Raw genomic sequence first — 121,896 nt, forward strand, 5'->3', positions numbered from 1 at the left:
AGCTGTGGCCAAGGAGAATATTGTGATCATTGAGCGTTACGGCTGAAATGCCTACTGACCCCTCCCGCGGCAAAGCGGCCCCTCTCACTGCGCGCCCACGGCTCCCTCTGGTGGCGGGCCTCCCGTCCACGCTGCAGGACACCGTCTTCCCGTGGTTTTCCCTCGATGTTCCACATGGATTAAGAGGCGTGCCGGGGGATTCTCAGCTCATTCAGGCAGGGGAAATCCCATTAAGGTTTTTTGTTTGAGTTTTAAGAACTATAATTTTTTTTTCTTAATTCCAGTAAGAGCTACCTCTTCAACCTAATAAAGAAACTAACATTAAATATGCATAATATTGAAAAGACTGCATAATAATGCCAATTTGAATAAATAATTTGTAAATACAAATAATATTTCTGGCTTACTACCACTATATGTACACCTCAGAAACGGTCCTGGTTTTTCTCAGGCCAGGCCCCGCTGCTAAGGGTAAGAGACTCATCCCAAATGCAAAGATAGGAACTTGCCTTTCCTAGTTACTGTCATGCTAGGAAAATTAAACCTGGATTTGCTTCTTAAGTGGGAAAATTGACAGCACTCAGTTATATAAAAGAACCTTAATGCCTATTAACTCACTTCTCCTTTTAAGGTTTTCCCTTCCCTGCCACTGGAGAAGGAAAACTCCGCCGTCCACCTGCTGCAGCCCTTGCAGACCATCCCCCCTACCTGCTGTATAGGCATGTCAGTGGAGCCTGGCAGTCTCTGTGCATAAGAAATCTGAGAAACATGATAGGAATCTGTTGACAGAAGGCCTCCCATAGCCTGGCTGGCCAACCAAACTGATCTGGTAACAAAATTATCTTACATAATTAAGTCACTTTAATGATGGCTAATATAATTTGTTAGCATTGAATTGCAACTTCCTTTTCACTTGTGACTTGTTCTTTCTTGTGCCCATCTGACCTCATCAGGCAATGCCAATGCCTAAAATATTAAGAGAAATCACAGATCTTAAAGAAAGTGATCACCCTCAAAATCACAGCTGAAAAGAAGATGAAAATATTTCTGCTTATCCTGCTGTCAAATCAAATGTGTTTATTGGTTACATTACAGAGATCATTAGCAGGGGGTTTTGCAAGACACTGTGTTGGTAAGTCACATTCTATACCCACACCAAACATGTAATTCCTCCTCCCATTGTGAACAAATCATCTTAGATGAGTACAAAAGGATGATGTGCAAAAGCAGCATGACTGACCCAAAAGGCAGAGTGGTAAGTGGTATGTCTGAGAAATGAAGGGAGAATGAGATATGAAGCACTGTAATGCAGGATGATGATGTACTGGTGCCCAAAATAGAGCAGGCTGCTGTTAAACTATAGTGTGCATTACTGGGAGGCTAAAGAGGTCTCTTTATGTTAGCTCTGCTAAACAGGATCCTACTATTTTTAACATTTTAATTCAGGTTATAATTCAGGTCTCTCTTTCAGACACACATGTGTCCCTGCCGATATATACACTCACAATATATGTGAGATAATTTTCCATTGTCTAAAGTGGAAATTTTTATTCAGTGATTTCTTATTCCAAGGCAGCTGTTATTCTGAAGAAAGGTAGCTCTGGTTACGTGATCTTAGTGAATTCACTATTACTAAGGTTCTGGTCTTTATTCTTTAAGTATCTATGCATGGGCTTTTTATGCTCGAATTTTATTTATTATAAATGAATCATACCTATTGAAGCTCCCATGAAGCAGAACCATGCCTCCTCCAGTGATGTGGAATGAGAATAATGGCACAAATGGAACCTGAACTTATCAGTCCTACCCATGTCTGACAAAACAGTAAACTCTTGCAACATATTTTGTCCTCTTCAGCTTGCCCTGTATTAGAACTTCTTAGAGTAAATTGAGGACAGCCAACAATAAAAACAAAGATCAGCACCAGAGACTATTCCCAGAGCCCAGTCCCATACCAATGTCATAATCATTTGGTTGCATTTTTCCATCCTGAAACTTATTTTCTTTGTCCAAATGGATCTTTTTCTAGCTGCAGAGTGATTTAACTACAGCTGAAGGCAGAGCTAGATAAACCAGCTGAAAAAAGGAGCACTCTCCTGTTAGAGGGACAGTGTGGATCCAATGAGCTATAAACTCAGGAATGGGTAGAAATCAGAATTTCTTGTTCCTGGGTAAGTGCTTCCAAATGTCAGCTATAAGTATGACCATGTCTATAATGAATTAAACAATACTTTCTGCAGTGTCTGTATTTTGTCTCAAGAATTCAGTGCTGGGGAGCCCAAAACTGAACTGCTCTGTTCAGTGTGCAGTTGTTGGCATCACAGTCTGTGAATGAGACGAACCAGAGAAAACACTGCAACAATGAGAATGATGCTAAAATCCAGAATTTAGAAGAATTGGGATTATTGGTGGAGGCCATGATCAGAAATATGGGTGTCTCAAAGACTGACTGCTGCTAAGTGGGTAGGATCTGTTATCAATGTCTGCGGTGATAAGACAAAAAAATGGTAGTTTTTAATCAAACAGATAGTTAGGATAGATAAAAAGGCACATTCTCTTGCAGCAAGGTAATTATGCACTAGGGCAGCTCACTAGGGAAAACAGTAAATTCTCCATCACCAGAATTCTTGAGCTACAGGTTGGATATGAATACAGACTCATCCAGCCTGGTGCTAGCAGAGGATTTGATGACCCTCAGCTCCCACTTCTATTTTTCTAGGTGTTAGGATTTTCAGAACACATCTGAGGGGTGAACAGAGGTGAAAAGTCACCTTAACTCTGGATTGCAATAGATGATCTTCAGGGAATACATTTTGCACATGTCCAAGTGAAGTAGATGCCTGTATTTAAGTGCCAGAGGAACTTTCAGAGTTACCCTGAGAACATCTCCAGGATAAGGCAAGGGCAAAGATGCTCTTTCCAAAGATGTTTTAGACACAACATTTACAGCTGAGCACTGTAATATCCACTCACAGTGTGTTGGCATGTGACAAGCAGAGAATTTTAGACTTCAGTGAAGCACGACTAACTAATAATAACAATTGCACCGTTTACTTATGGATGTTAATTTGTGTGGGTTCTTCAGGGCCAGTAAAGCCAAGAACACAAAAAATTTTCCCAAGACTGCAACAAAATCATGCAATTATATGCAACAAAAACATACAGTTAATTCTAGATGGATAATTTCTTACCCAAGAGGTAAATGTGCAAAACTCTGGCTTAAATATGGTACAATTCAGGCACAAATTCCTTTCCATACCTAAGTGAGACTAAGTATCCAGTCTATCTGTTCCACTTTCTCTTCCTGCTCTGCTTCTTCATTAACCAGTCCAGCACTTACCCCAAATGCTTCAGAGGCAGCTCCTCTGTTAGATTCTTCATGAGTTTAACTGTCTGAATGAACAGAAACCATAATTGCCTACCATCCATATCAGAATCTCTGTGAATACTCCTGGTTTTCGGTACAACATTGATGGTGCATCCTTAGGTAAAACTACAGGATTACCTACACTGAACCATTTATCCAAGGATAGTATAAGTATAGATTCATGGTCCCTCAGCCATTACCTGTCAACACACTCTTGGGTAAAAGAGGGTCTTGTTAGTGGCTGTAATTTTGTACAAAAATACATGTATCAGTGGCACCATATGTAATGAAGACACAGAATATCATTTGAATGATACCCTTACTCTTCTGTGACTTCACTCATCAAAAAACCCTAGTGGAATAGGTATAATTAGCATTGCTCGAGTATTTTATTTCTTTCAGGGATTAGACACCAATTGTCATATTGGTGACAATACCCCAGCCATTACTTCTAGCCCCGATCCTATCTCTCACATTCCTTCTCTTTCCCCAGCCTTGCTTTTTCCCCAGCCACAAGCTGCAGCCCAGCCATAAAGATGGGACAACAGCCGGCTGAGGGGAAGGGCTTCACTGCAGGTTTGCTGGCATTGTGCAAGGGTACTTCATCCTGCACACATGGCCATGGGCTGCAGCTGTGTGTGGGTGGCTGCTGGAGTGCCAGGGCAGAGAGAATCTCCATCTCATTAAGATTTGTGGTCATTCCTACTAATGCAGCAACGTTACTGAGACACTTGGAGAAGGGTGGTTTGTTGACATATTGTGAAAGCGTGTACTTTTGCTAACAGGTAGTTAAACTATTAAAGGCAATGTTCTCATTCCTGTAAATGAGCTTATTGGCTCATTGGCTTAGTCTAGGAGAAACAATGCATATAGACAGGAAATGGATTCAACTACTTTTTCTTTTTCTTTTTTTTTTTTTTTCTTTTTTTTTTTTTTTTTTTAATAAGGTCCTATTAGCTTGCCAAGGTTGAAGGATCATAAGGATCATATTTATATATAGGTTGGTTCTAGGAATAGACTTTGAGTTTATAGTCAGATAGGACCAAAAACTGCTACCCAAAGGTATGTTTTCCCTTCTACCAGGGTAAATTCTTTCCCTAAGTTACTTCTGAATAATCATTTTTTCATCACCTTCTTTTCTCTATTTTTTCCCAGAGATTTTATTTTTCAATACTTACTTCAATATTTTTCATGTACATTTCGAATCTACTTCCTAAACTCCTTGGTGATTTAATGAAATTCATATGACTGATTTCTTTCCAGAATTGCAGCCTAAAACATATTTCCTATCCTCTCTTTGATGTTTTGCTTTAGGGGAATGTTCTCTAGATGGACTTCTTAAATGACACCCTCTATGGAGGCTCTGTTCCTTTCTGTAAGTACATTTTCAGTTCCTTCTTAATAGTGAACTCTAGTATTCACCTTTAATGTCACCCTGCTTACCACATCAAAGTAACATTTGTCCGTAGCGCTCCACTGAGGTGTAATGAACAGAAGGTCTGACAAACATCCGAAGATGTGAGAGTACATTTCAGTGGGGTATCTCCTGAAATCACACCCCGCTTGAAACAGAATTAACTACACTCCTTTCCAAATAAGAAAATTTGTCTCCAAGCTGAAATAACAGGATCTCTTACCAAACTCCAGTCTTGAATATAGAACCCTTCAGAATGCCCTGAGGTGAGATACATGAAGCCTGGAGAGAACTGAGCTCCTCTGAAGCCTTGTATACTGTCTCCTGGGTGGGAATGGCAGGGTGGAGCAGCTCTGTTAGTCAGCACTGCTTCTCCAAGCACAGGTCATACAGCCCCCCGTTCTGCTACACGTGTGGTCACTGTCCTTTGTCCTGGAGTCCCACTATATTTGAATCACAGGAAGGTCAGATATTTCAGATCACAGTCTCACTAGAGATGACTAAGTGTTTTCATAACATATGCATTCCTCAGTAGCCTGCTACCACTGTAATTCGTGCTGTTCAGTCCCTAAAGACTGATTCTGAAATAGTCTCTTCCCCAGGCAAGCACCTCCCCAGCTAAGAGTTCACAGCACCCGGGCAAGGGCAGACCGACGAGCGTTGCTCCAAAGGCACCTTCAGGGCTGATGTGTTTGACATTGTTTTGCTTACACTTGCTGCTGCAAATCAAGATGACACTTTGGAAATTAATATATAAAGCCCCTTTACTGACCCACTACATCCCGTTAGCAGCTCAGAGACCAGCTGTGAACATTTGCTTGCCAAAGCTTCCTACTGACATCATGAAAGCATGCAGCTTTTAATCAGACCACACAGAGACAATTTTGTAACTTTTCTTCCCCCACGTCACCTCAGTTTTCCCTCACCAGTGTTGCTGGCCTTGGCGTTTTGTAACCCAGCAGAGATGCATGCTTAGAAAAAAAATGTCAAATCTATCAAATTCTAATGCCCCATTTGAAGCCGTTCAAAAATAGCTTACATGAAATAAGGGTTTTCATTGTGATTTTCAGTGATTAAATATATATCAGAAGGATGTCACAGGGACACTGCACCAAAAATTTAATGTTTAGAGGAGGAAATATATACATATGTTCCTTAATAGAACATTTTTCCTGCACTTTGACCACACTACACTCACTTACTGGTAAAGATAATTTTTCAAAAATAATTGCTATTGGAGCTGTTCATAATATTAGTTTTCATAAATTCATCCAGTTATAATTAATATGTGCCTTTCAAGGACCTAAAAGGGAAGGCATTCAATATTTCTTGTCTCTAATTTTAGCATGATCTGATTTTCCTCTGGTTGCCTTTCCAAACACCTGGGGCCAGCCATATGAGTAAATTAGATTGTGCTAAAATGCATATTAATGAAGCTCAAGCAATGACTCCCTAAAGGGACAGTAAAACTATATATAACTCCTTTTTTCCCCCTCTCTTGGTTAATGTGCCTTTCAACACATTTAGGTCCAAGTAAAATCACACCATTTTGGAATAGCCAAACAAAACAAAACAAAACAAAACAAACAAATGAAACCATCCAAGAAATTTTTAAAACAAAAACTGAGAAGCATGTTTATTTGAAGTGTCTAAATGATAATTCCTTTTGATACTTGCATTTTAAAATTGCTTCCTAATAAAAATGAATTTTCTATTAATTGATTTAATCCTATGAGAAAAATATAATATCAAGACATTTTGGGTAGTAAGAAGTGGCATACTTTTAAATTGCCTATGGCAATCTCTGCATTCTCTTCTCCATAAAAACCAACCAACCAACCAAACAAACAAACACAGAAAACCCACAAAACAAAAAGCAACAAACAAACACGCAAACAAAAACAAACAAACAAACAAGCCTGCTCATTATAATGGATAGCTGTGGAGGGTGACAAACAATTATCACATGTGACTCAGTACGCAGACTGAAAAGTTTTGGAAAAGGACAGCGTATAAATCCATTATTCAAGAAAGTCCAGTGAGTCTATTAGGGATAGTCTACAACAGCATTTCAGTCTGGACAAGGCAGGTGGTTTTTAAGTGGATCATTGCTGACTATGGCTTGGTTCATACCATAGTGTGGTCAAAGGGCACATGGACCTGATCCATGGAGGAGAAACTAAACTGGAAGATAGATTCCAAAGGCATACTGGAAGTGCTCTGACTGCTAACAGGCATTCAGCTCACAGAAAGAGACTAAGTGAAGTCCAAAATGGAAACCTCCTAAATATGTGGGTACTGGGTCCTCAGCACCACCACTTTTAAGCCAGGTAGATGCAGAGGAAATTGCTTGAATGACCAGGGAAACCCAGGTTATCACACCAGAAAAAAAATGGGTTTGGTTATTAAAACAAAGGATTAGAAAGGATCTGACTCAGTGATCAACTGCAGGAAGGGAACAGAAATACCAAGTCACAAAACAAACTGACTTGAAAACAAGTATTAATTACTTACATCCTAGAAATTAGAAGGAAGGCCTAAACACAGATCTAAGGATTAGAAAGAATATCTAAACTAAACCGAACTTTTGCAACAACCTTTCAACTGGAATATCAGGGCTTATAAGAGTTCCAAATGTTTTTAAAATGCAGTTTGTGGAAGGAATTGGTATTATTATTATAATTATTATTATTATTATTATTATTATTATTATTATTATTATTATTTAAGAGTTGGAGGCAAAATATGAGAGTTTAATCTGTTTGAAAGTGATGATTCATTTCTAAGCATTTTCAAAGCACTTAGATAAGTTCTCCTTCTTGCTATAATCAAACCACTTTTTAAACATGTTCAAGTAGTTTTAGGCGCCTTTCAGTGTGAAAAGAGAGGAGAAATACAACTTACCACTAAAAAAAATTGAGCAGATCTTTAGGATGAAGAATAATATCTCTGCTAAACTGCACATTTGTTAATTGCTTACAGCAATCTCTGCATTTCTCTCTTTTAAAGTACTTTAGTACCTGTATATAATGGGTAACAGTTTCAAACAATGTCTTTACAAACAGTGTAATGGTCATGCAATTGCAGCTTGTGGATCTGCATGCCAGTAACTCCTAGTCATCATCAGTCCTGCCCAGTTATGTATTTATTTTTATTGCACATTGTAAAGCATATCAGAAGAGGCAATCAAGAACAGTGACACTCAGATCCAGTTGCTACTTTTCCAAGAGCTGCCTGTCAGCCAGAGGCTTTGCCATGCATGATTTTCAATTAGAAAGAGGAGATGTGTATTCAAGAAGCTTTCATAGAGTTTTTCAGGTTGTCATTTTCTTCTGAGTACCCTCTCAGAGTCAACAATTGAAAATACAGGGTAAAAGGTCTCTCTGTACTTAATGAAATTTACTTCTTTCATTCCACTCTTCTCTCCCATTGAAATGAAGATATTAACTGTGCCAAAGCCTTACTTCTTACTTGAGGAACAGCATTCAATTTTACAACTATTGACACTTCATTTTGAGAGTTTTATTATTAATGTTGTTTGCTTTCTTCCCCTACTGCTTGTGCCATTTTCTTCTCTCTCCTCAAATACCCACCCTCCTGTTTTTCTCTTTAAAGACAGTCCCAGCCTCCGCTTGCCACCACGGGTAACGTTTGGAGTCTATTGGTTTCCATCACCAAAAACTGCAGGAACAAGTATCTGCTACCTTCCTCCCCTCTCCCTCCTCACTATGACTTATCTCTAGGAGCAAACAAAACATGTCTGTCTCCTCCTGAGGCCGAGCAACAGGTCTTGAGGTAGGTATCCTGGTAGGAAGTGATCATTTGTTTCCACTGATCCCTCTGGAACTCAGGACACTGAAAAAAAATTGACTCACTTATGTGGCATCTATACTTGATGTGGATAAAACTGGAATTAACACTGTCCCCTCCAAGAAGTAATGATTTTGCGAAGGTTTTGGGATCACTCATGATGAAATGGACAATGAAATGGTAGAACAAAGGCCAACCACACATAGGCACACAGGCTAAAAATTCTCTCCCCCAGAAGCAGTCCATGGGCGCTATGCAGGAAAATCTGAAATTTCAGTATGTTCTCCCAGGAATGAAACATTAAATCAGAGCTCTCACAGAGTTTCCTGAGACTCTGCTCTTATTCTCTAACCATAGCATGGTTTAATTAGGTTTTGAAAGATTAAAATGCCGAAAATAAATTTGTGCACATATTAATAAATGTAGAATTTCACACTGAAAATAGTGACAAAGCAAGATTTAGCTAAGATTTTTTACTACATCTGACAGTGTCTTTCTATAAAAGTAATTTCAGGTCAGTTAAATTGCTCTTGGAAAAATTAAAACTTATGCATAAATATGCAAGACCCTTAAATTCTCATCTTTTTTGTTTTAATTGTATGGCAAAACATTTTGCTAAAGTAATTTTGTGCATTTAACTTTGAAGCAGCTTTAAAACGTCAATGACATGGTTTTAAAATATAGCACATGAAACGATATTTCCATCAACATGCAGCAGTTGCCATAAACAGCCTTAATTTCCCGTCTAAATTAGTGCTCTAAATATATTCAGACAAATTAATGCAACGGAAAATTATAGAACCCAAATTGTATATTTATTTATTGCAACATGTTTCACTTGCATCTCATCTCCCATTTATACAAGGTTACTTCAAGTTTAGTAACTTTTCCCCCTTTTCATGCTCAAATTGAGAGGAAAACATTTCTCCAAATACTCATAACTGAGTTGAAACATATTTTGGACTAATTTGTTCACTAATCAGCAATATTATTTCCTATATATCATACATTATAATTTCATTTAAATTGTTACTGCTGTGTTCAGCTGTTTAAGACTTTAGGAAAGTGAACAGTAAGTAAAATTGGGTTTTCAGTTTATGTGTGGACTGGTTTTGAATCAGCCAGCTCTACAAAGTGAACTGAGGTGCAGAGAATCACCAGTACATGTGCAGGGCTTTTTTCACGGTCTGTCTCCTGGTAACAACTTTGTAATTAGTTTTGGAGTGGCACACAGTGCAGGCAGTCTGAACTGGGGCACTACTGAGATTGGCTTCATTGAGAGAGGGTTCTATCCTTTGAGGACAGGATTTCTAATAGCAAAGAAAACCCTCACGGATAATGAGATACCATTGATCATCTCAGGATGGGACAATAAAATGTAGATTACATGCCCCCCCCCCCCCCCCACCCTCACACCCCACTGAAATTGTAAATGCTGAAAATCAAAAGTGGTGAGTGGTAAAATTTATTTCATAGTCCTAAAAAAGAGAAGGCTTCTACTTTATTACAAAGTAAGGCCTGGTTTCTATGAGACAGCAGACTGTCCTCTGATTTTCCAGATTATTTTAAAATGAAGCCTTTTCTCTTCTTTTAGACATTGTAGCTTATTATAAACAGAAACCTTAATTGTTCAGTATGCCACCTGTTTGACAGAAGGAAATGAGGAACAATTGCTGTCTGTGGATTTCACATGGAGCTGGAAAAGACAATGAAAAATAAAGCATGCTATGTTTTACACGGGAAAATAAAAAGAAACTATTTATGAGCACCAGAATTAATAGCTCTCTTTGAGATAGATAGATAGATATAGATATATAGATATTTTTAATTATGTCTCACAATTGAATTACAGTAGCCCTACCTTCTCTCTGGTACTACTCAAATCTCTCACTTGTCACACTTTGATATGGTGTGGGGAGCTGGGGTTGGGAATGGGTACCAACAGACTGAGGATCTTCTGCCTCTGAATGACCACATGAGCCAAAGAGAACTGCTCTGCTCATCCCAGGGAGGAGAAGGCTTTGTGACCAAAACATGTTGTGTGCTGGTCCCTCACAGGAACTCCTTAAGCATGGATTGCATTCCCAGTTGTGGCTAATGCCAGTTGAACAGGTCAAAGGCTGGTTGTGAGGACCTGAAGTAATCACAAATATGAAACCGAAATAAAAATGCAGAAATCAAGAGAATAAAATTACATATAGTAATGACAATTTATATATGCCCTACAAAGTGAACTGAGTGAATAAAAATATAAAATTTTCATATTTCATATATGGGCACTAACATGATTGAGTCATTGCAAAATCTGGCTGGCTCTTCCACATCACCTCGGTTCCTTCTTCCATTCACTTCCATGGTCCCTCTTCCTGATTAAAATACTCACTTTGTGTCATGTCTGACATCAAGAGAAATTTGGAAAATCCCACCCAGGACTTGTCAAGACCAGGTGCCTACAAAATGTCCAGACTTGCCCCAGACACCAATTGGATTTTGAGATTCTCAAAACCACAAAAAGCTTACGGTGAATGACTTCAAGCTGGGAAACCAATGTCTGCCTTTCCCCAATCTCTTGGGGCAGTGAATTTATAGCAAATAAATAGCTGCTGTCTTGCAACATTGATATTAATATTACATCTGGGGAAGTCCCTAATTGTTGTGTGATTTACCATAAAAAGCTGGAAGAGCTTTTGCCAGCACACTGGTCAATCATGGGCACAAAAATATGTGTATGAGCAGCATAGGGCCACTCAGCTCCAGATGTATAAAAACTCCTTCTTATCAGGGGGGGAGAGGCAGATAATATGCCTTATATGCAAAAGCACAAGGAAAGCTATGTCCCATAGGTTTTTCATGCAGTGCATGACCAGTAGTAGAGGAAATCTTACCTTTTCTCTGATACAGGGCAACCCTAGCAGCAGCTGTGCTGCCTTGCAGGTCCTTCCAAACCAGTGCCCAGAGCCTAGACTTTGCAGCCATGGATCTTGTCAAGAAGGTCTGAGTGAGACACACTGAATCACACCACACACTTCTCTTCAGGTTTACCCTTAGTTTGGCCAGCTGCAGGACAGGGGTTTGAGCCCAGGGAGAGGTCCAATGTTCACCAAACCCAGGGTAGCAAGGTCCCTGACAAGAGCTAGAGCAGTACGCTTTCCTGTGCTTCACATGTGCATTTGGAGGTGGCATGCTCTGGGAAATGAGCACCAGTAGACATTTTAACCATCAACCATGGCAGTGAAGATGACAATGAATATGTTTCAATTGAATTTCCTTAGAAAGAAAAGTTGGCCATGGAGGAAAATTGAGCTAGGTTTAAGCCTGAAGAAATGACTTAAAGAACATTTCATTTCAGGGTTTGCGAAAAGTCATTAAAGCAGGTATATAAGCAATGTAAATCAGCTGCCATAACATTTCAGTCTTTCACACATGCCATCCTAAAGTGCTCCAGAATGATTTTTCCTCTTAGAAAGGTAAAACAAATGTACCAACATCTCTCAAATACAAAACATATCTCCCCAAAACTCCATAAAGAAAACAAACTTAAAAATGTTTTTCAGATGGAATTCTACTCAAGTACAGCACTGTGGTGGTGGGTTGACCCTGGCTGGACACCAGGTGTCCAGCAAAGCTCCTCCAACTCTCTCCCCCTCAGCTGGACAGTAGAGAGAAAATGGAATGAAAAACTCATAGACTGAGATAAGGAGAAGGAGTCATCCACTACTTTCATGGGCAAAATCACTTGAGTGCTGTGTCCAGCTCTGGGCCCCTCAGTTTAGGAAGGACGTTGAGACACCTGAGCGCATCAGAGGAGGGCAACAAGGTTGGTGAGGGGCTTGGAGCCCAAGCCCTATGAGGAATGACTGAGGGAGCTGGGGGTTTTTAGCCTGGAGAAAAGAAGACAGAGATGACTTTATCACTCTCTACAACTTCCTGAAGGGTGGTTGTAGACAGCTGGGGGTTGGTTTCTTTCATCAGCCAGCAACTGACAGAACGAGAGGACAGTCTCAAGCTGCACCAAGGGAAATATTGGTCGGATATTAAGGAAAAAAATTTTACAGAAAGTGTGATAAAGTACTGGAATGGTTTGCCCAGGGAGGTGGTAGAGTCACCATCCCTGGATGTGTTTAAAAAAGATTGGATGTGGCACTCGATACCATGGTTTAGTTGAGGCATGGGTTGGACTCGATGATCTTGAATGTCTCTTCCAGCCTAGTGATTCTCTGTGTGTGATTTGGGGAAATTAGCTTAATTCATTGACAATCAAATCAGAAGAGGATAATGAGAAAAAACCCCAAATCTTTAACACTCCCCCACATCCCTTCTTTCTTCCTAGGTTTAATTTCACTCACATTTTTTTCTCCTTCCTCCTCCATGACAGCGCAGGGTTACAGGGCATGGGTGTTGTGGTCAGTACATCATCCATTGTCTAAGCTGCTCCTTCCTCCTCAGAGGATGACTTCTCACACTCTTCACCTGCTCCAGGGTGGAATCTCTCCCATGGAGGACAGTTCTTCACGTACTTCTCCACTGTGAGTCCTTCCCATGGGCTGAAGTTCCTCACAAACTTCTCCAGCATGGGTCCTTCAGTGGGGTGCAGTCCTTCAGGAACAGACTGTTTCAGCTTGCATCCCCCACAAATCACAAATCCTGCCAGGAGCCTACTCCAGCATGAGCTTTCCATGGACTCACAGCCTCCTTCAGGCATCCCTCTGCTCCAATGTGGGGTGCTCTAAAGGCTGCAGGTGGCTCTCTGTGCCATCATAGACCTCCATGGGCTGCAGGGGGACAGCCTGACTCACCAGGGTCTTCCCCACAGGCTGCTTTCCCACTGCTCTGGTGTAAGTGCTGTTTGGGCAGGTTTTTGCCCCTTTAAATACATTATCCCAGAGGCACTACCATCATTGCTGATGGGCCCAGCCTTGGCTAATGACAGGTCTTTTTTGGAGCCAGCTGGCTGGTTCTGTCTAACATATGGGAAGCTTCTGGCAGCTTCTCATAGAAGTCACCCCTGTAGACCCCTGCTACTGAAACCTGGCCCTGAAATTCCTACATCTTTCCTGCCTCTCACCTCCCTGCCCCCCTAGTTTACCCAAAAACAATGTCTGGGAAAATGAGTCATTCCTGTAGTTGTTCTTGACAATTGTTGTGTTCAGGTTTTGGTGAAGTACAGCAGTAGACATAAGAACCACGGAGTATTTGAATTAGTCTTGACAGGTCAATTACTACAAAGATTTTCTGCTCTAGTTGCTTACAGAAAGATGTGCGCTTCTCAAAATCCCAGCTATTTCCTGTTTAATTTATTTGCAAAGCAAGATAAAACAGGACAAAAAGATCAGTTGAACACAACAATTTTATTGGAGTTCACCTGCTACAACAATGTGTCTGAAGGCTTCTAGCAAGACAAGCAAGCAATCCTGGAGCTGTTTCCAAAGGTATCTGCTGTTTGCAGCTATGTAGGATGAGCACAGAGTTTAATAGGTTACTTCCTTGATCAATTATTTAGCCTTTCTTTTTATTATCCTGAAATTTTGGGTTTGTTTGTTTGTTTTATTCAGTACAATCACTGCCTTTAATAAAGGGTTTATCCCTGTACTGCTACATGTATGAGTTTGGAACACTATAAATCCCTGCTTTCATATCTATTTCGGTGGTTCCTCTCTATCCCCAGTAGTTTGTCAGGAAGGAGAAGGATGAGAAGTCAATAGAAGTCAATAGAATAGATCAAGGAAGAGGCCGTTTCAGGTCTCCACTGCCTCCACATCCAATATTGTGTTGCAGTCCCCAGGGGTCAAAGCAGAACCTTTTATATGAGAACTTGCTCCAACGAAGTTCCAGAATGCCAAAAAATGGATGAAAGCCAAATAAAGTCTGTAGGCTTGGAATCCACAGGAACAAGGGGAGAATTAACACCATTGTACAAAACCAGAGTTGCTGTATTAAAAAAAAAAAAAAAAAAAAAAAAAAAAAAAAAAAAAAAAAAAAAAAGTAAAACTGGCTAAAACTGCATTGTAATCTCCAATAGAAAAATAGATCCTTTTTAAAAATTTCCTTACAGAAATCTTGTATCTTGTATTTATTTCCATACACTTTTTTTTTTTTTTTTTGCTTTTATTCAAGTACTTTATATACACTTAAGATGCAATTGATATTTATATTTTTTTTCAATCCCTATGAGGTTCAGTAGAAAGAAGCAATTCCATCAGAAACAAAGAATGATGTGAAAAGCAGTGAGGGAGTGCCTGTTCATTCAGTGCACAGAAAAATTAACATCCACTGGACAGCTGTTAAGCAGGGAAGAATTTTTTTTCATTGTTTCAATACTAAATACTGTGGCTTGTCTCTCTTACGGAGCTCCAGCTCCGTTTTCGCTCCGGCTAGCTCGAGAGACAAACCACAGTTGGAAGGATTTTCCCTCGGGGTCCCAAAACCTAGGAGTGGCCAGGAACGTTTCCCTTAGCAGAGAGAGAGAGACCTCGTCGATGGCAAAGGAGGGTCTGCACTTGAGCTGGGGGGAAACCAGGGCTTTATTCAGTCTTTCTTCTGTGGTCCTGCCCCAGCCTGGGTCAGGAGCCACGTCCCAGTCCCCGGAGCCAAGAGGGTTTGCTCACGCCTTGCTTTGACTTATATCCAGGGAAGAGGCTGAAAGCGGGGACAAGCCACTACCCAATCAGGGATAAGGTGGGAGTGGAACAGGGTTGGATTACATTCCAGGAAAGGGACAATGTGGGAGAATGGGCAGGGAAAAGGGGCAGGGACAAACTTCAGGACGTTACATTTTCCAGGGAAACAGGGGAGTGCAGAAGAAACCATTACAAAACCCAATATAAAAATGAAATGCAATATGAAACCAAGTAGTACACAGCAACAAAAAACCACACTGATTTTTTACGAAGCAAGCAAATTATGCTTAAGAAGGATGGGTGACTGAGCTGAAATTTGCTAAAAGGCAGCAGGGGAGAAAGTGTTCTACCTATTTGTAATGAAAAATACCACAGTAAACCACAAATAGCTGTTACTTTACTCACATTAATGACTTTTTTTTTAATTAAAAAAAAAGCCTGATTTTATCAATATAACAATACACAAGTCTCCTAGCTGTACACTTGAAAAGTAGGAAATGTTAAGTAAGATGTAATAATTAGTCAAACTTGCCAGTTTATATCCCTGGTTAGAAGGACATCTTACCATTAACGATCAGCAATTAAGCAAATAGCCCAGAAACAGCCTTTCTTAAAGACCACAGGGCCAACAGTAGTGGAGGGAAAGTGGACAAGCAAAGTAGCAAAAGAGACACAAGTACTCTGCAAAAGCTGCAAACCCACAGGAGCCCTCAAAACCCAAGCCAGGTGTGGGCAGGTGCTGGCTGCTGGGACAGCGGGGGCAGAGCACACCCAAGGGCTGGCCTTGATAACTTCCCAGATCTGGATCACTCCTCTAAGCACGGTCAAGGCTGGGACTAAAATACCAGATAGGTACATGCCACCCTGATCCTTGTCAGAGGAATGAAACAAGGTGCTGTATCAGCTAAAGATGGAAAGTAGAAACAGCAGAAGCCCCAGGGTGGACTGGGGTGGACTTTTCCAACATATTGAGCAGGAGTACAGGTCTGGTCAAAGAACTGGCTTCTTTGCAAACTCTGAATGGTGAGAAATAGCTGAAACCTAAACTATTCAAATAGCTCCATCTTCTAATGCATTGCCATTATATGCCTAATTCTCAACAAGAAGATTCTGCGTAATGACAACATCTTTAGCTCCTCAGTACAACAGTGTGAAAAGATAATTTAGAAGTACAGGCTAGGAAAAATCCTTTCCATAGCTTCAACACAGACTGGGGTAAAACCACCTTTTCCCATGGGTCCCAAAACTTCTTGCAACATCGAGGTGATGTATCAGCCAATGCAACACCAGATCTAAACACTCCCCCCTCAAAGGGAAGACCACATTTTCAGTACGGTTTAACAAGAAGTTTTATAACTTGTTTGAACTGGGAGGAGAAATATGGCCTATTGTTCCTCATCATCTAATAAATGCTTCTGCCAGCTGAGGGCATTAAAATTATAGTGTATCTGCTCCACACTAGCATCGAAATACAAAGAAGACATCAGCAGAAAAAAACTTATATATTTCTCCATACTACATTAGAACAAATTTCCTATATTATATATTTCCTATATATAAATATTATATAATATATAAATTTAACTATATATAAATTTAACTATATAAAAATTTCCTATATATATATTCCTATGGAAAAAGAACCCATATTTGCACAAAATCGACAATAATGAAAAAAATAAATTAAAAAATTAGATTTTCCTTGCAAGTCTAAAATGAAATATGGAAAAACAGCTGGGGGGAAACTCGAAGGGAATATTTACTTGAAGTACTTTCTCTCAGAAAAGTGACAGAAATTTAAAATAACATATGAAATTCCACTCTTAGGGATGCATTTCAGTTTCTCACCCATTTTGACATACTAATTATAGAAAGACAAGTTATTTTAATTTAAGCTTGCATGTGAAAATTCCTATAAAACATACAGGTATAACACCCTGATGTCTTACAATGGTTTATAGAATGGTTTGCTTTGTGTACGGTGATGACATCATATATGACATTTATATTCCATTAAAGTGGTTGGTAATAATAACAAAGCCTATATAGCCTGAGTTTTAGGGTTGTTTGATAACACAGTGTTGTTTTAAAAGCTTTATAACAAATCTACATAGAGATAGTGTGCTGCCAAAGAAAAACTGATATGCATTTGTTCTGTAGCAACACTATAAAATTTGGGTTTTTTTAAAAATCCTCTTTCTGGGCCATACAAGCTTTTTACTTCCTGCTTTTCATTTTGTTATTGTAGGAATATACAAACAGGAAAGAACCTTTTCTTAAGTACATTGTTTTCATCAATTTAAAGATGCATATATCCTTAGTTATTAATATACAGAGCTGATAATACTGAATAGAAAGTTATATGTATATTTCTTACTCTTCTACTACAGATGAGTTTTCATGAACAAGTAACTCCTGGAAAATCTTTTTTTTTTTTTCATGTGTCCTAACTAAGTTGTGGAAGAATGCAACCATACTGCCACCTATTAATTTTTATACTGCAATGGAAAAAGTCAAAAAGTTACAATTTTTAAGAAGTAAGGGGAAAAAAAAAAAAAAAAAAACAACAAACAACACAGTAAAACCCAAATCTATAAAGCCTAAAACCCTGAATGCAGCTTCAACACTATGAAACCACTAGCCCTTTCTGACAATTTAACAGCTGAAACATAAGTGAGAAAAGAGAGCACATCACCTAGGAGTAAGCAAGGAAAGATAATGTAAGGAAAGATAGCTGATGATTACCATGTCATCATGGCTGGCAAAAAAAGAGACAGATTTCACATCCAGATTTCTATTGACTGGAAGACTCAATGAAGGCTCATTTCAGACTCAGCTAATGGGATCAGTATGGAGGAAGAAACCACACACAACACTGATTGTGTTGCCTGTTAGAGCTAAGCAGGAAAGGACAGAAAGTTTCAGTATGGCCCCCCAAACCCCTTTTGCACTCCGAGCGTGCTGAGCACAGAGCCAGCTGCTGTCCGCGCAGCACAACTGGATGTGGAGGACAGAAGGATGAGAAGGAAGAGCTGCAGGGTGCTCTTCACACACAGAACAGGAGTGGCCCTGGGAAGCAGGTGTTCCTCCTTGCCAGGGAGGTGCCAGCATGGCTTGATCTGCTCCGTGCTTCAGCTGGCGGGTACCAGAGGGCTCTGAAGCCTAATGCCCATCTAAACCAGCCCCTGGCACACAGAGCCCATGTGGAGATGGCCCAGCCGAGCTGGAGGTAGCCAAACAGAACAGCTAAGCCACCTCTCCAGAGCCAACAACTCATCTCACAATCCATCTGTTCCCATACATACATAATTTTTGACATTCGTTTGTGAGGTAAACTGATAGATTTACTTCATTTGCAAAAAAACACACCAAAAACAAACAAACAAACAAACAAACAAAACCCCACCCCAACAAACTCCAAACTCTTTCCCAAGATTTTTGGGATGATTATCTGAAAACAAATAAACTATAATTTTACTGTTCAATTACCTTCTTTCTTATGCGCCACACACAGATTATCTCTGGATAATTATTATTTAAGTTAAATAGAACCAGCTATATTTATATACCAAATTGTATCCCTTTGATGTATCCCTTTCGAGTTTCACTGTACTTTTTCTTATGAGCTGGGAGAAGTTAGAAATGAGGATATGTCCTTTTTAGAACAAAGATCAGCAGATTCATTATGACTGCACTGGAGTATTCAAAGCACCTATTACCCATGATATAATATTTAATTTCAATAAAATATACGAGTTACTTAAGTGCATTAAAAACCAACAACACAGATCCAAGAGTGGGAGAGGCCAGAGCTGAAGAGGTATGGCAACCATTGTTTATTAATTAGTGAGAAAACAGAGCCACTAAACTCCAACAACCTCAGATTTCTATGCCAACAAAACCAAAGCAGACTGTAAACCAGGAAAGTTCAGTTCATGCTTGAGAAAAGCATTAAAAGTTCCAAAAACTGATTTCAGAAAAGTTTACTGTTAGATGGGCGATGGCAAAAAAATTTTTTTGAAGGGAGAGCCTGGCTGAACAGTCTTCTCCCAGCTGCTTTTAGCTAGCGAGATATTCTGGAAAATTGGTGTCTGCTAGAGTCAGATGTAAAATATGTTAATTCTTGAATTCATTTTCTACACAAGCTGAGGAGAATCTGAGGTGTAAAATAAATGTTAACTACACTTTATGAACCAGTCATTCTTATTAGGGCACAAAGCAATTTAGGTAGGCTGAAAATTGGCCAGAGCAGCATGCAGATAAGACCCAATTAAAACAAAAAGCAATTTGAGTTTACTGAATAATCTATAAGAGAAAATGACAAATTTAAAAAGCTAGAAAAAATCATATGTAGGTTTTGCTATCAGTGCACAATTGAAGTGCTGAAAGAAAACAAACAAACAAACAAACAAAACATTACCAAGTAATTAGAATGGGGTAACTTCGCATTCAGTCTTCAATAGTGAAGGATAGAAAAGGTATCAGCAATTTAAATAGGTTTTTGCATTAAACCAGCTTTTTTTTTTTTTTTTTTTTTTTTTTTTTTTTTTTTTTTTTTTTTTTTTAATGTTAAATAGAGGAAAGCTAGGGCAAATCAAAATGCATGAAATGGCCCAAACCCAAGATATCAGCCAAAAGATCTTACAGAGTTTATGCCAGCAGCCCTCCTGATCAAATAGGTGTACGCATGTCTGGCGATGCTTTCCCATGTTCTAACCCCACTCCAGGGTTGAGGATGTTGGTTTTCCTCATCTTCTCTTAATCCCTAGCTCTGGCCATCTCCTTTCACCTTGTCTCTGCCAGTGGCCACACTGGAGCCTTCCAACAAGGAGCGTTTGCATGGGACCTGCTCCTGCAGCCCTGGGAGCCTGGGCACCTCTGCGGGCTGCAGGAGGGAGGAGCGGCTGTGCTGCAGCCCTGGCACGGCCCTGGCAGGTGGCACAGGGGCACCCACACCTTGAGCAAGGGCAAATGAGCACAAAAAATAACTCAAAGCTGTGACTGAGGCAGGCTCATGCCTCAAGCTTCCTTTTCCCTGCCACCTAGCTCAGAGATACAGGAACTCTTGCCATGAAAGAAATAACTGATATGAGTTCCCCCAAGTCTAAGATTAACAAAAAAAATTACTTTTTTTTTTTTTTTTTTTTTTTTTTTTTTTTTTTTTTTTTAACTGGAAGATTTAGGCACACCCATACTTGCATGCCTTGGCTCTTGTGCATCTTTTCTGAGGCAACTCCTGCATGTTCAAGAGACACAGACACTAAAATGAAGGTGACTTCTACAAAGACACTGATTTCAAGTCTTACCTGCCACCATCAGAGCACATAAGTGTTTAATTAACGTCTTTGCTCCATCACTACTAACATTAGCAGCGCCAGTCTGAAATACAGTATCCCAATTCACCAGCTACGTACAAAGCTATGAAAGCATATTACTGTTATTTACTTTTTGCCATATACATATCATAACATTCAAACTCTGAGTGCTCAGTGGGCACTTCCCAAAGGAACTTTCATGCCTTGCCTGTCAACTAAAAAGATAACTTCACAAGCTCGGTTGCAAGTCAAGCCAGGACCTTTACAAGGATTGCACCACCATAACACAAGCAAACGTTTTCTCATCCAGCATAAAGTCTGCAGGCTTAAAAATAACCCAGATGGTTCTTTTGAACTTGAGAGGCTGAAGCATGACTGGAGAGAAACGGCATTTTTCCTTCACAGTTCTGAAAACAAGTTCTAATAATTTAAGTGCTAGGTAAGAAATTGCTATAAGTGAGTAAGGATCACACTGAAAAGACACAGAAAATTATAATTTGTAATAGCATTATCAGTGGCTGATTTATCTTTGAATATATGTTAAAGTTACACCAAAGAACAGAAGTCCTTAATGTTAACATTTTGGTCCCTATTTCTCGTGGGGAAGAAGCCATATTATTATTGCAGTACTTAGTAAAATATTCACTGCATTTGCTTATTTAATTTCTATTTTAGGTAGGTCTTCCTTTACCAGGAAGAAAAAATAAAAGACCAGTAGGAAATGCTTATAAGAGCCAGGAGTTTTTTAGAAATAAATATAACATGTGAAATTAATTTAATCCCTTTCTGCTTTGAAATATGTTGCAAACAGATTGTGATTTTCTTCAACACATTATACAACACTATTCAAGGATTAATTTCAACAATAATTGACATCCTGAACCTCATTAGTAAGTAGTTTGCTGCCAGTAGTCACTATTAAAAGTGAACTATTTCAACAGTCATGTTGCTTTGTTGGGCTTTTTTTAAACCTTGATTGCACTGATGTAAATCAGACAATAAATTTACCCATGTGAAGACAAGAATTCAGTACTAATGTTTCACCAATATTTTTCAATATTCAGTTATTCTCCATTTTGGCAGGTACTCCTACTAGCTAACTACTGCTATCCCTGCAGAACAAAACCACCAAAATGGTATGAAAATAGGTTACTCGAGTTTCTTAACTAATGGGGTAACTAAAGCATCAGCCAATCTTTAGTCGCTGTATAGTTAAATGAAATATTTTTTTGTTTTTTCACATTGTGTATTCATTTACATGAACATCATGGAGGTATCACTTTCTGTTTGTACAAGCAACTGTGGTGATAGAGAAGGCAAGACCAGTTTTCTCCACTTGCAGACCAGAGAAGTTTAATCAAAAGCAGAGCAGGGCTTTACAGTCAAAGTTTCAGTGACAAATAAGATAACTCAACAGAAACAGGAGCTCTCCAAGAGCAGCGTATTCCATAAAATCATATTTAGTTTCTTTACTTTTATACATGTAACTTCTAGAGAGCCATGCTGTGCTGGCTTTTCTTCAGAAGGAGGGAGGGAGCTGCAGTACTTCACCTTCTCTGCTACTGTGGCCACAAAGAGCCCATTAAGGACACAGAGATGGCTTTGATACCAGTGCTTCATTCTTGAAGACAGGTAGACAACAGTCTGCCCTTCAGGTCATACAAGCAGAGTCCCTCTGGATCGCAAAGACATCCTGACACAAAGACAGACCTGCCCTGTGTCAGACTCTGGGAAATTGAACTCTGCAGCTTCTATTATAAATTGCAATTTTGCTCCGTATAAAGTCACTGCTACCTTACTAAAACAAGCCTCAGCATCCCAGAAGTCACTTCAGTAGCATAAGACTTATTAGGCTTGGTAAATGCACTGCGTACACAGGAGCTACTTATAGGGCTGACAAGTCCAAAATGTACAACAGGATTATGATTTGGCCACAGTTTATACAGCTTCACAGGTAACAGCTTCCATCCTCTCTCTTATTTAAAAAATTCAGGAGAAAAAAAAAAGTAATAGGAATTTGCTTAATATTTAATTGTGCTGTTGTTTTGTTGGTAATTTTTCGGCATTGTCATAAACATCTGGAGCAACCATTCAGTCATGAAGACTTAGTAATTTTCAACTGCGAAGGAAGGGTTGCTATATTTTAGTAGTCCTCCTTGTAACTACGTAGTACTCTCTACTTCAGGTCAGCTGGGAGCTGAAGTAGAGAGTTTTCGCAGTTCACAAAATTTAACTGGATGGGGTCACATAGCAGAAATTTTACATGACATTTCCCTTATAATTTCTAGAAGGGGGTTCATCTCTTCTCAACAAAATACTGTGAAGCTAAAAGCAATCTATCAGTCCTTACTGTACTTTTCTGCTAAGATATTTTCTTCTTCAGTTACTCTGTACTGGAAGACAGCAGTTAGATTTTGAGACATCTAAACACTGATGTCACACCAAGCTGCTAAATGAGTTACAGCTGTTCTGCAGAAGAGGGTGTCTCCCCATTCATCACCCAGCCCTTCATTGTGGAAAGTCAGAGCTGCAGATTGGATTTCAGCTTCTCATGACATGACTATGCCAGCCCTCCCTCAGGCTGCAAAGACCTGACCTTTCAAAAGTAAAAATAGAAAACTGAATTCCCTGGGGAGAGAATACAGCTAGAATTTGAGGCAGGAGGATATTTATTTTGTTTTTCTATCAATTAAATAGATTCCTTAGACTACATATGCCCTTCAAACTCTCTTAAATTAATAACATTAAAATCTTAATTGCTAACCAGCCCCTTCTACTTCCCCCAGGCAATTACAGCAACAGAATTAGACTCAGGTAACTCAATTAGACATCAGCCTAACCCAGCACTCTCCAAGAGGTCTCTAAGCAAAACTCTCCATGAGCTTGATGAAAACAGCATTAGGATTGCTTTGTTAAGGTCAAATAGCATATGCTTTCAATGATCACTGAAGACAAAATGATGCCTTGTTGTTTAGTCTATAAACCTCTCCACTTGGCACTTGAATCTCTCATCCATTCTCACACAGAAATTGTGCTGATCTGCTAGGTTCAGTATGAGGTTGACCTTGTGCTTTTTTCCCTTCAGTCCTGTTTCGTCCCCAGACAACACTGCTTCAGACACACACATGAAGCACAAGGGGCCAGATAGCAGCAATCCTGAGCCTTATTTCAGCAATCTGCCTCACCTTTTCTCTTTTGCTCATGCCCCCTTTGCCACCTGAATGCAGAAGCAGGGCTTCACCTTACATAAGAAAGCACAACATGAACATGAAGGAGGTGTAAAAAAAGGGCAGCTCCAAACATCTGCATAGGCAAGGCCTTAGACCTCAGACTAAGTAAACTTGTGGCCATTTTAAAATTAATCCTTAGTCCCTTGCCTCTAAAGGGAGCTCAGGATAAGGCACAGGATCATCAGTGCAGTACATTTGGGAGAGGCAGGTGTTCCACCCAGCCATCTTGTTCTCTGATAACTTGATGTGTTGCATGTTGGCTTATATTCACTAGCTAAAACCCTGTGACTTTCTATGGAACAAGAATGTTCTTGTTCTGAGGAAGCTCCCCACCTCTGTGTTATCACCCCAGACTCGCTGCTCTCTGCTCTCCAAACCCCTCATGGCTGTGCTCCTTGCTCCCTGGTATCCCACAGCTGCAGAAGGGTTGGAGGTGCCTCCCCTGGTGAAACAAGCAGTAACCAGTGCAGTTTTTCAGGCTAAGAAAGCTGGTGCCTTGGGTTTGCTCCCCTTCTCTGGGCAACTGCTCCATCTGCTCAGCTGTCATGCAGAAAGTGGGAAGCACAACCAGACAGAAGGCAAGGCTTCTAAAATTATGTGTGTTTGCAGACACCAAAAATGGGTTGGAGTTCTTTATACAGGCTCACAACCTCTTTTTTGAGGCTAGATATTAAAACTCCAAAAAGGAGCAAAAGTTCAGAAATAACTGTACTCAACGCACCCCACCACTAACTCAGAGGAGATTCCTGTTGCACAAGGGCTGGTTCAAACCCCATCTCAGGCACTTAATTCTTCCTGTTGCCTGGAGGAGGAGCTTGGATGCTTTAATATATGACTGCAATTTACTCCAAGCACTTTGAATTGTGGCACTGGAGCACCTAATTTGTGGGTATTAAGCCCTTTATTATATCTGCACACCATCAGTAACTTACTGACACAAGCAAAATTGATATACACAAGGGTTAAAAGGATTGATAGAAACCTACATTACAGATTTGCACCAGATGAACCAGATTGATTTTTAAATTCACTTGATTAAATGGTGTACTTTTTCAAGACTGATTCATTTAGCAATTTCTCCCTTAAAGGCTTCACTGGTATTTCACATACAGTGACTAATTACTTTTCAGAACACTGTGTACTTGTTCTCTGATTCTGTGGACTTTAGTGACTTCTGCACAGTCACTATGTCTGGGTAAAGTGGATATAAAGTACTATTCTGCTTGACAGTATTCCATAGCACTCTGAAAGGGTGTGTGAGAGATCACAAAAGGGGCAAGAGAGTGTCTGACAACTGCTGTTGGAGGTGGAGCTGCAAACAGCAGGAAAACACAGTTCCAAAGCCATTCCAGATGGTGGGGTTATCATACTGGCTCTGTAGGGTGATAAAAGCAAAGTCATGGTAGGAGCAGAGCCTAGAAGTGGTTTAGCCCTTGCTATGGAGAGCACAGAGGAGGAGGAGGAGGAGGAGGAGGAGGAGGAGGAGGAGGAGGAGGAGGAGGAGGAGGAGGAGGAGGAGGAGGAGGAGGAGGAGGAGGAGGAGGAGGAAAGAGAAGAACTGCAGCCTTTCACCACCTGCCCACTCCACTGCCGCTGTGCCATAGGGCATAAAACCGTCTCCAGGATACCTGTAGGATTTGTGATGGGCGCAGGCAACAAGTGATGATTAAACACCTGCTCTTCTCCTTTTCAGCACTCTTTTAATGCTAACTCGAACTCTCTGCTCTATAACTGTTTACTTGCCCCCTTTCTTAATTTTGTAAGCAGTTTTTGTGCAGCCAGGTCTAAGGATTTCATAGTCTGCTCTTTTTTTCCCCCATGCTTCTTTCACATACAAGTAGATTTCAGTATGAAAGTCTACCAAGTCTTCAAAAATCTGCTGAACATTTTACTCCTGAGTCAAGTGCACATCAGTATAAAAGTCAGCAAAGTCTTCTAAAACCTCCTAAAACTTCTCTACAGCAATGCCCACAGAACCTGGACAGACAGCAGGTTTGGCTGGCAGTTACACCATTGTCCATTATGCTCACTGCTAGCTTGTGCTCACTGCTACTATTTTATTTTATTTCTGTGCTGTGCTTTACCTTACACATGAACTGTTTACTTCATGGGACAGGGGCTGAATTTTTAATTTATGTTCACAGAGCCATATCATTTTAAGGTATCTCCAGCGATGAAATACTTGGTTTTTACCATCCACTGTTTCCTCATGCAAAAGGAGTGTACTCAGATGTTCAGGTGCTCCCCTTCAGAGGAAAACAGGGCTTGTGGAATAATGTCAGAGTGTATTTTTAATGGACAATTAGTCCAACTGAGAACTCACTTAAGCTGTGCCTGCTTTGACAGGCAGGGAGATTTGCATTCACTCCCCCCATGTTTACCCCAGTGGCAGAAGCACATAGGGTACAGTTCTGGAAGAGCTGACAGCTGGACAGGAGCCAACACAGCTCTGGCTTTAGCCTGTATATGCTTGTCTACCATGGGCACAGTACCTGCCCCAGACAGGACTCCATCAAAGATGTTCAGATCTCCAAATTCATCCAATTATGGCAGTTGTATGCTGCCCTAAACTGACCATTCATTAAAATTAATGCACCATACGAATATATTTATCTAATACCAGTAGTCTCATGCTGCCAGTGCTGTCATGAGCAGAGTAGGAAAGCCCATCATCAAAAGAAACCCCGTAGAAGGGCATACAGAGGGGATCTTATTTCTTAAGCATTGTGACTTTGCTTATTGTAGTGGTTAAACTCACATGCCCCATAATGACAGGAGAAGCAAAACTGGGACAAAACCCCTCCAAAGACGTGACTCCAAAGCACTGAGATACATGCTTTTGCACTCTGTTGCAATGAAGGAAACCTGGCTGATGTACCTGATGTTAGCACCAGCTCACCCAAGCTCACACAAGAGGAGTCTGGTGTCCCTAAGACTTCCCAAGCCAGACTGCTCATTTCAGCACTGACATTTGAAGTCCAGTTACTCTTCTGCTTTGGAGTTGGTAGAAATGTTAAAATTCACTTCAGGTGTGTTTACAGATCTTCTCATAATATTCTGTACTTAACAGACAAAGAATTCTCTGAAAAACTCAGTTTTCTTCCATGTAGCCAGGCAGAGCTGGAAGGGCAGTTTATAGCTACAAATCCTCTGTTACTTGAAGGCAGCTTGAAACCAGTTTTGAAATTTCCAGGGCTGTTAGTGCCACCACATGCTCCCTGCTAAAGCTGCAGAAGCCAATTGCAAGTATACATAACCTCTGTTCTGACCAGTGCATGACTCAGTCTCACACCAGTGGTTCAGTGAAGGAGAGATGCGTGCCAAGACCAGCTCCAACTGGACTCTGCTGATGACTGAAGGAATAAAGGTCCTGTTCCAGAGACCTCAGCTACAGAACAAGATATCTGCCCACATTGGGATGATGTAATACTTACAGAACAATGTAACAGTGTAAACCCTAGTCATACTCTTAATAACCGGCTTTAACATTGATGGATAAGATGTGAATCATAGTGGAAATAAGCATTTCTAAATTGTTACAAACACTGAGCAATAGAAAGAAAGGTAAGAAAGGTCATGCCTGACCTCAAAGAGATGAATCTACATAGACAAGCACTTTTCAAGGTAATGTAGCTAGAGAGGATAGGAAGGAGAGGAAGTGGAGAGGGAAAAAAAAGTGTGAAAATTTAGCTAAGGGGGAAAAAAGCCAAGAATATGAAAACCTTTTCAGAGGGGAAAATTACAAATTTAAAAAAAAAAAAAAAAAAAAAAAAAGAATGTTGAGGAAAGTCAACACATGCCAATTAGAAAGAAAGGAAAAAAAAAAAAAGAAAGAAAACCAAACATCATCATCATCATCATCATCATCATAATACCCAGCACAAATAAAAACAACAGAAATAAAAAGAAAGTGGTTTTCCCAAAATACTCTTGGTTCTTCCTGTTAACGCTTTGTGTTCATTCCTAATGTACTTTTAAAATCACATGATCTGGTTAATCAAATATGGATAATACAGATATCCTCCTTGCTAAAAGGCTCAGGAAAAATACTGTATAAGTTCTAGAATAAGACTGGTATTTGCTTTTCCCATTAGTGTCACAAATTTGAAGACTAAATGAATATGATTTCAATACATAATGATTTTATTCTCTTATTCCCAACCAATCATCCATTAGAATTCCTGATCTATTTTGTCAGACACCACTTGTATGAGTTGAAAACACTTGATAAAAGAAGACACTCACAACATTTAAATAATCACTGTGTGATTAATCTCAATTTTGCGGTTGTTCTCCTTTATGATTGACAAGGTTTGCGCTTCCAAAGTCCCTCCTCTTTGTTCGCATTCTGATTGGACTAATGACTTCGACACGACACAGATTTTGTTGTCCTACTTTCTACTTTAGACAGCAATTCACGTCTTCCTCCGACAATTAAGATTTATCTTGGAAAATTACTAAACTATACACTACATTGAACATAAGTCAAAACAATTTTCCATTCAGTTTGCAGGCCCCAGAGGAAACTGCTAGCACCCTCCATAAATGAGTGCATGAATTATACATCACTGTTATACATCTCAATTCTTTTCAGATTATGAGTTGTTTATAGAGTACATTAAGATTATGCAGAGTTTAGCATGCAAAGTCACACAAAGCCAGTCTTGCTTACTGCATAATAAAGGTACCCGTATCTTCAGAGAATATCACTACACCATTTACAAAAATAGAAAAAATGGAAAGCTTCAAAAAGCAAAACACAAGGAGTTGACCTGCACATCAGAAAAGTTCCAAGGCCTCACTGACAGACCATCAACAAAAACCAGCAAACATTACCGTATCATCATAGGCCTTAGGTGTATGAGTGACTATCTAGTCTAGTCTACTAAAACATTTAAACCTCACATCTTTCTCTGGAAATCTGTGGAAGTCGGCAGTAGATGTGGATTCTCCAACTGCATATTTTTTTCTGATCATGAGTCAAAGCTAGCATGAACCTTCAAGGTTACACAAGCTTGAATTTCGTGATCCTGGAATCAAAGATTTCAGGCAAGGGAGAATCTACCTTCCTGAAGAACTAATCCAAACAATCACCATTTTCTTGGCATAACATAAAAAGGTCTATTTTCAGAATTTAAAAAGCTATATTTGAAGAAGCAAATTTCAAAGACTTTAGAAAGAGCAAGAACATCAAAAAAAGGAATCCATGTTAGTAATCCTGGCAAATGGGTAAGAGGATTATGAAAAGCTTTGCCACATATGTATGTAAAAGAGTAACAGGTTGAGGATTGGGACAGAAATTAACAATGATTGAGGAATTACTACAGCCATTTGATATTGAACAGAGTCTGGAATCCAAGCATGTGCTAGGAGAAGATGAGCCATTAATATAAGTAGACATATTCAAGTGAAGGAAAACATGAGGACCTTCACATTTAGATGACGTGCTGGGAAAAGAGAATTTGATTGCTTTTTCTGTATTTAGGGAGAGCAACCACTGAAAGAAGGTATCAGAAAATAAATCCCCCTCAAAAAAATGGATTTGAAAATTAATGTCAGATAGAAAAAGACACTTTCAAACTATGATCTCCAAAAGTCTAACTTCAGCATTCATAAGAAGGACTGCCACTAATTTACCAGTTCCTTTCAAGTAAATGGATATACTGAAGACTACAGATAGAAGATATTTTTAGAGACTGGAAATTACAAGCAGAAAGGCAAATCTTGAAAGAATTACAAGTGGTTTGAATTAAGTGAATAGTTTTAATGTTGTTTATTTTGTTTTGTTTTGTTTTTAATTAAAACAATTGTCATTCCAAAATTACAGTTTCATCCCCAGTCAGAATGATAAATTTAATGTGGAGTAAGTCCAAACAATTTTAAATCCGTTTTTTATGCTTGCCCCACAACAATATCCATTACTCACACAAGTCTGGTAAGTACCTTTCTTTCAGATGAAGGAAGGAGTAATTAAATATTCCCATGTATGATGACACCTGAAACAGAAACTCCTGCCTAAGGTAAAAGTCAGTATTGTAAGCAGTTAAGCCAGTTCAGTCAAAAGGTTTCTCTGATTTCTCAGCTGATTGGCAGGCAGTGGGTAGAGGCATAGATGTTTTCTACATTATTAGAGGCTGAGGAAAAACAAAACACTAAAAGCAGCCCAGCAGGCAGCACAAATTTTGTTCATCGGGAGAAAATGCAGGGCTTAGTGTTGTACAGAACCAGTTGGAAAGTCTTACTTGGCTACCATAAGTTAAAAAGTTCCTTGTGGAAGTCTATTTGTATATGGTGTTAGGGGAATTAAGCTAACAGAGTTGTAAAAAATAATTACCAAGGATAATAAAAATCTGCTAATTATTGAAGGAGACAGAAGAGCTTCCAAGTATTGACAAACCGTCTGTGCCAAAGGACAAGGAATTGCTACAAAGCCTTTGTTCAGAAAAAATATCCATGTGAAAAGGCGTAAAACCAAAGAAACAGAACCTTGCAGCCCTCATCTGAACTGGCCTCCTAGATCACAAGGCCCCCATGAAAATGCACAGCAAAGGAGGAGAAAGATGCATCCACACACCTAGAAGATATTGACACATTTATGTCTGCATAGAACCCTTACTTCTGCCTTGGACCACGCCTTTGAAAAAAGATAACTGGCACTGGCTATTCAGGAACCATTCAGGTTTTTGTGTCATTTTTTGTGCCATGCTTTCAAATCATAACACACAAGGGAAAAAAAAAAAAAAAAACCACAAACCACAGCATATGTCATATATGGAGTCCATCCTGCTTTTCGCAATAAAAGTTGCATATGTGTTCATTCATCATCAGATCCATGAGCTTTTATACATGAAGGCAGGCCTTGAGTTATTCATCTGTCTAGCACAGAGAGTAATGAGATCAGAAGTGATCCTGGACCAGTGTCCAGGAAAAAGCTGCCTCATCCCCTGACTTTTCTGTTGTGATAGTCAGATTCTTTGTACCTGAGTTGACAGCTGCTGTCTTAACCCAGATGCATACCATAAAATGTCTTTAAGGGTCTTATAGAAGAGGAAGGTGACCTTGAACCGAATGTATTTATTTAGTGGAGAGAAGTAAAACTGTGCTGGTATGATCGGTCACATGCTCATGGAAATTTCTGTACTTGATGAGATGTATTTTTGACAGCACTGAAGAAGTCAGAAGAACAACTCCCCTGTCAGGGATTCAGCCATCAGCAAGGCACAGGGGAAATGCATAGGCATTTCAAGGACACAAAACACCAAACAGCAACAAGATTCTTACCTTCTGCAAGCTCCCACTTGTATCACCAGTAACTTTCATGATATTTCAAGACCTTTCATGATATTATCCCTGCCTTTGTTGTAGCTTGTGTGTAATAGAGGAAATGCTGGGAAAAGGATGGCAGTAGAATTTGAATGCATCTGGCATAAATGTTACTTCTCTTTATAAAAAGATAAAAGAAAGCTTATGATCGATTTTGTTCACAAACATTTCTTTCCTGAGGAGAAATATCCTCCTCAAAAGGAGAAGTTAGTAATTGAAACTTTGTTCAGCTTCTCAGTGTTGTTCTTTTCTTAGAGAATTCTCACAAAAAATAGTTTCTAATTCTCCCATTGCATATTTAATAAAAGATTATTTACTAACTACTTAGGCCTAGAAGCAAAGATTTTTACTTCCAGTCATCAATTTTTTTTTTTTTTCAGCTCCTTCTTTTGAAGTTTGGAGAAAACTCTGTTATGAGAGCATGCAATTTAAAGACTGTATATTTTTCTTGGCATTAGCCACATAACCTCTACTTCTACACTAAAGAAGCATCAAAATGTGCCTGGCATCATGTTGGTATTTGTCATCCATGATGTTTTTATCTCCAGAAGATATATTGGAGATGTAAAATCAGACTAGGTAAGGTTCTGATTTTCCCAAATTACTTGTAAAGCAATTGGACAAATATAGAGCTTAGGGGTTTGGGGAGTTTTTTTGGTCTCTCATGTTATAGACAGATACAGTATTTTTATGCCTTACATACTAAAACTACTGTAAACAGTGAAAACTCATGAAAGCCTGTGAAAACTTTGAAGCTGTTTGGAGTTTGTAGATGCATTCAGTCTGGCAGCTCCTAACTACATCATCAGCTGTTTGCCTGTTTCTAATCCACAATGTTAACATCTTACTACCCTAAGCAAATGGCTAAACCCTCAAGCTAGCAAACATATTGGTCTTTAGTATTCCACCCATCTACCAATATTTAGTTCTAGACCTGTGTTTTTAGGTAAAGCACATTTCATGACAGATATACTGCTATCTCTATGCATGGCTATAGATGGAAAGAAATATGCATTCTTCATTTATGTTTTCTCAGAAGTAGTAACTCACAAGTTGTAAATTTATGGAAAATAATAACTTGTATTTTTAAGATCTCCTGGCAGACAAGCTGATATGGGGGAGTTTAGTGCCAACTACCATACTGGTTTTGATGTATCTGTGAAAATTTTCTGTGATGCAGGAAATACTTCATGGGCCTAAAATGGTGCATAAAACCACTCTTGAAAGAGGGTAAAATCACCAAAGTTCATTTAGAATTAAATAGTGGGACAGTTATTTTAATTTCAGGACATTCTCTTTGTTTTACATCAATAACAGTCTCACATGACTGAAATATCATAGGTTATTCCAGGATAAGGAACCAGAGTGAAACCTCAGCTTTTTCTTTTTAGACTTAAATTCCTTTTTTATTCCATAGAAATGATTCCCCAAAACCTTAGGATTACTGTCAACTGTCCAGGATTCCATCAAATTTCCAAAATATTTTTAAGCCTGGACACAGTATTCCTAAGTGTAAGCAAAGTTGCATGAAGCAGAATTATTTTCCTGTCCTTAAAATCATATTCTATTTATATATCTGGTACAATACTAATTTTTTGCAACCTCATCACATTATGAACTCTTGTCTCATTTACTCTCCATCACCCTCAGTCTTCCTCTGCATTTCTGCAATTTATGATTAGGGAACTGGTCTTAAGTAAAAAAAAAAACAACTCAATCAACCCTTACCTAAAATTTTGAGAATTCAGACAATCCAACAGAATATTCCCCTACTCTCCCAACTCCATCTCCTCTAGTCACACTGCAAATAAGCCCACTTACTCCCACCACACAGTAATCCTATTATAATTACTTTTCAGAAAACCTTTGCCGTGGGTTGAGAGGAAATAGAGAAGAACATAAAAAAAACAAAACAAAACAAAACAAAACAAAACAAAAAAAAACCCAAAAAAACCCACAACCAAGCAAATAAACAAAAAAACCCCACAACAAAACAAACCAAAAAAACCCCACAAAACACCAACCGGCGCCAGAGGCTCCAGTCCTATCCAGGAAAGGTTAAGTGTCCTTCAAGCACCTGTCACGATCCTGCCATTCTTTACACCTCAGAGTAGAAATAAGAACTACTGCTTTATTATCCTTTGCTCCAGCACCTTTTCATTAACAACTCCTATCTGAAGCATTTCATTACCATCTCTGCTTTCCCTCCAAGCCCTAAAGACCTGGAAAATTCCTGCTTGGTAGCAAGCAGACCATTTTCTTCTGCTTGACAAGGGTACTACACTTTTAAATTTGGAGTATGTTGAAGTTATATTTTATATTGTATTTCTGCAATCAATAACATCTGAAATTTACACATAAATTGGAGTAAGATGATATTCTTAGTTGATACGATTCTAAAAGTTGATGCTTCATGAAAATCAAGAAAATAAAACAAACCCCACATTACAACATGATTTACTTTTTATCAGCAAGGTTAACTGCTGCAAATTTAGCTTCCTGATTTGGAAGGCAGTCTCTCTTCTGCTGATTGCATTCCTACCAAGCAGCAAACTTGCGAAAAAGGAAACACTATGGTCAGCTTGTTTCTACTTATGTTATACTGCACATGCTGATAAAGGCAAAGGGATCCTCATCCCTGGAAGTTTTCCAGACTTGGCTAGACAAAGCCATGGCTGGTTCGATTTAGTTCCAGGATAAATTCTGCTTCAAGCAGGAGATGGGGTAGATGGCATCCACAGGTTCTTTCCAAATGCTCCTGGGAATCTGGTCTGTCTGTGAAAGTGGTAGGAAAGTCAATTGTATCCCAGCATCCCATCTTCATAGATGTCAAATACTGAATAAGGCAAGAGGAGCAAATGCATCTAAAAATAATAACAGTCAAAGGATGCTTTGTTTTTCCTGTCTCACAACAGCAACAAGAGCCAGGAGCAGGCAGAAAATACAAAAGATCTTTTTCTCTCTGGCAGCTTTGGTGGGTGACTCACAGCAAGTAATGAACTCTGCATACTGCTCCTGTCAGCATTGAGCAAATTCGCCTTTGAGCCCTGACCTGAGCCATGTAACTGCAGACAGAAGGAGGGAGCTTGGCTTCTTCCTACAAGTTTTGTCAATAAGACATAATGCCAAGGACAGCTGAGGACAGCAATCACTGAAACTTAGACTTTGCAAGGCAGCTAAAAACCAAGTGACGAGAAAGCGGGTTGAGAAAATCCCAGCAGTCTCATATCCCACAGCTGCTCTGGATTGAAACATGCTGAGTCTCTCCCAAGACTTCTCTCCCCAGAACTCAGAGTGCCTTTAGATCCTTTTACACCTACCTACTTCAAGCCAGAAAAACATATGATGTGTGTTCTTGTACTTCTCTAAGTAAGAGAAGTGGCTCTTCTAGCAGCTAAGTTCCCCACCAAAATTTGCAACTTTCCTTGTAACTTTTAACTTACAAACCAAACTTAAAGATTGAACAAAGGCAGCATTTGCTTGTGGGGAGCAGGAGCAGGATTTGAGTATGATTTTGTAATTAACTCATTTTTGTTCAGCTACCATATAATGTAATTGCACAGAATCACTGAGGCACTGATGGCACATTTCACTGAGGGTGTCATGCATTTTCACAGTGCTTATGTACCTGCAGAAAGCTGCTCACATTCACACGCTTCCAGAGTACGAGGAAGATAAGGTCTTGCTGTAAAGGTTTGGTTTTAATTTTCTACTTGTATTTTCAAGAACTGGTGCACTTGTTTATCAGCTAAACTTGCTATTACATTTATTAGACACACACAGTTTAGTTGTATTTCATTAGACCTCCATCCATGGGTGCTGGCTTTTAGTCTGCATAGCTCAGACACAACCATACCAGTGTCTTGCTTTTCCATGTAAATAGGATTTTTCATATATATGTAAAAGCAATGAACTGTGACATCTGCTCCAGTGCAGCTGTGGCTCCAGCTGATTTTCCTCCCCGGGGTAAATGGACAACACAATACCTAGATTCTGGAGGAGGTGGTGAGAGGGTGAGTTTACTCTAGACAATATCTTCATAAACACCAATATCAGTTATTTGTTTTCAAACAAGCTGTTTCACAAGAAGTATTATTTAAGAAGCATTTCCAAAATTTCTTAAGCTTAAGAATGACAAACCTAGGTTTTCTAGTCTGTACTGCACACAGTGTGTTACTGCTTGCATACCAGGCAGAACAAGAGCATCTTTTGCATGCTTTGCACAGCTCAAGGCTAAACACAACCATCTCTGCATTGTGCAGGCTTTATAACTGGAAGTTTCCCTGATGAATTCACCAGCACAAGGACCAAAGTGACTGTTAATTATCAATGCAGGGCTGATGAAAGCTTTTAGGTTCATACCCTGAAATCTATCCTTCTTTCCCACATTCTGGAAATGGCTCAGGAAGTGGCAGTGCACTTTCCTCTTTCCTGAGGATTTCCTCCTTATATTAAAGAATAAAATATTTTGTAAAGAGAGGTGCTTTTAATTCATGCTGAAACAGTCCCTCCTAAGAAGTCCCTTCCTCACTTATGCTTTCTAATCCCCTACTTCAAATCTACCTCAGTTCAGTTTTAAGAGCAGCAAACCTAAGAGTTGCACATGAAGTAGGATGACCTATGGATGATGAGAAGAACACACATATCACAGGCTCTCCTGTGACTGTGGTGGATTAGTCCTACTGAACACAGTGTCTCTCTTCATCATTCCTAAAACAGCCTGCAGACACCATTAGTGACCCAGCTACCATGCAGGTACATTTGAAACTGTCCCTGATAGATATGAATCAACTGAAAACCACTAATAAGAAATTAATTATTTTTAATTCCAATTAGGATAGATCTGAATCTGTGATTTTAGCATGAAAGAGAATGAGTTCTGTGAGCTTCCTACAGGAAGCTCTAAGGAAAGCTGCATGATATCAGCGGTTGCCTCCTTTCTGGCAACCACTCTGTTCAAGGTCAGGTAAGGGTAAAATAAGTGAATACAAAAATAACTGTTTAAGGAAAAAAGAGGCAACACCAACAAGACTCGGAATTTTAACTGACATGAATGGAATTTATGCTTATCTTAAAGATGCAAATGTTTGCAAACACAGACATACGTTTTCATTTGAAGATAGAGCCAGTGATCTGTTTGCCCTTGCCATGTTGTCTAATTGATCCCATCTGGATGATTTGATTTAATAGTGTTCCTGGCATGTGATCTTTCCTCATCTTGGTTTCTATTTCTCAAATTTTTAGAGCATATTAGAAATCAGTTTGCAACTCTTTTTTTTTGATTGCAGACCACTCTTACAGTATCTCTTGTTATTTTAAACACATTATGAGCTTTAGCAAAATGTTCTATTCCTCTTTTTTCTGTCCCTAAGTACTGCATTTATTTGGTCACTTTCCATATACTGGTAAGAAATCAGGAGTTTTTACTTACAGGAGATCTGCAAGTACTAATATTCAGCTTCACCAGTATAAATAAAAAAAAAAAATCTTTGTGAAACTGCAGTCTCATAAGTATCATATTCACTTGGTCTGTAAACTTAAAATCAACCTGCTGAGATCTAGAAAGAAGATATTTAATATAAGTTTTAATTTTTGCTTTTCTTCTGTGGTTCGTTGGGTCACTTCCAAGCATATACATGGCACATTGTAAATTTTTGTTTTGCAAAACAATACTTGGCTAAAGTTACCATTTCAAACAATGTACTCTTCAAAAATGAAGTACTATTCACAATTAAAATACCAAATTGGGAGTCAGAAATTACATAGTATCAAGACCAAAAACCGATTTATGGCAAGTTGCTCCTGTGGCACTGATGACCACATCAAGCACAATTACAATTACAAAGGTAAAAAAAAACCAGTGTAAAGTACCAATAATTTGTATATAAGATTGAAAAATTGATTTGAAATTTTTTTGTTCATTTTTTTCTGTTTACAAATCTCTTCTGATTGCAATCTCTTTTGGTCTTATTTAAGGACTCAACCCTACAAGTATGTTTATAAATAAATTTACACTTACCTCTACCTATGTGAAATTATAAAACCACAGAAGAAACAGTGAGGTACTTAAGTGAGAACATACTTCCTATGAACACACTGACTGCTATTCCTGCAGTCAGAATTGCAGCCTCTTCCAAAACTGTGATGCTATTTTGCCTATTTATCAATCAAAATTTACATGTTTACATACCAGATGCCCGCATGTGATCTAATGACCATTACTGGTCAGAAAAAAGACTGATTAATTAGTCTGGATCCAACCGTTTGTAAAACTGTTGCAAAAAGAGTATATGCAGAGGAATAGTGATCACAAGTCACTTACTAAGCGTATTGACCCAAGTCCTGCCACTGAGTTTAAGAGATTCAAATTTAGACCTGATAAGCACCTGCTGTCAGAGGTGGTAGCTGCTTATGTCAGTCATCTCCAAGACCCAGGAAGCACATGTGAATCTCCAGCAGCAAAAGAAGACCTCAGACTATAGTCATTTACTTGTCACCTTCATTTAGGTGCCAGGTTCTTCAGGAAGAGGAGTCTCAGAAACATTCACAGATGACCTGGTAACTTGATATATCAGAACAGCAAGTATTATAGTTACTGAGCATATAGCCCGGAGTGGAGAGAATGTAGAAGATAATTTGTTTAAAATAAAATTCAATTAGAAATGTGACTCACTAAAGATTGGCTAAGTCTTTCAGAAGTCTCTTACCCCATACCAGTAACAAAGACATTTTAGAAAGTCTCTCTCTTCACAGATTCAAAAATCTCACAAAGCAGATCAGATTGCACAAAGGAAATCCTAGCAATGGAGTCTCAGCAATGGAGAGCTTTAAAAGCTCACCTTTGTGTTGGTATTTCTCTTATTCAGGATAAAAGAGGAAATTATACTGGAGTACAATTCAAATTAGTAACAGGATCAACTTTTGTATTCCTTCTCAAGAGCCTAAAGGTTACATGTTCCCCTTACCTTTAGGGTGTGTTAGAAAAATCTCAAGTGTGTAATTTCCAGCTAAGCTTCTTCAGAAAGAAGTCTAGTTGCTGTCCTGCAAAGGCCTTAAGTAATGTAACTTAAAGAACATCAAGTGTAGGGGATTCACAGCCAAGGACAATTTACATCATAGAAACATTTACGTAGTGCTCTTAACTGCTAATGAAGGCAGATCCACTCAATCCCCAGAAGCAAACGTTTCTTCCAGCAAAACAAAATTGGCTAAGGTCCCATTTGTGACCATCTGCATGAAACAGCTATTGCAAAACTAACAGGACAGGTATGGATTTGAAGTACCATAGCCATTTGTCTTGTTTCTCTCACCCGTCTGTCTCCTGTAGGTTACAATGGAGTGGCTAGAGAAGCTGCTGTTTGCAGCTGGACACATCGTCTCTCGTTCAGAGATTTCCCTCCATTATTCATGAAGCAACAAATGGCCGGGCCACTACAAATTGCATACTAAAGTTAAGGACAAATTTCGGGCATAAGTCGTAAATAACTGCATATTTGTCCTAGGTTATCCAAGGCATCCTAAGAAACATCAAGACCATAGAATAAATGAGATTTGTAGATAGCCTGAAAAAAAACCCCCCTGTCAACAAGGATTCATAGGATGCCTCGTGCTGGATCTGAGAACAAGGTAAAAATACAAGTGACCCCAGGAATACTTGCCAAACATGATTAAAATATAACCTGTGCCCATACCAAGTACAATGTCTTTCACATTCCATCTCATTTGAGATGATTTTTTTCATAAACGAGCCTCCACAGGCAAACAGAATTCTATTTGTCCCACACAGGTGTCTTGGATTATGTAACCTAAAAATGTGTATTTTATTTCATCTGTTGAAAGCTGGTTTTTGGGAGATGTTTTATCCTTCTGTTGTAACTCCAGGGGGGAGGGGGGTGGATGCCTTCTGATAATGGCCCAGCCATTAAAACCATGTGAGGCAGTGTTTCTTATCTCTTTCACCACCCCTCCATCCTCCAGGGGGACATCTTCTGATAACGAGCCATTAGGGCCCACCAATGACATGACACATTCCATCGTCCCATTGTGAGATGCTCCACACAGTGGGGGAGGAGCCAACTGTTCCCAGCTCAGTAAAAACTGAGACTGAAGAACACAAGGTATCCTGTTTTACCACTGGATTCCCGGAGGAAGACCGGACCCATCTCATCACCACTGGACTTTCTACAGGACCATCTCTACTCCACAGAACCACATCTGTTACTCCAGGAGGACTTATTTGGACTGCTTCCAACACCCTGATCACCAGGGTGCCAGGTCATATCCCTGACTCTGTCAGGGCTTTTTCCAGGATCTTTGTTTGCTTCCTTGCTTGCTTTTTTGTTTTTGTTTTTGGTGGGTTTGTTTGGGGTTTTTTTTGGTCTTTTTTGGGGGGGTAGGGGTTTTTTTGGTTTTTTTTTTTGTACTACTACGTTGTATTTTTCTTTTTTTTTAATATTCCTAGTAAAGAACTGTTACTCCTATCCCCATATCTTTGCCTGAGAGCCCCTAATTACAAAATTATAATAATTTGGAGGGAAGGGGGTTTACATTCTCCATTCCAAGGGAGGCTCGAGCTCTCCCTGGCAAACAGCGGTCTTTCAAAACCAAGACAACAAGAAACCTCTTTTGAAATATCTAACTGTATAAAAATAATTACTCTCATGAACAACTGTAACGTCAGATAGATCTTCTGATATACCTGCTACTCTTTAGACTTCAGTCTGAATGGTAAAAAAAATAAAATGCATATAGTGTTCTTACCAAAGAAATGTACAATCTGCAATATTTTTAAATTTCTTCCCACCTGTTCACACAGAAGAAAAAGAAAAAGAAAAAGAAAAAGAAAAAGAAAAAGAAAAAGAAAAAGAAAAAGAAAAAGAAAAAGAAAAAGAAAAAGAAAAAGAAAAAGAAAAAGAAAAAGAAAAAGAAAAAGGAACCAAGTTAATAAAAAGACCGGCTTCAATAATACTTTTAAAATAGATTTTTGGTTGCCCTTCTGGTTCACGAACCTTCAGGTAGTGATGGGTAAAATTCACCTTCATGAGTACAAACAGAGCTTGGAAGGTCACAAGGTATGTCAGAAAATTGGCCACAATTACTTTTTTGGACGCTTCAGAATTATTTCTATGTCGCCTAAGAAAACACTGTTTCTATTTATGTAGAAAAGCCTCCAGGAGACCACTCTACCTTCTAAAAAGTAAGGACAGCAATACTTCAAGTACCTGTCAAACTGTGTGATAAGCAACAGGCTGCATTTTGCTGATCATGTTAGGCTCCAAAAGAGGCAAATACTTTAACTTTATAATATGAAATTATGTTCCGGCTGAGAATATGTCCTGGTAGCTGACAGCCATTTCTCCTGAATTTAAAGGAGTTGTTCAGGAAGTCCACCTGTCATGTTTCAGCAAGCAGGAGCGCTGTCTCTGGTTCTTACAACCTTCTTACATTACCTCCCATGTTATAATTTATCTGTTTTGTACTATGTTGTCATTATGGCTTCCAAAATGAAGTCTTCTCCTTGGTGACCAGTGCAGAGAAGTGGCTAGCCAAAATAGATATTTTTATTAATCAAGCATTCTATATATCATCTCACTGTAATGAAGTCATCAGCATCTATAAGGAGCATTTGCATTGGTTAGAAAACTTTTCTGACAAAAAAAATGTGTTTCAAGGAACATGTGAAATGGCAAATGTGAGGACTTCAATACTGGATCCCCAGTGAAATTTAGCCTCTTTCGAAAAACAGAATACTTTTTCTGTAACGAAAAGGGGTTCACTAAATAACCATAACTCCGAAGAAATTAAGAGGTACTGCACCTGAAAGAGCTGAAAAAACATGTGGATGTGGGGCATCATTAGGAAGGGCTGGATTAATAGTTGGATTTGGTGAAATAAGAGATATTTTCCAGTCTAAAGTTTTTCTAGGCATTAATAAGATGAGTAATGTCCAGGAACACCTTTGCACACAGAGATAGGATGTATATAATTTTATTAGACAGAAATCTGAAAGACTTAAAGTGTCAACTAAAATCTAAACTTCAGTATGAAATGTATGTCTCCATTAACTGCTACAGTACCTTTCTGTTCTATTTCCTATCTTTTTAAATGTAACAGTCTATCAGTGTACCCTCAATAAATTGAAATGGTTATTTAATTTTATCACAACCCTACCTAGGGTTTAAGCATTTCTGAACTGCCTTCTTCTTCTGCAGTCTGCAGTATAATTCATATCTCAGGGCAGCTGCTATCAAATCATTCTTAAGCCATAGTAATGGAGATAAAATTTTGGCAAAATCTAGTGTGGAAGATGCTCACTTCATGGTATTTGTGTCACAGTTGTTTTAATAGATGTTCTAGAGAAGTAAAAAGAAACCATTATTTGACCAGATAATATTTATCTGTGGCATTCATATGGGAAAATTACAACAAACGTATGTGTACTTCCAGTCAAAATTTCTGAAGCAGCATTAATATTAATTTATTTTTTCCACCACTCTTTAGACTCCTTTAAAACGATGAAGAGAATACCAGCCCTTTGAATTTTATTGATAACATCTTAGATGCTTCTGTCACTGAGGCCAAACTTAACCAAACCTAACACATGATCTGCGCACAAGCCAAACACCATATGTGCAGGACAAGCTAGAGCTTTGGCATTCCTCACTCTTCCTGAAATATATCATACTGCCTGCAATATGTTGTCCTGAAGATAAAGCTCCATTTGATGTTGTATGAATAGACTTTGTTGTTGTTCTCTCATCTGCTTAGCTGAAAATTGACTTGAACTTCAGTAGAGTCCCAAATAAGCCACATGACAGGATTCAAGAGGCAGGAGAGATTAAAAGGAGTTAGGCAATCATTGGAACAGACAAGAACACTATTCATTCTAGAGATGTATTTCTTTTATACATCGTATCTAAAGATATCTAAAATATCTTCTCCCATACCCTCTCAGGACTCAGGAGGGGAAAGAAGGAGAAAAGTAAAATGACACAGCACACCCTGATCTTCAAACGGCATCATAGAAATAGATTATTCCTCACAAATTTATTTCTTTTCCTGACTCAAAAATTCACATGCACCTTAGCCTTTCTCTGGGTAATTTTTAGCATACACTACTCCAATCAGACTTTGAGGTCATCTTAATTTATGAGTCAGGCTATCATACCTGCAGTACAAGATTACAGGAAACTGCAGTATTTCCCAAGTTGAAACTGACTTACTGTACAGCCATATTTTTGTTGAGAGGGACTAGAATTATGCATATTGACCCCTACAGGAAGGCTGGAATTTTAATCCCAAAAACTGAGAACATCTTTAAGACTATCAGGTTTCGCAGATGCACAAATAATCAAACATAAAAGTTTTTCTACTAGTACCAAACTTTCTTAAACTTACTATGTCTGAATTGGTTACACAGCGAGTTTATACATAGCAGCTGACAGAAACATGAACCAGTGCTAAAACCACATACTATTTTGACTGACATTGGAAGAAAACCAGTTAGACCTGCTGGAAGTTTTGACATCTCTTGCTAAATCAAAGTGATTTTATGAGTTAATCTTTCATGGCAGCAAGAAATCAGCTGAGAAGAAACTCGATCTAGAAAGAGTGGCTAGTAGTCTTTGTTAAAGCTATCATGATATTGATTCTGTTCATTGAATAATTCATACATTCCAAGTAACAGGGGAATGTGCTCAGACTATAATCTATTTAAAAAAACAACAGATTTTTAAGGGAATTTAGGATTAATTTTCAAAAAAAATCTGTCTATATTTAATGATCTTTGTTACTAGAGTATTGAGTATGTTTGTGACGCTCACATTGCAAAGAAATTACAATGAATACAGCAATTATTAGAAAGTGCATTGTCTGTTCTCCGCATTCAAGGCTTGCTTTACTTTCTACTCATGCGCATAATGTCCAGGATAATTTAGGTATAAAGTGCTTCACTCCTTTTCAGTAAATATTTCTGTAGTTCCATGAAATTTAATTCCCACTTTACTATCACGCAAGTGATAGTCTGAAGGGATTTAGAAATTCTTAACTTTTCCCTCCTGAGTCAAAAGAAACAGCCCCTGCTGGCCAGAATGGAGGTAAAGAATGGGGGTAGGTAGTTTCTCAGAAATGCTGGCTGCTGTTAAAACTATTCCTGCCATTTTGCAACACAAGCTCGCAAGTAAAAGACAATTTCAATAAATAAAATATTCTATCAGTATCTAATTCTTGTGATCTTAAAGATACTTAATTATATTCCACAATAAGCCCCTATGTGGGAAGTATTTTAACCTTTCTACAAGCTGGGTGTCTCTACCTACTTGAGGAGCAACTTTAAGCTGTCCTGCAGTACAAAAATCCTCTGTTTTCTAAAAGGAAAATGTTATTTATGTAAATATTGGGACTTCAGATGCAAACCAAAGTCAATACCAAGCCTATTTTTTTCCACTAAAATATACAGGGTACTAAAGTAAAGGGACTACTGGTGTGTACTTACTTTTAAAGGTGTCAGTGTCCAGAAATGTAATCCAAGATCTGTAGTTATAAAATTATTGTTATGGGGTAGCAGTTTTAATTACTATGTAACTTTAATCACTAAATTACAGCAGTGTGTAGTCTGGAGAATGTAATAGTGGACCAGCTCTAAATAACTGCATGTCATGGGTTAGTACAGTTTGGTTTTTTAGTTATAGAAGAATGTAGAATCATTCTCCAGGTCAGGACCTGGGAATTGCTTTAGAAAAGACAGGGACCTATCAGAGGGTTAGTTGGAATATTGGCATCTGTTCTGACCACTGAAAATTGTTGGCTATGACTTTGGGAAGTACCATATAAAACCCCTTGATTTCCTGTAGGTGTGTCCTTTTTTTTCTTTCCTTTAGCCAGAGGGAGACAGGTAACATCGAGCTGGGCCTGCTGCTCCCCGTTTTGAGGAGGAGATGCCCTGAGGCCTGGCCGGATTCCATCGGCTCCGGGGAGGGGGAAGGAGAGGTTGCTGCTTTACAACAGCTACTTTCTCTAAACTTCCCTGGGGCAGGGAGAGATCTCTGCCGGGCCCCTGATAAGAGCTATGGGCACCATTTAGGCTGAGGCTGCCCCGATTTACACCAAGGGGCGGGCTGAGAAGGCATTTATGATCCTGCCTGGTTTTTTTGTAATTCCGGACTGCCTGGGTGCTCTGATCTCCGATGTTTTTTTGTGAGTTCTTCCTCCCTCACCAGCATGGCCTTGAACATCTAACACCATGAGCTACAGAGGGAGAGACAAAGACTCTGGGCAGCTTTAACCCTTTCCTGGCAACATGAAGCTTCCAGAGCTTGGCCCTTCTCTGAGACAGAAAAGAAAGGGACAGAGTGAACATAAAGAAAAACAGCATGAAGTCAGAAGAGTGAGAGTGAAAAGACTAGTAGGACAGGGGGTTGAAGAGTTAGTTGTTCCATTCTTATTTGAGCCATGGAAATGAACTCTATATTTAGATCATTCCTTTAAATCATGGGAAAGATATGCATTTAGGGAGATGATTGTTTTGATTTATGTGTGGATTTGAGCAAGGGTGTTTGTGATGGACTAAGTAATACTAATCCTGTAAGATGCTTGAACAGAGATAGAGATGAGAAGCCCCCTGTGCCAGTGAAGAAGTAAGAAGAAATCTCTGTACCTTGAGGTAAAGAATCCTTTGCTTTAGAGTTATTCATCTTTAAACGGTGACACCCCAGTATGCAAAAGTCTAAGACCCATGACCCATAAGCTGTTCCTGGGAGGGTCACAAAGGCAGGTTTCTCCGGGCTGTTGTTTTTATAACAGTTTAAAACCCACAAGAGAACTGTTCTAAGTTGTCAGTAGGATCCATAACTCTAAGAGATACTCTTCCCCTAAAGAATTAATGAAAGACTGTTATCAAGTAGTGAAACTGACTGAAAATTACAAGTTTTGTCTCTTTATATTATTTTGTAAGAAAGTTAACAATTTGTAAGAGGAGGGAAGAGTGTTTTTAGAGTTTCATTCTGTTTTGTTTTACTTTTTTTTCCCCAACTTTATTTTTCTATTCTTTTAGTGTGTGTTAATAAAACTATTACACTGCATCAGTGCATATTCAGGGATGTGACTCCCACTTTTTAAACCAAATTATCTTATTCTCATGGCTTATAAGACTCCACAGCTAATGAAGAAGAAAATCTTAATTTCAACACAAATATTCCACTGCTGCCTGTTTGTCTGCCATTCAGATACATATAGCAAAACCATCTAACAAAGAACATTTTATTTCTTTTAAATCACCACTGTGTTTCAGTGTTCCATTAAAACAATTATATACTTTCAGTAATATTTTTCAGAAATTACATTGCATTGGAGACTCTTATGATGATGTCATCACACTGGACAGATTCTTCTTTTTGATGTCCTTTTTTCAGTTCTTTTTCAAACAATTATCATCTTTAAGATAGAAGAGGAGGCTGGGAAGACTTGATTGTCAAAACTGCCACTGAAAAAGATGGAGGCAAAGCGTTGCTAATTCGCAGCTCACAAAGTTTTTACGTTACTTTTCCTTCACAATTTCACTGTGAGAAAGACTGAAAATATAGGCTGCTGACACCCTTCCCTCAGGAAGGAAGAGCACTTCTGCTTCATATAATCTCATAGTCAAGATGTGGGTTCAGATCCCTGCAGGCAGAGTAGAGAAGTGAACTGGTTTTCCCACATCCTCAGTGAATGTTCCAGCCACACAAGTACTGGAAAGCGCTGTCATTATTCGTCCTCCCCAGTCTGTGAACCAAGACTTTTGATTCCAATGCTATTCATGAAACATGATGGGCATTAAAATATTTCAGAAATGTCAAAAGAAACTATTCTAGTCTTCCCTAAATTGGCTTTTTAAATTAATTAATTTATTTAGAAAGTAACTAATACATAGAGGATCATTCATCCCTTATCTACATTCAAGGTAGTGAGTGCAGCTGCTCAAAAATATTCTTTCCCAGAGAGTGAAACTCCATCACCCCTATCAGGATACAAGTAGTTTACTGGTTTTATCCCCTTGGAGTACGTGCATGCATCCTTATTTTTCATTCTATTCTTATGCCTCGGGGACAAATACATTTATGTTCATCTTAATTTGTTCCCTGAGTCTCCCTGTAATGCGCTCAAGAAATGGACAGATCACCCATGGTTTTCTTCTCCACCTTGACGGAGCACTGGGACATCAGTTCCATCAGGCCTTAGAGAAGCAGATCTGCTTTAATTGCCCACTCCATTGCCCACCAATATCTCCATGCAGCACTCTGGGGAAGCACCTCCTTCAATCATTTTGCATTTGAAGCCTGTCATTGGGACCCAAATCCCATCACATATTCCAGGCAAAATATCTGTGTGTCCTGTGAGTATAATGCCTCTTCATCAAATACTCTTCAATTTTCATGGCTGGAAAGACTTGACATCTGATAAATGCTCCCTACTTGCTTATTGAAACTAAACTTCTGTCTTACTTCATTGTAATAAATTAAAACTACTTTGTATTTAAAACCACTTTGCTAGTTTTAGAAATAAATTCTGAGAACTGAAAAACAACAGCGATAACATAATTCAAATAATTCAAGTAACTTATTATTCTGAGAGAGCATATTTCTCCTAAGTGTAATTTCACCCCAGTTTTCCAGTTCTACAATTAGATTTCCGATTTTCCAAATCCCAGACACGCTCATATTTTGACCGTGTAACCTACACTTCCAAGTCTGGAGGCTCATGACTGGGAGTGTTGATGCCACAGCAGTATTTGTCAGGAATCCTCCAAATGCCTCCATCTCTCTTCTGTCACCCTGATACTCCTGCTCTTCCAAGATGCCTCCCTCAGTGCTCTCCTGGTATGATCCCACACACAGAACACTGGCTCATGCTTTTCCTCCTCAGCCTGTGCTTTCCCAAATCCTACACAACAAAAAACTGTAAAGAACATTAACCACCATGTAAGCTTTCTGTTAACTGAAATGTTCCTCATAATTATCACTGTAATCTCTTTTTGCATCATCTTAATCCTTCTTAGGTGGACTTGCATATAAAATTAGAAATAAAAATATTTCAGAAATATATAATTAACCCAAACATAAAGTTTTATTTCTGATTCAGATTCAACTTCCTTAACTAGTTTGGTGAGCGTGGAACACAGTAATTCACACTAAAAGATGACTCTTGGATGTTTTCCAAGTCAAAGTAAAATTAATACACACTGGTATGTTTTTTTCATTAACACATAATCAGTTATTTCAGTTTCAGAACTTAAAGGAAAACATAACTAAAGGAAAAACTCAGTCACTACATTGAATTTTTCTTTTTTAATGCTGATGTTATTAGCAAAAAATTAAATTCTCCATCCATTATTCTCCTGTATTTTGAGGGGAAAAAACCTCACCCAACAAAACAAAATGGAAATACTCTGAAAATAAAATACATAACAACACATATACATAGTGATGAAAGATCCAAAATACAATTAAGTTGTTTAAACATCCTAAAAAATATCAGCACAGAAAAAGTTGGACCCTTGAGCGCTATGTGAGCACTTCAAAGCGATACGGATGAGATCAGTATTTGCCTACCTACCTCTGAGTGAAAAAGGGATGACTTTGCAGTCAGTAACAAAGAAAACCCTTTCTTTGGACATTAGAGTTTTGCCTTGATAATTGAACCTTCAAAAGAATTTTATCACAAACGCAGGAAACCACCGTGTTCTGCGATTAGCTGTTAATTTTTTTCTGGCAGGACCATCATGGTGCTGATAAGAACCTGTTATACATCCCGCTGCACAAAGTCGTGTGTCACGGACTTCTCATCAGGATGAAATCTCAACCTAGTGTCAGATTTGTCACAGATTTAATTATAACTGCAACTACCCCCTTGATGTTTTATAACGTCTTCAAAGAAGACAATTAGCGGCTTCTGGCCACGTCAAACACGCAGCTTCATGGCGTGTTTCCCTGCCATCATCTCATAAAAAACAGTTTTGTCTATCCCATTTCCAACTACTAACAGAGAGAACCGAAGTACTTTGGATTCGGGGAAGGGCCGAGGCCGGGCACAGAGAGCTGCGGACAGAAGTGCCCGCTGTAAGGCTGCTGCTCCTGCTCCGGCAGCCCGCTTCCACCCAATGAATGCCAGCAGCTGGGCCGTGCAGAGACGGGCCCAGCGGCTCCATGAAGACATAAAAAAGCTGAACAAAACTTGTGCTCTTCAAGCGCCCGCGCCCACATCACGGAAACGAAGCCGTCCAAGTTTGCTCGAGTGTGTTCTGAATTCAGTTTCTTTTCCGCAAGGTCCTTTGTAGGCGAGGAATGGGTTTCTCCACCGTGGGTCAGACGGACTCCCTTACGGGGGTCTCTTGCGAAGGCCGTGCCCAAGGGTAACACACACAGGCTACAGGGGAAGACTCACCGCCCCGGGCACTCGGTGTGTTTTCCGCCCCACTGTTTTGCTAAGCGCCGCGGAGGGACGGGCTCCAGACGCGCGGCGAGTGAAGCGCGGCCGGCCCCCGCCCGCGGCACGGCCCCGCAGGCAGCGGCGGCGCGCGGACTCCATGTCCCGGCGGCCCGCGCGGCGGGGGCGGCGCGCGCAGGCCCGCCCGGCGCAGCCCGGCACGGCGCGCGCCTCCCCCTGGGCCGGGCGGTGCGCGGCGAGCAGCGGGAACACCATGGAGGCCGCTCCGCAGCCGCAGCCCCGGCCCCGGCCCGGCGGGGCCGCCGCCGCCCCGCCGCCACCCCCGGAGCAGGAGCAGGAGCAGGAGCGGAAGCTGGAGCAGGAGAAGCTGTCGGGGGTGGTGAAGAGCGTCCACCGGAGGCTGCGCAAGAAATACCGGGAAGGTAGGGCGGGGGAGGGGACCGCCCCGGCCGGGTCCCCCCGCTGCCCTCGCCGGCGGAGAATCGGGATGTCCCCGCGGGTAGGGGGCCGGCCCGGCCCCGTGCCCCCGGCCGCTGCCGAGGGGGTGTGTCGGGGGAGGGCGGCCGGGAGCAGCTCCGCGCTCGCTTCTTGCTCCTCCCCGGGAGACCGGGGTCGCCGCTGCCGTCGGCTGCCCGCAGCCCCGCCGAAGGCGCCCGGTCGGGTCTGCCGGGGTTGTGCCGATTTCCTGGAGCTTTTGGCAGCGGAGCCCCCTTCCTGGCTGAGGAGGGAGCTTCCCGGCCGTACAGCAGTGTTTTCCAAACAGGAACTGCAAGCGTGAGGACGGTAGACGATGAATGCCGAAAGAGATTGAATGGTGATCTGGAAAGGCGCAGGTCTTTGTGAATTATTTGTGCCTCCTGTCTTTCATTCGTAGTGCAGGAGGTTCAGCCGGGAGCACTAACGGAAGGGGTTGGGGTAAAACTGTTTTAATTATTTGTAGTCTTTGAAAAATCTACTTTGTCATCACTATTAATTCCCTTATGCAAGGTTTTTATGGGTGGTATTGGAATGCTTTTAAACCTCTGTGAAATGCTAACACAGGTTACAGAAAATTCATCCATCCACCCTTTTAGTGAGCCCACAGCTCACCTTGAGAAGAATACATATGAAATGGGAGCTCTTCCTCTCTTAGGCACAGGTTCTTGCCTCTCCTCTGTGTTTTCCTATGACACTTCAGTTCAAAAAACAAGGTCATACTGCCTTCTGGTCTCCCAAAATCTCCCCTGGAGCCAGTTCATGGGATTTGGGCACAAATACCGACGTATGTAGATACTGATCAAAACTTGCTGTTTATTTTGGCCTTGGTGAGGCAAAACTTAAGGAAGGATCTCCCTTCTTCACTCCAGTGTTGGGAGAATGAACATAGTATATTTAAACATTCAAATCCTGGCAAAGAAGTCCAGCTTTTAGCAGTACATGTTTCTGTGTTATTTCAGAGCGCCTGCTGATTAAGTCTGACAAGGATTGGCTTTGTTATCTTTTTTTTTTAAGTGAGCAGTCTCTGTAGGAACTGATTTTTTTTTTTTTAGATGAGAGCCTAAATAAGGAGGAAGTTTTTGTAAGCCTACTTCTTAGCAAAAAGCAAGTTCATGCTCAAGGGTAAGTTGTGTCTAGCTGGTTAAGTGAAAGAGCCAACAGCATTTTCATTTACTTCCTATGACTTGTAAATCATACATTAGTGAAAACTTTACAATGTTTCATGTTTTTACAAAAAAAAAGTTAAAACTTTATGTTTTTTCTAGTCATTCCAAAGTAGCAACATGATACCTCATTTCACTGAGAGAGTTAAAACCAAATAATTCATTGCATCTATGCAACAAGAAGAGCTCTACCCATTACCTACTCATCCAATAGCAGGTGGTCCTTACAAGTTGTTAGTGCTTAGTAGCCAGTAGTACTTCCCATGTTAGCTTCTTTAAGCTGAAGAATTTTAGTTTTGGAGTCTTTTATACCTACATCTGCCTTTGCTTCTAAAGGCAGACTTGAGAATCTCCTTAAATGCCTTTAATGTCATTCTGAAATTGTGATACCAGGACATGCTTGATCTCTGAAAGGTCTTCCCTTGGAATTTTTTTTTCCTAATACTTGGTGACTGGCAAATAGGTTACCCTGATAAAATTAAAGTTGGCAGTTTGTTAAATAGAAGTAAAATATCAATAAATCATCTCTAACTTCACTGTACAATTTGAATTATGACTTGAGTATGGAAAAGCAAATAGCAAAGTTCTTTCATCCTTGCTTATGTGTTTACAGCTTTTTACACAGGGAAAGCTTCTTGACTCTACAATTCAGTGTTCTCACCTCCATATGACTCAGAAACATTATTCTGTAATTTTCTGCAATCTTATATTGTCCTTTTTTCTTTTTCTACTCTTCCTCCTCTCATGTTTTACCAGAGCTCTATGAGGCTAGTTTCCATTTTGTCTGAATAAGCAAACACTACTGTAATTGCTGTTGCATGGACTTCAGTGCTTTGTCTGTAAAAGCCAAAGTAGAATTCCGTATTATTTTTTTGGTAGATGAAAAATCGTGTTCATTGTCCTGAAAGCTATATGGTTATTTTGCACAGGGTAGATAAGTCTAAGAAAGCCCTTGGTATTGTAATATGATCCTGAGTTAGTGTCTTCTGTTAGAAGTGTTGAAGGGAAATAGATGCTTCCTCTAGACACTGAAATGTGCTTTGATAGATTTTATTTGGACTTGATTTTAATAAGCTGATTTCTTTGCAAATTCATTTGCCTTGCTGACATTATCAAGGTCTGTGTTCTAATGGGTAACTGTAACAGGCAAGCCAGTATATTATCTGAGTTGCTTATAACTGCACCATTGTTATAATTTCATTTCAATTTCTGCAATGGTTTCCCTCTTTTTTGAAGATGAGCCAGTAAAAAAGTGACAATATGCTCCAAAATTGCCAGCCAACATGTTTTTGAAGAAGTTGCATACTTGTCAGAAGCATAAGAGCAATATTTCTTAAGTAGAGAAGCATTGCAGTAAAATTTTTGCAGTTACTAGGGAATTACTAGAATAAAGTTTAGTCATCGTGTCATGTAGAAGGGTTTGATTTTGATTTTTTTTTTTTCCTGGTGAAAAACTGTAATTCTGGAGATAATTAAAGCTGAACCTTGGCTTGTTTGTTAATTTCTGCACTTACTGAATCGCTTATACTTGTAAATATGGTGCATAGATTTTATATCTAGTTCTGTACTCTGCCTCATGACATGTCATATCATAGTTCCATGCCATTCATGGCAAGCATTTGCTATCTTTTAAATGATGCAGCTGAAATGCTTTTAAGTTTGCACTGAAGTGCATTTTTTGTTTTCTTTATCAATTTTAGTTTTTTTGCTGTGTGACTAGTACTTATCTTTTCTATTTTTTGGATATTACCAGTATGACTTAAAGTGGGAATATTTAAATTTTTTTCTCCTTTTTTATCTCCTTTTTATCCTTCTTTATTGTTTTCTCTTCCACTTCCCTTCTCTTACCCTCTCTGTTGTTAATAAGAAGGTAAAGGGAAGCATGTCATCATAAATGCCATGACAGATTTGGTATTTTGAAATTGTAGGCTGTTTTTTTGGTTTTTTCCTACTGTGGGTCCTGCAGTAGTATTCTATGTGATATTCTGAAATTATTTCATGAAATGTAGCAAACGAGTGTAGGTTTTAAATCAAAGTGTTTAGTTCTTGTCCACACTGAGTGAATGTATCAGCTAACCATTAAGAAGTTATTTCAGGCTACTTTTAGGTAGTGATAGAGAAAGAGTACCTCTATAGTGGTTCCTAAAAATAAAATGTGTTTCCTGAGGTTAGCCTATAAACTTTCTCATCATAAAGAAAATTTTAAGTGAGAATAACTTCGAGATGTAACATGTTCAGTTAGGAGGCTCTCTCATTAATATAAGGCTCATGGTTTTTTTCAGTTTTATTCCTGCTTCCTGTTCAAACTGAATCATTTAATCGTAATTATTTTACACGCCACAGTAAAATCCAATAGCTGAAACTGCTCTCAATTAGTGAGTTATTATTCATTTATCAGAAATTTCAGAGTGGTTCTAGATGCTTGACACAAGCACTTAGAAGGTATAGAAATTAGGGTTTTTCATGATGTTTGAATTTCTGTTACTACATGGAGATGGGGAAAAAACAATGTTTGATTTAGTCCCTTCCTGTTGGTTCTGTTGCTTGGTACCACAGGTGACCCCATCTGGGGTTTTACAGAGCTTTCCTCTGTGCATCTTTGAGCACCTGCAGCCGTGGGCTGGAGCGTGTTCTGTGGGTTACATACATGCATGAATATTTAATATACTGCGTGTAGGCTGATATATGTCAAGCCTGACAGACAGACCTGTAAAAGCAGATATAGTGGTTCCTAAGGAGCTATGCAAGATCTACTGAACATCTGCTATGTGATGTATGTTTGTTGGCTTCCAATTGCTTGTAGTAACCAGAGAGGTCTAATTTTTACTGGGATAAAAATCCCTTCCCCTGATAAAGAGGCATCCTGTTTTTCTCTCAGTTGTTTATTACCTTTGTTGTCATGCAGAGGTGTATTTATCAAGTAAACATTTTCTCTGTAGCATGATCCTCAGTTATAGATGGTTTTGTGTATAGAATGAAAGATGATTTACAAGACTACTTTTCTCTTTAAATCCTGTAGTAAGTACAAGTGGAAGAAATTGCAGAGGTATCTGTAAAGATATTTTATGGAATGTTTTCCTGTGTGTTCACTAAAACAGTTCATTTCTCCTACCATATGCCTTCAAAGGCTCTTGAGGCTTAGAGAATCACACAGAATTGTTGTTTGTCCTGTTGCTAGTTACCACATCACAGAAGCTGACAAAAACATTTCTAGAGGGCAGTTTGATTCCTTAAAAGAAATATTTGTTGAAACTTCAAAGGGGCTTTTTTAAAGGTTTTTTCAGAAAATTCACAAGACCCTGCCTAATGATAATAAGCAACCCAAGTAGGTAAGTGATTTAGACAGAAGGGTTGTTCTGAACTCTGTTGTTTCATGGTCTCTTTGTCTCATGTTTTTCATGAAAAACCATGAGAGAGTTTAAATTCTTCCTAATGTGAAACAGGAAACATTTTGAAATGGTGTCATTTTTCACAGGACAGGAAAAACTTTGTCATTGAACTCTACACGATAAGTCAACAGTTGTTACTCCTTTTTGTTAAGTATAACTGGTTTACAGTAGAAATAGTCCTAAGTTTTCAATATATTAATTTACATTTTACCCCTTGCATTAACTTCTTGGAAGAGGAAGACATTTTGTAATACTAAAGGTTGAATTTTCCAGCAATACAAGCTAAATTTTTTTTAATGAAAATGAAAATTGATGCTGGTTTATGATGTGAGCTTTAAGGTATGATTGCCCTTACAGTTTGTATACCACAGTTTTGCAACAAGGGTTTACTTAGAAATCACATAAGATTTACATTTTGGGGGATTTAATTACTGCTATCATTTAGTTAGCCTGTAAATTTGAAAACATACTGACTACAGCATGGGTTTGCACTCACTGAACCAACAGGTCCATGTCACCTTCCCTGCTCCTTTGTTGCTTTGTTGGAATATGGTGTTCCTGTTACAGGGTCAGCATAATAAAATCTGTACCTAAGCATGTACTTCTAAGTTTTGCTCCTACATTTGCAAAAATTACCAAAATCAGTAGTTTCTCTTGACATACTCATCTATGTGTTGGTTGTGTTAAGGTGCAGCACATAGTCCATCCCAGAAAGTCAGGTTTGGAAAAGGGGAGAGGAATGAAGTTTCCAGTAGAGTAGATCCAACACCTGGGGGCAGTAATTGCTTAAACTGTCACATACATGCTGTTCGTGTGACAGCCATCAGAGATTTATAGCATATCAGAGACACAAATTATTCTCCAGAGTGATCTAAGTTGACCCCCAGTAGATGCTGAAATATCAGTCAGTGGGGCCCTCAGAGTCTGTTTCATGTAAATGGATAGGAACTTTAGCTGAGAGGTCAGATGTAGAAATCCACATTTGGTCAAATGAATCCTTTCCATGTAGCTGAAGGGCGGAACATTGATACTGAGATAGGGAAAATTAAATCCTTGCACTTGATTTTTTAAAGAGTATTTTGTTCTGGAATAGTTGCGGTAACTCCTAAGAAATGTGAAGCAAATACTAATGAGACATGAGAAAGAAAATATTAACTCTGCTTGAACTTTGTCCAAGTTGAACTTCGTGTTCTGTATATAGACATGTAAAATTGGAAAACAGAGAAACCAAAAATTCCTGATGTTGTTTGCAAGGACTGCTGAATATGTTTTTAGTAAGACACATGTTCAGTAAGTTTATCTTGTATTCAATGAAAATTATGAACGTCATAGTATTTGCTGATATTCCTCATGTAATTAATTTTTCTTATCATTGCCACAGCATCCATACATTAGTAGCACAGTTAAATTTCAACTGAGAATGTTAATGAGGAAATTTAGTCAGATATTCATAGGAATTTGATTTCAGCTTTAGCCTAGTGAACAGTATAGGACTGTTTTCCTCATTTACTGTTTAGCATGTATAGAAGCTGTTTTGCTGTTTCCAGCAGTGAGAGCTGATCTTAAGAGACTGAAAATGAGATGGATTCTTTTCACCCTGTAGGGCATTGCCATCAACAAACAAAAAGAACCCTCAGAAATCTTGCTAGACATTGCTATGGCCAGCAGCTGGTCATCTGAAGTTATCCAGTGTTGTCATGGACACTTGTTAATTGTGGAGATAGGTTTTCTTTTTACAATAAACAATATTTATTAATTTTTATGAAGACTGTGTTAATACTGTGCAAATATTAGCATGTTGGTTTTGGCTTTGCCCTTTCTTGTTAGTATATTGAGGTTATTTTCTCTTTTACCAGAGCCACCAAAGTTCTGGTAGAGGAGAAACTAGGAAGGCAATGTGTTGTTAAGTGAAGGTATTGAAAAGGTAGTGGATTGAATCTGGTTTTCTGCATTACTAAGTTATACCATTATGTAGAAGACTTCAAACCCTTAAACACTTGGGCGTGGGTTTTGGTGGGTTGGGGCATTTTGGGGTTTTGTTTTTGTTGTGGTGATGGTTTTTCCATTTAGAGCTGCCTTGAATTAACAACATTTTAGTTTCCCAGAAGGAAATAATGGCAGTTCTGATTACCCTTTTTCTCAAGTGTTTTTTGGATTGTTTTGGGTTTTTTTGGAGTGGGGTCGGCAGGTGTTTGTTTTGGGGACTTTTTTTTTTTTTTTTTTTAGATTATTATTACTTTTTAGTTCTTTTTTTGGAGGAAGTTTTTGCTTAAGATCTAAACCTGCATTTTACCTGAAGACTTAAAAGCACAGTGTCAGTGTCAGTTAACTTTTGATATGCAAGGTCTTGTTTCATGATGGATGAAGTATTCTGTCGTTAGTTTTGAGATTGTCAGAGATGACTGCACTGTTTTTCCAAAGAGCACCCATGGACTTTCGGAAAATAGTAATTACAAATCTCTTCTTGTGGGTGCAGATAGTACTTTTATAACTCCATGTGACTACTATTGTGTTGCTTGATAAAACATGTAATTCAACATTCTTGATAAAGAATTATTCAAATGAGTTGTTTTGGATTTCATCCCATTCAAAATAATGAAAAAAAATACTGCCTTTAGCAGAACTGAGCTCTATTTCTTTTATATTACAGAGGGTTGTGTTTTCTTAAAATACCAGTTGACATTACTCATTGTCATAAGTTGAAGAAAAACAGCATTTTTTTTTTACTTATTTTATAAGCATACCTTAAATGACAGTTCAGTTTAACACTCTACAAATAGATGTCTTTTAAAAATAAAATATTTTTTTAAAAAAAATGGGATGGAAGAAAGCTGGATTTTTTTTTCTTTAATAGCAGACTACTTGGAGAGAAGAATTATGGTGTACGTTTGTCTCACCATGAATGACAAGCCTGATCTTCTTATGCTGTTCTGGGAACCTCTGATAAGGACTTGTAAATAAATGTGGAACAAGGGAGTTCTTAGTAATTTTGTGTGAGTCTTCTCTATTAAAAATGTTTTCAGTTGTTGAAAGTTAGAGCTAACATTTCATCTCTATTGCTGTTACCCACAATTAAAATTATCTTGTAATTAGGATCATTTAAAAATAACTTGTACGTGCCTGACCTGTTCTCTCTGTGACAGTATTCAGCAACTGCTGATTAGTCTGTGGTTGAGTTCAGGGTTATGGACTTGGCTATTCTGTGGGCAATATTAATGTGGGTGGAAATTACTTAGAAGGGTTCACCTGTTCTAGGTAAGTAGTATTGGATTTTTGTTACTGTAGTCTGTGTTGTGAAGAACGTGTTGATCAGTTATTTGTTCAGTGACAGAATTCTAGGAAGCAGTGGGTTTTGACCTTTTTTATTTTTAAAGGAATAGTTTATCTTCAAGGTGAAGAGTAGGTTATTTATTTTTTAGGTAATTCTGAATAAAATAGAACAAGCATTAACTAATTTTAGAATAGCATGAGTATAGTGGTTTGAGAGTTTTGTGAAACTCCTTTTATGAGCTAGTTTTGCCGGTCGCACTTTTCAGCTGGACAGTGGCGTATCTGGCTCCTTGATGGAGATCTCAGGCCTATGAAGATCTCTGAAGGTTCAGTGCTCAAAAGAGATTTTAAACTCCATAAAAGGTAATCTCTAAGTGTAGAGTAGAAGTGTTAAGTGCCTTAAACTTTATGTATAGTATGGTCATGAGTATGAAAAGTTTAATACACAAAATCAAATATTAACTTTAAGATGGGATCAAAGATTCAAGACTTTTTTTTTTCTATTAGATTAGCCTACCACAAACTGCTATTTAATTTACAGTGTTGCTGATTACTTAATAGAAGGCTTTATTTATCTTATTTCTCTAGTCACTACTAGTTTTGTTGTGAAATCTTTCTGCATATTTTACTGCCTATTTGGTTACATAAGCAAAAATTTATTGATTCATAAATAAATGTTTAACTCCAGAGTATAGAGTTAATGCCATATTTGTACCTGGATTATAATGTATTGCTTGAAAAATTAGTACACAGTGGATTATAATATACTGACTTAAAAATACTAATACGTAACTTTTCTGTGTTCTGGATGTTAGTTTGAAATTGAATGATACAAGACTTATTGTAGTCACTGTCTCAAAGTCTCAACAGACAGGAAGGACTATGCATTTTCAACTCAGTACTGGAGCATGGTACTGGATTTAAAGTTCCCTATATCTAGTGTGCCTGTTTGTGTCTTCTCAAAGCTCACTATGTTAAAGTATGGGGGAGAAAAAACACAGCAAAACAATGCACTGCCATGCTACTTGCTCAAACGAAATTAGATGCCAGACCCTTTGAAAAGCCCTGCACAATGGTACCAGTGCCTTAAGATGACCCCTTGTCTGCAGTGGGTTGGAGATTGTATTCATGAAAGGGCAGAGAAATGGGCATCATATCAAAATCAGTACTGACAGTGGGCCAACAGCAGATGCTGAGACAAGAATAAGTGAAAAATGCTGCTGGAGTATCACTGTGTGCTTGCTTACCATTCTGTCTTTCAGTGATATTGTGGTCTAGGAGCTCCTGAGTTAGAAATCTCATCTTTGAATATGGAGTTTGTCATGGTTTTTCTTCCTATAGTTTGCTGAGCTGCATGAACTTCATGAACTTTAAGCTTAGACATACATTTTATGAGGAAATAATTTTTTTTTTTTTCCCTTTTAAGCTGCTCTTCCTGAATGTCTGATATTCTTGGAACAGCCAGACAGAAGTCGTTCCATATTTACCTTCCCTCTGTCAGTTGTGATCATGTGGAAGTTTGTCCTCTACTTGTTTCATCTGCCTTCTTCCTTCCTCTATTTCAGCGTTCCTCATACAAAAGCAGGGCTGTATCTTTGCATTGGTAAATGAAAATAAGTCAGAAGTGCTCACAGAATTGATTTAATATAAGATGTGTGATGGAATTACTTTGTGATGATTTTTTCACTTTTGTTCTGCATCTCTCTCCTCATGATCTGTATAATTCAATTTTATTTTTTTGTCAGCTCAGAGCCAAAAAGCTATTACTGTTACAGGCAGCTCTGTTGTAACCCAAAGTTCATGTCCCAATGTGCTGGTAGTGAGCTCTGGGTCTGTTACTATATATCTCAATTTAAGGTCCATTGTCTGTGGGTGCTTTTAACCCTCATCTGACTTCCAGGGACAATTGCAAATCTATGCCTTGTTCAGAAGGAAATCAGAGCAGCTGCTATGAGAGCAGGATTCGGTGTTAGAAGGCATCACTGCTTTGCTGTTACTAAGGGTAGGCTAGTTAAGAACATTTGGTCTTTGCATATTTATTGTTTCTGATTTGTCTTCTTTCTGACATTTTAAGGAAAAGGGATTTGTTTTATTGTATTTGGAAATACAATAATTGCTTCAGGATAGACCAGATATAGTGAACAAATAAAAGAACAGTAATAAACTTGAGATTTTGTATTTGTGATATTTTCCTTCAGTAAATGTTCATTCATTTGCTTTTTGTCTTTCTAATTGGCCATGTATTCAGACAAATCTTTAGTAACTTCAAATCACTGAAGCATTTCACAGTTGTCTGGAGCATGCAGTAAGAGTCAAGAGTATTGTGTTAGGGACACTATGACACTATCTGAGTTGCGCCAGAATTAATTTGCTGTTGAGAATCACTTCAAACTTTACAAGTGCTTTCTGGCTTGGTGCTATATAGGTTCTGCACTTTGACACAAAAAGTACAGACTGCTACAAGTTGTGTATATTTTGCCCCCTGCGCTGGTACGCCGCTGTTGATGCCATTTTCTGCTGTCTTTTGTCAGTCGGATACATTCTGGCCTGAACTGAATGTTTGTTTCTGCAGAAGGCTCTCCTGAAAGCTCTGGAAAAGTGCCCAACAGGTTTTAGCAGAAACCCCTGTGGGGACTTTCCTGTGACTTGAGTGTTGCTCTGGTGGTCAACTGGTAACCTTGCTGGTACCATTTCTTGTAAAGCATACCTCTCTGAACTTGGATCATTTGGAAGATAATGAGGGATGCCATTCAGTATTATGCTTTTTTTTTTTTTTTTTTTTTTTTTTTTTTTTTGTCCAGTGTAGTAACTTTCTCATTCATGCTTCTTGAATAGCAAGTAGAATAAATAATTTCTTGCACAGCTTCCCCATTTTGATAATATGACTTTTTGGCCACTCCCTTCCCTGCCATCTCAGACAAGGGAGTGCAAACACCTAATTTTAAACATGACTCACTTTGATGATTGTACAAGTGTGCTAGATGCTTATTTCTGAAAATTGCTATGACATCCCTAAACCAAACCTAAGTAGGGAGTAACCTGGATGGTTGATTTAAATCTTTTAAGTATACATCTATACTTGCCCATCAGGGCCAGTCTTTCTCTAAGTGGAGGACAAATAAGGTGAGGATTTTCGCTGCTTTACGCAGGAGGGAAAAAATAAAAAGGTTGTCCCTGGAAAAAATCTTTGATTTACTGCTAATTGAAACAAAGTACATCAAAGAAATTGCCGTAAGTGTGTTAGAAACAGAAATCTCTTACTGGTGTGAGGACAGGTCATACTCTAAGCTACTTTCAGGCTTTAACAGACATTAATTGTTAGCTTATGGCTGATAGACTTTTAAAGTATTTCCTTCTCATATAAAGATGCTACAAGATGGAACCGTGGTGTGAAAAGTGTGTTGTTTGTCCGAATCAAAGCTTAAAATATAGCTGTGTTCTTGAAAAGTTATTTTTAGCTGTATTAGCTTGTAAGTTCAAAATCAGTACATATTTTTTATTTTTCAGATTGACATATATTCTAGATATGTGCACACATTGTGATTAAGAAACGCAAAAGAAATTAGTGAACGCCATACTAGGAAAGCATCTTTCTCAGGGCAGAAATATCCTTTCAGTAAGGTACACCAAGGGTTTGCATGCTGTATAGGAATTTGGGCTAGCCATGACTAGATTTATCTTGTTTTTGTTTAGCAGTAATTATGTAAAGCAGGCTAGGAGAAGTGGATACTTAGGAGCAAAGAAGGAAAATCACCATGTTTAATTACTTTGAAGTGCCAGAACTTAACCTGCAAGAGTTTTTCAGCAAGGTAAGGAGTGTGGAAATAAATCTGTCCCTAGAGATCAGCAGAGTAGTTTGTCTGTGATTTCCTGATCATAGTTGGTTTGATTCTTCAGTACTATCCCTAGAAGCTAATTTATTGGGCCTGGCTAGATTAGACAGCAATCAATGAGAGTTTGAATTCCTTTTTCTTTTTCAGTATACCCAAAGAAATCTATGTCATGGGTTTAACTTTCATGGCTTTTTCATGTAATGTCATCTACAGTATTTGCCATGGATGTGAATGCTAGTAGGAACCTTTAAATCTTTCATTTCTAAAATGTTTGTCACGTTAATGTTCATGCACAGAAACCTGCAAGCAAAACTTCCCGGGGACTTTAATTTCACAGAACAAACTGAAAAAAAATCTGTGTACTGATATTTCTAGTTTCTCAAGTACCCGACAGCCCCTTCCTGCCCTAAAACTTGGATTTTTGTGTTTATGACTAGAGAAAGGAGAACTTGTTTTTATGTGTAGGTAATCTCTTGGTGCATTATGCAACTTTTTAACTGGATGGAGATTTTGCCATGGAGATAATGAGAGACTTTGTATCTGATGTGCAATTTTTTGTTTTGTTTTTTTTTAGTGGGAGACTTTGATAAGATCTGGCGTGAGCACTGTGAGGATGAGGAAACTCTCTGTGAATATGCTGTGGCAATGAAAAACCTTGCAGATAATCACTGGGCAAAAACTTGTGAAGGGGAAGGCCGAATTGAATGGTGTTGCAGGTAAATAATGTATTTGAAAAATGCAATTGCATGCTTTTACTTGCAATTATTTATAATACAAAGTTTAATTGTATTTAATATTTTGCCAATATTTAATATTTATCCTATAGCATATTAATAATTTACTGCTTTCTTAAAGAAATAATTTCTTAGTGTTCCAGCTTACTAAGGAAATAGCTTATGAAGTGGTTTGTTATTAGGTGATCCTTTTTTGAAGTATTTTCAATGAACTATTTTTTTCTCAAATACTGAAGCTGTTTGCAAATAAACCTGTGAAGTAATTTTCCATGCTTTTGAACCTAAGCTGAATAAATGCAGTGAGTGTAACTCAAGTTTAATTTTCAGGGGTTGGGTTTGGTTTGATTATATTTGTACATATAATAGTGTTTGATCTCTAAATGCAGATCTCTGGTGCTTAATTTTCGATTCTTAATCTCCTGTGGCAGACTTTACCCCTGTGAAACTTGTTTTAAATGTATTTAAAACACTAAAATTCCTGTTAGTCACAAACATCTAGTTTTTGTTGGGCTAGCTGAACTGTAAAGTCATGAAATGAGGAGCTAAACTATTTCAGTCCCTGAGGAAAATAAATAGTACAAAGAGGAGAAATGTTGGTCATTCCGAATTTATGTATACATTGGCATCCAAAATGTACTGTGGAATCTGTACAGCAGAATAAAACAAAGTTCTGTTGAGATTTAAATGGAAGAGAGTCTTGCCATTGAGAAGGGAATGACTTAAGAAAACCAAAAAGAAACCCTACGCATGGCAGTTTGTAGGTCCTGCAGGTGAGTGTTGCAAAGTGCTGAGCAAAGAACAGTAGATGTGGTATTGTTGAATTTAAATTCTCTTGAGCCCATAAAACAAAAAAGAGAAGAGGGAATTGACTGTGAAACAGTTGATCTTGGTGGCAGCTTGAGCTGTTAGGATTAGGGTTAGGCTTCTAGAAATGGAGCAAGTCATAATAAGCTGAGATTTTTTCCCTAGCATAAACTCCTAAATATTTGAAAACCGTTCCTTTACTTACCAATGTTTTATCCTTTAGCTTAGGAAAAATCCATCATTGTTAATATATTGTTTCTTTATAGGCACCTTTCTGGACATGCTTTGTATCTATATCCCAGTTACATGAGAGGAGTCTCAGTTATAAAGAACTAAGCCCAAAAATGGATGGAGCATTTCAATGGCTTTGTCAGGGATAAAATAAAATAGATTTTATTGAGGTTGTATTAGACTCTTGTTTATGCTGTTGACCTTGTTTGGTGGGGGATTAATATTTTTTTGATTCTGGGTCTTGTTTGGCTTTTTTTGTTGGTTTTGTTCTTTTGTTTGTGTGCTTGTTTTGGTTTTTTTTTGTAATTGGCACGGCACTGACTTTCACTCCTTTATGATCCCAAGCTGCCTATTTCTGTGTTACAGGCTTCCTGAGTTGCTAGTTGTTTACTTGTATCTCTGCTATTCATTATTTCTGTGGAAATGCTGATACTTGTATTTCTCTTGACTACATTACACTACCTTGAATCATATTGAATTCTAATACTGTGATTTCTTGCAGCGTCTCCCTTCCACCCTGCCCTGGTTGGCATCATTTTTAGATCACTTATAAGGAACTGAAACTGACTGTTCCACAGTTCAGGTTATCTATGAAAAAAGTAGTTGTACTGGACCCAGGGCAGATTCCATGGGCTTGATATTTTCTTATAGTTTGGTTGTCAACTAATATGTGAAACATTTTCAATAGAGCTGTGTGTTCTTACTTTAATTTCAGTTAAGCAGTAATCCCTTATCTTGTGGCAAGTTTGTCTGTTACTCTGTAGAGCAGGATAATGTTTCTTGTGGACAGTGATGACTTATATGTAGAAGTTTTGGGCTCCCACTTGGTTATAGTTCATTTGCAAGGTAAACATTGTAGTAAATGTCCAGGTTGGGCTTTGCAGCCTGAGCTCATATTAGGAAAAGAATCCACCCACTAAGAGACTCTAAAGTGCTCTGTCTTAGTATAAAGCTTCAGATAAAGCACAAAGCTTTCCAGTTTGCAAAGTCAAGGTATCAGGAGTTTTTACATTAGTAGAAAAAGAAAGGGTACTTTTCACTTCTCAGATTAAACCGAGGCCTGGATTGCTAAATACCAGAATATATCAGATTGACTTTGTGTTCTGCAGTTTTTTGTTTCTTCTCAGGGGCCAAGAGCTGTGCCAGGCTGGTGGCAGGCCCTATTGTTGTTACTCCTCCTTGTGCCTGGGTGCAGAACTGCATGCAAGGGAACTTGAGTGAGACTTTAGTGAACGCTTTTGCTCAATACTTATTCCTATGTTACCATGACAGCAGGAAGGTAGCTGTTTCATAATAGATGAATTTTAATTTGTGAGTGAGTGCTGAAGATAGTTTGAAACCACTAGTGTATGCCTCGTGAAGAAAGGAGAGACTGAGTTTTGTTTTAATTTGAAGGAAGATCTTTTCAGTGATCTGAAACGGAGAAGTGTTTTTTCCATTGGTTAAAAGGAGAAAAAAAAAGTACAAAAGACTTGGTGGGATTTTGTTCTTTCTTTCATTTTCATTGTATTCTCCTAGGATCTGATAAATAAATCAGGTAGTGTAGAATAACCACTAGAGGAGCTATGTGTACTTCTCAAGATCAAGAATAACAAATTTGTTTTTTCTCAAAAGTCTTTTTAGCTATTTAGTTGAAGACACTGGAAAAATTCTGACATTAATTCTTAACCAGATGACATAAAACTTACTTCTTCATTAATGTTGATTTAAACAACATGTATCCAGACTCTAGAAACTATGAAAGATGGAAAGCAGTACATGGTAGACTGTGCTGGGCCATATGCTGAGTTGTATAGGGCCAATTTTGCTTATTGTTTCAGGGAAACATTACAGAAGTGTTAAGTGGTGAGAGGGGTGGGGGAAAAAGGATTAAAACTTTATCCTCTTTCAGATCCAGTTTTATGATCACCTGAGTGGTGGTGTAAAAAGCCTGGGCAACCCTCAACTGTTTCTTCCTTCCTTTATATATATTTAGAAAATTGAATGTGAGTAGCAAGTGGTATTTACAAATTAACACTTATGTTTCTCTTTCATTTACATTACAATACAAAACTTAAAACAGGTTAAGATGGTGTTTACTCTGAATAGTTGTTGTAACCCTTTAATTTTTGCTGGCATAGATAGGCTGGTGAATCTTTGTATGGACTACGAATGCCAGTCTGTTCTGGTTCTAGTTAGAACAGAATAAGCCAGACCAGCAGGTTTGCTTCTTTCTCTTGCTTTTGCCTCAGTGTTAAAGACTTGTGTTGACTTGACTGTTTTTTTTAAAGAGCAAAAATAAAATCTGCTCTTCTAATTATCATGACAAAACACTATCTAGACCTACATTTTTTTAAAAAGTCTTTTGACTGTTTAATGAGCAAAGGAATACAGCGCTGATTAAGTTAATGGCAGGTGAATACAGAACTGTTTGGAAGCATTATCAGAGAATAGATGTGAGAAGCTTATCTTAAAAATATGATTTGCTGAGAAGGATTCTGTGAAAAGTTTGTCCCTGCACCCATAACTAATGAGTACTTTTGTTAGCAGTCTGCTAGAGTAAAATATATTTATTAAATTTGGAAATGAGACTAAAGAGAGGGGAACGGTCACTCTGGGAGTAGAATTAAAATTCATTTGGTTATAAACTGTACTAAACATTATCTTCTGTATTAAATATCAGCTGTACAGATAAAGGCCAGGGAATAATTGATTGTGTCAGTCTTTCAAAAACTATTTGGATTCTGAAGCAGGCCATAAACTGAATAGGAAGTGGTCATGGGATGCAGTAGAGGCAAATGCCATACTTGAATGTGTTAATGGGATTGTCCACAAGATACATAAAGTATTACTCTGACTTTATTTAGCATTGCTCTTAGCCAAAATATGACCTTGGCCATTGCATTTAAAAAACAACAAACAGCAGTTCAACTCCAAGAAAGATAAAGAAATTATCAAAAACCTTCTATTTTTTCCACAAAAGCCTTGATGTTCTTTTCTAGAAACTGGAGCTGTCTAGTCAAAAGAAGAGAAGGCTAAGTAATCTTATTACAGGATCTTTGAGAATAAGAGATCTCTGCTAGAACTGGAAAGCTGATCCTTTTTATTTGGAAGATTGAATGAATGAATGAGTGTTTGCAAGTCTCTTCAACACTGTTTTGCAGGTTTTTTTGATGAATGCAATTAATCAAGCAATTCACTGCAAGGAGAATGGAACTGAGGAAGGTGGGAGAAGCAGCAGAAGGGGAACCATTTAAAATGGGAAAGGACAATGTTCTATGTTCTATATTTGTATGACAGTCTTATTTTTTTGCTGTTAAACACATTGTTTGCTGATGATACTAAATTGTGAGGAGCTGTTAACTCCCTTGAAGGCAGGCAGGCTCTGCAGATCAAATTAAGAGGCTGGGCAATCACCAACTGCATGAATTTTAACAAAGACAAGTGCACGATTCTGCACCTGGCATGGGGCAACTCTGGATGTATGGGGAATGAGAAACTGGAAAACAGCGCCAGGGAACAGGACCTGGGGGTCCTGGTCGACAGCAAGTTGAATTTGAGGCAGCAGTGCCCTGGCAGCCAGGAGGATCACCCATGTCCTGGGGTGCATCAGGCACAACATGCCAGCTGGGCAAGGGAGGGGATTGTCCTGCTCTGCTCTGCGCTGGGGCAGCCTCACCTCCAGTGCTAGGGGCTGGTTTGGGTGACACAATATGAGAAAGATGTAAAGCTATGAGTGTTCAAAGGAGGGCAACCATGATGGTGCAGGGCTTTGAGAGGAAGCCATGTGTGGAGTGGTTGAGGTCACTTGGTCTGTTTGGCCTGGAGGAGACTGAGGGGAAAACTTCCTTGTTGGGGGAGGAGGAGGGGCAGACACTGATCTCTGTGGTGACCAGTGACAGGACCCAAGGAAATGGCCTGAAGTTGTGTCAAGGGAGGTTTTGGTTGGATGTTAGAAAAAGGTTCTTCACCCAGGGGGTGGTTGGGCTGTGGAACAGGCTCCTCAGGGAAGTGGTCACAGCACCAGCCTGACAGGGTTCAAGAAGTGTTTGAACAATACTTTTGTGCACATGGTGTGACTCTTGGAGCTGTTCTCTGCAAGTTCAGGAGTTGGACTTCAGCAACTCTGATGGATCCCTTCCAACTCAGGATATTCTGTGATTCTATAACTACTTTGTTCTGACAAGAGCATCATTTGTTTGTTGAGCACAAGAGCTAATTAAAGCAGTGATCATATGATAACTGCTGACTATTTTCAAGTTCTTTGAATCCTCTGGCAATAAAACATACTGCCTCCAGAAACCAGCTTGGGGTGGCCACAGCCCAAGAGAAACATATGATTACATATCTAGCTGCGTTTCTCAAAAGGAAAATGTCTCAAGCCCCTAGAATTGAGACCAAATATCAAAAACAAAGTAGGAAAATGTATTATATACAAGTTTCTCAACTTGAAGTTTTAAAAAAATTGAAATAGGGTGATTAAAAAATTATAATACTTTACACTGAGAAACCTGGTGTTCTCACCTATGATGAACATTCTATTTCATTAACTTGAAGCTGGATGCACATGACAATCAGGGAATATTTTTAGTCTAAGGGAAACTTGACTGCTCTTTTAGGTATTAATGTGTACAGGGGCAATTGAGACTTCTCCCTCCCTTCACTTTGGAGGTTGGGAGGTGGATGGGTTAAATCTGTAGAAGCATTTGCAGTTTGTTGTTTTTTTTTTTCAGGCTAGCAGTTGTGAGAGTAGGCGTTTATAGACTTGTTTCTCAGTGTGTGGAAGGAGGGGAGATACGTTTTGCAGTAGAAACCATGATAAGAAGTCCAGACATTCCTTCAGCTCTGAAGGGAAGTTTGCTATTTCTCTGTACCCTCACTGAAAGCCATCTTCAGTATTAGGTTTTGGTTTATAAATATTTTAAGGAACATGAGTAAAGCTCACCTTTTCCTCATTATGAAGCACAAGGAAAGAGTCAGTCAATAAAACTGGGTGCGTGAAATCCTCAAGCATTGTTTACATCTATTAGAAACTGCTTTTTGCTATGATAAAACACATAGTGCACATGGTGCAATGTTCCCCTAATTTTTTTCATTTTATATTCTATTGAAACTCATGGATTTAGTCTTTCTTTTTGAAAACAAGGCTTCTCTTTTATTGCTGGAGAGTATTAACAAAATCATATGTATTCATATTGGCTTTTTCTGAGACTTCCTTTATGTGTCTAACCCAAATGGCAGACAGAGCAGGGAAGTCAACTGGAACAGGGTATTTAGTGTTTGAGATTTGAAATATGGAAGGTAAGTTTCACTGAGGAAATACAAAGATTTGATTTTTTGATTTGTTTTATAAAGCAAAGGCATGAACTGTGCACTTCACCCAGAAACCCAACCTGTCTCCTCATCTAGGAAACTGAAACAGTTTAGACCTGAAATATTTATTTCACAGTTTGTGTGAACTGTAGAAAGCGTCAGCTCAGATAGCATTTACATTACACAATTCTTCACAAGCAAGTTAATTGTAGTGCTAATATTGTGTCATCAGAGACTGAATGTTTAATTGTCAGTTAAAAATGGAGCTGTGTCACTTTTCAGAATTATAAAATAGATTACTTAATTTTCATTTTGTAGATAATTGAGATGCTGTTCCTTACTTGAGACAGTTGTTAAATGTAGAGTCTTATATAACTACATGCTCAAAACCAGAATTATCAATGATGGCTTTTAATGGCTGTGAAGTTAAACATCTGGCTACATCTGCAAGTTACCGTGGGGTAAGCTACAGAGTGCATTATCTCTGCTAACTACCAGTGCAGTGAGAGCCCATGTACCCGCTGTTACCTACTCACAGGAGGTGTGAGGGTCGCTTCTGCAGGGGGAGAAGTCGGGGAGTACATGGACAACTCCTCTGGGAGCTCAGGAGCCAAAAGGGCAACATGTAGCAATAATGCCAGAATGACTGTGACATCAGAAAAGCGTAAAGGGACAATAACCCTCAGTGGCTATGAAGTGCTGTGTGATCTGAGGGTTTTTTTGTTTGGATTGGGTGGATTTGGCTGGGGATTTGTGGTACCCTGTAGTACTGCACCAGTATGCAGAGCCTGGGGTCTGAACGTGAAGAATTTTACCCATTCTTGGGCCTTTCTGTGGCACTGGCCAGTTGTCCACCAGGGAAACTGCAGAAGTAGGAGATGCTTCTCTTTGTGGTTGACTTTGATAGTGTCTTATTTGCAAATGAGGAAGGTCTGTTATGAAGAATATAGAATTATGAGAACTCAGTTGATATGATAGGGGTAAAAGGATGGAAAAAAGACTCATTTGCATCAGTACCAAGAATGAGGAAGAAAATGGCTTCTCAGCAACAAGAGGAATTTGCAGTTTACAAGTAGGTGGTTCTCCTGTGCTCATTCAGTGTTAAGCTGGATAGCATACCAGCTTTTAGGGGATTAAAAGGTTGATAACATGAATAGTTGAGGAAAAAAAACCCAACACATTCTTCCAAGGCTGCGAATTCTCTCATGTCTTATATATCAGTGCAACACTACTTAAACTGCTGTTGATTCTGGATGTTTTAACAGATGTAATGAGAAAAAAAGACTTATAATAAAAATGAAGAGACTGCAGGGTGCTAACCAAGTGGTGTAGTAGCTGATAAATAGATAGAAAAGAATTTTCTTTCCAAGTTTCATTTTTTTGACTAATTGATACACAGAACTAAATAGTTCTAAATTGATCACATACTTATAAATAATACAAAGTGTAAAATACACTTTAATTAGCATACCAGCAGTAATACCAGTGTTTTTTTTCTGGGGTTCTCCTTTATTGATCTTTTTAAAATCTCTTTCCTGCTAAGTTAAGTGACTGGCTTCTTACACTTAGTTAATTTTATAGTTGTTGTCTTTCCATACATGCAGTCTCTAATGGATGGAGTTGCTATAATTTTGCCTTTTATATGTCTGGCAGTATTGCAGCCTAGACTGGAGCATCTGTCTTATGAGGAAAGGCTGAGGGAGTTTGGCATGTTCAATCTCAAGGAGAGATAACTGAGAGGGGACCTCGTCAATGTCTATCAGTATATCAAGGGAGGGTGTCAAGAGGATGGATCCAGGCTCTGCTTGGTCATGCCAGCCAGTGGGACAAAAGGCAACAGGCAGAACCTGATGTACAGGAAGTGCCACCTGAAAATGAGGAAGAACTTCTTTACTGTGCGGGTGACTGAGCAGTGGGACAGATTGCGCAGAGAGATGGAGTCTTCCTCTCTGAAAATATTCCAGAACCCTCTGGTTGCAATCCTGTACCATGTGCTGTGGGGTGACCCTGTTTGAGCAGTGAGATTGGACCAGAGGATCCACTGGGGTCCCTTCTAACCTGACCCATTCCGTGATTACACATTTCTGACTCAAGGTGCTTCTTTCCTACCTATCTTGGTGTAAAGTTACTTCTATCTGTACCTCTTTGTATATGTTTCCATCAAAGAAATTCAGTGCCACTCCAGTGACATTTTTTTCATTGTCCTTCACATCTTATATAATGAAGAGACTGGGTATATTTGATTCCTAAAATACCACCAAACCTTAGATAAGCCCTGTGTATACCAAGGCTTTGTCACTATTAGTGATTTAAATGCGCCATTATACCAGCATGTCCATCCTTAAATCTGTTATGTTAAGTGTCATTATCTTGTTCCTGCTTTGTTTAAGAGATTATTAAACTACACTTGAATTTATGTTTTATGGAATGTTTCATTCAAACAACTGCAGTTTTGTTAGAGGAAAATCGAGTGAATTTCAAGAAGGCATCATAAAAATGAGTTGTTCAAGAAAACATTATTCAAACAAGTATTATTTCTGTTAAAATTTCTGTGTAAATACTTGGATGGCAAATATAATTTAAAAAACTGAATTGTGCAGGGTCAGTCCAGCTTTTTAATTTCACGGCAACGATTTTTTTCTAGCTGTAGTTATATTTTGTGGATGAAATTCAGTTATTCTCAAATGTCGTGCTTGCTTCTCATACACTAATGCTGACTACTGACTGAGGAACACAAGGGCTATTTAACTTCTTTTGTAGCATTAATTTCTTCAAACTAGCTAATATTTCTGTTCAAGTATGATTAGATTAACTTGTTCTGGTTCCTATAAGAAAAATAAATATGGGGGAAAACTGAAAGCTAAAATAAGTCTTCCACAGTAATACAGCTACTGTTTCTTAAAACAAAAAATGCCCAGGCAAACTCAATTACAATTAAAAACTGCTGGATGTAAGTTTGCGCATAAATCTGGATTAGGTTTCTTTTCCCCCAGTTTATGTGCCAGCAACGTGCACATTTCAAAACCTTGTGTTGACAGGGAGCTAGTTGATAAGCCTATGCACTTTAGTGGAGAACTGAGATGAAGTGTACCTTCTGGTGATGTTCTGACAAGACTTCTACTGTCTATCCAGATAAAAATATTTTGAATCTGTTTACTCAGCTATGACTTACTGTATAATTTGGGGGGAAAAAAACCCCAACAACCCACCACTCAATTTTGTGTTGTTGGGTGTATCACATCTTTATTACAGCTGATTTACCAAAGTTGAAATAAAACCCAGATTTGTTCAAAAGCTGACAACATTTGCATCTTTTAACCCTCTGGTATGTATTTTAGCTATAGCAGAGACTAACAAGAGCATTCAGTTTTCCTGGGGCATTTTTCTTTTTGTCTTTTCAGTGTATGCCGAGAATATTTTCAGAATGGTGGAAAAAGAAAAGCACTTGAGAAAGATGAAAAAAGAGCACTTCTTGCTTCTAAGACCACTCCAGCTTTAAATGTTCCTCAGACTCCCAAGATTGGAGATCCTTTGCCAAACTTTGGCTTGACAAATCATGAAGCTATGACAGAAGAGTAAGTTTTGCTTGTTTTGACTTTTTTCCCTCTTTTTTGAGTGTTAAAACTTACCCTGTCTTTTTTTCTCCATATTAGATTAGTCTGATGTATTTTTAATAGTTAAGAAAGGGAATTTTCATACGAATATATACATTTTAAGAGCTGTTTACATTGTAGTGTATTTTGGTGAATGCCATTAAAATTTTGCTTGAGAATGACAACTTAGTCATCTTCATTTTAGTGCTAGAGCAATTTCACGTAAGTATGTCATTGGTGTGCTATGCAATTTATATTAAACCTTGAGGTGAAATAAGGGAGATGTTAATTAAGTTAGAATCTAATGGCTGTTCAGCACTGTTGAAAAGTCAATTGCTTATGTAAGTACTAAGTGCCAAATGTAAATATCAGAGTACTTAAAACTTTCTCTTCATAAATAATTGCAGAGAAACTCTTGATTCCAATTACACACTTGAAAAGCAATTTGGAATTACAACCCTTAACATTTTAATGTGCTAGCTTTCTGATGACTGGCTCTGCAGAACTTGTAGTATCCTTGAGGTATTTTCCAAACAACAGTTTTAATTTTGTTTGTGACCTTCACTCAAGTAAGAATTTTATTTTTGGCATCCAAGACTAACTTCGTTATTTCTGAAGTCCCACCCTGCATTTTTTTTCCCCCTAAATAGAATGTGTCATGTTTGTGACTATTCCATGTGTGATGGAAAAAAAATCATATTTTGCAATGAGTGCATGAGCATAGAAACTATAAAAGTTATACCTATGACTTGTTTCATATTCTTTATGGATTAGTTCTTAGAACTTCCTGCAATAGTGTTTTTTCTGTTGTGTAAAGAGATCTTTTTCCTTGATTATAGCCTGTCAGCAATTCAGCACTTACTTGAAGCTAGCTGTAGTATCAGTTAGGGACAGAATTACGTGTTACCAATGATAATAGGAGGTGTATCTTTCCTTAGGAGCTGGTGTCTTTTGTGTCTCTTTTGTGTTTGTTTAAATCAATAGGTTTGCTGATGATATATGCTTTAAAGCTGTCTAGCAGTGGGAAGCATTGTCGGGATGAAGCATTGATTCTCTCTTTGCATCTCTGCTCTCTCTTTGATCTCTGTCTTCATACTTTCTGCAGTTAATAGTTGCTGTTGCAGAGAGACCAGTTGTTTGTAGCCTTCCCTTTTGTTCTAATGTGTACAGAAAGGAATTAATAGTGAATTTTTATAAATTATTTTAAATTTGTTAGTATAGTGAGTGCTGATGCTTTTTATTCTCATTCTCAAAACTTGAAAAATATACACACCCCTTAACACGTACCTAACAAAGGCAAATTTTATAATATTTACCTGAGTAAGCTACAAATTATAGTTCTTAGTAGCCGTACAGACCTTGAACAACAAGGCATAACTGGTCTAGTTTACTGCCCAGAGAAATCAAAATGAATTTTTTTCTTGATGCCTTACAGAAGAAATTAGAGTTTATTAGAAAGAAATTGTGTGGATTTTGTATTACATAAAGCAGATATCTCTCCTGAAATGGTTTATCATGTGTACACTGATGTAGTAGTGAAGTGTCAAACTTGGTACAAGAAATATGGGGGAACCTACGCACAGTGTTTAAAGACGGTCGCTCCATCATGGTCACGTTACACTACAAGTAAGAGTTGTGAGTTCCTCAATCGGTGTGACTAAGCCTGTGACTCTTTGTTTTACTCTGGTAGGTGTAAAGACAATAATTCTGTTCATCCCATATATAATCCTCTCTCAAGTAGTATATAAATATATATAAATAAGGTAGCTTTTGTAAATACGAAGAGAGAGTTCATCATAGTGATTTTTTCACTGTACCATAGGTGAAGTGGCTGTCCTGGAAATTAGAGGCCTCTGGGGTTTGCTGCTTAATTTTAATCTGTACAAGTATTTCATTGAACACTTCAAAGGGAACGTGTTTAGATCTCTAGAGGCTCTCTCTTTTTTATAAGAAGTTTTCTCTGTAGCATCATGTTTCCTTTTGTTATGCTTCCTTCCTTCCTTCCTTCCTTCCTTCCATGTGTCCATTGATTTGTTTTTACCATATTGGATTCTCACACAGAATGCAAGCATACATACAGGCATACATTTTTATGCTTGAATGAGGAAGGATCTGTCATTAGTGTCTCCATTTGCTAGACAAGGAGATAATACCGGTCTGAGAAACCTCAGACTACCCTTACATGAGAAAAGACCCTACTTGACTTCAGTCCTTATTTGTGATTTATGGCTGCTAGGGTTTGCCTACACAGTGTCCAAATTCCTGTTCCAAGTCTGGAAAAATTGTTGCTTTCATCTTCATTCTGAAATTTCACTCAGTACTGATTGACTTACAGGGTAGCTTGGTAATATTTGCAGCTTTAACTTCCCTTTAAGTTGCACTGTTTGCCTTGGTCATAGTGGTATTTTGAGAGAAGTATGCCCTTGTTATCTTCTGTTCCATGTAGAAGCAAAATGCTTAAACTTTCCATTATTATTTTGCCAAATGCAATGAGACATTTTCTCTTGCTTCTCCAATATCCTCTGTCAGGTAGGTTGTTGGGAGTCTAGAAGGAGCCCAGAGAGCACAGAACTCTTACTGCTGCTTAGAGACTTTTTTTTCCTTTCTGCTTTGTTGTTGCTATGAGTACAGCCATGTCTTGGTTTTATTCCATTGGCCCTGTACCTCTGTTTCTGAAAGTTTTTGCAGTTAACTGTCTCTCCAGGCCTGAGCCTTTCCCAGAAACATGACAAGTTCTATTTTGGAGATGCCAACTGGTTTTGGCTACAGAAATTTGAAGTAAAAAACCATTTTCATTCTGGAAGGTTATTAGCATTCTCATCTCTGTGAAGTCCCTGTGGAAGCTGTAACTTTGTTTGCCTATGTTAATGGATTTTGGATATTCTAAGATGTTACAAATCATCATGGAATTTTTTTAGATTGCAGCCCTGTAAATGATGCAATTTATGTAGCTGTTCTCTGTTTCCCTTTTCAACTTTGGAAATTTTAACTCTGGTGTCTAGTGTGACTTCAAAATCAGTAAATACCACAAAAAGTTAAGAGAGAAGCACAAAACGATGTGAGAAAGCCTGTCTAGTGGACACAAAATTTACCATTTTATTTACTTACTACAAGTGCACAAGTTAATAATATTACAGCTGCTCTGAACAAAACTCTTCTGCTTGAGGACCGTCTGGTTTTGTTGATGGAACTTGGTTCTTTAGGTATCTCAGCAATGGAAGTAAGTCATTCACTTCTGCTAGTCACTACTCTGGTGTTCTGTGAGAATCTTATGCCTTAGTTACCTGAAATTGTAACTCAGAATACAACTTTAAAAGTTACATTTGACAAAACTTAGTTCTTGCTGCTTCTTAGGTTCCTTCACTCCTTGGGAAAGATCAGATTACTTGATGTTGGTAGCTGCTTTAATCCGTTCCTGAAGTTTGAAGAATTTCTGACAGTTGGCATAGACATTGTTCCGGCTGTTGAGGTATGTAATGTTTGCTGTATTTAATATAAACTTGATTCTCAGATTTGTGGAATGCCTCAAAATGACTGTAAAAAAAGTACATTTAATACTTATATGCTCTCTAAGCATCTGTTTTAGTAGGAACTAAACACTACATCCTTTCCCATGAACAGACTCTAAAATTGTGTCTCCTTTTAAAAATATGATTTTTATCCCAGTGCCATGCCTTTATAATGGTGTTATAAATCCTGTAATTAGAAAACTTTAGTAGCCATCTTTTAATGATGTTTCAGATGAGTCCTTGCATGTTAAAAGGTCTAAATAACAATTAAGTAGGCTTATGCTTAGGCAAGAACCTCTCAGAAGCTGCATTAACTGACAGAACGAAATGATCAGTGACTATTTAGTTTTTCTGTGGAGATCTAGTAATCAGAAGTGCACTATGAGGGAACATTTCTATTTATTGCTAGAAATATTTTTAAGCGTCCAAAATCCAGAGGACAAATTTATCAGTATATTTGGGGTAAATTGTGTCATTTTCTCTAGGCAGTAAGGTTCTCAAATTCCTTAATTCTGCTGTAATCATATCTTTTTTCTGTCTTTTGCTCTTTGCCCAACTTCTGTCAGCACTAATTCCATGGATAAAGTGGAATATTTTTTTTTAAAGACACAGAAATTAATTTCTAACAGAAAACAGAAAAGCCTTTGACTATACACACCTTGACTACTTACAGTTAAAAATCAGACTCTGTTAAAATCTTTGGCCTAAGGTAACCCTCTTTAGAAGCAGAGAGGTGAAAAGAAGTTTACAGGTGAGATAATACACTTAACTGGAAAGTAATATTCTCTTACTTGCTGCAGTGTGATTTACATACTAAATGCCTGGTAGTTTGTTTTTGTTACCATGTTCAGTCCATTAACTCCTCATTTGTATTTTTGCGTATATGCTGAGAGATACTGAAAGATACTCTTTAAATATTTGAGTCTGATAAATTGCTTTCAAAAGCAATTCATTGTTAGTTCCATCTAAAACACAAACTTTGAGTAGATTTTGTCTTGCCTAATTAGAAACACAGGCATCTTGACTGCTTTCCACCACTTTGGAGGCTGTAAGTCTGTGTAGGGCTGTTGGGCATGACACAGGAGATAAAAAAGACACATGCCAACGAAATGGCTGCTTGTGGCATTTAAAATGGTAATATATGGCAAGTGAATTTCTAGCTATGATATATAGATCCTCAGTTTCTACATCTCAGGTTCTAACATCTAATTATAGTTAGTGAATATCATTTAACTATTAAAAAGTCTTAAACCTAAATAACTGCTGTTTGATGGTGAGGTGAATTGGGTTCTGTATTGACTAATTCTCCAGTGACTATAATGGCAGCTTAGGTACCTAACATTGCATGAGTTGAACCTAAACATTAATTTTTGAGTATGCCTAGTTAGTATTTTTCTATCTTCTAATCTGTTGTTCTGCTTTCATAAGAAAGCTACATTTGTTCTCATGAAAACCAATTTAAATGTACAGTGACCAAAACCTTTGTTGGGAAAAGTCCTGAAAAAAGTAGCTTCTGTGGATTTAAAGGAGGAACATATGCAATTTCTATGTACTAATCAGTTCTTTAGATTCTCTCCCAGTAGAAGGGAACAATAAGATAATTGATTTCTGGTTGTCTGACATGGTTAGTACCATAGCTTCATGGTAGGAGCTTCCCAGAGTGCTGATGTACATGTGGTTACAGACATGCATACTTGGAGGCCTGCCTCAGGCTCACCAATGTCTGATTCTCTTGGATGCTTTGAGTTGATCAGGGCACCTTGAAGCCTGGCTAGCAATTGTTCTTGGAGGGACAGGGAGTAGGACAGTTTGAGCAGTCAAAGGCATCTGCTAGAATAAGCTTAGTCCTACCTCCAAAACAGAATTAATGAGCCCTGATGTACTGAAGATGACTCTACTTTGAGCTGCATCAGCACCATAACCTTCTGAATAAATTTATTTTTATGCCAGCAGTTGCCTGGGCTGATATAAGGTTTTTAGAATAACGGCCAGAGGTTTATTACGGTAGTTAACGTCATCTCCTGACTTGAAAAATTTATCTTGATAAGTTGTGGTAAAAGCTGAAAATAAAATAAACTGGTAAAATTTTCTGATTTAGCAGTTTACTTAGGTAAGATACTAAAGTACCTTTTAAAACAAATTGAAGCACAGAGGCTTCTTACCAAGCCAGTTTCTTAAATAATGTTGAATAGAGGGTTAAATAGTTCTTTCTTTAATAAAAAAAGTTTATCCACCTTCATATAGAAATGCTTTGGATATATACTAAGTTGGGTAATACTTCATTTATTTAGAGGCATAAGAAGGAAGTAATTGTGGAAATACAAGGAAAAGAACTGAAACTTTAGTTATGTAACTAAAGGTTAAATGTGTTCACTTCAAAATTTTTGTAATCTCTGTTTCAGATAAAGAGAATGCAAAGTGTAGAATTTGGAAATATATTTCCATTGAAAAGTTTAGGGTTTTGAGAGAGAGGGAAACTGCTTACCAAAACAAGATTAGTATTTTCTTTAGTTAGGCACCATGCACTCACTTCAAGTGTCCTGGTGTAAAGTACACTGAGGAAAATGTGCATTATTAGAAGCTAGAAGGATGGAAACAGAGATGAGTGTGTAGCAGATACTGTATTGGACTAATATAGTCTGAGCCAAAAAAAAAAAAAAACCCGAAAAAAACCCCCACAACAGGCTGGAAGGGTACTGGAGTTAAAAATTAGAATATGTATGTCAATACTTGAGAGTTTCTTCCAATCTTCAAGCTCAGAATATTCTGTGAAATATCTGTGTAAATTATTCACATAAGTAGGATTGCGTTCTTAGATGTTAGTGGATGCACTGAGATATAACTGCTGTTTCAGTGTCTCTGAGGATTTAAACATTACTTCATGACTTGTATATCAAAAGTTAGTAGCAAATTCTAGTTTAGCAGCATTTTTGTCCTAAAGCTGATTACAGATTGTACTTGAAACATGCCTTAGTCCTGAAATTTTCTTTAGCATTATTTCTGTGCTACTAATTTGTTTCTCCACTACTCAGAAATACTTGCAGTCTAAATTGAATTTTTCAACTGTATATGTGTGACCACTAATTTTTAACTCTTGAAGTTTTGAGTCAAGTTAGCACATCACTCTGAACAGCTTTCAAAATGCTTCTTTTGAAACTTACTAGAGGATATACTATAACCTTTTGAAACTTACCAAAGTGTTTCTAAAGTAATATATTAATATTAATAAAAGTAATATATTAAAAGTAATATAGCAACATATAGTATATATATAAAATATATACTATATACATTTGAAACTTACTAGAGGAAAGAACGAAATTCTCAGTATTACAGGGGAACAGAATATAGCCCTACAGGTATAATAGTTACAATTAAAATTTCTTGCTAATAGCCACATAATGGAAATCTTCTTCCAGATCTTGGCATTTTGAAGGCCAAGATTAACGCTAACAAAAAATAAATCATATTTTTTTGAACATTGATTATTTTTGTAATTTTCTGCTTACTCTTGGAAGAGTGTGTGATTTTATATGAACAGAAATAACATTCTCTTCTACTTGAAAACAATTTTGCATATTAGTTCCTTTATGAATAACCTTGCAATAGTGTTCTATTAATCTTTTTTGAATATTGTTTCACAAAGCACACTTTTTCTACTATTTTTCTACTGTTACTATTTTCATGGTATTAAAATGCAACAGATTCAATTCCACCTTTTGGATGTATTCCACAGAATGTTTTGTGTCTGCTTTCATATTTGCTTACCTGTTTACTGTCTGTCATTCACTGCACATTTCCTAGGCATTAAGAGCAATTTTTGTTGCTATCAGATCGCAATATTATATCTTAGTACCTTTTTTTGTGAAAAGTCAGTCCTGGGTTTTGATGAAGCATCAAAACTTGAATTCACTAAAGCGCATGCATTTACTTTCTGAATGCTTTGTGATTAAGGATGTTAATAATTTATTCTTCTGTATGTTGCATTGTGGTGTCATTTCTGGTCTTTGACAGCTTGAATGCACAAATGATCAACAGATGATTTGTAGTCCTTAGCTTACTTTGATAACTGCCCAAATGTGTAGCGCTACACTTTGCATCTACAGCAAAGCTAAAACATGGATCTACATCACTGTTGCAAAACAGTTTTTTAACTTCATAACCTATATTGCCTTGTTATTCCTTGTGTCTTTACCAGTAAAAAAATGACACTTTTTTTCAAGTGACCAAACTACTGAGTTTTTTAGATCGTTTTAAAAAGCTCAGATTGAAATTCCGAAGTGTCAAATTTAGTTTCTGATTACTTATTTCAGGTTTATAAAAACCTGTAAAAGGCCTTCAATACCTGTGAAAACACAAGCAATCTTCTGAGTTCTTAAATAATTTGTGAGATAGTTGATTCAATACTTTTTTTCTTTTGGGGATCATTTTTTTTTTAATTAACTGTTCTCAGCTATCAAATCTCTAATAAAACACTGCACATCTAAAATTTTGCATATGAGTTAAATTTTTCTTTTAGATTGATTTAATAGCAAGAGGAATGTTCAGGAGGCTTGACATTTCTTTAATGGAATAATTGATTTTTCTGTGGATTTTGGTTGTATTTGCTCTTTAAGCTAACCTTGATGTTTGGTTTTCTGTTTTTGTCACTCCAACAGAGCGTATATAAATGTGACTTCCTAAATCTTCAAATTCAGCAACCTCTTCAACTGGCACAAGATGCTATAGATGCCTTTCTTAAGCAACTGAAAAATCCCATTGATTCTCTACCTGGAGAACTGTTCCATGTGGTCGTTTTCTCACTCCTTCTTTCTTACTTTCCATCACCCTATCAACGATGGATATGCTGCAAGAAGGCACATGAACTTCTCGTATTAAATGGCTTATTGCTTGTAATAACTCCTGATTCATCTCATCAGAATCGCCGGGCTATGATGATGAAAAGCTGGAAAATTGCCATAGAGTCCTTGGGTTTTAAACGCTTCAAGTATTCCAAGTTTTCTCACATGCACCTGATGGCATTTAGGAAAACTTCCCTGCAAACAACCAGTGACTTAGTTAGCAGGAACTACCCAGGAATGTTGTATATCCCACAGGATTTCAACAGTATAGAGGATGAGGAGTATTCCAACACTGCCTGCTATGTTCGGTCAGACACAGAAGATGAACAGCTAGCTTATGGTTTTATGGAGCTACCTGATGCTCCCTATGACTCAGACTCTGGAGAAAGCCAGTCTAGTTCGATTCCTTTCTATGAGCTAGAAGATCCTATATTGCTTCTAAGTTAATGTAGTCGTTGAAATGCCCTTTCAGTCAAACCTCTTGCTTAACTAATTTTGCTATACTAACATGGGCTCAACACAGAAAAATGGTTTGCATAAAGAAAATGCAAAGGTTTACAGAGTTTGCTATTTTTTTCTACTTTTGAATTTTAAAATTTATTCTTGTATGAAAGTGAAAAAATACAAGTTTTATGCAAATGACTCATGTCATGGCATAAATTGCTGTTACTTTCTTTAGATTTGTATCACTATTTTTTTTTCCAGAAAGGTACCATTCTTTTCTTTAGTGCTGTGAAGTGTGAATTCTATTTAATTTGTTAAATGTTTCAGTATTTTAACTCAATGTGGTTGAGCTTAAGGCACTGGAGTTGGTGGGCTTCTGAGAAATATATGTAGGAAGAAATAATTTTGCACTTTAATTAAATGTGCAGATAGGTTAAGACACTTGGTTTCAAATGTCCCTTTTTAATTATGGAACAAAACTTTTTTTTCCAAAATTTGTTTCACTCTGGTTAAGCCTGGGCTGGAGAAACTATAATGCTTGCACATTTGATTTTATATTTATTGCAGCCCTCTTGACGTAACACCAAAACACTGGAATATATTCATCCACAGTTACACATACTGTGTAATTTCATTGCATCAATAGCAATTTCTGAAGAGGCTTTTCCCCCAGAGGAGTATGGTACGTCTAGACAATGGTGTTTCACTTTGAAGCTGGAATGTGTTCTGCAGTTTTATGAGTATACAAGCACTAACATATGTCAGTATTTCCCCAACTATGGTGTTCTGTATTCTCTTCCAACTGTTTTTTTTGGGGGACAGGGTGTGTCATGTTTTAAAGTAAATTATTTATACATTTTAAAAAGAAACAACTTTTTCTTGAATTGTCCTTATTTGTAGACCTTCTAAGTTAGCCAGTGACTACAAACTGATTTTGTAAGAAGGAACGTAACTGTACAAGTTCTTCAAGGATACACATATTTGCATAAAGCCATGTAATTCAGGCCACACATGTGAAGTTAACACATGCTTTTTGTTTGCTTATTAGGACCGGAAAATCCCCTCTTCAGTTAAATAAAAACTGACTGAAAACTGGTCTGCACTGTAAGGAGATGAAACGTCTATTTTTACATCTATTAAATTTTTAACTTGTGTAATGAATCTGTGAGTTTTTTCAAGAAAAATCAATTCTAATCAGTGGTTAAAAAAAGAGGATTCATTATTAGTTTATTTTCCTCCATGTAAAAATAATGACCAGAATCTTCAGATTTGGATATTAGGCCCTTAAATCTATATGTAAGTGCCTAGTAGTAAATGATTTGAACTAGGTGTCAGATCATGATTTATTTCTCACTGCTGAAAATTGATAAGAAAATACTAACACAGTTTCATAGGTGATTGTGATGAAACATCTTACACCATATTAAACCACCACATTGTATTTATAATATGAAAGTTGATACATAAATCGTAGTGTGGATTTTACAGTGGTTGCTACAAAAATGAAACTTACTCCTTCCATTGAAGTTTTGCACTGAATGTGTCACAGTTTGGCCTACCTGTTTTTCTTTTCTAGTTATTTCCTACATAGAGTAATCGCATTGGTCCAGCTTACACTCAAATGTGATCTGGACTGTGGTGCTGTATTCTTTAACATAAGCTTTTTGTGTCTCTTCTTGAATTTAAAGCATTCCCAAATATCGAATTCAAATTCGTTATTCAGTCTGAATGACAGTTCTACAAACCAAACAATTACATTCTGATGTGTAAGAAGAAGAAATTAAGGTTAGACATATAAGAGTCATGGTTCACTTGCTTATTTTTGTTACAGAGAATACTTCTCTAATGAAATACACGATGGCTTCAAAATTGGCTTAAAGTCAGTATTTTCATTAAAACTTCTGTCATTGAACACCTTTCTTCCCAGTTAACCACTGATTCCAGCAGTGCTCATGTTAAAATATTGCTGCTGTAAATTCAGCTGTTTATGGGAGGTTAATATGTGCATTCTTCAAAGTGTACCTCATGTTTTAACTGATACTCAATTTAAAAACTAGTACACCATCAAACCTGTGTGCTGGCATTGATTACTGTAAATTGGTTTGTGATTCATACAAAAAAGATACACAATTCAGATCAGGATTTATCCCCCAAAATAGTTTAAATATTAAGATTTTTTAAAGATTTAAACCTCCTTATTGAGAGGTTGGTGACAGCACTGTGGTTTAGTGACCTGAGATTCATAACAACTTGGTTTTCTTTCTGATCATTCTAAATGCCCAAAGTGGGTTTTTTCTTTTTTTCTTTTCTTTTTTTTTTTTTTTTTTTTTTTTTTTTTTTTTTTTTTTTTTTTCCTTTTTTCTTTTGGTTGGTTGGTTGGTTGGTTGGTTTGTATTGTTTTTTTTACAAGGGACAGTAGATTGTGGTGCAGGAGGAAAGTGTGATTTACATAAATACATAAATCTCCCTTAATAATAAAGTGGTGATATCAGGAGTTGTTGTATATTTGGCTTTGGTGCGAGAATAGTATTTCTAGGTTATGAAATATTTGAAAATTATGACTGTGCAAGACAACTTTCATTCTTAAGGTGCTGGAGAAGAAAAGGAAGAAAACGTATTGGTATCTCTGTTGTCTTTTATGTCACTACTTTTGTGAACAAAGCACATTTATTAAAAAAAATCTGAAAAACTGAAAACTTTAAAAAATTCTTTGGAGTAGAGCTATTGTCTTTTTTTTCTTTCTGTGCAATCTGTTTATGCTGAAATTCACTGAAATCAATGCAAAACTATTTTCTTTATTTTCAAGGAGATAGTTGTCTTGGGTTTATTTTATAACCCATAAGGATGTTAAATTTGGTACTTCAGTTTCTACATCTCAGTTGTGGGCTTTGCTTTTCAGAAGGGTTTTGTAAGTTCATCCAGTTCATTCTGTTGCCATGTTACTTTGCCTGCCCGCTTAGATGTGACCACTTTCTAATGCACTTCCTCTCATCTGTCTCTACATCTTCTTAATTTCTTCTCTATCTCACCAAAATACTTTTACAGCACCCATTGTATGTCACCCCTTTGATATCATTATTGTATTTTTCTACATTGTGATTCTGAATACTGGAGGTGTTGAGAAAAGGTTGGCAGTGGGAAAAGAAATCCAAGGAACTGAAAATTCAAAGCTCCTGCTTAAATCCAAGTTCTAGGAAGACTGGATTGTGGCAGAACTGAAGTGTGTCCCTAGCACTGCACAGCCTACCTCATAGAGCATTTCACACCTGTGCTCAGTGTTTCTTCCTGCCGATCCTTTCTGCCTCATTCTCCTTCAGGAATACTGCCTGACTTACTTTACAAGTGTGATCATTCTAAGGCTTTTTAATCATATCTCCATGAATCAGCAGCAGGTTTTCTGTTTGTTTTTCCTCCTCTTTCTGTTTTCCTCAATTGTTTTTGATCTGTGGAATAGCAAGGTGTCGTTTTAGAAAGGTTTTGTTTCACAAACTTGTACAGAAACTTAGTTGGGTTATTTTACTCTCTAAGTAAAACATTTACAAAGAAGTTTCCATGGTTGCTTGAGGAGTATAGCGAGATCAAGACAGGGTCAATATAGTGCCAATTAAATGTTGTCAATAGTGTCTGAAGCATGTGACCCTCACTAGGCAACTGAGATTTCTACTGTAGTGCTTGTTAAAGGAAAACCTCTTAGCCTCTGGATTTTTTTTTTTTTTTTTTTTTTTGGGGGGGGGGGGTGGGGGGTTGGGGTGGGTTTGTTTTGGGTTGGTTTTTCTTTTTTTTTTGTGGGTTTTTTGGGGTTTCTTTTTGTTGTTTTTTGGGGGGGTGTTTTTGTTTTGTTGGGCTTTGATAATTTGAGGGGGTTCATTAGTTTTGTTTGTTGCTTTTAACTCGTGTAACTTTTAGGCCTTTGAGCCAATTTTATCTAATATTTGGAGAGGTGTAATAATTTGGGGGATGACTGAGTTTCTTGTGAGTCAGTCGTCTGAGTAATTGAGTTAGGAAAAGACAGAGAGGCAAGCTTGGACGTTTACGCTGCCCTAGTGCTTCTTGCCGAGTGGCAGAAGGTGCTGGTTGTGATGACAGATTACGGGACCGAAGGATTCGTCTCCGCAGCAGCCCAGCCCACCTGCAGTTCAGTGAGCCCCGGAGCGGCACTATCGTTCGGACTCATCTTGTTTTGCCTCTCTCGGCCAGGTCATGGAGTTACCATGATCCAGAGCCTTCCCGCTATTTGCTCGCCTGCATGCGAGGGCAAATTCAAAAGGTGCATTTCCAACACCGAGTGCGGAGAAATGCACGCCGAAGCCCAGGAAGCGTGCGAGTCACTCTGGACCACAGGATGGGGAGGGCTCAGTCTGCCTTGCATTCCTAATTTAAGCACAGTTTCCCCGCATCCATGCCTAAGCACCAGTTGACGCTGTTTGGGGTTGGTTGGTCGGTCGGGTTTTTTCATGATTCTGTCCGACCGCGCCCTGGCGGCGCGGCGATGTTTGAGCCTCGGCGCGGCCCGTAGCGGGAAGGGCCGCGCTGGGCCTCGGCATGGCGGCGGCCGGCGCGGGGGGCGGGAAGGTTCCGGGCCGCCTCTTGAGGTGAGAGCGGGCCGGGCGGGGCGGGGGCGCCGCGGGATCGTCACCGAGGGCGGCGGGGCGAACGCCGCCGTGGGACGCGGGGGCCGCCAGCACAGATTGGCGTCGCGGGGAGGCTGCTCGGGGACCCCGCGCCGCCGAGGCCACTGCCGTCACTGACCTTCCCTGGCCGGGCCGGCCCCTGCAGCCGGGAATGCGCTCTTCCTCCCGAAGCGGCGATCCCCGCTGTGGGCGCGGTGCTAACAGCTGGAAACTAACGCAGTCCTTCTTCGGGGGGTTAAAGTCGGCTGTGTTAATGTATTAGCTAAATAGGACTTTTGGTTTTAAAAAAACGAAAAGCAAAACAAACAAAAAAACTCTCCTACAGAATTGCTTTAAAAAGAGGAAAAGTGCTAAACAGGAAGAATAAAGGTGAAGGAACGTGGATTCACAGTTTTAGATAGGTCTCACCTGGGCCTAACTACTGAACCAGCTTTGGGGTTTGGTTGTTTCTTCAGCTTAGAAGAGTTAGGGTAAAAACTACACTGAGAGCAGTGTTTCTATATAGGAAAGCTATTAGATTGGTGTCTAAATGTTAATGAGGCTTCAGGTTTTCCACAAAGTTATATTTGCAAAAGTTGACAAATAACTTAAAAGTGGGTGTCCACATTCTGTTTTGAATCTAAATGTGATTTGCTGAGGTTTGTAAGTCGTGTTAAACCTGGAACCTTAAAGCCATTAGTTTAAAACAAACATGACAGCAATACCCACCCACCCCCCCCAGGACTTTGAACAGTCCTTGTGTAAACAAAGTATTGACAGAAGTTACTAGCAAATAGCTGTGTTTTAGAGAACAAAACAGTTATTGAATTTTATCTTTAAAATTGAATTGCTGTTGTCTTTTTATTTGGTAATAGCTGTGTGATGATGTACTTAATCATGAAAATGCACCTTTTCCTCTCCATAAAAAGTCAACCGTGTATTTTGGTTAAAAAATGCTGATGTTTAATAGTGTGGTTTAGGAGTATACACTTTTGCTAGTTGATTAGAAGGTGGGGTCAGGAAGAAGAGATTATATTTATAGTCTGAGCTGTCATTTTGCAAATCCTTTGTGCCCAAAATCCTTTGTGCGCAAAATCAAGTGATTTTGTGGAAGATTCCTTTGCAGTAGGAACAAACATGTTGTCCCATTTGTTCCCCTACTCCAGCACCCAAAGCAGCTGGTGGGGCAGAAGAGAGGAATTTCGCTTTCATGTTTCTTGTGGTATGCTGGCAGCAGGACTCCACTTTGCACCAGCTGACCCAATGAGAGTTGTGTTCTGTCGGAGTGGCTCTTCGCTTGCCTGGAACGGAATTTGCTACTGTTAACAATCCCACAGGAAACAATTTAGTGATCGCAGCAAAATTTTAAGCCAGGTGTGATGCGGCAGCTTTGTCATTTGCTCATACGCAAAGGGCTCATTCCTGCTGGCTTCTGGGGCTGTTGTCAAACTGAACATTTATAGGGTTAGCCCCTTGACTTGGAGGAGTTCCAGAAAGGCTCAGGAATCCAGATAAGCAGGTTGGCATGACATATGTTCTTCAGCATAGTGGTAATCGCATGTTAGTGCTGTGGGTTGAAGGAGATGGGACATCATTTCTCTGTATTCATGATTTGAGCTAGAGGGAGGAGGAGGGCATTTGTAGCAGCTGAAATGAATGATTCAGGTTGTCTGTAAAATGAATGTTGATTGTAGTACAAGAAGCAGTGAGATGCTGTCAGTGCTATGAAACCTAAAGTATTGTCTCCTGGAAAATGAAAGCTAACTCGTGTTTGCGTTATCTGTATAATGGAGAAACAAAAGGGTGAGAGGAACAGAAAGTACCTTACTGAGTGAGGGAAGAGATACTGTGATATATGAAGCATCCAGGCAGCTCAGAATTAAGTCAATATCTGTAAAACACTACTAATAATGAATACTATGAAAATGCACAGTTGAAATCCAAAGAACTTCTAACTTACAGTAACTTCATGTAATAGTAATTTGCTTTGAATATGTGGTATGTATCCTTCTTCAGGTAAATAGATTTTTAATGCATAGTTCTTCCAAGTAATATTTGCATTGTTGTTGGGTTCGTAACATAATTTGAAAATACATGTTACCAAAAAGTAATTTAAACAATAGGATTTCTTAGGCCTAGTTTTCCTCTGCAGTAATTACTTAAGCTGGTTTTATGTTGCATGTCAGTCTTCGAATCTGCCAAAACTTATGGGAAAATTAGACAATTTACTTTATCATTTGTTGTTCACTGGTTTAAAAAATGAGAATTTAAAAATCAAGAGAGAATAAAGTCTAAATTTTGAGTTTGAGTCAAGGTGTCTTTTAACACTTCCCCCACCATTATAAATAAAAACAGTAAGCTATAATCTAGCACTGAATGTTCTTGGCACGCTGGTTTCTCTGTCGTACCAGTAACTCTTCAGAAGTCGCTGTAAGGTGGGCAATTAGTTAATTACTTAAAAAATTATAGAGGCTACATAGAAGTCTTTCTATGTGTTGGAGACTCTGCCCATAACATTACAAAATGCCCTTTAAAAATACTAGTCTGTTCCTAGCTATGTTAAAAAGAAAATCACATCCGTTAAATGAATCTGAATAGGAGTTCTGAATTTGCCAATAAATACTTGTGTTCTAAATGTAATATTTATTCTGATCAGCTTGTTTGTTTTCTTGTTTTTTGAGGAGGGGGGAAACTGACTTGAAGGGGTGCAAATGAAGGGTTTGATTTTACATTAGGAGAAATCTCTGAAAATCATGCTAAATGAGTTGGTACATCTGTGTGTCCACTCTCCTTTTGAAATGGAGATAATAGTATCTTTTTTACTGTGGGTTAAGCTCATTAACTGAGTAGGAAGTTCTTTTTGTAAATCATATAGTTATTTGGCTGCTAAAAGGAAGTCTTGTAAAGCATGCTGAAAAGATTTAATATAAAGTGAGAACTTACCAAATGTAATGGTGAAATAAAATAGTGTTTTAATATAATTATAAAATGTTCTAGAAGCAAGTGGCTCTCATAGAAGGGTTTTGGCTATCCATAGATACATTATACAGATACGTGATCAATGAGTTTTGTGGAAAACTGCCCAGGCCAGGATTGTTTTCCTCTCATTCAAGTTATGAAATAAGGTTTATGCAGAACGCATTTTATATTGGTTTTCACACTTAATTGGTCTTTTCTATGTATTTTTTTTTACTCTAGATATTAAACTTCTTTGTGAGATGGAATGGGTCATGTTTATATGTTCTATATGTTTAAAAGGAATTATTTGCCACTAAAACTTTTCTTAATTCTCTTCCAGGACATCAAGGATTCTGGACCTCTGTTACTGAAATGAAATTACAGAAGGCAGCAGTAGCATTGTGTTCATTGGATGAAACCCGAATATTTACTGTCGGTCAAGTGGGTGAAACCCCTAACTGCAGTTTAGATGTGTAGGTCACTGCGTTACTGTGTTAGTCACTGTCTCTATGCAGCAATGACAAGGCTAGAAGAAGCAAACAGAGAAGTGAACATGCACTCATCAGTCAGATACCTTGGTTATCTTGCCCGAATCAACCTACTGGTTGCCATTTGCATGGGCCTTTATGTCAGGTGGGAAAAAACTGCAGATGCACTGATTTTGGTGATATTTATTCTGGGGCTCTTTGTTCTTGGAATTGCCAGCATACTGTACTACTATTTTTCAATGGAAACAGCAAGCTTGAGTCTCTCCAATCTTTGGTTTGGTTTTTTACTTGGCCTTCTCTGTTTTCTCAATAATTCTGCCTTCAAAACAGATGTGAAAGAAGAAGCTACAAAATACTTACTTCTCTCTGCTATTGTTTTAAGGATATTATGTGCTTTAGTTGAGAGGATTTGTGGTTGTGTCTATCATCGACCAACTCTGCTGACAACAGTTGAATTTTTGGAGCTAGTTGGATTTGCAATTGCCAGCACAACTATGCTGGTAGAAAAATCCGTAAGTATTATTCTCTTGGTCTTGGCTTTGGCCATGTTGATTATTGACTTACGTATGAAGTCTTTTTTGGCAATTCCAAACTTGGCAATTTTTGGAGCCATTGCATCCCTGCTCTTTTTTCCGTCGCTGCGAATCCCCACGAACCCTTTTGCCTTGGCATGTTTCTTCAGCTGCCTCATTTCAGATCCCCTTCTCGACGTTTACTTCAGTGGACTTTCTGTTACTGAGCGATGGAAGCCCTACCTGTACCGTGGTAAAATTTGCAGACGGCTTTCTGTCATCTCAGTTGGAGTCATTGAACTAATCTTTTTCATTCTTGCAGCCTTTAAACTACGTGATTTGGATCTCTGGTATTTTGTGATACCTGGTTTTTCTATTTTTGGAATTTTCTGGATGATTTGTCATGTGATATTTTTTATAACCCTTTGGGGATTTCACACAAAATTAAATGACTGCCACAAGGTGTACTATACTCACCGTGCAGAAAACAACAGCCTGGACAGAGTCATGGCGTCTAAAGGAATGCGTCACTTCTGTTTGATCTCAGAACAGCTGGTATTTTTCAGCCTTGTTGCGACTGCTGTTTTGGGAGCCGTCTCTTGGCAGGTAAATAATAATCTCTTTATCTTGATCTTCTCTTGACAATAATCCCAGGAATTGCTGGCTCCATAAAATTCCTAAAATTTGATGATGTGCTGTAAGTTGGCAATTCAAAGTTGGAACGCGTGGTTTCACCATTATGTGCTTTGAACTTAACGCTTTGAGCTGCCTTGAGTGTGACCTGTTAAAGCAAGTGCAACTTACCAGCTTCCTTATGGCAGCGTGGGAAAAGGTAATGCTTCCAGGGCAAAAGAGGTGGGCAGAGTATTTTGCATTTACCTACTTGGGAAATTGCTTTGCTTTTGAATTCATTTTGCCATAAAATTTCTTTTCAAAATAAATCACTGTGTTAAACCCTAGTAATGCTCACTAAATCTAGGGCTTTTGTTGTAGACTATTTTAGATTGAAACTTATTAAATGATATTTTTCAGTAATTTTGCTTGGCTTTTAATCAGTTACATGGAATCAGAGATCAGCTGATAAACTGGTAAATTGTTTGTATAACATGAGCTTTAAGTGTCTCACTTTCAAATCTGGTTATGCACCCCAGATATGACCAGTCTGAAAGACCAGTCATTAAAATCACAGTGTCCTTTGACTTTTCTTTCCATTTATGAATTAAGGATGTTGTCTTTTCTTTAGCAGAAAACATACATTTCTTTCAAAGTGTTTGTTCGGTGCCCGAACACGTGGTATGTTGTTTTAGTTGCAGCAGGGCAGTCAGAGTGTTTTCTTTTTCAAATTGATTTAAACAACAATAACAATTAATTTTGTGTCCATTCACCTCTTACATGAATTACAAACATATATTAATATATAGAAAATATCATTTACAGTAGATCAGATTTACAGACATGTCTTTGTTGTGTTTCCAGAACAATTTTGTGCCCACTCCTCTAGAATTTTTAATCCTGCAGATTTTCTTAGATTAAATAACCTTGTGGATGAACAGTATTAAAGAAGTTAGTGGAAGATGAAGTTAACAGTTACTTTGTAAGGTTCTGTGTTGGGGTTTGGTTTGGGGTTTTGTTTTTTGTATGAAGAATATGAGAATTTAACTGAGCACGCACCGAAGAGAGGAAGACAGGCAGCAAAATACACATGATACTGCAAGCCTGCAAGAAACACTGGGTAGTTTTGCTTTTTTTTTTTGGAAGATTATCATCACTCACAGCTATGGTATTTGGACTTGCAGAAAGGACAGAAGGAAGCAGAACCAAAAAAGTAGAGATAATAAACAATCCTGATAATAAACAATAAACAAACAGTTCAGTGCAAAAGTTGAGGGGAATCAAATTGGCAAGACTTGGATCCAGGTATGTAGGAATAGATCTTCATATGGTGCTGAGCTCTGGGGCTGTGTATCATGGCATGCCACGTGTGCTCCATGGTTGCAGAGGCTCAGGAGGAAGCTGGACAGAATTCATGGGGGTCTGTGTGCTGTCTGGAAACCACATCTGGCTCAGGAAGTTTTTGAGAGACTGGTGGTTAAAGTACTCAGGAAACATGTTTGGTCTGTCCTAGCACTCTTTCCTAGGCATCCATTTGGAGATCAGATATTCTTCTGGATGGACCTTTGGTGCAGATTAATACAGCCATTCATACTTTCTTATATTAAGGATTTTTTTTTACATTTTACATGTACATTTGTAATGTATTGTCCCTTATAGTTTCTTAGGAATGCCAAGTATTCCTTGGTCCCCAGTTCCTGAAAATGTGTTTGCTCTTCTGAAGATTATTTAAAACATTTTTTGCATGTATAAGATGAACATTTTTCATTCTTTGCAACGTTAGTTTGGGATTTTTGTAGTTGTTTCAGTATGAATTATATTTGAAATCTGTTAAGTGTTACCTGGAAGGTGAAGCATTTTTTGTTTATACCTTTCCTCACTACTGCAAACTTTTTTAATTATAGTGCACTTGATAAGAGAGGTGGCTTGAAATCACTTTGTGGTCTGTCATTTGACCTCCTACAAATAGAATTGCTAAAAAACTGGGCCTTGGGAAGGTGCTTCCTGAGAGTCAGCTATAAATAATTAGCAATACCTTATAAAAAAATCTAACTTATAGCCAGAAATGGAGTGGTGGAAGGGGGCGGGGTGGGGGGGGGTGGTGTCTCTCCGTGGAAAATGTTTTGCAAGCTTTATATATGCCCTCTTAACATTTCTAATAACTGTTAATATCTGTGTTTCATATGAATCTCACATATATGAAAAGTCAAAACCTAAAACAGGCTAGACACCTGTTATTGGTGTCTAGAAGTATCCTATTTTATTAAAATTGCCAGAAAAATATCAAATCATCTTTTGTGGAAAGGTTTTTAAAGTGAGATGAATTAACTTGCTGTAGCAGAGACAGTGGTTTTCTTACTGATGCGAAGCTGTTGAGGCTGAAAGTCCTGTTAGCCAAGGACCAAGCTTTAAGGGGAACATAGCCTTTGTGATAAGACAAGGGTTTAAAGTCTGTTCATTCTACTTGGGTATGTACCTGAGGAGAGCTGTAAAAGGAATGTGTTAAAGTTGGGTGCATTAAAAAATGGAGTAAGAGCTTTTCTTTCAGTGAAGCATGTTTCAGCTGGGACATGGTCTGCTTCTAAGAATAGTCCTTGTTACAGCTGCAGAGGAAAGACGTCCTTTTGGTAAAAATACAGAGGCATTTTCTTTGCAAAATCTGCGGGAAATGGTCAGCACCTGCCTTTACATTTGTCTGAGTAATTTCAGTCAGATCAATAGACTCTTTAGTGCCAACTTTTTTCAGCAATTAATCATGTGCCTATTTGTAATTAGGCCCTTGGATGGGACAAGATCCAGAAGAAGTCATGCAAATGACTCAGTTATTACTTCTTCAAGAATCCAGTAAAATGATGAAAAATTTGCAGACAAAGTGCTTGTAATTTTCAGACAAAAATCTTGATAAGGTTTGGGGCGCTCTTTTTCTCAAGAACTTTAAATTAAATTTTGTTAAGTGCTCTATGCCAAGGTACCTACAGGTTTTCTGAATAACTAGCCAAAGAGAACTGTTTTCCCTGGAAGGCTTGTATTTAATATTGCCAAGAGAAAAATTAACTATGTTAGAGCAGGTAAAGTAATGGAATTAAGTAGTTTCAGTACATTATTCTTGGTTTTAGTGAATTTTATGGGTTAGTAAAATAATAATACTCATTACATATTTGAGTACTCATACTTAAATGGACACTACCATTTAACTTGAATTATTTATGGGAGATAAAAGAAGTTTCCTCTATGTATGATTATTTTCCTGTTTGGGGGAGAGCTAATGCTTTTGTAGTTTTTATTCTGGTGTGGTTGCCTGTATATATAGTAACATCTGTATTTACTTAGACATACTTTTATTAACATTACAGGTTAAATAACTTAAATGCAAAATCATATCCAGTCTTTCTCCTTCTCTTTACCCCTGCTTTTCTTCCTGGCTTGTATTTTTAATCCAATCCTCTGTTGACTTTGCTTGTTTGGGGCTATTTTTGTTGGGTCTTTTTTTCCCCCAGAGGCCCTCCTGCATCCTCTGGCTTCTTTACATATTTTCTCAAATATCCATGCCACTCCTGCCTTTTTTCAGCTGTCTGTCTGGTCATGCTTAGTTCCCCACTTTCTTTTTGTCACTGACAGTTTTTCCCCTTCTTGCCGATTTGCCTTCAATACCTGTGCTTTGCTGTTATTTTAAAGACTTTTCTGTTCAGTTTCTTTCTAATACCTTTATTCCCTCTTTTCCTACTGTTCCATCAGCTCTCAAGCTGCATCCTAAGTCCCCACTGCTCACTGCTGACCACTTCTTCTCAAACTTACGCTCTATCATGTGTATTTTGCCTCCTGTCTTCCTCTCTTCAGTGTGTGCTCAACCCTCCTTGGCTCTCTACCTCTCCCGTCCTGTCCCCAGGACAGCCTCGGGTTGCCTGCTGAAATCCACAGTGGCAGCACACCTTGCTGCTGTCACCACTGCTTCCAGAGCTTCTCAGTCCTGAAGGGGATCTCTGGTGACAAGAGAGAAGTATTCATTGTTAGTCTAAAGAGTGTATTATGTTTTAGCTTGATGTCAAAATTTCATTAATTTCAGGATTCACATTTTTGTATTTAATAACATCAGGGTTTTTAGTATGCTTTTAAACTGATAACAGCTTGTGGGTTTGCTGGAACAAATGCATGCAGATTATAGCACAGGCTTTCCCATGGTTAGAGCAGGAGTCAGGGATGGGAAACACGGCACGTTAAATCCATCTGCCAGTGATTGTGGCAACTGTTTTCTGCAAACTGTTTTCTAGATTTTTCCACTGCTGTTCTAGTAGTCAGAAGGATTCTTTATTGATCTCCATAGACTGTCCGTTTGGTAACTTGTTATAAGACTGTTTCCTCTGGTAGCTGATGTACTTTGTAGCTTTGCGAATTTTGTCTTTAAGCTTTTTTCTACCTGTATATAAATATCTTGTCCTCATTTGAAATCAAATGTTTGTAGATCAGTTAGCATGTTACACTTTTTCTCCTGAGTCTTCTCTGTTGTAGAGGGTGCTCTTCTTTTATAGTTCTTTTGTTTGGGAGGTTTTGTGTATCTCTGTGTGTCTGTGGTAAATATTCAGGTTGGATAGTGGAAGGCAGGGCAGTATTTTGCTTGGAAAGGGCATCTTTGTAAGCTTTCTCAGTTGTTGGTCTGTTAGATATAATCCCAGGCACCCTGTTGTGTGAGCAGTGGGTTGGACCAGACAATTTCCAGAGGCTCCTTCCAACCCCAACCATTCGGTGATCCTGTGACCATCTTAGTTGACATATGTTTAGTGTTTAATTTCCGTTTTAAACAGAGGGGCCCTTCTATAGGTCGTTGTAATTGGCTTCCAGTTTAAACTAATATTTTATGCATTTGGGGTTTTTTTCTTTAGTCACACATCCATAACTAAATACAGTTCCAGAGTTAGTTCTGCTTCAAGCAGTAGTTATTTTTTGAGATGGAAGTTGTCCTATCCATGAGTATAAAATGACATCTTGGCTGTAAAATACCTCTAAATTCTTCTGATGTTCTCACTGTTACACTTAACAATAAACAGTGCTCAAACAAATAGAAAGTGGAAAGGTACTGCTTCTAGTGAAATCTCACCAATCTTTTATTTTCCGTCATTTCAGTCATAAGAGGCAAGAAGTAGATTTTTTTTCCTTTTACCTTTTCTGTGTTATTTGAAATGAGACTTCATTGTTAATTCCCTTAGAACAAGACATAAAAAGGCAAAAAACCCCACAAAAACCAAAAAAACCACCACCAACAAAAAACACTCACCAAAGATTAAGAGATAAAATGATTTCTCATGGGTTTTTGTAGTAGGATTGCCTCTATGGTCCCTGTCTTCTGTTTGCTTTTTGAGTGGTCTGTCTGGAATCAATGGGCACTTGGAGTTTAGGGATGTACTGCAGGCTCTCATTACTAGTGCAATTGAAAACAATGAAAATTGCTTGAACAGGTGAAAGAACAAAATCCCTTTCTGACTCTGCCTGTGCATCCATGGCCATCTGCTGCATTAAGGACCAGTCATCAGATCTTTGGAATTTAATAAAGCACTGACAGTTTCCACCTGGAATTTTATCAGTTTATATTAAGGGAGGAACCTCTCTTCAGTTTTACTGCAATTACTAAATCAGATTTTTTTTGCTATTTGAAGTTCTTATTATTTAGGTATTTTAACATGCCACCAGTTTTGGGGGTTTTTTGCAGTTCTGGATTAAGATATTTTATTATCCTACTATGGATTTGTTATGATCATCATTAGTAATTTCTACATTTGTGGCATATTTCTTCTAAATCGAAATTCCTGAAAAAGTGCTGACAGCAAGTGCTAGCAACTTTACATTAGATAGGTATCTATAAATCTAAAAATCCAACATTTTCCTATTCCACGGCATAAGATGGCCACTAAAAGATGACACAGTTGAAATTTCAGATGGAGCTGAGTTGATTCATAACACTATAGAGCTTATTTCCCATTCCTGTTATAATATTTGGTACAAACTCAAAGCATGGTACAGAGCAAGATGGATCACTGAGATGATCCCTAGTGTTTCTGTGTGAGATCCTTATCTCACAAGTACTTGGGAATTTTCATTGTCAGTATCTTCATATTAGTAGGAGCATTTTCAATAAATAAATGTAAATCTTTTTTAGGAGTTAAACTCAGTCAGAGTGAGTCCTTGTGATAATTTCAATATGTGTTGTGGCAGAATGCTGTGGATTTAATAAGTTGTATGTGTTTAGGGGATTGGGCAAGTGCAGGGAGTATTCAGAACAAGAGGGAGTATTCAGAACAAGATGTTATGTTGTAAGAAAACTACAATAAAATTCATAGAAAGTAATATTATAATATTATTTATGATATTATTATCAGTCTAGTTTTTATGGGCAGAGGTATTTTTTATTTTGTAATGTGTTCACTGTGATAAAAATACTAATGCAATATAGGAGCAATTTGCTCTAGCAAAGTCCAAGAAGATATATTTATATGTGCTGGAAAAGCTAAACTTGTCACATTATCCTTCTGGAATCTACAGTTGGAAAACTAAGTCTCCAAGTCTTGAAATTAATTTAGCTACAAAACTCGACTCTTTCATCAAAGTCTTACACTTCATAAGGTTTCTACAGGAAAAAAATCTAACCAGGGCTTGTTAAATTTTTGTTGCTGCTTCTCAGAGTCTTTTTCAGAGTGCCTTGGAGAGACAGAGCAACAAAAAGGAGCACTTGCTGCTGATACATTTGAAACAAAAATTATATTTCTTTAGTTAAAGGATTTCTTTTCTCCATATTGACAACAAAACAAATTGAGGTGGTACCGTAATAGTTACAGTGTTTTAAACTTTCCTGTCTACTGATCATTTCAGGTAATTAATGCTGTCAGTTATTATTTAATATCAAATTCTGGTGTTTATTTGTGATTAGAAGTATTGCTATCACCATTTCAAGGACACATAGGTGAGATCTTTCCATCAGAAGTATGATAGGACACTTTTTGAAACCAGGACAGGTAGCAAACTATTCTTTCTTAGCACATTGGATGGGTAAAGATGTTCTTTCAAGCCTAGTAATTGTGTTTAAAAACTGAAGCTAGTTGGCTAGTTGAGCTAGTGCCATGTGCCAGCAAGAACTGGGTTGGTTTAGATGTCATTTTTTTCAGTATAACATACTTTCCAAATTATTAATACTGTTGACTTGGTGTTAAGTTGAACTACCAGTGCCCATCAAGTCACTGAGTCTTACACAGTAAGGCGATATCCAGATTTAAAAAAAAAAAAAAAAAAAAAAAATAATAATAATAATAAAAAAAAAATTGTAGATTTGTATAAAGAGGGTGAATAAAACATAGAGGGGATCAGAGACAAAAGGATTCTTCTCAAGACAGAAGTCTTTAGCTATGAATTTACTTCCTTTGCTACATAGCAAACATCAGTATTTAACAAATGCATCATGGATATTAAAGTTCTTGTTTAATTGTATATTATAATACAGTTTCTGTCTTTCCTAAAGCATTTAATACCTCATTAAACCCATTCACATCATGCTAAAATAATTAAATTAATCTTTATCAGTCATCATGCTAAAATAATTAAATTAATCTTTATTTGTTCTGCTTCTCAGAGACATCTGGCATTTCAGAAGTCCATTTTTATTTTACTAGTACTAGCAGTTGAGATGTAACTGTTGAAACTTCTCGTTTGTTTGTTTTTTGCAGAAATCAGCTGTGTATTAGTAAGTGTAATATTTTCCAAAACTACTTTTTCCCTGCAAAGCTGGAAAGTTCAAATAGGCTGTTAGCTCTGTGAACGCTGTGAAGTCGTGTAGAGGATGTTCCTTTACACATCTAGTATTTATGTAACTGACCAAGAATTATCTTTTCAATTGAAATAATGTCCAAAAATGATCTCAGAATTCATCTCTTGTGTGATATGTAGTATTCCACAAGTTAAATGTATATTTTTAGTGATCATGGGATGGTTTAGGTTGGAAAAGACCTCTACCGTCATTACATCCAGCCATTAACCCAGCTGCCAAGTCCACCGCTAAACCACCTCCCGAAGTGTCACATATACAGGTCTTTTAAATACCTCCAGGGATGGATGCAATATAATGTGCTGTCATCTGATGCTAGATACATAATATCTGTGCTGTACTTTACTGCTTAAGGCCTGATCCTGCAGATGCTTACAGATCTTCTTATTTTATGCACACCACTAGTTTTGTGGCATTTGATTTTGTTGCCTCAGTTGCTAAAACTAAGCTATGATCACAGTTTTTACAGCTAGATTCTGTGCTGTCGGTGTTTTCAAATGTTTTCAGAAGAGTGATCCTTGCTTCTCCCCAAGCTTTAAATTTGTCTTTAGAGTACTTCACCATGTAAGATGTGGAAAAATAAATATACATTACCAGTAATACTTTGCATGTCTCTCCCAGTTATGTGGGCTGAAACAAAGGGATTTTAATACAATGCCTAAATCTCTTAATTTTCTTTTTAGCCAACCAATGGGATCTTCATGAGTGCATTTCTCATCGTTCTGCCTTTGGAGTCCATGGCTCATGGGCTTTTCCATGAACTCGGAAACTGCTTGGGAGGAACATGTGTTGGGTATGCTGTTGTGATTCCCACCAACTTTTGCAGGTATGGTTACCATGCATTTCAGCTCCATAGTGTGTAAATGTACTCTTTGCTCATGGAGGCAATGCAGTGCTGTTGTTTAGATTTTTCAACAACTAAATACAAATTCAAATTATAGGCAGATTTTCTAGTTCTCCGTTTTCTCACCCTGGAATGAGTAACTCCACCTTCTATCTAGGTAATTTGCTTTTAGAAAGCCGATGAACACAGACCAGCTGTGCATAGGCAGATTTCACAGTCCGTATCTCAGGCAAAGGAGGATTGGGGCATTTGACTGAGACCAGGTATCTTACATGAGGAGATTTAGTAATCCAGACAGATCAGTTCAAAATAATTTTGAATTCAATTAAATGAGATAGTGTCTACATTCAAAGTTCATTGAAATTAGATTTGCAAGTGCACTACCTGTCATGTATTTGTGTTGAGAATTTGAAGCTGATTTTTGTTCCAATGTAAATTTTACCATATGAGAAATGCATGATTGTAAAGGGATTGTACTATTATTATTTGCCCATTTGTGTGTTTTTCTTATAAGCTTTAAACTTATAAATGCTGCTTTTGCCAGAAAATGAAAAACAGTGTGTGCACCTTTTTTTTTAATATGATAAACAAGAGCTATATAAATTATTTCTTCAAGGTTACAAGAGAGAGATAGAGTAGTAAGTTGAAATGAGAGGCTTCAAAATAGAACTGCCTGATTTAAGAAAACTTCACAGCTTCAGTATGTGTAATGGATTTAGTGGATAAGGAAGAATTTAACATCAAAGACAGCAAAGAATGTGCTAATCTTAGATAACTGTATCTTAAATACTGTCAAAAACAAATTTTCTGAGCTTCTGATCTACAGTCTTTCAGCTGTGCACCCTTAAAAAATCCATGTCAATTATTATTACAGATTTGAGAAACAGATTTTTAAAATTTACATTACCATAAAAATAAATTAATTTTGTTTCCATGGTAACAATTTAATTCTTTCATTGTATTATATTATTCTGTCACAGGCAGTTCCCTCTAATTTTGAGCAAATGAGATACTCTTGAGCAACTGTTTAGGACTTGACAGAACTAAACTTCCTTATTAAAAAAGCTTGTTTCGGTGATAGACCCTGTCTTCACTTCCTCAGACAAACAGTAATGATGAGCTATTCAATGTAGCTGTACCAGTGGGATATTAATTTTCATAAAAGCCCTACAGAGGTGAGAGGGTGCAAAGTTTAATTAGCTAGACCAATAAGGAGACTAGGTAGCTTTACACACTGACTTGCAAACAAAATACATGAAGAGTACACACATATATAGGAAAAAAACCCTATATTGTCATGTTTTGTATTAGTAGAGTAAGACTTATCTCCATATTATCACCCACAAGACCTCTCCATGTCTGTAACTGAACATAAATGAGGCTAATTTGGCCCAGCTGTCAGTCATGTTCCTTTTCACTACCTTTATTACATCAGCTGAACAGTGATGAATGCTTTTTTCTTTTTGAAAATATATTCTGAAGAGCGCTCCCCTAACTGGATGTCTTGCAAGACCAAATTTCCTATTATTATGATTAATGAATAGCTGTGTAGACCTAAAAAAAAGTGTATTTTTATTCTATATTTTATACACTGTATATATTTGGATTTATTATATATTTATCTATATTTTATATAAAATACATATAACAATAGAAATAAAATTCATTTTAGAACCCAGGGACTCTTTTTTATTTTCTTATATATGTATATTCGTATCTATATAGACATACATGGTTTGTTCCAGGTCTAGTTTTTAACTCTCTTAAAACTTTGATTTTCTAAGCTGTGAAAACTGTTACCTGAAACACATTTCTTATGCTGAAAGAACTGCATCTGAACAGCACAAACAAGAAGGATATACTCTATTTGTAATTGTGAGTTCCGTATATCAAGAGTATCTGAGCAAAGTGTGTATGTTTATTTCTCTTTTGTCCATTACTGGAAACCAGTTTGCATTATGGTTTATACAGATTAGCACTCATTTTCCCTGCATTTCTTTCTAGCTGTTCATGAAAAAGTGCCTATGTGAAGGCAGTGCTCCTCAGTAGGACTTTATGAAATGGTTGCAGCCTCCCTTCTCGCAGCTTCCTTCTCTCCCTCTGTTTCTCAGTTGCAGGAATACCATAGGGCCGAGTAAGGACTATGCTTTGAATTGAAGTGTGACAGAAGGGAGGTAGTGGTCCCTCACTCAAATATAGTCATCTGAGTTGTTTATAAACTGTTAATTTAAAGTAAATTTAAATTTAGAACAGTACTACCTCGTAGCAGAGAAAATATGCACAGGGGAAAAAATCAACAGTTACTAAAAGTCCAATAAGGATGAAATAATTATCAACAATAATCATTAGCTGTTCTCCTTTTCTTTAGTCCTGATGGCCAACCAACTCTTCTTCCACCTGAGCATGTCCAAGAGTTAAATCTGAGGTCTACGGGCATGCTTAATGCCATCCAAAGATTTTTTGCGTATCACATGATTGAGACATATGGTTGTGACTACTCTACAAGCGGACTGACCTTTGATACCCTTCACTCCAAGATCAAGTCTTTTCTTGAACTTCGGACTGCAGATGGACCCAGACATGATACCTACATTCTGTATTACAGTGGTCACTCACATGGCACTGGTGAGTGGGCACTGGCAGGTAAGTGGTGTGGGCATTTTTTTTTTGGTGTTAGTTGTTTTGGTTATTGATAAACTTTCCAAATCAATTCACTAATTCTGTGGAAATCATACTGTATTGCAAAGCTTTTAAGTTTTGAATGTACTTACTCTCGGATTGTTCAGAATGGCAAAGAACCATCAGTCTTTGGAAAACAGGTTTGTACAAGTTCCTGGCAGGGAGGGAAGAAAGGAAAAGGTAATATTACAGAGTATGACTGTTAAGAGATTCAGAGACTACAAGAAATTGAGAAAACAAGCCAGATTGCAGGCTGACTACCTCTGCTAGTGGAGAGAATGTAGAAATGCAGAAGCCCCTTTGGTACGCAGGTAAGTTATCCTTAGGAGGTGGCTCTTTCCTTCCCTTGCATTGTATGACAGTCAGGTATGTTACTTCATGAACTTTATGTCATTTTAGTATTTACTGACTTTGAAAAAAATCCTTTTACAGCCAGTTAATCTTACACTTACTCTCAAAATTATCTAATATTGTTGACCCCAAATGTATTCTTTCAAGTTTAAACACAGTTTCATATTCCCCTGATTTTCCTCCAACATGATTGTTGTATTCAACAAGTTAACTTTAAAAATTACTTTTTTACCTGCATACAGTTAAAAGTGGAAGTTACACAGTCCTGCTTTAAAGACAGATTTTTCCCTGTATTTTGAGGAATATTTGTTCACTGCAATGAGCAAGCATAATCTTTTCTCATTCTTTGGACATGGGACATGACAGAATGAATAACAAGTGTTCTGTGACACTGTGTCAGTTAGACTGTCATGAAGGACTGCATTTATGTCCTTAAGATGTGCTTTGCTTTTTTTTGTAAAAGACAGAGTCAGTAAAAAAACAGGAGGCAGATACACAATTCACACTAGAGGAACAGATCGTCAAACATAACAAACCTTGTATCATAAAAACTGGTATGATTTGCTGACATAGACTTTGGGAGTGATTGTGGGCATAGTGTAGCCTCAAGACTGTAAACGTCTGTTTAAAGGGCCAGTTTAATGCTCGTCATATGCTTGGCATAGACTTCACCATTTCTCCCTTTCTTGGCCCATTTGTTTACTAAACGTAATGAAGTTGTCAGGTCATTGCAAGGTCTAGTCTTGCTCTGCTCCTGTAGAGAACTGAGGTCACTGTGTGCAGAATGGGAATCTCATAGTAAACACATTGAAAACTTGTAGCTTTTTTCTTCCTGGGATAGCACGTTGCCTGTGAGCACCAGGCTTTTTGTCAGCAGTGGTCTCTCCAGGTACAGGTGCCCTTCAGTAGGTCATGCCCTTCAATGTGTGTTCTCGCTGAGGTAGGTGTTCAGGCGCAGCTTGGTTTCCATCTGGAGGCTCTGTACCTGTTCTGGTGCAGCTCCATCCCTGAACCTTCAGACCTGCTGAAGAGCAGTGTATATTTTTTCTCAAAGATTTTATCTGTATCAGAGATTTTTAAAAGCCACAGCTGTACTGTGAGCTTAGTGCAAGTGGTGAACTACAGTGTATATAGTGTGGCCAGATGACTTCTCTGAGAAGGGGGTGGTTTGTCCATAAGAGCACCTGCCACCCTGTGCAGTTGCTGAGTGCGTCCACACCTTGTGTGGACCAGCCTGTCAGCAAAACTCCACCTCCCAGCTGTGCTCCAGCCAGCAGCATAGTCAAAATCAGCTTTCTTGCATGTGTAGAGCCTAATGTTCCTGCAAATATTGGACAGCTTCTACCCGAGTCCTGGCTTACTACATCTAGCCACCCTGGAGTGTGACTGGGGAGCTCAGGTCTCTCTGTACAGTGTAGGTAGCTGTAACCTAAATTAATATCTGGTTTTTAGGATGAAGGTCAAGATAACTGTTAAAACTTTCAGTGCTGAAAGATACAGTGTGTGAATGCAGTGGTAATCAACTTTCTCACAAAACCTCTTTTCAGTTTTCTGTTCAACCTCATCTTCAGCTTCTACTTGGATACACGTGTAGTCAAATAAAGGAGAACAGGCAGCTGTCACAGGTCCTGCATGCTTTTTTTGTGATTAATTTTAGTTAAATGATGGAGTGTAATGTGATCCTCCTTCCAGATATCACTGCTCCTGCATGTAACTTGAAAGTATAGACTGAAAAGTTAAAGCTGTTTGACTGTAATTGTGCCCCAAGTATTGGACACTGGTGTTTTATGACAGTGAGAACCTTGGTCATCAGTTCCAGTAATGTGTACTATCCTCTGACCTGTAAAGAGGATGAAAAGAGGTGACAACAATGAAACATTCATCTGATTGGAAAAGTAGTTTCTCACTGCTGGCATAATATGCCATAGTATAGCACAGCAGTAGTAGTGCAGTCTTTGCTTTGTAATGATATCTTTCAAAAGAGGCTTTCTGAATTTATTAATTCAATAATGATGTTTCTCTGTTGGAGGCTGAGATGCAACACAGTCGTGTATAAAAGAAACTGTTAACTAGTCGTGCATAAAGTATGAGCAGTCGAATTACCTGTGAGGTCATGTTGTCTGAGTGAAGGCAAAGGCATGAGCTGGGATAATAAAGCATTGCCACTGTTCCTGAAAGGTGTACCTGTTGTCCTGTTAAACCTACCAGAGAGCCAGAGGTGGCCAGACACCTGCATTTCTTACACAGCTTGGTGCCTAAATCTTGTGTGATAAGCCCTTGTGTTTGAGGTCCACAGGGCTGGAAGCCAAGCATGTGTGTTCTTGTGGCTGTGAAGGATGACATGGTTTTCTTTGGGTTTCTTTGGGTGATTCTATCCAATGCTGTTTTGAAATCACCTGCACTCCTCCATAGCTACACTGAATAAAGTTTATTTATAAGCCTTTAAAATGTGAACAAATAAAGAAATTTTTATAGATAGTTCACACAGAAGGTGTACCTAGAAAAAGGAAACTACTTCTATAAATAACTACAGCAATTTGAAGATCATGTACCAAGACAAGTCATTACTTTAGGTTTGTGTCCTAGAGGTTTTCTTTTGGTACTAAATTTTCCAGTTTTTCGTTTTCTTGGAGAAAGATGCAGCTCTGTAATTTTGCTTCTACTTTAACTGCAATAGCATGCACAACCCTTTAATTCTGAGATATTAATTTGAAGTATTTTTGTCACGCCTTACAAGTAGAAATGTAAGTGCTGATATATGCAGATAACAACATTTTAAACACTGGTTAATTATATTCCATAGTGAAAAATCACTCAGTAATTAAAATTCAGTTATTTTAAATACCTTTGTTCTTCTTCATTTTTTAAAGTTGGTATTTTCAAACTAGAGTGTTTTTGTTGTAAAGCTGTATTATAGCTTCAACGAGCCAAAACCAAGACAGTTCTTTACTTTAATGTCACTGGGAAGTCAATGGAGAGTTATTAATTTGTTTGCAAGATGTTGTCTTTAGGTACCTGAGTAAGTAGTCTGCTTTTTAAAGCTACATAGATCCTGCAGCATCCAGTACACTTAAGCAGAAGGACTTCCCACTATAGGTAACACATCAGGTTTAATTACAATCTCCTCTTTCAAAGTGCTGTTGGAGCAGGAGCTGAGACAGAACATGAGAAGTTGTACACTAGTTGCAGGGTCTTCTGACCTGACAGTAAAAAAGTACTGTGGGAAAATTCCAAAGAGATTTTTGTTTCATTGAGTTGTAAATCGATACCAGTTTTCTTGAAGCTCTGAAAACATCTGTCTCTCTAGAGAGAGTCTCTTCATTCCTGGTCATGTGAATTTTTGTGTTTGTATGTGGCTTTTTCGTTGTGCTTTGAAACTGTTTTAGTTCCCAGCATTTGAAAATGTATTTTCTTCTAAATTCATCTCTTAAAGGAGCCTTTTATAGTAGTCATAAAACAATATTTTAAAAGAGTCCTATTCCTGTTCCTAAATTCATTAAGTTTTAATACAAAATAAACTTTATTTCAGATTTTTTCCCCATTTATCTGTAGTTTCCAGATTTCTTCAATTGGTTATACTTTCTTTCATGCTGTAAATTAATTCCTTTGTTATTATTGGTGATGGGTTTTCTTTCTCATCAAGGGTAAGTTAATGGCTTCATCTGCAACAGCATATCTGCATATCTCTGTGGAGATATGCAACATTTACAGACAGGGTGAATTGAAAACGCCTGTTATATCTATCAAATTGTTAAAGTAGGGGATTCTTAGAACCAGTCAAAACAGTTAAAGTTCTGCAGAAGTTCCTGTTTCTTCATCCTGATATTAAATCTTTTTGTCCTTATGACAGGGGGTGATGCTTTACGACTTGACACGCTGTTGGAGTGGTGGAGAGAAAAGAACGGCACTTTTTGTTCTCGACTGATCATTGTTTTAGACTGTGAGAACTCTCAGCCTTGGGTTAAAGAAGTAAGAAAAGTAAATGATCAGTATGTTGCTGTGCAAGGAGCAGAAATGGCCAGAGTTGTAGACATCGAGGAAGCAGACCCTCCACAGCTTGGTGACTTCACCAGGCAATGGGTTGAGTACAACTGTAACCCTGACAGCAACATCAGTTGGTCTGAAAAGGGCCGCACGGTGAAAGCATTGTACGGGGTGTCAAAGCACTGGAGCGACTACACGTTGCATTTGCCAACGGGAAGTGATGTTGCCAAACACTGGATGATGTACTTCCCACGCATCACCTATCCATTAGTACATTTGGCAAACTGGTTTTGTGGTCTCAATCTGTTCTGGGTCTGTAAAGCGTGCTTTAGGTGTTTAAAAAGATTGAAAATGAGTTGGTTTCTTCCCACAGTGCTGGATACAGGACAGGGTTTCAAACTCGTCAAATCCTAATCAGCAACCAAAGAGGGAATGAAGTGGGAGCTCTGTGAACTTTCTCACTGTACCATACTTAAACCTTTTTCTATGACTATTTTTCTCTGAAAAAGCCTGCTCTACTCACTTTCTTCAGCTTTTTGAGCAGCTATAGTATATGCAACAGTTAAAAATTGCAATCTTAAACAGAAGAGGGTAAAACTATGATATTTTGAAATTTTTTTTTTTATATGTACATATGTAAGAGACTTATTTAATATGACCATGCATTTTGGAGACAGGTTACATGTTCATATGTCTTACTTAAGGCAGCCTTTGTTTAGAGACACCAGTTTAATCGACAGGAGCTCCTGTGAGTGCTACACTATGCTGCTCTGTCATTTATGTTCATTATACGGTTTAAATACAGGAAAGGAACCAAGCTAATACTGCAATCAATTTACATGTCCTTGAAATTATGTGTTGGGGTCACTGAGCCAAAAAAAACCCAGAATATATATATAGTTACTGTATGTAAGTAGATACCAAGAAGCTTTAGTTCTATTTGCTTTTACATCTTGTGCCCTGCCTCAGTTCTCTACTGCCATCAGTGAAAATTTGCCATGGAAAATAAGGAAATCAGAAAACCCTCTAATGCTCTGATACTCCTGAGACAGTGTGTGAGTGAAGTGAGTTTTAAAAACATTCAGTATTACTTTCAAAGTTAAGTATCTTGCTGGTGATCTTTGAGCATACACTCCCAGTAGTTAATTAATATATGGAATAAAAACTGCACTGAGCGTTTTTCCCTCACCTGTTAGGTGATTCTGAATTTTCCAGGCAAGTGTTTTCTTGCTTCCATGTTTATCTGAGGTCTTTGGTGTGCCTCAGATCTTGATTTTGTGAAATTCTGAATGTAGAGTTGGACCAGTGTGTTCATTATCTATTAAAACCACAAGTAAAGTTTGTTTGAATGGATTATTTCCTTACGGGAAGAGGGAATCCTCAGTATTCCTTTTCTCCCACCCACAAGGTCCTGATTTTAATCCTTCCAGAGCTGGATGGGACTCAAGAAATCCTTTCCTTCAGTCGTAAAAGCTGCGTAGCTTTTTTTATGCCATTTTCTCAAGAAAACAAGGGATGAAATAACTAAGTGGCTAAGACAGTACAATTTGTGGTGGTTTATTTGCATATGTGTGTGCAATTCAGTAGACCTACAGTTTACTTTTTTCTGTTTTCCATCAGTATTTTAATAGAAGTGTTAGGGAGTAGCTGATATTTGTCTAAAATATAACTTACTAATTTTTTTTCAAATTTAAATGCATACAAGTAGTGTGTAGCTCCTTAGGTCTTTGCCATCATGGCTTTTTCTAATGCCATTTGAGCTCTTCAGCCAGCCAAGTTAGAGAATCTGCTAACACTGATACCCATCAGTAACTCCCAAAATAAATAGAGAGCTACAACAGGCAAAGCAATTTGTGCCCACCAACTTCAAAATGGTGATTTTCTCAGATCTACAAGTGGCAGCCACTAAGACAGTGTTGTTTAGCAAGACACCACCTCCCACACCACTTTCTCTTTCTCCTTCTCCATCCCCCCCCCCATGAGAAGGGGATTAAAGAAATTAGATAAATTGTATCCTATGAAAACTCAGTGTCTTTGGGTCTTCTCTGAGTAAATTCTGTGATTGCAGCTCTGTCAGGGAATCAAGAGGTGGCTGTTGTCAGTAAGGACAGAGGGTTCTCACACCATCTGACTTCAGGTATCCAACTTAAGTTCCTAATGTGGGAGCCAGAGGTAGGAGATGTCTCATTTAAATTCAGATGTCCAAAAGCCAGGTATCTGAATCCATGCTAGAGAGCTGAAGTGCTCCATTAGCAAGGAGAAGTAAATATTTCCAGAAGAAGACTAATTTGGTCTCTGTTCTAGGATGAATTTTCCTGTGATTGAGGGCAATACTTTGTTTGTTTGGGGTTTTGTTTTTTGGGTTTTTTTTTTTTTTTTTTTTTTTTGGGGGGGGGTGTTTATCTTTTTGGGGTTTTGGTGTTGTTTGTTTTGTTTTGTTTTGTTTTGTTTTGTTTTGCTTTGCTTTCCTGTGCCAAAGGTCAAGCAGGCAAATCCCTTATGTCTCTTGAATAACCTTAGAGCACCTCCAAGCTATCGTCTGGAGCCTGAGCTGGGTACCTAAGCTCCTTGTTCAAGCACATAAACTGGATACTTGAAGTTGGGTTGAACAAGCACTCATCAGGTTGCAGAAAAGCAGAACTGCCTGCTGCAGAAGTCACTGCCTTCCAGTTCTGGTCATCAGCTCTTGGGTGTAGATCCATAAAGACTGCCTTTACATTTGGGTTGTAAAATCACCATTGCTTCTACTTCTCTTTCAGTAAAAGTTCAACTGATTGCATCAGAAACCCTTACAACTTGAGCCTTAGAAATTTTTAGTGAAGTCCTCATAAACATAAACACCTGATAGTAACCCTGTGAACATTTGAAGTCAAGAAGTTAGTCCTTTCTGTTCTGGAAAAGCTTTAAATATCAACCATAACACTTGCCGCTAATTATAATGGACAGATAGATCTCAATGGGTAAATTTCTACCTGCTACTGTTAAATTTTTATGGACATCATCTGTATCTTTGTTTTTGAAGGGGAACAAGAAAAGTGTGGGATTCCTGACCTCTCCTGAATCTGTGAGCAGGAGTCCGCTAGGCAATGCAGTGATGGCCTTAGCTCTGGGCAGAATAAATGCATCAGTCTGTCCTGTTTTGCCTCTAGATATTAAATGGTTTCCAGCTTACTTATAAAAGTTAGATTTTTTTCCTAGGATAGACTGTGTGATATTCAGCTGTTTGCTGAAAGACAGATTAAGAGATGAAAAATAGAGCAAAAATACTATTTGTAAAACTAATCATGTGTCTGTAGATTTGTTTCTATTTTCTTAATTATAGACCTCTGGTTTTCTAAATTCGAATAGTTATAACATGAGCTAAGGTGTTCCTACTTCAGATTTTGTTACTGTTTTAAACATGGTGAAAATGCTAACTTGAAAAATGTTTACAGCTGTTCAAATTATGGGGCCTTTTTGGACAAGAGACTGTCATGTGTTTCGAAACACTATCAGACTAGGGCTGTGGATGATGAGGAATTCAACTGCATCAGTTCTTCCCTTCTGCACTGACTTATATCAGGGCATCCTACAGTGACCCACATATCCAGGTGGAATTTTTCTCCAGCTCCTGGTGCTTACAGCTCTCTGCAGGTCTCTGCCCAGCCTCGGGCATGTGCCTGAGGGACAAACAAACACTGGGAGTTCCTGTAATCCAAGTGAGGAGTTATCCTTCTGCTGTTCCTGTATAAAAGACGGGGCCTCAAAGAAGTTTAAATCTAATTCCAAAGAATGTTACATATGCTCTCAGTTATGTACATGTTGTTGAGCGGTAACATGTACAAGTTTCAGGGGAGAGAAAAACTTTTTTTCGAGGTTTGTATCTGTACTGTATATTCAGACATTTTGCCATAAAGTTTGTTACAAACTTGTGTCACAGCATAATTTTATGTTGACTTTGTTTCATTTACTTGCTGTATAGTATCAGCCTTGCTGAAATATGCAAATGCACTGAGTCCTACAAATATAAGTCCACTAAAAGGGGTTCAAATTGCGTATTCACAGTAATATTTTTCTCTGAACAAGTATTGGGGGGGTAAAAAAGCCATTATTCATTTTTGCACTACTAGAGTTATGTATTTGCAGTTCCTTATGCTTTGTACGCCTTGTAGTTGTTGTCCAGTCTTCAGTTCAAGTTTTTTCCCAGAATATTTTTGTTTATTTTGTAAAAGTATAGTTAATGCTATGCTAGCAGTAAAGCGCCTCTGTTGCCAGCAGTAGACAATGAAATCAGATAAATTTTCTTGTTTATCTTTTGTGGGAGGATTTTTACTGAATATACGGTTTTTAGATATGTAAATAGATTTTTTTTCAGTGTATTTGTGATACTACTTAAATATATATTGCTGTTTTGGATGCTTATTTCCATTTCATTTTTTTTTGTTTATGTCCTGATCACTTTCCAGATTTCTGTGCTCTCTCTTGAATTACGTAGGGGTTTGCTATGCAGCTTGCTCCACAGGTTTTTTATAACTAGAAATTGCAAGAGTTTACAGAAAATACAGAAAAAATTGAATATTTTTAATTTAATAATTTAATAGAAATGAGAAATACTAGCTTAAATTATTGATGCCTTTCACCTTGTCTTTTTTTATCACTTATTCAACAAGCTAGTAAAAATGCTGTTTATACTTCAAGATGTAATTTTAGAGAGATATAATTGAAGACTTCCTTTACATGAGTACTTGTAGTTAGTCAAACTTTTTATCTCCAGTAAGATCAAGTTAATGGAGGGTTCCTGTGTGAGATCAAGCCTGGGAGAGGAAGCAGAAGGAAACTTGCTGCAGAATGATGAGAAGGACAAATCTACACATCTGCTTCTCACAGAAATTGCTGAGGAGGTTCCTTCACTTGGTCCTTGTGGAACAGTCCCAGCATTCCTCTTAACAAGCCTGGACTTGTTAAGTGAGGACTTTGGTGGGCAGTGGAGAAGCAGAGTGGTTACTGTGGTAAGAGGTGATGGGCATCTCAGTGGTAATCCAGTGTCCAGAGCTGCTGAGAAGGGCGTTCTTCCACGAACAGGACCACGAGCAGTTCTTTGGCACATTGACTGGCTGAGTACAAGGACGATTTAGTGGCACCTTTTGGTTGGTTGGGGTTTCTTTAACAGAAGGGGTTTAATTCTGGGTCTTCTACTTTGTGATTAAATTCATTAATTTTGCAAATTACTAATCAGTGACCTTTTCTTACTAAACTTGTGTAGATCTTTTCCATTCAGTCACAAATTCAGAGGTAGCCCTAGACACCAGCACAGCTCACCCTCACTGCTGCCCTGCAGATAATTCTAATTCTGACTCTTTGAATGGAGTCAGACAACCCAAGATACGTCTCCATCCATGGCACTGGGTTTGGGGGTTTTCCTAAGTGGTTTTGGTTAGCTAGGAAATAAAAGTCGGTGCAAATAGCTGTGTCAATGATGAAAGAATGTTTCTCCTTAGGTGTTGTTACATTATTATTGGAAAACAAGTGTAGCAAAAATGTCAGCCCATTGATGTGGAGTAAGAAAGGCACGAAGGCCTTGATCAGTGTTACCTGCTGCACCAGCACTGACCTCAGCTGGTCTCTGTTGGCTCTGCAAAGTCAAAATCAAAGTTCTTGATGGATTATACTGGAGACCAGAAAGGTGGATCAGTAAATGCACTCAGTATTACAGAGCTCACCTTGAGAGACTCAGGCCTTGAAGGGGTTTAACTTCCTCACACAATCATATGCACACAACTTAGGTGTTTGTGAGGGCCTGGTCACCCTGCAAGCAGCTGTCGAAATCTTTAGGATACTGAGGAGGAAGATATTCCCTAGAGGTGCCTGCAGCATCCGGGTACTTACTGCTAGTGACATGGAAATTTAAAATTTCAGTCCTTGCCAGCACTGAAATATTTTCTCTACATAGTAATTATATATTCATTCAGGGTGTAGTGAAACGGTCTGGGCTCTTACCTCAGATACCGCTCTGCACAGCGCTAAGGAAGTGCCAGTGCTGATGCTGATGGACAAACACAGCCATCTCTGCTTATTACAGACAGTTCTGTAGCTAATAACTGCTAAAACAAATCCCAGTGAACCTGTTTTTACCATCCCAAATGCAAAGCCAGGATACTGTAATACAGTCTGTGTCAAGAGTATAAAACAGGCAACGTGGCTTCCTGTGCAGATCAAAGAGAACAGATTCAGAGATTGGCAATAGCCAGAAAAGAAGTAGAAACTTTTTGCAAAAAAAATGTTTGCTCTATAAATTCTTTATAAGGTCCCTAGATACTGTGGTACTGACTACATTATAAATGCATAAGAGATCCATTAAGAGAGATGAGGAGGGGGTGGGGGAACTGACAAATTAGGTTTTTGCAGCTGAAAGCCCTAAAGATTTCTTCTGCCTTGCAAAAGAGTAGAAAGATTTTTATCCTTAGACAAAGCTTACTTCTTTTCTTAGGAAGAAAGGAAAGAACTGAAGAAAAGGAAGAAAAGAATGAAGAAAACAAAAAGCCAAGAGAAAAAGTAGTATTATCAGAATGGCCATGTTCAGTGCTGTGGCCAGAAGAATGAGAATCATGAACCTAGAACTAGAGAAAGGCTTCAGAACTGATCCAGCTAGTTTCTTGTGGAGGCGATACCTGTGTAACCTCACACCAGAAGTATTCTGTGGCCCATCCTAACAAACTGACAGGATGGACAGACAAGTTTCCATTCTGGGCTCATGTCCTGGCACAATTTCACATCCTGAAGATGGCTTCTAAAACTTATGATTATATATGGAATACAGTGCCTGAAAACAGGTAAAGTTGCACAGCTACAGCTGGCTGAGCAGTGAGGCTTTTATAGTACAAGGTTGTATAGGGTGTTACCTACCCTTGGACACATTGCCACAGTGGTGTTTGTGCATGAAACACCTGCTGCAGCACTGGAGAAGGTTTCACCTTCTGCACTGGCTTGTGAGGAAGGTAGCTCAGACCACTTAGGCCAGGTCTCTGCCTCTGTTTCATTTTTACTCTCAGGTGAGTCTCCAGATGTTTATCTAGTTGAGGAAACATGGTACCTTCCACCTGAATTAGAGCCAGGATTCTAACATGAAAAACTGCTTGGTAAACTAAATAATTTAAAGATTGAGCATGTTGTGAGATTTGATGAATGGAGACAGAATACAGTGCTGGCGAACATGGATGAGGTATGCGAACTGGAGAAGGACAGAAAGCAGGGCTGGGAAGAGGGCCTCATAAAGGAACAGCATCTTGCTTGTCTTGCATCCAGACATACCACAAGACTGCTTGAATTAGGGTGTTACTGATTTTGTAATTCCTGCTTGTTTGGTATAGGTGTGTAAAAAGATAAAAGTGTATAAAACTCAGATAAGTACCAGGAAGGATTCAGGTGATGGACCTGCAGACTACCTCAGCTACAAATAAAAAAGGGCACAATGGGCCAAGGCCGCTCAGGAGCTTGCCTGAACAAGCCAGAACAGACTGGTACCACCCACAGAGTGAAGAAAGTTTTTGGACCAGCCTGTTCTTGATGCACAAAAATGAACATAAGGATTAGCTGTTAGAGACTTGTAGTGGATGCAGAGAGTCTTCAGGCATCTTCACTTTGAGGTAAGCAATTTGGGGATGCTAGACTTAAGCTTAGTAAGTATGGGCTCCTGAACATCTGCTCCAAAATGTCTATTGGATATTACAAAATTGTGTTATTTAGAGACAGTTTTTGTGAAGGGGGCAAAAAATACCAGAACCCAGGCGTCTGAAACACTAGTACTTTTCTGCAATTCATTGCTGTGCCTCAGGTGCCTGTTGGCTCTTTTGAGAAAACAAAAGAAATTGGTGGCAGCTGGGATGTTGCTACTCAAATTGCACAATGAACTGTTGCCAGAGTAATGTTAACATTTCTCACTTGTGCACATTCTGGAGAGAAGTTTAGTTGGTCACTGCATGATGGTGGATATCAAGTTGCAGCTGGAGAATTATTACTGTTACTCATTTTCCATTTTTTTTAACCCAGCTCTTCACTAAATAACCTTAATAGAGTTAAAATACGAGTCCTGCCAGAGGAGGGGTGCAGATGTTTGCATTGATTTGAGAGATTTGGGACAGATTCATGGGCAAAAGCTGTACCCTGGGCTCTGAGACACAAAGCTGGTAACGTGAGATGAGGCCTGTTTGAACCATTCTTAAAGTTTGTCCTATTTTGGTTGCTCTGAGAAACATGGTGCTGGGCTGGATGGGCCTCTGACCAGTTCCAATGCAGCTGCTCTCATTTTACATCCTCCTTCCCCCTAGAAAGCCTGCTGTCCTCCTGTCTCCACAGTGAGCAAAGTGTGAAACAGCCCCCAAGACCACCACACTACTTGATGTTTGCCAAATGGCATCTACAATGTGCATCACAGCTGAGGTGCACTAGCAGGTATCTGTTTGGGGATCCCAGGATCTTTAAGATCCATCAGTAAAATATTTTCATCTCTAGGCCCATATTAGATTGTAGGACAGTCAGTGTGTGACCCTAAATACCTCAATGTCAAAACTGAAGTAAATACCCAAAACAAGCACATGAGGAGAGAGCTCATTCCCTTCTCACTGTCTCTTGTCTTCTAGTTAATTACTGCTCTTTGTATTTCCAGCGAACCTAGGATGGTTTTAGTTGGGTTAGAGTTTTGATGTCTTCAAAATTTATGAGGCACTCAGCTTTAGACCACAAAAAGAAAATAAGTCAAAACCAGTCACAAAGCTGTCAGTCCACAGCTCATTCCAGCTCATCCATCTTTCACTTCTCATTTATTTATGTGGTAGCATTTTCCACAGCAGAAATCCCCAGTCTGAATGCATGGCTTAGATACAGCTGCTATTCAAGTTATCACAGATTTACCCCAAACGCCGCTCAGACAAAACCATAATGAGACTGGCACCAGCAGAGTAACCACTGAGCTTGCAGGCAGCTGTGTGAAGCATCTCAGTGCTCTCATGGGAGCATCTGTAAAGCTCTGGACACCCACATCAATGCTTCTGCCTACAGGTTGTACAGTCTAAGAAACACTGGTTTATTTATTGACAAGTCAAAAGGAGACATAAAATCCCCTGATTTTCTGGGATATGTAGTGGGACCCAGCTAGCACCTTTCCACCAAATGTTATTATGACACCTGGACAAATTCAACTCCACTTTCAGCCCTCCATTTGGGTTTCCTTAGCGTGCAGCAACATCCCCTTCCTTCACCTGAGCTGTGTATAGCCTCACATGCATTGCACAGCAAGGCAGCACCTTCAGGGCTAGAGAAGAGCTGCCTTCTGGACAAACACTGCTGGCCATTTCCCCCACTCCAGGAGAAGGGGGGGACCTGCCCCAGAGCCCCCACCTACTATCAGCGCATGGTTTGAAGGTGCAGTGCTGCCCACACCCAGCATTTCAAGAAGGCAAGGTGTGCAAGGGTTTCTGAGGCCACCAGCAAGGCAGGACAAGGTTGATGAACTCTGAGAGTGGCTTTTGGTGGACATTTGGCCTTCAGGCAGAGTCAGATGGGCACAATCTCCTTACAAAGCTCAAGCTTGTGGGTATGATTAGATGAGACCTCCAAACACAAGCTCTACACAAGAACTGGTAAGAGGGGAAAGAGACTTTCCTATTTAACTCAGTGACAGGTACTAGTACTCGCTGAGGACATTGGAAACTGGCCTTGATTGCCAACACTCCAGCTAAATTAAACAGTATTTTAAGATACTTGGAATTAGGTTTCCCTGCTCAGGAGAGTGGGATGCTCCTGAGTACAGCACATCACCTTCCTGGCTGAGCCAGCCCACCACACCATGTGAAATGAAACATTTCTGCCATGAGGACTGGAAAAGATGCTCCACCAGAGACTACTGTAACAGCAGGTGGGAGGTGCTGTTCTCCCTGAGCAACCTCAGGAAGTGAACTGTGACCACCCACACCATCGGGGATGAGCTGTAAATACCAAGTTTTGGGTAAAAAAGAAAATTCCTGTCTCCGTACCAAACAGCTGTTGATTTAGTAGGGCAAGGGGTGTAAGATTCCAGAAGCAGCTTGTCCTTGTGTACAACAAAATCCCATCCTATACAGCCTCATGGTGTTCACAGGAAAACTAGCAGTGAGTATTTACTTACCTCCCTTCATCTCAGGAAACCATGCATGAATGCAAGCAGAGGAAGCTACATTTTAAATATCAAAATATACTTGAAAAGCTTCATATCAGCTATACTTTTCCAAACTAGAAAAATACCAATGAGAATAATATAATGCAAGTAGAAATTAAATTACATTTTTCTCTTTTTCCTTCATAAACCACACTCGTCTGAAGTCCAGCACTAATTTATTAAAATGTTTTTCACCAGTGGCATTTTGCACATCAGGAAGAGCTCATAATTTTATTTTGAATCGCTTTTGCATATTCTGTTAGTCAAATCTGTTTCCTCTCATGATTAAGCATGCTGTATAATTGATATTCTTATTCCCTGTAGTGTGACACAGCATGTGACTCAAAACTTGCCTTCACAAAGATACTCATGAATGTAAAGCACAACACATGCACAAAAACATGTCACATTCCCATATGCTCAGGCTGGAGGAAAATAGCTGTAATGCTCCCTAACTTAGCTTTCTTCAGAGGACTGGGTAATGTCTTTGTTCTGAGAGAGAAGTATTTGCCAGGAAGTACCAAGAAAGTTCTCTCCACTTGTAATTTTGTGAGTTTGAAGAATGTTGAGAGAAATGGGCTGATCAGACTGAGAATGTATCGATTTCTTATAAGAGGGACAGGAAACCCAAAGACTGTTTTGGGCTTCTTTTTCAAAAATTTTTGGGGGGGTGGTTTTTAAATACTGGATTTCCTTTAGGAAATGAGCCAAACCTATACTTAGAGAGTTGCTCCAAAAGTGCACAGCCATCCCCGTGGGGTTTTTGCCCTGTACAGCATATGGAAAACAAGAACAGAGCCCTCTACTTCATCGAGCATTTAGAGAGGTATCACATTCCCAGCTACCTTCTCCTTGTATTTGAAACTTCTTCCACACTAAAGCAGAGTTTTCAAACTTTTGTTAATTGAAAAGTAAGCCCCTGGCAAGTATAAAATTTTAATATTAACCCACCTGAGACACCCAGTGAATAAGAAAAGTTTTTAAAGAAATTGAATCTGAGGAAAGGATAATTGCTGAAGCAACCCCTGGAATAAGTGGAAACCTTTGCAAGCCAGGACCCAGGTGCTGACCACAGGCTTAGAAACAACTCTGCAGTGCTGGGGCGGCACGCAATGCATTCTTCACAGCCCTATGCATACCAGCCCTCAGTGTCAGCTCTGTGTATTTCTCTGCTTCTTAGCAAGCCTTAATTTCTTATTCAGATCAATTTCTCTAATTCTAAAATGGTTCATAATACCAGGCAATGTCATTATATTACAAGACAGCTTAATTTACAAGTTCATTCCATGCCAAGAGCAAGGCAGCAGAATCCCTAATTCTAAATAAGATCTATGTTATGCCAAATTTCCTTGCCAAAGCACTCTAATGAGCTGGCACCAAATGGCTTCACAGGAACATCCTACTGTCAGCAGTGTTTTGTGTTTTCCAGGCATTACTGGCACTGTATGCCAACTCTTCTTTTTCCTGCATGTGATTGTCAGTTTGTTCTGCCCTTCTCCAAGTAGTAAGCATGTGAATTTCCTCTCTCAGCCACTACACACACGAAAAAAGCAGGTCACTTCAGTATATTGTACTTCAGGTTTTTCATGTCTGGAAATATTTAACACTATTATTAGATATTTATATATTAAAGCACTTCTGCGACTGATAGAAAGTGGTCAGTGTTGGAGTCTGAGTCACAAATGCCAACGTAATGCCTCTCATTCATACACAGACAGGAGAAAAACAATGTGGGATTCAATTGCTTCAGGTGCTTACGTGAATTATCCTGAAGACTGCTTAGCCTGAATGCTCTTTGCCTGTGAAAAAGCTGAAGATGGCCACTTACTGGCCTAGTAGGCTTCTTTTGACAAGTGTTCTCCTCTAAGGAGGAACCAAAAAATTAAACCAAAGCACTGCTTTTCTCTATTTGTTTAGGCATAGTGAGACAAATTGTAAGCTAGCTTCTTACAAAACTGTCATTAGAAGAAACTTTCCCTAAGTAATAGAATTAACTCCAGAAAGAATCCAAGTGTCTCTCCCCACTGCCCGGCAAATACAACACATCCCTGCAGTAGCAAGATGTACCGTCCCAGTGTTTTAATATTATGGGTAGAGTATTGTTACTCATGTTACTCATCAGCTGTACACATTAATTTGTATGTTTTGTACTGTATTGCCATCCACAGGCATTGACAGCTGAGTATAATAAAACTTTTTAAAAAGAGAAACAAGGACGGAGAAATCATTTTTTTGGATGCAGGGGTTTCCTCACACCTGTCCCAACTGAAGAACCTCCTAACGGGACAGATCATGTCTCTAGAGATACAATAAAAAACAGGCAAAGCTGGGGAAGCAGCACACCAATACCTGGCTCCTAAGCTCTGCAAAAGCCGGTCACTCACACCACCCAGAAACCTGCTCCTTCTGCTCCTCAGCCAGCACTTGGGCCTGTGCGCGTTACTTGCTGGCTGGGGATGGGACTGGCCTCTGCTGATGTAAAGAAAATTCAGCTGGCTCAGGTAGGACATGATATGATTTCAGAAGGGTGGAAGCAATTAAGGAACCTTATTTACTCCTCCTTGCTAACACTCCATGGTGTCTGCATTTTAGTAGAGTTCCTTACTCCAGTTGATTGTTTAGTGCAGTGATGCGTTTGCTGGCCTCAATGCCCTGTGGTGCAAAGCAAATACTTCTTCCCTCAGCATCATGAATTGCCCTAATGGACAGCTTTCCCTCTGAAGACCTGCCTTACCCACCTCCCTGATCAACAAAGCCTTGTCCACAATGGCTGATGAGCTAATGTCTAATTAGCTGCAAGGTAGGGATGAAGTATGAATTTAGAAAACCAAAAGGCAACCTGTAAGGTTGGAGACTTCTGTTTAACAGACGTTGGTGTTAGGATTATATACTTGAAGGCACAGAGGTAGAAGTTGTGAGCAACTAAAAAATTTCTCTCTCCAGATGAACTTTATGCTGTCTCTGATCAAGGCTGTCAGATCCCTGCTACTATGGAAAGGGGTTGTTTTTAATAATTAATAATTCAAAATAAATCTAAGTGAAGCTGCAACAGTGCTGTCTTCATGCTTTCTGATTGGCCAGCCTATGAACAGCTGGTGAGAATTTAAGATCTATTTTGTGCATCTACTGCAAAACATTGCTAGTCTTCCTTTAAAAAAAAAAAAAAAAAAAAAGGACAAAGATGTCTGTTTTCTTGCAGGTTGGAAGACAATTTTTATTTCTGTGATTTATTAAGCTTGTGGCTTTGACAGGGATTTTTATGCTTTAATATTGTATGCACGTTGCTATTAAATGTCATGAATATTGCTGTGAAACATAATGAATATTGTAAAATATGGGGTCTGAACAATTCATGAAATGCAGCATACGATTTCATGAACACTGGGCATGTGTTGTCTTGGAGTATGCCCGACTTAGAACATATTTCACTGAGATCTTAATTATTTTCATTATACACTGGGATCTATATTTTATGAAAACCTCGGGGAATCTTTTTAAAATACTTCAGATATTTCATGAAAATTGCTGAATATGAGAGGAGAACTTCTTTGACTGAAAGTTATTTTTTTATAGAACTTTTTTCAATTATGCAGATGAAAAGTACTTCTTCATTTTAGAAAATTAAGCAGTGATACTCACTCATTTTTCCAAGTCTTTTTGTTTATGGTAAGATTTTCTTCAGTTGTAACATGGACCACATCTTTCTCTTTCCTACCTTGCAAGATCCTGAATACAACCTTGAAAACACTTGCTTTCAACACCCTGGAATCACAGAGTGGCTTGGGTTGGAGGGGATCTTAAGGATCATCTAGTTCCAACTCCTCTGCTGTGGACAGAGATGCCTCTCACTACACCAGCTTGCTTAGTGATGAATCCAGTGTGGCCTTGAACACTGTCAGGGATGAGGCATCCATCAACTGCTCTGGACAACCTGCTGTGTACCTCAGCACCCTCACAGTGAAGAATTTCTTTCATATATTTCTAACCTAAATTTCCCTCCTTTCAGTGGGAACCTATTATTCCTTGTCCTGTTACTTCAGTTCCTGATAAAAATCCTTCTCTGGCTCCCCTGTAGGTCCCCTTCAGGTATTGGAAGGTTGCTATGAGGTGTCCATGCAGCCTTCTCCAGGCTGAAAAGCTTTCTTAGCCTGTCCCATGGGAGAGTTGCCCCAGTCTCCTTATCAACTTCATGGCCCACCTCTGGACTTCTACTACTTATTATATGTTTGTTCAATCACTTCCTCATTTGATTCTTTTCTTCTTGTTCAGAATTGCAAAGAAGGAGGAAATTGTGCTTGACAGCACAAATGGTTCATGTTGCATTACTGTGAAAAGCAGGCAGACTAACATGAACTTCTTATTTGGATGACTAAAAGATGCAGTGTCCCACACCCTTCAGTTAAGAGAAGTTTTCATCTTCTCTAGACTGGAAACAGGATTTTTTTTCCCCACTCTGTTTTCCACAAGTATGCTGCCATATGGCCAGGAGTCCTCTCTGTGTGCTCCCGTGGCATATGGCCAGTGGGGGCAGGTGGATGATTTTTTTGTTTGGACCACTGATCAAAAAGAGCTGACTGTCAGCAGGAACAGTTCCCATCACTTCAGCAGGAAAGGGAAGAAGAGCTTTCAGAGGATGTTGGCAGGGGAATTCTTGGGAAGGCCATGGAAGAAATGTCCTGCTTTGAATGCCTGCAGGAAGTAAGCTAACAATTGTTTGGTGGTTTCCACCTGCAGGCTGTATCTAGTGTTAAAAAGCACAGATGTACTTGTTCAGGAAGGCAAATGGAAACTCAGTGAGACGCAGGCAGATTGATTCCCTCACAGAATGCTGCTGGCATGGAAGGGTGTATCTTGATGTAGTAGAGCAGATGAGAAGGGAATGCTGCCTGGCAGTGTTTCAGGTGTACCTTCAGTGTATCCTGTGGATAGGTACAAAGTTCATTCACCAGTTACAATAACCCCTGTAGGATTCCCTTGTAGAATTGCCTTGTTAGGCAATTAAATGCTCTCTCACTGTGGCATAATTCTGAGTCATCTGTCGTAAGTGTCATCTCAACAACCTAATGAAAAAAGTGAATCAAACTGCTTTAAATAATGCTTTGCTTCTAGACTGATCCATAAAATTGCTTCACTGTAAGGTTCTATAACCCTAAATCTAGCAAGTGGGACACTAAAAACACTTTCAGGGTAGATAGGTTGGCTGCTGGGGCAGTCTGATCTTGGCCCTCTGTCTCCTCAGCCCTGTGCACAAGAAGCTGTCCTCAGCTCTGAGGGCCTGGCTTTGTCAGCAGCTGAGAGAGGCTCACTGTGGGCTGCTCTCTGAAATGCCACCTGGCTCATTGAAACAACGCTAGAAGTGTTGCTGGACATCTGGAGTTTGCCCAGCTTCATGTGGCAATGACACTTAGTACCTCTGTGTATGCACAAGTACCTTGTCAGTAATCAGTATAAAAATTGTTTCATGTCAAATTAGAGATGTTGGGTTCCTACAGGTTTCACCAAAGTAGGCAGAGGAAATGGAGGGGGACCCTTCATAAACACCCCTCTTGAATGAAAGTCTGAACCCAGTTCAGGTGCTGGTTGCCACATAGAGGAGTAAATACATCCTGAATATCCTATTGCCATAGCATAAAGCACGGCAAGTGTCATTAAATCATCAGAGGGTCCAGCTAGGAGATTCAAATCTGCAGGTAACTAATTCCTTTTTGGTTTTGCTACTCATGAAACCTACTGTTTTGGATATTCTACAGTTTTCTTTTACCTTGCTGGTTAATAAAATGGGCTAACCCAGATGCCTCTTGGTTCACGTACCCCTTCATGGGATACTTCACAAGTCCATTTGGAACCTTCCCTTCTCCAAAGTGGCAGGAGTCTGACCCTTGCTGGCTGACACAGTGCTGGAGTACCACTGTCATGTTCTGCTGCTGCTGAAGCCAGTGATGTGCAAGTAAAAACGCCCACAGTTTTCTCCACAGCTGGATAAGGTCCGAAGGCAAAGGACTACTTGGTCCTGTTGTGAAACACAACAGAAGGGCTGCCATGAATTTAAGCTTATCTTTGCTGCACTACATCAATCAGCAGTGAACTGAAAGTACCTTCAAAACAAACCAAAGAACAAACACTGTCTTGGCAGTCAGTACACTCTAATTGGTTTGCATTTTTAGTTCGCTGCGGCTTCTTTTATGAGCAGTAGCTGAGCTTAATGCGAAATAAATGCCCTTGTGAAGACACATCTTTAGTTTTGGATTTGTCATCTCATCCAAAGTGTTGCAGTGTCACGGGAAAATAGCTATTTTTAAACATTCATTCTCCATACCACTTTCTTGAACTGTTTTGTAAAGTAATCTTAAAGGCACCTTTGTGTGGCTTTTAATGGTATCCAGTGGAATGACTTAGTCGAAGCAAAACAGGTACCATCAGATGGGTATTTTACAGAGTGGGTAATGCAGTGGCACAAGCCCAGCTCAGGAGAGCCAGAAGAGCCCCCATAACTCAGCAGCAGCCCCCTGCCCTCCACCCTGCAGCTGGCTGCTTCTGTGCTGAGCACCTGCAAAGGAAGCAGGAAGCTGGAGCCTGCCAGCATTATTCTTCACTGACAAAAAAAATGTGGCTGGCAAGAGTTGAAGGTCGCTTAGTGGTGTCTAATGCCCTCCTCAGCTTGCTCGAGGTGGAGTCTGGGACCTGGGGACCAAGGTGATCAGAGGGTAAGTGGTTCTACGATTTAAGAGGCCTAATGCCAGGTCTCATAGGACACCAGGTTGACAGGCTCATGATAGATGGGTTCTTCCAAGATCCTGGTACACAGTAAG

At 38.6% G+C, this 121,896-nt stretch overlaps 2 protein-coding genes across 6 annotated transcripts; both read left to right on the top strand.

The window, feature by feature from the left end:
- The first annotated feature begins 48,750 nt into the window (after window positions 1–48,750).
- Window positions 48,751–82,360, top strand: BMT2 (base methyltransferase of 25S rRNA 2 homolog). Of its 2 annotated transcripts, none has more exons than XM_040062533.1 (5): window positions 48,751–48,919; window positions 61,204–61,345; window positions 71,092–71,265; window positions 74,638–74,752; window positions 79,451–82,360. In XM_040062533.1, the coding sequence occupies exons 1-5, from the start codon at window positions 48,751–48,753 to the stop codon at window positions 80,078–80,080; spliced, it is 1,230 nt and encodes a 409-aa protein (XP_039918467.1). In that variant the 3' UTR covers window positions 80,081–82,360. The 2 variants fall into 2 exon arrangements, with proteins under 2 accessions (XP_039918467.1, XP_039918468.1); XM_040062534.1 differs by lacking the exon at window positions 48,751–48,919 and adding an exon at window positions 49,204–49,330.
- A 2,234-nt stretch (window positions 82,361–84,594) lies between these two features.
- On the top strand, window positions 84,595–109,318 carry TMEM168 (transmembrane protein 168). 4 transcript variants are annotated; one of them, XM_040062466.2, is made up of 5 exons: window positions 84,595–84,669; window positions 87,986–89,251; window positions 97,745–97,887; window positions 100,274–100,548; window positions 104,786–109,318. In XM_040062466.2, exons 2-5 carry the CDS (start codon window positions 88,115–88,117, stop codon window positions 105,331–105,333), a joined length of 2,103 nt encoding a protein of 700 aa, XP_039918400.1. In that variant the 5' UTR covers window positions 84,595–84,669; window positions 87,986–88,114; the 3' UTR covers window positions 105,334–109,318. The 4 variants fall into 4 exon arrangements, with proteins under 4 accessions (XP_039918400.1, XP_039918399.1, XP_058276337.1 ...); XM_040062465.1 differs by having other exon boundaries at window positions 100,274–100,530; window positions 104,786–107,275; XM_058420354.1 differs by lacking the exon at window positions 84,595–84,669 and adding an exon at window positions 85,763–86,206 and having other exon boundaries at window positions 100,274–100,530; window positions 104,786–107,275.
- The last annotated feature ends 12,578 nt before the right edge of the window (window positions 109,319–121,896 follow it).

Source organism: Hirundo rustica, chromosome 4, assembly GCF_015227805.2.
Source record: "Hirundo rustica isolate bHirRus1 chromosome 4, bHirRus1.pri.v3, whole genome shotgun sequence".
Lineage (NCBI taxonomy): Eukaryota > Metazoa > Chordata > Aves > Passeriformes > Hirundinidae > Hirundo > Hirundo rustica.

Excerpts from the sequence above, each read along its gene's own strand:
- BMT2 (XM_040062533.1), top strand. The coding sequence starts at position 48,751 with ATGGAGGCCGCTCCGCAGCCGCAGCCCCGGCCCCGGCCCGGCGGGGCC. Across the intron at positions 71,266-74,637 it reads CATGAAGCTATGACAGAAGA|GTTCCTTCACTCCTTGGGAA; the intron begins GTAAGTTTTGCT and ends GCTGCTTCTTAG. Across the intron at positions 74,753-79,450 it reads ACATTGTTCCGGCTGTTGAG|AGCGTATATAAATGTGACTT; the intron begins GTATGTAATGTT and ends TCACTCCAACAG.
- TMEM168 (XM_040062466.2), top strand. The coding sequence starts at position 88,115 with ATGTGTAGGTCACTGCGTTACTGTGTTAGTCACTGTCTCTATGCAGCA. Across the intron at positions 89,252-97,744 it reads TGGGAGCCGTCTCTTGGCAG|CCAACCAATGGGATCTTCAT; the intron begins GTAAATAATAAT and ends TTTTCTTTTTAG. Across the intron at positions 97,888-100,273 it reads ATTCCCACCAACTTTTGCAG|TCCTGATGGCCAACCAACTC; the intron begins GTATGGTTACCA and ends CCTTTTCTTTAG.